Raw genomic sequence first — 120,335 nt, forward strand, 5'->3', positions numbered from 1 at the left:
ATACAAAGAACCACTGAACAGATGTGCACAGCTGACGTTTATTGGTTGTTCTGTAGTGCATCAAATGGTTCAAATGGCTCTGAGCACTATGGGACTCAACTGCTGCGGTCATAAGTCCCCTAGAACTTAGAACGACTTAAACCTAACTAACCTAAGGACATCACACACATCCATGCCCGAGGCAGGATTCGAACCTGCGACCGTAGCAGTCGCACGGTTCCGGACTGCGCGCCTAGAACCGCGAGACCACCGCGGCCGGCAGTGCATCAAATATTCAGATAGAATGTAAATAAGTAAATGACGAAATCTCTGAAAATGTTGGTTGCATATGAATGTGTAAAGCTTGACAACAGTTAGGTTATTGTAGTTTGACTGACACATTTGACAAAGGCACTTCGGAATAAAATTTGAGGTCAAGGTTGTTATTTTTGGTACCTCTGTCTTACATCTTATTATGTCCTTTCTTTAATCTTTCCTGTTAAGGAAAATTACTGTTGATCCCTTTCTCTACAATCCATTCATATATTCATGAAATAAATACTTTTATAGTGATACATGAAATCACACCATTAAAATGTTATTTTGTGCACAAACTCAAAATCTAACTATAAGGGAATGCTTTTTAATATAATGGTATGCGATGAACTTCTGTTCACAGATTTTCTTAAGGAATACTGAACGCCATTAAAAATTCGTTCTTGTTTACATAACGCTTAGTTAAAATTCTGTTTTTCTCATTTCACATTTCACAAAATAATGATGGACGCAGTGTTTAGTACTCACACATTACATTCAAATGTCACACTTTGCATCGACCCTGCAGTTGCTCTATGATGCTGTAGAGTCGCTGCTACCATTATGATGCCGCGCGGGGTAGCCGAGCAGTCTAGGCGCCATGCCGCGACTTCCCCCGTTGGAGGTTCGAGTCCTCCCTCGGGTATGGGTGTGAGTGTATTGTCCTTAACATAAGTTAGTTGAAGTTAAATTAACTAGTGTGTAAGCCTAGGAACCGATGACCTCGGTAGTTTGGTAGTAAAGGACTCTACCACAAACTATTAAAAAAAAAAAAGAAAAAAAGACAATTATGATCGCTGGCCCACGAGAAAATTACGGTTGCTGTCTTTTCGATCGAAAATAATTTGCAGAAATAGTTTTACACTCCCAACAATGACGACTGCGTGACTATGCGTTTAAATGGCAAGTAATCCATTTAATTAATTTTCATACAAAAAAATGTAAGCTCTAGCCCTTACATGAATCAAGCTAACTTTTGAAATGTCTTAAGGATATAATTTGCAGGTAGTAAAATTCACATAGATGATGTTTTTTAACCCTGTGGAGCACTCTCAATGTGTGTTGAATATCGACAAGCAGCGACATCATACCGAAGTAACCCTACTAACACTTGCCATCGCCTGTCTGACAAATCTATCATTCTCTTACGTTTCTGTAGTAAAATCTTTGTTCAGAGATCATAGGGTTTTGTAGTACAATACTATAATCTTAGCAAATTACAAATTCGTCGCTGTATGTTACATGGAAACTACATAGCAATGGTAAATATATGATTTTTTTTAAAAACTAAGTCAGCATCAGCCTCTTTCTTTAAAATTGAAGTCATTACTGGTTGTATTAGCAAAGGAATCAATGGCAAGGTGGCAATTCTCAGTTAATAATAATGTGGGAGTAGTGTTCTTTAGTGTTACGATCAACGATAGATGTCCAATTCCCACTGTACCTGACAGCCGATGGCTGAACTCACAGACAAACATCGCAACAGCCTTTGAAGTTCACAATCGCCACTTAGCGTTGTGACAAAGGTATCTCCTTGCTGGCCAGATGGCGCACTCTCTTTTAGCAGACATCTCCATTGTACACATCACTGATGCCCTCGCCAAGGGGCTCTCAACCGATCGTCAGGACCACACTGGCTGCCGTAAGAATTTTTTAGAACTTTTAAAGACGCGATGCTGCCGCAATGGACGGAAATGTACAAGGAGCTACTGTCCCTTGCGACAACGGGACCGCTGGAATTTCTGGAAGGTGTAGTTAATCCGACAGCCAAACCCTCTGGAGACACGTGACCTGGCAGCTATCAAAATGGTTCAAATGGCTATAACCGCTACGGGACTTAACATCTGAGGTCATCAGTCCCCTAGAACTTACACTACTGGCCATTAAAAATGCTACACCAAAAAGAAATGGAGATGATAAACGGGTTTTCATTGAACTAGAGCTGACATGTGATTACATTTTCACGCAATTTGGGTGCACAGATCCTGAGAAATTAGTACCCAGAACAACCACCTCTTGCAGTAATAACGGCCTTGATACGCCTGGGCATTGAGTCAAACAGAGCTTGGATGGCGTGTACATGTACAGCTCCCCATGCAATTTCAACACGATACCACAGTTCAACAAGAGTAGTGACTGGCGTATTGTGACGAGCCAGTTGCTCGGCCACCATTGACCAGACGTTTTCAATTGGCGAGAGATCTGGAGAATCTGCTGGCCAGGGCAGCAGTCGAACGTTTTCTGTATCCAGAAAGGCCCGTATAGGACCTACAACTTGCGGACGTGCATTATCCTGCTGAAATGTAGGGTTTCGCAAGGATCGAATGAAGGGTAGAGCCACGGGTCTTAACACATCTGAAATATAACGTCCACTGTTCAAAGTGCCGTCAATGCGAACAAGAGGTGACAGAGACGTGTAACCAATAGCACCCCATACCATCACTCCGGGTGATACGCCAGTATGGCGATGACGAATGCACACTTCCAATGTGCGTTCACCGCGATGTCGCCAAACACGGATGCGACCATCATGATGCTGTAAACAGAACTTGGATTCATTCGAAAAAATGACGTTTAGCCATTCGTGCACCCAGGTTCGTCGTTGAGTACACCATCGCAGGTGCTCCTGTCTGTGATGCAGCGTCAAGGGTAGCCGCAGCCATGGTCTCAGAGCTGATAGTCCATGCTGCTGCAAACGTCGTCGACATGTTCGTGCAGATGGTTGTTGTCTTGCAAACGTCCCCATCGAGACGAGTAATCGAGACGTGGCTGCACGATCCGTTACAGCCATGTGGATAAGATGCCTGTCATCTCGACTGCTAGTCACACGAGGCCGTTGGGATCCAGCACGGCGTTCCGTATTACCCTCCTGAACCCACCGATTCCATATTCTGCTAACAGCCATTGGATCTCGACCAACGCGAGCAGTAATGTCGCGATACGATAAACCGCAATCGCGATAGGCTACAATCCGACCTTTATCAAAGTCGGAAACGTGATGGTACGCATTTCTCCTCCTTACACGAGGCATCAGAACAACGTTTCACCAGGCAACGCCGATCGACTGCTGTTTGTATATGAGAAATCGGTTGGAAACTTTCCTCATGTCAGGACGTTGTAGGTGTGGCCACCGGCGCCAACCTTGTGTGAATGCTCTGAAAAGCTAATCATTTGCACATCACAGCATCTTCTTCCTATCGGTAAATTTCGCGTCTGCAGCACGTCATCTTCGTGGTGTAGCAAATGGCCAATAGTGTACATACCCAACTAGTAAATACTCCATTGCATCGCCGTGGCAGACACTCCCTCAGCCTGAGGTGTAATGTGGACCACATTGTTGAACACCTTCTCCTCCTCGGCCCCACGGCGGACGTATAGCTCCTTCTCCAGCAAATACTGGGCCTTTATCTCCGGGTGCCAACACAAATATGCTCCTCTGTCCCAATGCGACTCATTTTCCACTGTAGAAAATGCAGTGTGCACCGGGATAATGGCTACGGACGTCTTTTATCTTTTCAGAGATGCGCACAAGAACGTGATCCAATTTTTGGACGTTTTTGCTGACACGTCAAATATCAGTCAACTTTTGCTAACTGCTTGGGGAGCTATTTTATATTCCGGCCAACCGCAGCTGTTGGAAGGCATTATGTTAGGAAGAACTTCGCTTACAGTTGGTAAAATTGTAGTTTATCAAAACACAACGGGTTTGCAAATGTAGGCACATTTTAAAAAATGGAGTACGTCTTCTTTACCTTTCGCTCGTCATAGTATTGACGATATTCTCTGAATAGTAAATTTTGACTACGAGCGATGGGTGTGCCTATGATCTTTTAACGTTGTGAATATGTTTCAGACATTCCTTTATTAATTTTAATATCCTCAAAATGTGGTGAAACGGTACTTTGCTTTTTACCCTGTAGGTTCACCTGCTAATGCAGATTGAACCCGCGAAATCGGTTACTTTCTAAAAAACTACAATTTCACCAGCTGTAAGTACAAACTTAGGGAGCACTTTTTCCAACCCGCCCCGCACTTGGAACCTCCCCGGAGGGCGGGATTGAAAGGTGCAGCTCTATTCGCATCGAAGGCTCGGTGTTGCAACACTGAGGCATACCCTTAGCGAGCGTCTGGCGTCTTCAAAACGAGTAGCCGCTGACTTGTTTTTGCTCATAAGGAGAATTTTGGAGGTTTTTTCCCCTTTCCTTTGTTCAAATGCTCAAATGTGTGTGAAATCTTATGGGACATATCTGCTAAGGTCATCAGTCCCTAAGCTTACACACTACTTAACCTAAATTATCCTAAGGACAAACACACACACCCATGCCCGAGGGAGGACTCGAACCTCCGCCGGGATCAGCCGCACAGTCCATGACTGCAGCGCCTAAGACCGCTCGGCTAATCGCGCGCGGCTTTCCTTTGTTAATTAAGAGAGTTTTATGTTATTCTTTTTATACTGTATAATTAGAAAAAATACAAAGAAAACTCACAAAATTATTTCGTTAGCTTCCTGTATTCTGTATTTTCTAGTCAATGGATAAAAGATTTGTAGAGAAATTGACGTTATATTTAAGGTGAGATATAGAAGACGAAATGTCGAGAATTGCAGCATTGCTTTCTGTGTGTCGGTATTAATGGGAACCTGGTAGGTACACTGTTGCTGGAAAAGATCTATAGCTACAAACCTTCTTCACTTTTTTGAGATTATGCACTATGACTAGAGAGACAAGAATTCTTTTTCTTCTTTCTGTAAACAAAAATTACAACTGAAAAATTTGTCTGCATCTGTACATATAAAAAATGAAGGAAGATTGATGCTGTACGGCTGCTAATTGCAATATCTAAGCTTGTACAGTAACCACTATACATAATATTGTGTTGAAATTAAGTGTATATGTAACACCTATCCTCTTTGTGTGCAAGCGTAGTATAACAATAAAAGGCGACTCGCAGAATGACGTGCGTGACTGCCGGCAGTGGGCCCCTTCCATACAGTGGCCGAGCCAGACACTGCCCTATGCTGGCAGCGTGACGACTGGTAAACACTTATCTTTTCCTGCACGTCTGCCCCATTCCACATGTAACAGTTTATAACTTAAAGTGGTAAAGCTCAACTGAACCCCAGCCTTAATGACGTTTTGGAAAAGCGGGCTGTGGTGCTCCAGGAATCTTCGCATATTGGAGCAAAATAACTGGATGCGCGCGAGTTCACGGCCGGAACTTGTCTCGAGGAGACAGTCTCCGCAGTTTGCAAGGCTGGCGGCAGACAGGAGACAGGCGGCGCGCCGGCCTTGGTTCTTGTAGAACGTGGACACATTGGCCACGATACCTAACGGTGGGCACCACATAAATAAGTAACTGTAAGAACTTCTGCTCCTGAAGCGTGTTTTGGATGCAGTGCCACTACTAACCCTTGCAATGCGTTACAAACGTTTCTAAATGTTTAAATAAGTATACCATGCAATATATAAATGTTTAAAATAAACATACCCTACCTGCTCCTTGCTTTACAGTGCTACTGCATAAAAAAGCAACTGTAAGAACTCCTGTGAACTGGAGCGTGTTTGGGATGCAATAGTGCTATATACATGTCTGGGACTCTCGAAACATTCCTAAACGTCTATATAAATAGACCACCCAAAATTCAACTTTTAAAACTTGTCAAGCAATTATGGGAACCCTTCAAAGTTCGATTAGTTCATCTGTCACGTCGTATAGGTCGCCGTCTTGGGCATCCAACTTAGTTTGTGACTTAATTGGGAATACCGTCTTGACCTTGAGAGAACCAATAGGGTAACTGCCCTTGAATCAGTTACAGAGGAGGATGGAGGGGGAGATAAAGGGGTAATAAATTATCGTACTTATTTCAGCTATCAGACAGAGGTATCCTAATTATTTCAGGTGTATGAAACGTTCAGGGTGTCATAAATCACTGATAAGGGAGACATAATGATGAAAGCTCATAAATCAGCCCTCATGATACAGATGTAGAAGATCCCAATTTTGTTTCAGAATCGCAAAACCTTCATACTGATGAGTGGAACCAGTTTTAACAGTGCGTAAAAATGTAGTAATCACCATAAACAAAATGGCTCTGAGCGCTATGTAACTTAACATCTAAGGTCATCAGTCCCCTAGAACTTAGAACTACTTAAACCTGACTAACCTAAGAACATCACACACATCCATTCCCGAGGCAGGATTCGAACCTGCGACCGTAGCGGTTGCGCGGTTCCAGACTGAAGCGCCTAGAACCGCTCGGCCACTACGGCCGGCAGTAATTACCATCCCCCCAATACGGTATACTGGAGAAACATGTGAAAAATATTCGTTACCGAATTGAGGTCATTATGAAGTATAGACATGGTATCACATGTTATAAGCGTGATGTCTGCTAGGGCACACTGACCTTTTGTCTAGTGTATCTCTCACTTTATCATATGTTGTTAATCTATGCCGGCCGGAGTGGCCTTGCGGTTCTAGGCGCTACAGTCTAGCGCCGAGACACCGCTACGGTCGCAGTTTCGAATCCTGCCTCGGGCATGGATGTGTGTGATTTCCTTAGGTTAGTTAGGTTTAATTAGTTCTAAGTTCTTGGCGACTGATGAACTCAGGAATTAAGTCGCATAGTGCTCGGAGCCATTTGAACCATTTGTTAATCTATAAACAGTATGTTGATGAAGTTGTGTTTTATTTTCCATGTCGAGCAGGCAGGATAGTGGACATCGAACCCAGATACCTTAGAGACCATTGCCCCTGGCATAGCTTCACGCACAGCAGAACGTCCTTGTGGGGAAAACATTCTCAGCCAGTGGCTGAAGCTGCATGAGCAGCTGGCGGTGCAAACTGACATGTCTGTACCGCAAGCAGAGCATACTACAGCGCCGGCCGCTGTGGTCGAGCGGTTCTAGGCGTTTCAGTTCGGAACCGAGCTGCTGCTAAGGTTGCAGGTTCGAATCCTGTCTCGGGCATGGATGTGTGTGATGTCCTTAGGTTAGTTACGTTTAAGTAGTTCTAAGTCTAGGGGACTAATGACCTCAGATGTTAAGTCCCATAGCGCTTAGAGCCATTTGAACCATACTGCAGCCTGTCCCAGCGATGGCTGGAGACAGAGGTGACGGCATCTGGGGAGCAAATCCTCGGTACCAGACACCTTGCTGTTGGGTCATTGGCTAGCCCTTCGGAGCTGATGTTGGACTGTACAGTGGACTGTCCCATAGAATGACTAAGGATGGTGATTCCGCCGGCTAATGGCGCTAGGACAACGATGCTTCCCTGGGTCACACAACAGTAGTTCATTCCACAGTGGTCGCTAACTCGATGCCCTCTGTTGCCTGGCTGGCCATTATTTAGCGTACGAGAGTCAGACGTGTTGACATATAGATGCCCGAAGCGTACGTATCCCCCTGTTATAAGACTGGAAGCGTATCCAGAATGTCGGTAACACCACTGGTGTAATGAGGTCGGTTTTAATGGCGAAAAGCTGTGACAGTTGCTTGCTGCAATTAGTGCAGTTAACGGCAGCAGTGCCTTGCGCCAGCTTTACAAAAGAGATAAAACATGAACTCACATTACGATTTTTTACAAATGTTGTACTTCATACTGTTCCGGCGTAACGAAAGCGCCGGCACGAAGATGAAGCACGCAAAAGCAGAAAAGGCAGTGAGACAACGTCAGCCGATAGCCCGCTGACTAGGACGCACCATGACAGGAGCGGCCCCTATCCGAAGAGAATATGAGCGCCGCTACTGCCAGCCTCGGCGGAGTAGAAGATGGACACTAGTAGAAACCACGCCTTAGAAGAGAGCACTACGACAGCCGTCATTAGTGATACACAAACTGTGTGACAAACTAGCATGAATATTGTATACAGCAAAGGGCACTGATTGTTTCCATGTCACCCATCGCTTGCGGCACGTTCTTGTAAACCAAAGTTAAGTATTGGCCATCTCCTTTAATTTAATATAAATCATTAATATGATTTGCTTGAATTGTGGTATAGCTATCCGAGAAAGCAGCAACCTTTTGGGCATCCTATAAGAGACGAGTGGGCAGGACTCCACAAATACTTCTTCGACATACGTTACTACACCAAATAATGCTGACCCTCTCAAGAAGTGGTATGCTAAGCAACAGAAGAAGCGTTTTGTGATTGCAGAAAAATTGATTTCTAAAGAACTCTATGCGGACTATGACACTCGTCATGTTCTGGAAAATCTGTAGTTATAAATTCTCTTGGGGCTAACATTACAATGTGATCTGTGATAGATTTTCATGTTTTACATCAATGAAATTCATTATATACTAGAAAAAGTCCGACACATTCCATCCATTCTAGAGAATACTTCTTCCGATGACCATTTAAGATTGCCGCTTTGCAGACCTCTGAGAAACTCTTTCTTTAAGGATCTCCTTGATTCGATGTGTGTTCCTGGCTTCCAGCGTCAGAGTAAATAGGGTTACAATTAGTATCTGTAACAGTGATCTGTATTACACTGCACTGGTTCTGATAGTTGTAAAAGTCAGTGTCATACTTATCCGAGAACCCTAGCCCCACTCCCCTTAGATATGTCACAAACGGTAGTATTAATAAAGCTGAGGCGCGTCTCACGAGTCGTGGCTCATCGGAAAATCAAGACGCCCTGTTTCGTGAACCCTTCTGTTTGGAATCAGGTCTTCGGAAATCAGGCACGTGGCTCAGTTCGCATTTCTTACCCATCTATTAGGGTTGAAATAGTCAGTGCATTATTTCACTCCATAGATAATTTGAAATGTGTTGCCAGTTCGTATCCATGTTGGAATAAAAATCCGACTTTCAAGAGCGCCTTGTGGAACTTGTTAGAAGAACATCATAAGTTCCGCATAGACGAGTATATCATCTAGACTTCTAATGATGGCTGCTGATGGCCGAATGGGGTTTCGTTGTGCGTACGTTACAGCCTCTTGTCTGGCTGCAGGCATAGGGCCTTTTGTTCAGAGTTCGTTCTGATGAATCGGCATGTAATTCTTTCCATTACTCCTTGATTATAATTCCAAAAATACTTTCATAAATTACAAATATATATAACGTAACTAAACGGCCAAAAAATCGGTTCTGACACTTTGCGTAGAACATCCCAGGTACTGTTGTTTCAATTTCCTCTGCCTTCTGAAATTCTGAAATCTTTTCCTTAATAAGTTAAGCTACATTGTGAGACCTACACGTAATAAAATAATAGAAGGTACTGTCTCTGTGACAATCGTATTTTTTACTCGAAAATAGAACAAAATGTTGTTTTACCTCAATAGCAGTCAATTCTAACACGTTCCATTGCGATGTACGAGGGGCGTTAAATAAGTAATCCAAGATTTGTTACAGCCAATTTCAGTTCAAAAAATCCTAAATTTTTTGTGGAACATCTTGGAATATTCCTGTTTCAGCCCCTTTACTTTCATGACCTTCCGATAGGGAACTGTCATTGAATTTCTTTGACGGAAAACCAGAGAATCGCAGATATTCATAGGGGCTTGCAGAATCTCTGCAGAGATCTGGTAGTGAACTAAAGCACAGTGAGTCGTTGGGCGAGGCGTCTGCCATCATCGCAACAAGGTCGCGCAAACCTGTACAGTCTCCCGCACACACAGCTGCCATTCCTGCAGTGTTGTAATCTGTGGGTACTCTCATTCGCGACATAATCGGCGGACTACAATCAAATCTGAGACGAGTTCACAATACTTTATTCGACTTGTTGCTCCTCATCGACCCCAAAGCCCAGATCTCGCAGCTTCCGACTTCCACCTGTTTGACCCAATGAAGGATGCATTCCGCGGGAAGCAGTACGTGGATGATGGGCGGTTATTGATGCAGTAAGACGCTGGCTCCGACGTCGACCAGTAGAGTCGTACCAAGGGACCATACAGGGCCTCCTCCCCTAAGGTGGCGTATGGCTGTCGCAGTGAACAGTCGTTATGTTGGAAAATAGTGGGGAACAGTGTGATGTGTTGGAATCCTGAATAAAACCAACCTGCTTTCAGAAATAAATGTGTTGCATTACTTATTGAACGCCCTTCATATATGCTGTATGCAGTTTTTGCTGTACTTCAAGGATTTCCGCAAGTGCAACTCCATGACTTGTCAAGAAAGTCTTAACTCAGCATCCATAGAGATGTATCCACAACTTTCAATCGAGTACCTATCCACATCAGTTTGCCCTAACACTACTAAACCATTCTACTGTAATGCAAATAGCTTGAACTTTAAAACTGGCAATTCCTTTTCTGTTGACGTCCTCGTCGCTGTGTACATGAGATTATTTAACCTATGTATGTGGTCGACAATTACCATTGGGGATTGTATAACGTTGTTGCCACTCGCTCTTAGCTATTTTAAGAGCAACGATAGTTGCCGGAATTTGATCGAAACTGATTCCTCTCTTTACACTGCAGTTACTAATTCCAAAAGACTGTCTTCTGCAGCATCACACTGAAAACCAATTCTGCCACAAAACCAGTTCTCTTACTTGTAAGATCGGATTCCGCTTTTAGGACTCCACCTCTACTTTTCGTTGTAAATAATCACTTACCCACTTTACGCGTTCTTTCATTACCTGCGAAGATCTTTATAATTTTGAGTTTCGTAGTCCGCTCATGTTTAATAACATTTTCTTCTTTGTGAAGGAAGAACCATTGTCCGGTCTGCCGTAAAGTACAGCTCTTCATTCTGCTCTGCTGAGACATTAAATGAAATCACTTAAATAATTGTTTATCGCCATTTGGTTTTATTAACGCCACACGCAAGCAGAATTTCAGCAGCTGAAGGGAATGGGTCACCACTGAAGTCGCGGCTCTAGCGGCACCTGAGACACATGCAGTATGGTAAGATATAGCCACTACAACGTCCGGGAAAGCAACGATTCCCAGAAGTAGATGTCAGGATTCATGACTTTTTCATTCGCCACTCTAGCATTTCGACTGTAGTTGGGGACATAGTTGGAACTTCCTTCTATGTTGCAACACTTTTGAGTGGCAGAATGGAAATTTCTTATTCCAAAACAATTTCGTAACTCGTTTCGCCATGTTATCCGATTTTTCCACTTACCATTTTACAAATTAATTTTGCCCTAGGAAAAACCCAACAGAAGAGCCAATTCTGTAGCTTTGATTACCATTTTAAATGATGGCATCGACTCGAGTACCCTATTAAAAATGTCTAAAAGTATTTTTGTTGTCCAGCCAAGGATCGTTATTATAAAATGCACAATGGCGAATTTTGTGGACTGGCAAGACAGCCAATCCACTAGGACGGGAGGTCGAAGGGCACGCGTTTAAGCTCACGCAGGCTGGCGTGAGGTCTGGAACAGTTAAAGGAATAGAGACTAGAAAAAAGGTACGTAGCATCTGGAATACTTAACTTTAATCCATAATTGGTGAACATCGGTCTGACGGTACATGCATCACAAGATAAATAGCAAATGATAACGGCGCCTTGCTAGGTCGTAGCAAATGACGTAGCTGAAGGCTATGCTAACTATCGTCTCGGCAAATAAGAGCGTAATTTGTCAGTGAACCATCGCTAGCAAAGCCGGCTGTACAACTGGGGCGAGTGCTAGGAAGTCTCTCTAGACCTGCCGTGTGGCGGCGCTCGGTCTGCAATCACTGACAGTGGCGAAAACGCAGGTCCGACGTATACTAATGGACCGCGGCCGATTTAAAGGCTACCACCTAGCAAGTGTGGTGTCTGGCGGTGACACCACAGTGAACATGGTGGAAAAAGATCGTGGCGACCAAGATTAGTTTTCTCAAACATGAATGCTGGATTTTGGTGCTATTATACTGCAGTATTTCAATTATATTTACCTGTCACATAATATCAACCTGTTCGTTGTAATTACAGTGACTCCAGACTATATAGAAACGCGACATTGAGTCACTTGAAGAAAACCGTGTTTTTATATTTATATGAACGATGCTCAGTCTAGCTTACTTATTTTAATTTGCAATGGCCGATTTCGGCAAAGTTAGTGCATGTATATATCTGAAATTTGTACAGGATGACCTATTGCCTGTTATCTTCTGTCTCGGGATTTTCATCCGACATCTGTTTAGCGATTTTCCTGACGTCTTCCCGGCACAAGAGGTTGGTGTGCCAGATGTCACACTATTTTGCTTAGGTTGCGTGTGGTGGAGGAAGTGTTCATTTGCCAGTGCAGAGACCTGAGTGTGAGGATCTTGAACTTAGCCACTGGTGTCGACGATACAGCTCGGCTGCCGGTAGGAATTTGGCCGCAAGTTTATGACAGGTCGCCCGTATGCACAGCAGTTTTTGTGGGCCTGCAGATCTGAGCAGAATTGAGATGCTGAAGCTGTGGCTTATGGATACTGCTTGCAAGTGCGTCGGTCTTCACTGCATATCACACACACACAAACAAACACACACACACACACACACAGAGAGAGAGAGAGAGAGAGAGAGAGAGTTACACTATGTACTTGAGACCCATAATGTGCATAGCTGTGCCAAGTAGCAGTATACACTGAGATGACAAAAGTCATGGTATAGCGATATCTATGTATACAGATGGCAGTAGCATCGCGTGCACAAGGTATGAAAAGGCAGTGCATTGGCGGAACTGACATTTGTACTCAAGAGATTCATGTGAAAAGGTTTCCGACGTGATTATAGCCACGCGAGGGGAACTAACAGACTTTGAACACGCAATGGTAGCTGGAGCTAGACGCGTAGGACCTTCCATTTCGGGAATCGTTAGGGAATTCAATATTGCAAGATGCTCAGTGTCAAGAGTGTGCCGAGAATACCAAATTTCAGGCATTAACTCTCATCAAGGACAACGAAGTTGCCGAAGGCTTTGACTCAACGTCCTAGACCAGTGACGTTTGCCTTGATTTGTCAGTGATAACAGACAACCAATGATTTGGCCATCCAGATCGCCCGACATGACTCCCATTGAACAGTTACGGGACGCAATCGAGAGGTCAGTTCGTACACAAAATCCTGCATCGGTAATACTTTCGCAATTATGGGCAGCTATAGAGGCAGTATGGCTCAATATTTCTGTAGGGGACTTCCAACAACTTGTTGAGCCGATGCCAGGTCGAGTTGCTGAACTGCGCCGGCAAATGAGTTCTGACACGGCAGTGGGAGGTATTCCACGACTTTTTTCACCTCAGTGTACACCTAACAGTTATTGTAATCTGGTTTTTGCTAAAGCCGGCATTATATGACAGCTATCCACATACAGTGCGTCACCAGACTGCATTAATAACTGATGATGCAATATCGCTGTCCACTGTGTACTTTGTTTGCTGTGTGGCATACGGAGTTTGCACCGATTGTATATTGTCAGTTGGAATGTCAGTTTAGTACGGTTTTATATGTCATGATTAACGCTGCTGTTATGCTGGTTGTGTGCACCATGAGTTGCTTATATTATTGATAGACTAAAGGACGGCTGTTTTCTGTTCCTAATACTGAAATCTCATGCTCTTTTTTCATGCTCTTATTTTTTTGATTACCATGCAAAAAATTTAAATCTGTGTCTTTATTGACAATTTATTGCCGAGTTAATATTTTATCTCCTAAATATTCTGTTTATGAATCAGGTGGTTGTAGCTGGTTGATCTGGTAAAGTCAAATCTGTACCTGTGCGACGCTATTTATTCACGTCATCAATAAATGTGAAAGTCAATCGGTGGAGTCCATCCTTTAATACTGAGGGACCAACAGCATGTACCACTGGCAGTGAGAAAAAAATGTTCAAATGTGTGTGAAATCTTATGGGACTTAACTGCTAAGGTCATCAGTCCCTAAGCTTACACAACTAAATTATCCTAAGGACAAACACACACACCCACGCCCGAGGGAGGACTCGAACCTCCGCCGGGATCAGCCGCACAGTCCATGACTGCAGCGCCTGAGACCGCTCTGCTAATCCCGCGCGGCGGCAGTGAGAAAGCTTCATCCACCATTGCTGCAGAAATGCCATAAAAACAGCCAAACGAACGTCGGCCCAAGATCCCAAGAAATAAGCCAACAGACGACAGGAGAACAAGTGGACATGAAAGCGTCTACAATTTTGTATGTTGGGTATGTTTGATGATACCGAGAATGGTTTTATCCCTTCCTTATTTTCGATCTGCATATGTTTGTTTCAATAAAAACTCGTGATTACGCTTTACTTTGTTGACACTCCTGATTATGTGCTTACCCTAGCTTAGCATCAGAAAAATGCTGTCAGTATGGCAATAACACTTGTCTGACAGAGACTTAAGCGTTTTTGTAGCAAAGACTCGCTGTAGAAATCTTCTAAGACTCGATAGAAAACTGGCTGTCATAATGAAATAAATAGAGAGCAAAACCTGACATTTATTTGGATTTTGACATGTAATTTCAGTAACATGACAAATTTAGCATCAGCATCACCTGTCAGAGCAAGATAGGCGGCGAGATTACAATAAATAAGAATATCTAAGATTGAGGCAGATGGGCTGCAAAGTATGCTGATGCAGTAGACCTTCAACTGTTGCGTTGAGAGTCGTCCCCGTGAAAGGCGGTATTTACGATTCCCTTGTCGTTCTTCACTGAGAATCCGTTTTCTGGAACAGTAATAGGAAGGTATCTCAGTAAAGAAATTACTATCTCTTGTTAAGTAAAATATGATAGCAGTTAATTGGGGATATAGTGTTACAAGTGCGTTGCAACTGTGTTGTGGCATCCAAGCTTTAAAGGAATAAATTAAAAATACCCCTTAATCAATATCTTAGAGCCATGCTGTACACCAATTTATCTGGTTATTGATTTACTATGCTAATCCACTTCAGAAGTTAATTTATATTAATTACTTTAATTGCCTGTAAAAGTTGCACTTAGAGCGACATTTGTAGTTACTATAAAATAAAAAATGAGATGCATGAGCTGTAGAAATATAATCAAAATATAATTCCTCTAATAATTATAAAATTTATCTTATTCTCGAGCACAGCTAAGTCGATTGTATACATCCTTTACACAACATGCACAAAATAATTAATGTGTTTTCATTACACTTTAAGTTTGACAAGCAACAATCAGTATGCCCATCGATTAATAATCATCCCAAGGTCTCTTTCCTAGGTGTTACCTATTACTCTGAGATAGAAAGAACATTGGCATATGGACTTTTGTGGTACTGCAGTTCGTTACCACGTAGTGCATGACCGATGAGGTGTAATACATAGCTGCACACGTGCCCTGGTAGGAATATCATTCACACTCTTCTCTGTCTTGGCGCAGTTTATTTTTCCAGCATAACCCACTCATAACTTTTCATTTAGATTGTATTTAATTTTTTTGTTCTCTATAGTTCTCTAGTTGAAAAGAGTTTCACAGCACGTATTTCTTTCTGGAAAATTAACAGATATGTCAGTATATTAACTAAACATAGGTGACAAAATTCATGGAATAGCTATATGTACATTTACAGATGGCGACAGCATCGCGTACACAGGGTATAAAAGGGCAGTGCATTGACGGAGCTGTCGTTTGTACTCCGGCCGCATTACTGAAATTAACAGACTTTTAACGCGGAATAGAAGTTGGAGCTAGACGCATGGAACATTCCATTTCGGAGGTCGTTAGGGATTTCACTTTTCCGGTATCCACAGTGTCAGAGCATGCCAAGAATACCAAAATTCAGGCATTACCTCTTACAACGGACAACGCAGTGGCCGACAGCCTTCCCTTAACGACCGAGAACAGCAGCATACGCTTAGAGCTGTCAGTTCTAACAGGCAATCAACATTGCATGAAATAACCGCTGATATCAACGTGGGATTTACGACGAACGTATCCGTTAGGACAGTGCGGTGGCATGTGGCGTTAATGGGCTACGGGAGCAGACGACCGATACGAGTACTTTCGCTAAAAGGACGACATCGCCCACAGCGCCTCTCCTGGGATCGAGACCATATCCATTGGGCCCTAGTCGACTGGAAAACCATGGCTTGGCCATATGATTCCCGATTGGAGTTGGTAAGAACTAATGGCAGGGTCCGAGTGTGGCGCAGACCTCGAGAAGCCATGGACCCAAGTTTTCAACAAGGCACTGCGCAGGCTGACGTGGGCTGGGTTTACGTGGAATGGACTGGGTGCTCCAGTCCAACTGACCCGATCATTGACTGTGAAATGGTTATGATCCGTTATTTGGAGACCGTTTGAAGCCATTTATGAATTTCACGTTCCCAAACAACGACGGAATTTTTATGGAGGACAACGAGCCACGTCACTGGACCAGAATGGTTCGTGACTGGTTACATTCTGGACAATTCGAGCGAATGATGTGGTCACCCAGATCGCCCGAAATGGATCCAATGGGACATAATCGAGAAGTCAGTTCGTGCACAGTATGCTGCACCGGCAACACTTTCATAATTCTGGACAGCTATAGAGGCAGCATGGCTCAGTGTTTCTGCAGGGAGCTTCCAACGACTTGTTGATTGCATGCGACTTCGAGTTGCTGCTCTACGCAGGACAAAAGGAGGTCCGACGCGACATTAGGAGGTAACCCATGACTTTTGTCACCTCAGAGTATTGTCCTTACATATTTTTCTGCTGAGGCCACCGCTCGGGCAGACCCAATAAGAAAACTGCTTATTGTTCTTGGTTAATAGTTACGCTGAAATAGAATTACAAAGAAAGAGATGATGGACATTTAACAAAACATTTTATAAAAGACTAGGAAATACTCGTATATTGTATGGAAACCGAATACAACATGAATCTCTAGCATCTGCCTCAAGATGGACAGCTCAGTTGACATTGAAAGCTGTAGCTTTATGAAATGAACGGAGCTATAAACAAGGAAACTTATTTATGCATTGAAATGAAGCAGCTTACAACTTCCATAACGGAGCACACTAATGTATGTATGTACATACTAGTAAGTTAATTAATACTTAACTACGGTGGCAACTATCTCGTTTCAAATATGTATCCATCATATACACAGACATTTCTCTTTTAATTTATATAACAGTGTGCCCTCTTTTTTCAGATATGCTCGGATATTTAGTCCACTATTAGACAGTTTCACTACCGGCTGCTTTCTGTCACATACCCCCTCGAGTATTAAAGTATATGTGAATGTTGACTTTCCCGAAGTTTACTACTGACGGAATCTTTTCGGCCTTCCATCCGAGTGGCTGCATTGAAATTCTGCGTTTCGATCATCTTCCAGTGAATTATTCAGGCGTGTGATATGTAAACCTAAGCGGTGGCTGACTCCAGGGACAAGTTGAGCCACTTCTGCTGGGACTGACAATCTCATGTGGGCACTTCGAGATCACACTAAAAACTGCACGGCTCCAACCTAAACTCTTTTTCGGTTGTGTGGATGACACGTTCTTTGTGTGGGAGGGCCCTGAATGGGTTCCTGAACCTCATGAACAGCGTCCATCAAAACATACAGTTCTAGTTAGAGCTACAACAGAATGGCCGTCTTCCGTTCTTAGCCATCCTGACAAAAAGAAAAGCAGATGGTACCCTAGGTCATGTGGTCCACATAAAGAAGACCCACACCGCCCTACATGCAACGAACTGTCATCATATGGGGCAGCAGTACTCTGTTCTAATAAGTCTAGATCACAAGGCACATGCCATTTGTGACAAAAGACAGCCTCCAACTGAGCTTCAATACCTTAAAGATGTGTTTCGCAAAAAAGGGAACAGCTGATCGCAGGTTAGACGTGTATTGAAGAAAACGGGTGGTACAACCGTCAACAAAGAAAAGAAAGAGAAACTCTCCTCCTTCATACTGGGCCTCTTCCACCCAAAATGTTCTTGTCGAATCTGCAATTAGATAATACAAACATTTGCTGTCCACATGGCCGCCATCTTCGTGTGAGAAGCCTGTCTGCTAATTTCGCTGGAACTGATTCATACTGTGAAAGGTGATATCTTTTTGCTTCGTAGAAAAGCAGCAGAGCCTGAACCAGAATTCGCTACTGCTGACCCCTAACGCAAGTGAAGATACAGCGCTACAGTGGTGACAACCGGAGAGAAACGATGAATCGCTATCGGTTACCACTATCAATACATTCTACAGGCCGAGTCAACGACCACCGTGGAGCGCTCTAATCTTGGCTAGCGGACGGAATACAGTAATAATATTGTATCTTTTTAAAATCCTTCCAATTTTTTACGATATGCGCCCTGCCTATGGTAGGAAAGCCACCAATCTACATGTGTCATCTACTGGTTCCGACAAAGATCCAGACTCGAAAAATTAACAGATCTGTTTGTCTGTGTAGCCATTCTGCTTGAACACAAACTTTATATGTTCCAGCTCTTTTGTCAAACTTCCTGCGTCTGGGATGGAATAAGCCCTTTTTGCCAACGTCCGCACAGTGCGTTGGTGCAATGGATGACAAATCGTTTCACATAGATACTGATGGGTGTGCATAGGATGTCGATAAAAACTGTGTCACAGAGTACCATCGCCCTTTCTGTTGACCAATACGCCTGAAAACGAACATTCCCATCCGTTTTGATGTCAATCGCGAACCTTTTGCTGGGATGAACACAATTAAAATGACTCAGGAAATTTTTCAGAGCGTCTATTTCATGTGGCCACTCTGTAAACGCACCTTCGGCGTACCTCCAGAAACATTTATGATTCTGGTGGACGTGCTGTTGGTCTTCTGCGGCGCATAAAACGGCCGCCGTTCGCGATATGAATCAATTCCGGCGAGATTAGCAAACAAGGTTATCACCTGAAGATGGTGGCCAGATAGACCGAGGAAATATTGTGTCTAGATGCTAGTATGATCAGGTTGCACACCCGACAAGAATGTCATCAGTTAATACGCCGGGGAAGCCTAGGTGCTTAGAGTTTTTTACCATCCTCCGGATATTAATAGGTTGTGATGTGTCCGATAGAGACAACTATGAGGCCGTGTCGACCCAAAATACGCAGCCGTCTGTACACCATTAATTTGGGCTCTAGATATCCATCACTAAATAAGATTATGAACTGCCCTGTCATCGTGGAACACGAAGAAGAAAACACCTGGAAATGAACCCATCAGTGAAACTGTATTCTCTTCGCCGACGAGTGCACGATTTGTCTGGCGCCTGATGATCGTCGTAGAAGAGTGTGGCGGCGGCCAGGTGCCGTTGCAGGTCACAGGCTTACAGACCCACATGATCAGCATGTAGATGGATCAGGTATGTTTTAGGTCAGTATCGTATACAGATGTCAGACGCCTCTCCCCACTGTAGAGGGTAATTTGACGTATGTGAGGTATTGTGACAGGATCCTCCATGATATTCCTCATTTGTACATTCAACAATTCGGCGGCTTGTCTTCCAAGAGGACAATGTTCGAGCGCACCTAGTCCACCTTGTGAACATATTCTTCTATGCCACAGGAATCCACCGAATAGAAGTGGTCAGCAAATGATCCCTACTGAGTGTACTTGGGACTAATTGAAGCTTTCAGCATGTAGTCGTAGGAGCTCTCCTCATACATTGAAAGACCTCAGGGGGCCTGCCAGCAAAGAGTGGAACAGAGCAGTAAGAAGGCCAGCACCGTCGCCCTCTGTCGGAGGCAGCAGAAAGCAGCCGCAGCCCTCACCTGTGGGTGGCACGTTCCAAGGCTGCTCCTCGGAGGTGGTGAAGACGGCGTAGAGGACGTAGCCCGCTACCAACACCGCCGCTGCCATGTAGAACACCATGTTCCACGTCGCCCGTGTCGGCTGTTGAAATACGAGAAGAACGTAAGCACAGATCCCCATTAGCGACCATATTCTGACCAACCATCAAGGTAAGGATTACAAAACAAATTTGCCATGATTCTAATTAAACATATAGAACTGCTTGTATAAAAATTAGCATATTTTCATGAGCTTCGAAATTTTGATGTTATGCACTTTCTTCACAGCAAAAGATTTCGACTTCACTCCGTTACTAAAGCTTGTCGACTATGGACATGACCGACAGAACAGACATGAGTCGAGATGATGTAGCTACTGTTGAAATTGTATATGCAGTAGAGGAATGGAAAGTAAAGGGAAAAGGTGGGTGGGAAACTAGTGACACTCAGTCACACAGGATATTGTGGAAATGGAGTGGCGAAAGTCGAAAATTTGTGCCCAACAGGGACTCGATCCCGGATATATTGCTTTCATGAGCAGTTACCTTAACTGGTTCGGTCATCCAGACACGATCCCTGATCGACCCAAATTTCCAACTTATCCCATGCTTGCAATTCAGCGTCCCTCTTCCTATTCGCAGATTATTGAAAATGGTTCAAATGGCTCTGAGCACTATGGGACTCAACTGCTGAGGTCATAAGTCCCCTAGAACTTAGAACTACTTAAACCTAACTAACCTAAGGACAACACACACATCCATTCCCGAGGCAGGATTCGAACCTGCGACCGCAGCGGTCGCGCGGTTCCAGACTGTAGCGCCAGAACCGCTCGGCCACAAGCGGCCGGCCGCAGATTATTGATTCCCGTAGGAGTTTAGGAAGGGGACAGTGGGAAATGTGACTTGCAGTCACACAGACTATCGCGGAAATGCAATGGCGAAAGATGAAAACTTGCATAGACCAAGTGTAGAAGTAAAAAAGTAATTAATTACATTATTTCAGTAGCTAGCAGTAATTGAGACTGCCTATTTGTTCTTGTGCTTACCAGCTTAGCGTATTATATTAGCCAACAGGTATTTTCTGCAGTTATAAGCTTGGTCAGGTTGGTATTGCTACAGCACCTAATTTAGGCCTAAACAGGAAGCTAAACTGCCTGTTTCGGATGTTATTTTTTAGCCGCATATGCTTAGCCATGTAAACATTAGGGCACTTAATTTTAGAGTTCATAGTTCCGTTTTAGGTGCCAATTTTGATGGATATATATGTGTGTGTGAAAAATAACATTACGATACTTGACGTAAATGTTACTTTCTTTGTGATGACGCCGTATCATTGTAGACATTTTAGACTTCGAGAGAAGATTGTGACACTTGCGAGCATCACTGAACAATTTAAAAGTAGAAAATATTTAAGTAGCCCTTTCAGGCACATAAGAAAATTGAAGCGCTAGTGATTGAAATTTATGCATTTCTGTGATAACCGGAAGGTTTATAAACGAAATATATTATTGTTTCAGACATTTTTGTTTGTACTTCTAAAAAGAATTCTGGGACATATTTGTATATACATAAGAACTGCATAGCCCGTGTATCTGTTGTTGTCTGATATGAAAGTCCACAGCCGGCCGCGGTGGTCTCGCGGTTCTAGGCGCGCAGTCCGGAACCGTGCGACTGCTACGGTCGCAGGTTCGAATCCTGCCTCGGGCATGGATGTGTGTGATGTCCTTAGGTTAGTTAGGTTAAATAGTTCTAAGTTCTAGGGGACTAATGACCACAGCAGTTGAGTCCCATAGTGCTCAGAGCCATTTGAACCATTTGAAAGTCCACAAAAACAGCTTCTGTTTGAAGCAAAGCATAAATTAACACCACACTGCTCACCCATAGATATGGGAAGTGCGATTTTCAAGATGCTTTGAAGTGCAATGAACACATTCACACATCTTTTCCTCGCGTCTGATTTTATCATTCAGTTGTCTGGACTCTTTGGATTACAACACGTTTGTGATCTTTTTAGGTTTATACAGCTGTCGATAAATTCCTTTCTCGGTTTGAATAATTGACAGTTAGACTTCTTGCAATGTATTGTCTAAACTCTAAAGATGATAATGTTATTTCAGTCCTTCTTCTGCTGCCACTTTTGGACGTATTACATACGCAATTTCCCACTGATGTCAAGAAGAGCGAAGAAAATTCTCAGATAATACTTAATTTTTGCCTTTCTGTCAGTCTCATAAGTCACTTTCTTCCGATCCATGAGATTCACCCCTCCAATTCACTAGTTGTATTTTCTTATCATGAAGGGACACTGATCTTTTCAGAAGACCCAGACTGACGCCTCGTCACACCTGTACATGGAATTTGGGAATTAAAATTAGTCAGTAGATAAACTGGCTTGTTATACATCCTCTTCACGATTGTCAGTCCAAAGCTACTAAAACAGTATGTACTACTTATTTTCATTTAAATGCCTGGAGGGAATGACTAATTGATCTTTCTACGATTGACGCTTGCTGTTCCGCCCCTTATCACACTTTCTAAAGCAAAGTAATACTGCAAAGCGGGAGAGTTAAAAAATATCTACATAAACATCACATCCAAGTTCCGGTATAAATCTTGTCCGTTGTAGAACTGCTGCCTCACTGAGGCCTGCTTCAGAGCCTGACAATTTTCTACCAGTGTATAAATCAAACTCACGTAGATAACCTGTTTCTGAATCTCATCTGCACCGTACTTCGAAACCCCATTTGATTGGCTTTTTCAGGACTATCTACGACAACATGTTCACTTCCATTTTCCATGTATCCTTCTAGAAACATTTTATCGTCTACATCTAGTAACAGATTATCTTCATCATCACATAGATAATCCGTTCCTAAATCACACCTGCAGCAGTTTTGAAACACCATTTGATTGGCTTTTTCAGCACCTTGTATGACATGATGTTCTCCTTCCAGAAAAATTTTGTCCTCCTCATCCAGTAACAGATTATTTTCGTCAACACTATTGAAAACTTCCAAAATCTACAGAACACTTTCATCAATGATAAAGTAACCTCTTTTTCTGGAGCACATGAACTAAAAGAAGCTCGAAATTATACAAGTACAAGGTTTTTTGCTTATATAAATAAAAGTGAAGGTAATATATTTACACACAGGAAATATGCCCTTTTTATGTATGTATGCTGTGGTTTTCATAACATTCGACGAAATTCTTAACTTAAAATTTAGATCTACATCCAAATCATCTAGTTCCTTCTCCCATCAGTAACTTGATAAATGCAAGGAAATTTTGTTCTCAAATTCTAATACATATAAATTTTTTTCCTTTAAACTATCACTTGCATGGCCTTCACAATTAATTCAGTTCCTTATGGCAATTCTTATAGCTAGAAGCATTTGTGAATTTTAAGTTTCCCCGTTATTTCCTGCATAAACTGTTGTTAGCATAGTACACGTCTTCTTGGATGTAAGTCACCAAATATTCTACCAAAAGTTTTTACAGAATTTCTGTATAGAAGTTTACAATTTTAGTAAATGAGTGGTTGTTAAACGTTTTTATTCCGTCACTTTTAAACTATGCGAATCACTTTTCTATTGCTAGATGCACAGTATTCGGTCCATACATTTAGCTTCAATGAAACCATCTTTTTAAGCAGATCCAAATGGGTCAGACGCTTTATAAACACAGTGTTTGTGTTACCTTTAATTAAATAAACTTTCCTAAATCTATCATTTTTTTCAGTACACCACTGCTATTTATAGCAAATGATAATATCGTAAGTTCTCCACTTGTCGGCAGATTTTGGCATACACTGTGTTTAAAGAAAATTATAAACCTGTAGACTGGCAATGGCAAGGAAATCGTTTCTGAAGAAGAGAAATTTGTTAACATCGGGTATAGATTTAAGTGTCAGGAAGTCGTTTCTGAAAGTATTTGTATGGAGTGTAGCCATGTATGGAAGTGAAACATGGACGATAACTAGTTTGGACAAGAAGAGAATAGAAGCTTTCTAAATGTGGTGCTACAGAAGAATGCTGAAGATAAGGTGGGTAGATCACGTAACTAATGAGGAGGTATTGAATAGGATTGGGGAGAAGAGAAGTTTGTGGCACAACTTGACTAGAAGAAGGGATCGGTTGGTAGGACATGTTTTGAGGCATCAAGGGATCACAAATTTAGCATTGGAGGGCAGTGTGGAGGGTAAAAATCGTAGAGGTAGACCAAGAGATGAATACACTAACCAGATTCAGAAGGATGTAGGCTGCAGTAGGTACTGGGAGATGAAGAAGATTGCACAGGATAGAGTAGCATGGAGAGCTGCATCAAACCAGTCTCAGGACTGAAGACCACAAAAAAAAAACCACATAAACCTTGACTGCACCTCTGCAATGGCTTCTCTTACTTTCCAATTACAGTTCATGTTTTTCCACTTTGGTAACTGACTTCGCCATATACTCCAGTTTTCGTTATATCACCTCGACCTCTTCTATTTTCTTTTGAATACACATAACATACAAACTGTACGTGAAGGTCTAATTTCTGTAATAGGGCATGGCTTAAGTTTCTGTGATACATTTATTCCTTTTCTTAAGCTCTGTGGATTAACGTTATTCACGGGAACCAGTCCTAAGTCGGCAAAATCTATATTTGATGGTATTGTGCAGAACAATGACCTAGACTGAGAAAAATATGTTTCTCTAGCCTTAATGTAGCACTTACAACAAAAAACAATCGCTCCAGATCGCAAATGGTGCTTATTTTTTTAGTAACACTTTTTTATAGATAGACGCTCTTCAGACCAGTATGTATCTCCATTGGTGACGTATAGAGTCGATGTATAGAGCTGCTGTACGTGCTAAGAGTTTTGCATCACCTAGGTTCCGAGAGTTCCGGAACCCGTACAGAAAACTGGAATAGAGATCAACTTAAACATCATTTCCGCCCTTTTTATTGCTCATGAAAACCACACATTGCATATTGTACCACCATACAGTGAGACCTTCACAGCTGGTGGTCCAGATTGCTGTACACATCGGTACCTCTAACACCAAGTAGCACGTCCTCTTGCATTTATGCATGCCTGTATTCGTCGTAGCATACTTTCCACAAGTTCATCAAGGCACTGTTGGTCTAGACTGTCCCACTCCTCACTGGCGATTCGCGGTAGATCCCTCAGAGTCGTTGGTGGATCACGTCGTCAATAAACAACCGTTTTCAATCTATCCTTGGCATGTACGATAGGGTTCATGCCTGGAGAACATGCTGGCCACTCTAGTTGAGCGATGTCGTTATCCTGAAGGAAGTTATTCACGATATGTGCACCATGTGGGCGCGAATTGTCGTCCATGATGACGAATGCCTCGCCAATATGCTGCCGATATGGTTGCACTATCGGTCAGAGGATGGTATTCTCCTATCGTACAGCCGTTACGGCGCCTTCCATGACCACCAACGGCGTACGTCGGCCTAACATAATGTCACCCCAAAACGGCATGGAACCTCCACCTTGTTGCACTCGATGGACAATGTGTCTAAGGCGTTCATCCTGACTGGGTTGCCTCCAAACACGTCTCCGACGATTGTCTGGTTGAAGGCATATCCGACACTCATCGGTGAAGAAAACGTGATGCCAATCCTGAGCGGTCCATTCGGCATGTTGTTGGGCCCGTCTGTACCGCTCTGCATGGTGTCGTGGTTGCAAAGATGAACCTCGCCATGGACGTCGGGAGTGAAATTTCGCATCATGCAGCCTATTGCGCACTGTTTGAATCGTTGCACGACGTCCTGTGGCTGCACGAAAAGCATTATTCAACATGGTGGTGTTGCTGTCACGGTTCCTTAGAGCCATAATCCGTAGGTAATGGTCATCCACTGCCGTAGTAGCCCTTGGGCAGCCTGAGCGAGGCATGTCGTGGACAGTTCCTGTCTCTCTCCATCTCCTCCATGTCCAAACAACATCGCTTTGGTTCACTCCGATACTTCTGGAGACTTAATTTGTTGAGAGCCCTTCCTGGCACAAAGTAACAATGCGGACGTGATCGAACCGCGGTATTGACCGCCTAGGCATGGTTGAACTACAGACAACACGAGCCGTTTACCTTCTTCCTGGTGGAATGACTGGAACTGATCGGCTGTCTGACCCCCTCCGTGTAACAGGTGCTGCTTATGCATGGTTGTTTACATCTTTTGGCGGGTTTAGTGACTGTGTCTGTGATAAAATATCCACAGTCAACGCCTATCTTCAGGAGTTCTGGAAACCGGGTTGATGCAAAACTTTTTATAATGTGTGTATGATCGCTGTTATTCCAGATATGATTTCAGAAATTATTAACTCATTTTTAACACTTGTATCGACCCTGTTGGAACAAACTGCAGAGCACTGTAAAATGCAACACAACATTTATTCTGTAAGCTATTCAGTAATTTACACCACATAGAAGTGATTGGGATAGAATACATATTGTAAATTTCAAGATTTTAAACATGGCTGCAGCAGCAACTGTTAAAATTCTTCACAATAAAAGGATGACAGCCATGTTATACAAATGGAGATGATATCTTAATTACTGACGACGCCTTTGGCATAATTGTTTTATTATTCTCCATTGCATTATGTAATTTTAGAAGTTTACTTCTGATGAAGGTATATTTATATGTACCGAAACCAGGTCAAGAATTTTAATAAAAAAATTTTATCCTGCAACTGTTTTTGACTGTCATCCTTTTATTGTGAAAAAACATATTGTAAATACTATGTGTTAGCATCTCATACACTGAAACAGACTACTACAGGTTCAGACACACCACCGATTCTGTAGCTGTAAGCCTGTGTTAGCATCTCATACACTGAAACAGACTACCACAGGTTCAGACACACCACCGATTCTGTAGCTGTAAGCCGTAGCTTAATACCACGTTCTTTACCAAAGGAAAATGTAAGACTTCCGCATAGTCGCATATTTGGACACTTTATAAAATCAAGAAGGTGATTATCGATATCTTTGTTTATGCCTGGGCTTGCCAGTTGACAAATAATTTTACTATTTTTCTTCACTCTACAACTGGAGCTCATGCATGTTAAACAGTCTATTGCAACTGCCTTATCATTATTTACAACCACTTTATTTACTTGGTAATCTTCTTGAACACAGAAGTCATGGTTTGAGGTTAGGTAGTTAAGCTAAACTAAACTCCACCCAAACAGGCCATGAAGGCCCGATGGTACTGACCGGCCGAAGTGTCATCCTCAGCCCACAGGCGTCACTAGATGCGGGTATGGAGGGGCATGTGGTCAGCACACTGCTCTCCCGGCCATATATCAGTTTACGTGACCACAGCCGCTACTTCTCAGTCAAGTAAATCCTCAGTCTGCCGGACAAGGGTTGAGTGCACCCAGCTGCAGACCAGATGATCACCATTCCAAGTGATAGCCCAGTCTGACAGCACTAAACTTTGGTGATCTGACGGAAATTGGCGTTACCACTGCGCAAGGCCGTTGGCTGATGTTAGGTAGTTGCATATCTTTATTAAATCGTGTTACATGACTGGCTGGTTGTGGCAGAACCGCGAGGTAGCTGTAACAATATATAAGATACAGTGGACAACACCGGAAGTTCCATGAATCTAATGGCAGATTTGCAGTTGTCTATAAGGAGATAACAATGTCACACTGAATGTAAGTAAATGTAGTGTAAATTTCATAAGTCTGCCAAGAAATCCAATACTGTAAGATTACAATATTGATGAAAAATCAATAAAAACAGTATCAACCGTAAAATACCAGCAAGTACCATCTGTACTGATGTTGTTATTGTTGTTGTGGTCTTCAGTCCTGAGACTGGTTTGATGCAGCTCTCCATGCTACTCTATCCTGTGCAAGCTTCTTCATCTCCCAGTACCTACTGCAACCTACATCCTTCTGAATCTGCTTAGTGTATTCATCTCTTGGTCTCCCTCTACGATTTTTACCCTCCACGCTGCCCTCCAATGCTAAATTTGTGATCCCTTGATGCCTCAAAACATGTCCTACCAACCGATCCCTTCTTCTAGTCAAGTTGTGCCACAAACTTCTCTTCTCCCCAATCCTATTCAATACCTCCTCATTAGTTACGTGATCTACCCACCTTATCTTCAGCATTCTTCTGTAGCACCACATTTCGAAAGCTTCTATTCTCTTCTTGTCCAAACTGGTTATCGTCCATGTTTCACTTCCATACATGGCTACACTCCATACAAATACTTTCAGAAACGACTTCCTGACACTTAAATCTATACTCGATGTTAACAAATTTCTCTTCTTCAGAAACGATTTCCTTGCCATTGCCAGTCTACATTTTATATCCTCTCTACTTCGACCATCATCAGTTATTTTACTCCCTAAATAGCAAAACACCTTTACTACTTTAAGTGTCTCATTTCCTAATCTAATCCCCTCAGCATCACCCAATTTAATTTGACTACATTCCATTATCCTCGTTTTGCTTTTGTTGATGTTCATCTTGTATCCTCCTTTCAAGACACTGTCCATTCCGTTCAACTGCTCTTCCAAGTACTGATGTAAAGTGAAATTACCACATAAATCACAAATTTGGGAAAATCTGATGACAGGTTAAGCTCCATTAGAAGAATCTTAAAGAAATGTAATCAGTCCACGAAAGAAAGAGCTTACAAAACATTTGTTTGACCGTTGTTTGAGGTTTGCTCGTCAGTTTTGGGCCCTTACCAAGTTATATTATTAGAAGAGCTAGACAAGATCCAACACGGTGAAGCACACACGTGCTAAACAAACTCCAGTGGCAGATGCTACAAGAGGGTTCTTGTGCCCCACAGAGAGGTTTACAGTGACAAAGCTGAGGAAATAAGTTCAAGAAACAGTCAGGCGACATTTACTTCCTCCCACACATATCTTGCAAAATGGCCACAACTACAAAATCTGAAGTATTAGCGTTAATGTGGGGGTGCATCGACAATCTTATTACTTCACACACCATTTTTGAATGGAAAAGGGACAGAAATTAGATGACAGAGGTAGCAGAAGTTCCATCTTTGTAACAAAATGTAAGTAATTGATTTGTTTAAAATAATTTTTTTTCTACTGGCAGTCAGGATTTTCTTTTTAAACTATGGACTACATAGCAAAGGCAGGTGCATGCTGTTTCTCTACTGCCCATCACGACTTTCTTTTGTAAATACGGACTATGTAGCAATGGCAGATCCATGATATCTTTTTAAGAATACATCAGTGTAACTATCTTTCTCTGCAAAGGAATCAGTGACAGTATGGAAAAATAATATTTTTTTTCTAATTCTAGTCACTATTTTCTATTTAAATACAGTGTGTGTTTCCATCGGTAGACACATCTCATCCTAAAGTCTACTAATAGGTGTCCAAATAATATATGCACAATATCGCTCACACATCCCATTACAAGAAGCTAAGAGGGAAACAAATTTGTAAATGTGGACCACCAAAGTGAGACGCAATCTCTAGCCAAAACCTGATATCAAAGTCAGCCATATCCACTATTTCACTCTCGAGTAGCAGATGGAAAAAATGAACAATTCACGAATTAAGCACCGAGCCTTTCTGTATTCTTATACTAGATAGGCACTGTGTGCTGCCACCTCCTTAGAAGACGTTGTTATACAAAATACTGCTGCTCTTTGTGTGTAATACTAAGAAATGTATAATTATTATTAACTTATGTTACTATAAAATGCACTGTTGACAAAAGGATATACTCTTAATGGAACTGAAGATATCCGAGTTACACATCTTATCTTATTTGAAAAGTCGCTGCTGGTGTCAGCCAGTGGATACAGTAAAAATTATAATATTATTACAGGTCAAAAATCTGTCTGCATCTGTGCATAAAAAACTGGACAAGTGCGGGTAGGACTCGCACTGTGAGTGTTCCATACAAACTTAATTATGTATATATATATAACAATAATCATCATTTCTCGTGGCTCAATGACCTAGTGCAAGGCTTTTCTATTGGGCGCCGCTTCAGCGACTTACGTGTTCCTAAACTATCTGAGTGTTCTAATCGGGGAAACGGCACCTACAGTTTAACGTAGAATCCGAACCACATGTTGTTCCTGACGAATCGTCACATCGTTGATAGGTGAAGACTAGGGTGAAACGATCCAAAAATCCGTGATCCGAACGAGAGTCAATCTCGTGACCTATCAATTTCAAGGCGCATACTTTTATGCTAGACCACCAGGTCCAACATGTATAGATTCTGATGAGTGAGTCTCCAAGTCTCAAAATATGTGACAGATACGGCGGTATCTTTTAATTTGATTGACTTACAAGTGTAAATTTTTCACACCGCCAGGGGACTGTAGATCCCAGTACGCGACATAATTTTTAACTTGTTACCCATACACAGTACTGGAAAAAAATGGTCTTAACAGACAGACAGACAGATGGACAGCAAAGTGAGACTATGAGGATTCCTTATATACTGACTGAGCTAAACATGCTTGGAAAGAAGATGCTTCTGAGTGCCTGCTGCAGTATACTGGAAAACAAACTGTATAGTTAAGAAATTGTTTCTGTCTGAAAATTATGGGTAATGCAAAGAAAAAATGTGATAATAAGGTAAGAGCAATCCAAGGGACCTCACTTTGAAAACGATTTTCCATATAACCACAGATAGAAATGCCCCATTGCGGAAGGGCGGGTATTCGGTGGTCAACAATCATTTATGGCAACCAAGGACTTTTTCAGACATGCACCAATAATTTCTTTAACAATATCAACTTTGTGGAAATTAATGGCAATGCAGTACTTGTACCATGGTTTGACAGTAAATAATGCATAACATCGCTTCTAATAGAAGCAACTGTGAATAGTAATTTATAGGTTTCTTGGTTTTGCTGTTCAGCTTAAACAAAGACCTTGAGCTAATTTAACTACTAACTGCACTCTTTAGTACAACAGGGGCAAGGTAGATCAAATGCCGGCATTTTCGTACGTTCGTCACCGACTGACTGCCGTATCGTAGCCAAGGCTTCACAATGCTGCATTTTCGAACTATGGTAATTTGACAAATATTGCTCAAATCCACGTTCCTTAACCTGCCCTAACGTTATTTTCAGTTTCTTTCCCGAAGGCAGTACACTGTGAGCTAGGTGCTACGCTATTCCTACTTAACACAAGTGATGGTGACGTGACGTACATTTGCATTTGTGACGGCTCCAACGATGTACGGGACGATGATGCCCGATATGTTGGCGAAGGTGTTGACGAAACCGACGATGGTGCCAGCGTAGTTGGGCGCTATGGCCTGCATGTTCATGTAGATGCCAGTGCAGTGAGAGGCCATGCAGAAGCCGCTCAGCGCCAGCATCGCCACGATGGCGGCCGAGTCGCAGCCCACCAGCGCCACCACCACCAGCGCCACTGCGGGAACCAGCAGACCTGCGTGCAAGAGGGCGCTGTAGCCGGCCCCGCTCTTCTGCCAGCTACTTGACACAGCATGCAGCGTCGCAGTACAAGTGAACTGGCTGTAAGAATGATTACTCAATTGTACACTGTAGATGGTCCCTTCATAGTTACTTCATTCACCGCTTCCAACTGCTAAATTATAAACTTTTCTACCCAAAAAATGTAGCCTTCGATGTAAAAAGGTACAAGCCTATCCTGACATAACCAGTGCACAGTAGAACTGTCATACTAAATCTTCAGCTGTGGGTTTTAAAAACAACATCTTTCGCCACACACAACGTATTTTTTTTCTTTACCCAAGCAAGTTTCGACACCTATGTATCATCTTGATTGATGATGATGAAGTCCCATACTCCGTGACAGAGCTGGGGGAACAATGCGGGAGACCCGCACCGCCGTACTAGGCAAGGTCCTACTGGAGGTGGTTTGCCATTGCCTTCCTCCAACCGTAATGTGGATGAATTATGATGATGAAGACGGTACAACACCACCCAGTCATCTCGAGGCAGGGGAAATCCCTGACCCCGCCGGGAATCGAACCCAGGACCCCGTGCTCGGGAAGCAAGAACGCTACCGCGAGACCACGAGCAGCGGACCATCTTGATTAGATCCTGTTTTATTTCTGTAAGGTACTAGATTGTTACGTAAGTTCGCCGCGTTTCTCCATAAGTTTAGTAACCCGCAGACCAGTACTGTAAAATAGCTCAGTACGATACCCCAGTATCTATTTGTCCATCACTCGTTTTAAGACCTTAAGAGAACGATTAGATATTTATCAACCGTTAATGTAAGTGTAAAAGATACTCAACAGCGTATTTAATCACTCTGAAGATACTTCCTAAAGATTCTGCAACCTGGACTCTGTAGGAATAAATCCGAATGAAGATCTTCCTCTGAGGCTAAAACATTCTGTACTACTGGAAGAATTTCACACATCTTACGCCCTAGAAGGCCAGCGACGCATTTTTCGCCTACTGAGGCAGCAAATACCCTTCGTACCTAACAACATTCCTGACTCATTTAATTTACGGGTTTTGTATCACTGGAAAGAAGATCTGAGAAGAACAGTATCAAGAACTGACATACTTGTAAAAAATTTTCTAGTTATTTCCAAAGAACTGTTACTGGTGAAACCGACATTTCGGCAGCGGTTACAGTTGCCTTCTTCTGGGTCTCCCAGTAGCAGTAAAAAAACTGTTACTGGTGAAACCAACATTCTGGCCACACTTTCTATGATCTTCTTCTAGGTCTGCCGGTAGACACTGGTGGGTACTGTAACCGTGACCGAAACGTAATAGGTTTTTAAAAAATGACGTGGTACCATACCCATAATACTGTTACGTCAGCTGTCTCGGGCCACGGAATCCTGCGCAATTGGAGTATCAAGTGAGTCTACGAAGTGCAGGTGTTAGACAACATTAGAAAGAGCATGGAGAAATGGTCTCACCTCAGCAACCAGTAGGTATCTTTTCTATGCCCCACAACTTGCAGACAAAGGACAGATAGGAAAATGTTAAATGGTGCATTGTTTTCGACGGACCTTCACACGAAGAGAATGACCCCTCATTCAGTGATCTATTTGAGATTGGCGTTAATCTCCTAACAGAAATACAATACTAATGAGATTTCGTCTACACCCTAAAGTATTTCTCTGGTATCATTAAAACTGGCAGAGAATAATTTATCATTACTACAGAAAGTACCATTTATCGAGTCCAGCGACTTCCTTTTGGACGCATATGTAGCCCCTTCCTTCTCTCTGCCACTCAGGGGGACTCGTCTCATACCGCTCAGAGTTTCCGAAAGTTGCTGCTCTTGTAGATTTAAACACTTGGCTGCAAAAAGTGAAGGCGTGAATACTGTTGTTATTTACTGTTACCTCACGTCCTTTCTGTCTATGGCGAAATAGGCTACAAGTTCTTCGAAGGTCATGGGAATATAAACAGGAGAAGTTTGAGACGGGGTTCGCAGATGGTGATCCTCGCCACTGCTGATGGACGAACTATCACCAGGTCTGTGCAGATGGTCATAACTTGATAAACCAGGGAGGGAAGGACGTCGCGGATTTTGTGTTTGAAGGAAACATTATCTCTGATCCATATTTGCATTCTTTCACATGCATTAAGGTTAGTGTTGATGGAGAAAGTGGCGCATGTTACGTATTCCTCTGTGTTATATACCAACATATACTATGATGTGAAACATATATAAGAGTAATTGCCGGCCAGTGTGGCCGAGCGGTTCTTGGCGCTTCAGTCTGGAACCGTGCGACCGCTACGGTCGCAGGTTCGAATCCTGCCTCGGGGATGGATGTGTGTGATGTCCTTAGGTTAGTTAGGTTTAAGTAGTTCTAAGTTCTAGGGGACTGATGACCTCAGATGTTAAGTCCCATATTGCTCAGAGCCATTTGAACCATTTGTTGTGCTACACAATGCTCTTTACCACTCATTTGGTATTAACAAGACACATACCACGGCAAACCGAAAGGATCATTGATTGGCTTCGGTGTAATAACGTCGATATAAGTGATGATCTTAAAGAGGTGGAGCTTATGGAAAAAATATCTCTCCACAAGCCACAATCGACGAACTGACATGCAGTCGTTAGGCTACAGCCTTACCACTGCCATTTCAACCCAACAGAGTTGACATAGGCCCAAATTAATGGTTGCTTTCCCAGGAATAATAATAAATCTACCCTTTCTGCAGTCTAAGCACTCACAAGAGAAGCTGACAGGAGCGTCGCCACTGAAAATTGGAAGACAGCCGTCAAGCGTACGCAGAAAATCATGGAAAGAGCATGGCAGAATGGAGATCTGTTGGAAATTTCACGGGAATTGATGAGAATGTAAGTAAATGACAACAGTGTTGTGACAGCTATAGCGACACTTCAAGAATCCTCCATAGCGATGAAAGTGATATCAGTGGAGATTTTCCATTATCCTAGTAGAAATGGAGCACAGGCGGATCCAGTTACATGTCTGGCGTGCGCAGTTATGTAAGCACATACGTATTAAAATCATATCTTCGTAAGTTTTGAAATTTTAATAAGAAGGCCTTAACAGCAACTAATTCCAGAGGAAGTTCATATCAGGAGTTTAGTATTTATAACACAAAATAAATGTTACTGTTTACAATATAACTGCTGTAATACAGATACCCTGTTATTTGTATCCCTTTTCTTCGTGCTATACAATAGAGGTTGGCCTGTTCAAAGTACGTTTTCCCACCGTCATAAATAAACTTAATCTTATTTTCCGTTGTGTTAGAATTAAGTAGGCGAATCAGAAAAATTAATAACAGTTTCATTACAAACCTACAACCATGATTTTCTCTTGTCGAAACGGTACAGGCGCCCGATAGGTAACTGACTGGAAAGCGGACCGTTGTGCGTCACATTTAAGTCAAATTATTTCGCATTAGAGATCTCCGACAGAGTTCTGGTTTCGAATTTATGATGATATGATGTATTCTTAAGAGTTCATTCGCATAGAGTGTTCGCCTAATTTCAATAAAGAAAAGTTTCCCGCATGTCTTGAGAAAACTGTCCTTATATCGTCTTTGTTGCGCAATTAAACTAAAATCAAAACTATTGTAACGTTTCCAGAACATATTGATGCAGTTTCCATAGTCATAAAGTGAATAGTTTGCCTGACAGCCCGAGTGAATGAAATGTAAGATTACGCATGTGTTCCGTGCGGTATGTGGCAAATCTGTTCGGCGTCTCCACGTGCTCTTGCCGAAGTGTCAATCCTAAAGGAATTTTGGACAGACTATAGCCATAAGGGGAACACTTTTCAGACTTTCGCATTACAATAGAAGGTTCATTAAATTTTGTTATTCCGTTTTTAATTATAAAACTCAATTGATGTTCGTTGCGGTCTTTTCCTGAAACTTCAAAAATTACTCTGGAAAAGTAAGGTTTTTCAAAACGTGAAAAACTGTTCCAAAATGCATCATAGTGATGTGTCTAGGAACAAATATTCTCGATAAAAATTAATAGTGTTGCATTTTAGAAAATCTTGTAAATACTGCACGTAATAGCCTATGTTTGCGTCAATAGTGTACTACACAGCAATAACTAGTAAGTTAAATCAGATTAATAAGAAGTATTCCCACCAAACTAATAAGGAGAGTTATAAAAAGCCATTTACAGGTTAGAAACATTTTGAAATAGAAGCTATTGGAAACTAACACAAATTTCAATCTTCAAAACAGTGAAAGCTGTTAACACTACAAAAACTCAGTTTATTTGCAAATGTCGCGTGTTCCATAGTAGAGCACTTTCTTCCGTTTCACGGTACAACATGTCGAACGACGAAGGAAGCATGGCTCAAACGTCCACACTTTATGCAACTAGTTTTAAAAATATACAGAAGTTTACTCACCATAAAACTCTGTAACAAATAGCTTTAATTTATTATACAGCACTTAAATATGTGGAACTCATTAATTTACAAATGCTACATGTCCCACAACAACAACAAAAAAATACAGTAGAAAATGCCGGATATTGCTTATGGTGGTGTCCAGTGTGCATTTCTTCATGTTATAGTAAAAATCAGTCACTAGACCGAGACACCGACAACGAAACATCATGTGTTCCTAGGTATAATATCCTCAAGGTGCAACACTCTGTCCTACTGTTATTCCGAGTGGTCATGTGTGCAGATCATCCTTCCGCTTCTATTATTATTATTATTATTATTATTAATAGTACTATAATCATAACGATAGTTAATTAAAAATGGGATGTAAAAGGATTTCTTTCTTTAGAGCCGTAATCCAATGTAAGAAACGGCCTAAGGCTTTAATCTAACGAAATTAAGTAAATCAATAGCCACTATGTCCCCTCAGTCGGTTACCGAAAGAGAGTTTGAAGCCCAGGAATTCCCGAGAGCATTGTGGACAGTAAAGTAATGAATAAAAATATAATTATTCAGGGCTGCTCCACTACACAGCGACACTTTCGGTAAAAAGGAAATTAGATAAAAATTCTAGTAAAAAGGCTCTAGGCACAAAAAATAGATACAATTCATAAACTTACCTATTCCGTTTATGATACGGAATCCACACATTTTTGACACGTAGTTCTTCCGGAAAATAAGGTCAATCAACCAGCCAAACAGCAAATTACCAGCTGCGCCAGTGATGTGAGGAACAGAAGATAGGATGCCATTCTGTGCAAAATACAAGGACCATTTTTACAATGCGCTCGGGGATATAAACAATTAGGTAGATTAGTCCCAATGGTTGTCGCATCTACGAGTATTTATCTACAATACAGACACTCCACGACTTTAATGGAAGCTAAGTCCGAAAATGAGCTACCAGAGGTCGAAATACTTCGTTAACTACTAAAATTGTCAGTGGATGATATATGACATTAAAATACTTAAATGAAATTTTTTAAATCCAAAATATCACGTAAATTATTGACAGTTTCTTTCTGGATATAAAATCATATATTTTCTGTGAAATCTAAGAGACTGTTTTATATAAGAAGTGAGTAAATTACTCAAAATTAGGGACTTAATCTTGGCGACGAAGTGTTGTGTGTCTGTAGTTCAATAAATTTTGATGTATAGAAAATCTGTTTTCCAAACAGTTATCTTCATTATCTCCTCTTCTATAGTACAAAAGGATCAGAAAATATAGCTCCGTATTAAATCCATGAAATCAGGTTTAATTGTCCGGAAAAAGTTACAGTCCTATGAGAAAGATTGTAACATTTTTCTTTTGGCTGCAATAAGTCCTATGGGAAGCACGTGATAATGGACTGTGTGCTCTGAAACCAGTTACTTAACATCATATGAAACAATAAAAACAGCTGTCTGGAAAACAGGTTTTCAATATATTTACATTTAACATTTGCTCATATTGAGGGGTTCCTGAAAGCGGGTACAGGCAAAATAAAGCGACTGATGGAAAACATATTGAAGCAAGCAGACCGAAACTTTGCATTATATTCCCGAATTTCAGACCGGATGTGTGCATATTATGTTATCTTTGTCTGAGCAATGAGGTACAGTAAGTAGTAAGTACCTTGGATTTGTGTTCTAGATCGAAATCTCCAGCTGACTTTCCTGATTTCAGTTTCAAACTCTACGAGAGGGATCTGCTTGTAAATAACACCAATATTGCTTCCCTCACCCGAATGCAATAGCCGGCCGCTGGTGGCCGAGCGGTTCTGGCGCTACAGTCTGGAACCGCGCGACCGCTACGGTCGCAGGTTCGAATCCTGCCTCGGGCATGGATGTGTGTGTTGTCCTTAGGTTAGTTAGGTTTAAGTAGTTCTAAGTTCTAGGGGACTTATGACCTCAGCAGTTGAGTCCCATAGTGCTCAGAGCCATTTGAACCATTTGAACCGAATGCAATAACAGGGAAAACGTTATTCTTCCCGGTGTAGGGGCAGCGCTGATTTCAATAAAGTTTATGTAACACATACTCCACAACCAGCTTAAGCCTCGACACATCAGCAATTCACAAGATTGTTTGAGACAATTGCCCAAACTTTTATTTGGGCAGACCGGCTGAAGCTTTAATACAAGACACCATGGACACTTGGATACATATAGACTAAAAAACTCAAATGAATTTGCAGTCACCACTTACGTAAATCAACATGGATACTCTGTTTCTAACATCAACGATAGTTTACAGATATTACTTACCACTGACGAAGCCAGGAGACCTCCTAAACGAAAAAGGAACATACATTCACACCCTCAATTCGCCCCGATACATTCTAAATGAGCAGCTGGAGCTAGCTAACAAACCATTTCCTTTGGCTGTTCGCAAAAATTAAAGACAGCATGGAGCCCCCCGCCCCCAGCTAAAAATCTGAACAGGAATTTTCTTACACCAGTAGAAGAACGCCTGCAAAACGTAACATCCTAACAACTATTACAGAAGATAAGGAACAGAGATCGAAATCAATCCACTAAACGATAAGCAGACACTCAGGGCAACCTAATAACAACTTTTTTAATTTTTAGCTTTTCTTAAAACATGCTATAAAGGTAAGAGCTGCGTTTACGCAGCTACTGATCGAAAATATGAAATGGTCCACCTTAAAGGCAATATCGCCTCTCTCCCATAGCGCCCTGAGAAATTGTCTGTGGTATCTTCTCATGTTCGATAGGCCAGATTGAAGCTGTTCGTCCTGCTGCTTCGATTATTTATTAATGACTACAGTTACACTTATTTCACGCCATCTGTGCGCACGCTCATTGAGACGTTCAGATGCAAAAAAATGTTTCTTCTTTAGATATTGCAGAATAATACTTACACTGAACAGCCAAGACCTCATTACCACTGTCCACCGCGACGTTGGATGCTGCCTCGTGCCGATGCGGGCACGTGACACGGTAACAAAAGTATGTAAGCGGAGCAGACACGATCGGGGGATCACCCTAGCGAAGATTAGGTGCTCCAAATGGGTATATCCGTTGAGATAAGCGACTATGACAAAGGGCAGATTCTACGCAGAGCCTGTGAATGAGCATCTCGAAAACGACGAATCTGGTCGAATGTTCAAGTCTTTCTGTCGTGAGCATCTATGGAAAGAGGTAGAAGAACAGTGAAACTACTACTGGGCGCTAAATGGTTGGACGTCCACAAGTCTTCATAGAACATGGCGTTCGGAGGCATCTCTGCTCTGCAAAGTAGGGTAGATGATCATCTTTGGCATCTCTGCAGGAAGAGCACAATGCTGGTGCACGCACAAGTGTTTCGGAGCACACTGTTGATCGTACATTGTTGAAAACGGGGCTCCGCAGCAGACCACCCCTACGTGTTCACACGTTGAACCAACAACATCGTGAATTACGGTTGCATTGGGCACGGACCATCGGGATACGACCGTCGATCAATGGGAACGTATCGGCTCTTCAGGTGAGTCACATCTTTTATACACTAGATCGATGATCGTCTCTACAAACACCGTCATCGAGTTGAACGGTGACTCGAAAGGTGCAGCCCGCCATGGACGCAGGATGATGGGAGCAGAATTATGCTATGGGAGACATTCTCCTGCATGGGACCTGTGGAAGTAATCGAAGACACGCTGACAGTTGCGAATCACCTACATCCCTTCATGCTTTATATCTACCCCGACAGCGATGTCATCTTTCAGGAGTATAATTGTCACGGAGCCAGAACAGTGCTAGAGTGGTTTGAGCAGTATTATAGTGAACTCACGTTGATGTTACGGTGACCAAATTCGCCTGATGTAAATGCTATGGAAGTCATCTGGGTCGCTAGCGGGCGCCATTACCGCTTTCTCAAATCAGCGGCCCGTTATTTACGCGAATTACATACCTCCACAAATCCACCAACAAAAAGTCGGATCCCTGATACGCAGAATATGCGGTGTTTTTCGTTTCAAAAAAGGACAAACAAGCTATTAAGCAGGTGGTCATAATGTTTTCGCTCGTCAATGTATTTTGGCGATATCTCTTTCAGAATCTGCAAACCCCATGTCGTGTTGTCTGCGACTCCTGTCAAACACTTTTGACTGTCTTCTCCATTGTGCGTCACCGTCCTTCTGTACAGGCGGGACCAGCTGAAGTTTCTTCTGCACACACAACTGTTTCGGAAGGCTCAGCGACAACGCCCTCTCTAGTAAGGTGATACAAACTGTGTCCAGCGCTGCCACATGCACACAAACCACGAAGGGTAGAATTTACGATACTGAGATCCGATTTGGACCCTTTGACTTCCAGCCGTTTGCACATGTAAGGTAATTGGTACCTTAAAGAGTTTTGGAATCTTTCGGAACCCCATTTGTGGTTGAATATATTCATTGAAGTATCTTTGAACAGTGTACATTGATTTATAAACTGACAACGTCTAAAAATGTCACTGTCAAGAAGAGATCTTTTTATTTCTTTTCTGTCATCATTCACTGTCCAATGACTGACCATAGTTTCGCTAGAGATGTAAGAAGAGAAACTAATGAATTCGATAAGGACAGAATGTTAACAAAAAAGAACCGGTCACCAGCAGCTGTAATATGAACCGATGTCAGGTGACAAAAGTCATGGGAAACCTCCTAATATCAAGTCGGACCTCCTTTTCCCGGAGTAGTGCAGCAGCTCGACGTGACTTGGATTCAAAAAGAAGCAGGAATTCCTCTGCAGAAATACTGAGCCATGTCGCGATTAGAGCCGTCTATAATTGCAAAACTGCTGCCGGTGCGGGATTTTGTGCACAAACTGAACTCCTGATTACGTCTCATAAGTTTTCGATGGGATTCACGTCGGGCTATCTGGGTGGCCAAACCATTCGCTCGAACTATTCGGAATGTTCTTCAAACCAGTCGCGAACAACTGTGGCCCTGTGACAATGCACACTGTCATCTATAAAATGCCATCGTTGTTTGGTATCACGAAGTCCATGAACGGCGGAAAATGGTCTCCAAGCAGCCGAACATAACCGTTTGCAGTGATCGGTTCAGTTGGACCAGACGACCCAGTCCATTCCATGTAAACACAGCGCACAGCATTATGAAACCACCATCGGCCTGCTCTGTGCCTTATTGACAACCTGGGTTCATGCCTTCGTTGGCTCTCCGCCGCACTCGAACTCCGCCATCAGCTCTTACCAACTGATATCCGGACTCATCTGACCAGGACACCGTTTTCCAGTCGTCAAGAGTCCAGGAGAGGTGCTGCAGGCGATTCTGTGCTGTTAGCGAAGGCACTCGCGTCGGTCATCTGCTGCCAGAGCCCATTAACGCCAAATTTCACTGCACTGTCCTAGTCCGCCCCCGGCAGCTGAGTGCCGCCGGCACGGTAGCTCAGCGTGTTCGGTCAGAGACCAGGCTGGTCTCTGTAATAACAAAAACTGAGTGAAAGGATCAACAACGAACTTCATTGGATGTTTTGTGACGTCCGCTACGACCAAATACACCGAACAGCAACGGAAAAAAAGGTGGTCAGCGCGACAGAATGTCAATCCTAAGGACCCAGGTTCGATTCCTGGCTGGGCCGGAGGTGTTGTGTTGTCCTAATCATTATCATTTCATCCCCATCGAATCGCAAGTCGCCGAAGTGGCGTCAAATCGAAAGACTTGTACCCGGCGAACGGTCTACCCGATAGGATTCCCTAGTCACACGACATTTACATTTTACCCCACTGTCCCAATGCATACGTTCACCCTAGGTCTCACATTGATTTCTACGGTTATTTCAAGCAGTGTGGCTTGTCTGTTAACACTGACAACTCTAAGCAAACACCATAGCTCTCGGTCGTTAAGTGAAGGCCATGGACCACAGCGTTGTCTGCGATGAGAGGCACTGCCTGAAATTTGGTATTCTCACCGCTCTCTTGACATTGTGGATTTCGGAATACGTAATTTCCGCAATCACTGCCTTTTTATACCTAGTGTCCTCACTACACATCTGTGTATGGCCATATCGCTACCCCACGACTATTGTCACCTCAGCGTATGTGTCACTGAGAGTGTGTTTACGCTAAGAACATTGGTAGAAGTTTCCTATACTTACACTTTCCACATCAAAGTGCAAGATGTCGGCGATATAGAGCGGCAGCGAAGAGAGAAACAGGTAGAAGGTACAGTCGTAAGTTACGAAGTACGCGACCAGCGCCCAGATAGCTGGCGTCGACAGCAAGCTTCTCCAGGGCACGGGCAGCTTTTGCTGCAACATCAGAAACATAGTGCACACGTTACTCCTCCTGACTATAATACATTGCTCAAGCACTACTGCACGAACAGCTTGCTAAACCAAACGAGCAGTGAAATGATAATCAAGAGAGAAATTATGACCCTGTCTCCTTGAACTGGTGCAAGGCAGTGATATTGTGGAATTAAGTGTCCAGTAATCACCTAATGATCATCATTATAAAGCAGTTAAAATCACATATGCAGCGCGAAAGGAATCAAACTATCACTTTGGTACGCAGGCAACAAATAAAACAGTATACTACTAAAAGGAAAAATGTGTTTTGATTAAAGTTTTCTTTTTTATTATTTGTGTACTGTACCACCAGCTTTGCCGATACAATGTTTTAGTTGTTGTTTAGTTAGATTCACCAGCTATACGGCCGGAGGTATAGCCTGTGGAACTTTGCATTCCTTGTCGATTTTTCACGGTGATAATTCTGTAAAATTGACGCTAAGTTGATGGCACTGAAGTCCAAAGACAGTCAACGATACTACTGAATGGAACAGGATCCCAAATTAGTACCAATGAGCGAAGCCAGAATCGTCTTACAAAATAAACACATTTTTAAATCATTTTCAGATACACTAAAACGCGATAACAGTTGCATTCTAGCAACGATGTTATGAAGGCTTCAGTGCCGAGACACGAACTGCCGACGCTACCAAAGGAGGGGAGTTTACTCCTCGTCACTGTGGTCTAGGGATAGTTTCATTAACTACTAGTCAAACCGACACGGGTAACGAGTTGGATCCCAGCACTGTTTAATTTTGAAGGAATCACCCTTGTTCTATCAATGGCCTTGTCAAAGACAGTGGATAAAAGAACAAAGGTTCATGGAACCTTCTAGACCTTGGGGTGGGAAACTGCCTTAACAGAACAACGGCATGAGGATGAAGAAGACAGTGGAAATCACTGCGATAAAGGTACTTCATGTGTATTCACTGGACATGTGGCGTGTAATTGATGATCTCTCCTTTGGTAAACGATTCTGGATTAGTACTCCATCCGAATTTCCTGGAGAGGACTGCAAATGGAGAGAAAAAGAATAAACAACCAACGAAAGAGTAACATACAACGAGACAGAGAGTGGAATGTTAGAAGTTTCGACGTGGAAGGGAAGTTACAAAATCTGCAAATGGAAATGCAAGGGTTCAACCTACATACAGTGTGGTCAATAAAGTGAAACGAAAAAATGGTCAGAATTTTTGGTCAGACGAATGTAGCATAATCTCAGCAGCAACAGAAAACGGTATAACATGAGTAGGATGCGTTATGAATAGGATGGTGGCGCAGAGAATGAGTTATTGTGAACATTTCAGTTTTAGGCTTATTCTCATCAGAATCGGCAGCAAATAACTGCCAATACCAATAGTTCGGATATACATGCCGACGCCACAAGCAGAAAATGAAGAGCTAGAGAAAACATATGAGGACACTGAACGGCTAATTCAGCGTATAAAGAGAGACAAAAATTTAATAATCATGAGCGACTGGCGTACTGTGGTAGGGAGAGGAATAGGAGACAGATATAGGAAAATATCGGCTCAGTAGTAATTTTACGGAATAGATTTTTCCTAAAACTGCTCAATAACCTAAGTAATAACCCAGTATTCGTGTTAGAATTGCCAAATCAACGCAAATTACTAGTGATGCATGAAAATGTGGACGTAGCTGAAACTAACGCCAGTTATCGCCAATATAATAAGTATTTTTCCATTTCATTTCTTTATAGTCAAATATATGTGTAATGTTTCTCTGAAAACTGTGACTGGCGGCTGACTGCGAGGGCCTGAGAACTGTAGGTGAGTCGCGAAACAGATCCTCGCTGAAAAGTAGAGTCCTGGGGCAGGTACACACTGAACGAACAAGTGGTGCCAGGGACGGGCCTCACGTTTCGGTAAGTGCCTTACAGAGTGCTGGAGGCGGCTTCCGGAAAGTTATAAAGTTCCATTTTCAGAAGCAGCGTAAAGAATGCTTTCCAAAAAGATAAAGATCTGTAGGTGGATGGGAAAACACGACACATTCAGGGTGATTAAGTAACTGTTGGACGCAAAGGACAGCAGTAGTAATCGATTATTGAATTTGATTGAATTTTTTAGGGGAGTTCGTTTCCGGATTGGTTCACAAAAAGTATTCTCGTAGTGGGGATGAAGACTCGCAGAATTTCTGCTTTCTGTCCCATTCTGAAAGGGAAATGTGAATCACTAGTTAATCACAGCCGATTATTTACGAGGAGGGAGATTGTTGCTATTGTCATAAATTTATCATTGGTTGGTACTTGGAAGGTCCACAGCGACTGGCTAACAAGAATCTGGTGCTGGCAGAACCAGCCTCATTTTGAGAAGGAGAGCAGCTATTCGTACAAATTTCATCCTGGATCTCTAGAGGGGAACTTCATCTTGGACTGTCAGAGGAAGAGACGCCATCGTGTTTTTCGAACCATGGTATGGATGAACTGCATGTCTATGCTTTGTGACAAGGAAACCGCAAAGTCCTTTGATTCGAGCTGGTCTTGTTTTTCTAAATGAATTCATGCAGTTAGCTAATAGAACACGGAGTTAGGCGAGGGATCTGGTGCTTATATGTACTTTTCTGGGTCTTTCCCTTACTCTGTTTACCAACTCCGCATTCATCGGGAGGGGGGGGGGGGTTATGTGAACATAGCTAATAATAACATTTCCTTTCCAATCGCACCCTCCTGTGCTAAGGGATTATCGTGTATATTTTTAATTCATTTTCTCATTACATCTGTCTGAGATGGTTTACTCATATTCCAAGTTTATTTGGTCCACCCCTGTTTAACTTCCTATGTTCATTAGTTTCCATTGCGAGACTTTTTTCTTAGTATTCCACATGATGTTACGGGGAGTGGACTTTTCTTTGTAATTTTCACTTAGTTGGAAAAGGCCAAAGGACATGGAAATATTCCAGCTGGATTACCTCACGGTCAGACAAACATTCTGAAATCAGATATCGTAAAGTATACTCAGACAAGATATAAACTCGGATCAAAATTTAAACATGATGAAGAGTAGCCTGAGGTTTAACAGAATCGTCCCAAAGAATCAGTGCGAAAAGAGGTACTGAACTACTGAAGAATGAAGATATGCGTCTGAGGTTCCTTAAGGTGGTCGATACTGGGATAATGAAACAACAATACGCAGTTGAAGAAGAATGGGCATAATTAAACAGGACAGTCACAGAAGTTGAACAAACAACAGTAGATATGAGGCAGGGAACTGGCAAGACACCTTGGCTAACCGAATAATTGCCGGCCTCTATGGCCGAGCGGTTCTAGGCGCTTCAGTCCGGAACCGCGCTGCTGCTATGGTCGCAGGTTCGAATCCTGCCTCGGGCATGGATGTGTGTGATGTCCTTAGGTTAGTTAGATTTAAGTAGTTCTAAGTCTAGGGAACTGATGACCTCAGATGTTAAGTCCCATAGTGCATAGTGTTTAGAGCCATTTGAACCAACAGAAGAATTTCAGTTGATCGATGAGAGACGGGGTACAAAAGTGTTCAGGAAAGACATAAACACAAGATATAACACACGTAGGAATTAAATCACTGAAGAGCCAAAGAAACTGGTACACTTGCCTAACATCGAGCAGGGCCCCCGTAAGCACGCAGAAGTGCCACAACATGACGTGCCGTGGACTCGACTAATGTCTGAAGTAGTGCTGGATCGAATTAACATCATGAAACCTGCAGGGCTGTCCGTAAATCCGTAAGAGTACCAGGGGGTTAAGATCTCTTCTGAACAGCACGTTGCAAGGCGTCCCACGTATGCTCAATAATGTTCATGTGTGGGGAGTTTGGTGGCCAGCGGAATTGTTTTAACTAAGAAGAGTGTTCCTGCAGCCACTCTGTAGCAATTCTGGACGTGTGGGGTGCCGCATTCTCCTGCTGGAATTCCCCTAGGACAATGGACATGAATGGACCCAAGTGATCAGATAGGATGTTTACGTACGTGTCACCTGTCAGAGCCGTATCTAAACCTATCAGGAGTCCCATATCAATCCAACTGCACACGCTCCACGCCATTACAGAGCCTCCACCGGCTTGATCAGTTCCCTGCTGACGTGCAGGGTCCATGGATTCATGAGGCTGTCTCCATATCCGTACACTCCCATCCGCTCGATACAATTTGAAATGAGACTCGTCAGAGCGGGCAACATGTCTCCAGTCATCAACAGTCCAATGTCCGGTTTGACGGGCCCAGGCGAGATGTAAAACTTTGTGTTGTGCAGTAATATAAGGTACACGAGTGGGCCTCCGGCTCCGAAGAATGAAATCAACGTTTTGCTCAATATCACCTTCCTGAATTAGAAGGTGATTTACAAGGATGGATCTAGGGCGAAAATTAGGATGTGCAATACACAACCTTGCAGAAAATTATCAAGACCCATATTCCCCACCTAAGCAGGCAACAATCTCAATTAGGGAAGCAGAAAAATATGGTAGATCTTACGCAAGGAGCAATATGGCGTTGTTGCCTGTTTCCCAAATCATGCTGAAGTACCTCAAATAACCAAACTGGAATAAAAGTGTGTCGCCCATAATTATAGACATTATCAAACAAGTCGCTACAAGTAGGCAAGCAAGACTAGTAGCAAATTTATTTTGCATTCTTGGAAACAGTGACATCTTTCATAGTGAAATAGTAGACATCTTAGCGAAGCGAGCACTGAACTTAGGCGAACTCTTAGACGATGGTCTTCCTTACCAAGCTTAATCAACGAAAAGAGAGAAACAACTGGCAGACCCAATCAGATTCGCCCAATATTTCAAAATGAATTCGTTATGGCCAGCTGTAACCTGAAGGAGCATTGTCTCCAAGGATTACCGAGTAGAATAGAAGCAAACGATTCATAACAATCATTTTGCGCATGCTCTTAAATTGTGTCAAATTTCCATCCCACCTGTTACGAATAGGACTGAAGGAATCTCCATTATGTGGTTTATGCAGTGAAGAAGGAGACGTGTACCATCTACGATTCTCGTACACCAGATGCAAGACACAGAAAAAATCTTTTAACCGAGCATTGGTTAAAGCAAAGGCTCCCCTTCCGACACCGGCTGTAGTGTTGCTGTCGATTCAAAAGTGTGAACTGTTATTAAATGTAATGTTCAGCCAGTTAAATATGTGTGACTCAAATATCTAGATATACTGTGTACATGATATTTTGTATGATGCTACAATATGTGTTTCTGTATTGTTAACGTATAATTACTTTGTAAGTAGTTTCTAGTGGTGTCAGGTATCAATCATTTATTCATACCCTAATTTCTTTTTATATACCAGTTAACGAAGTGCAGCGTAAAATAACCATTAGTAATGATAGAGTACTATGTAAATGTGATGAACAGCTGTTTGTCGATGGCCAAACGCCGATAAAGAAAGAAAGAAATGCTAGATCAAACATAGTCTTTAATTTGGGGAAGAAATTTTGAGAATGACGTTTGGAGCATAACATGGACTTGGGAAAACCGTGAACAATAAAAGCGTTTGAGTTGTAATGCTACAGGATGCTGAAAACTATGTGGACTGTTCAGAAATGGTAAGGTTGTCGGCAGCGTCACAGAGGCAAGGAATGTATAGAAAACATCGAGGAGAAGAAGGTACAGGATAATTGGACATGTGTTAAGTCATCAGGGAATAATTTTCGTTCTGATAGAAGCAGCCGTAAAGGCCAAACCTTGTAGGGGACGACCGAAATTGGAACATATCCATCAAATAATTGAGAATGTTTGGTGTAAGTGCTATCCTGAGATGAAGAGGTTGACACGGGAGAGGAAGTCAGGATGGGAGGCGTGCAACCACTCGGGCGGCTGATGAAATACAAAAAAAAAAAAAAAAAAAAAAAGAGGGAACTGTACCTTGGCACTCGATTGTATAGTGGCCTCGATGTATCGACGCTCATCCGGGTCGATGTTCTTGTGCTGTGCTGGCGAATCGGAAGCCAGCAGCCACCACGGCAGACACCATAGCAGTCCGACGCCGCCAAACACGTAGAAGGTCAGAGGCCATCGTAGCGACGTCGCGCATAGAGCGCCTGTTGCTGCCATTGATAACACCGTACCGACGTATTGCCCTGCAGGAAGATCAAGTAAACCTAGCATGCTTTTAATTACAATCTCGTGCAGGAGAAAATCGAGCATTCATGTATCGCTATTATGCTCACAGAGTGTACTGCAATGTATACACTCGATTCTAGTGGCCAATATGTCATATTCCAAACATCCTTTTTTCTTCGGTATTCTATGAAACGCGTCTGACATGACTGCAATTACGAAAAGTCTTTCATAGAGTTTTTTTGTAGAATTAGTCTCCCATGAACCACGAATCTCGTAGAGGTAGGGTGACTTTGGTGCCTCAACGATACAGGTACGTGTACGGAGGTGTAACTACAACGGAGGATTATCTATGGAGGGGCTGGACTAACATATCATTCCTGAAGAGGGCAAGTAACCTTTTCAGTAGCTATAGAGGCAAAGGTCTGGATGGTTGACTGAGATGGCCTTCTAACACCAGTTACGCCTTGATACGCTGTAGCAAATGGGTGAAAGCAAGGGGAAACTACAGCTGTCATTTTTCCCGAGGGCATAAAGTTCTACTAAAGTTAAATGATTGTGGAATCCTCTTGGGTAAAATGTACCGGAGGTAAAATAACCCCCATTTGAATCTCTGAGCTTGGACTACTGAGGAGGATGTCATCAGGAACAACATAACTGGCACTCTATGGGTCAGAGTGTGGAATGTCAGATCCCTTAATCACTTAGGTAGGCTACAGAATTTGAAAAGAGAAATGGATAGGCTGAATTTGGATATAGTGAAAATTAGGGAGGTTCGATGGCAGGATGAGCAGAACTTCTGGTAGGTTGAGTACATGGTTATAAATACAAAGCCAGATCAGGTTAATGCAGTAGTAGGTTTTACAGTAATAAAGAAAATAGGAAAGCGGGTAAACTACTAAGAACAGCATAATGAATGCATTTTCCTAGCCAAGATAGACACGAAGTCAACTCCTACCACAGAGGATGAAGAGACTGAAAGAACATACGAAGAGATCGAAGTAATTATTTAGATAGTTAAGGGAGAGGGATACTGAACTGTGTTGGGGGGCTGGAATTCATTAACAAGAAAAGGAAGAGAAAGAAAAATATTATGAGAACATGGACTGGAAGAAAGTGATGAAAGAGGACGCCACCTGGGATAATTTTGCACAGCGCATAATTTAATCTTCGTCAGTGCTTGATGTAGAAATAGTGAGAGGACGTTGTGTACGTGGAAAAGACGTGGACGAACAAGAAAGTTTCCAGTAGATCGCATAATGGTAAGATAGAGATTTCGAGACCAGATTTTAAACTGCAGAACTTTTGCAAAGGTATATGAGGACACCCCTAACAATTTATTTTGTATTATCTGCAGATTAAAACTGAAAGTATTGCGGGATGGTAGAAAATTAAGGAAATGAGGCTTAGATGAGTTAAAAGAACCAGAGGTTGCTGAGCGTTTCAAAGGGATAATTAGGCACCGACTGACTGAATGAGGGGTAAGGAATACAATGGAAGACAAATAAGTAATAAGAGATACAATAGAAAACAAGTAGGTGGCTTTGAGAGGTGAGCTCAAGGCAGCAGAGGTTCAAACAGGCAAAAATACAGAGACCAAAGGAAATACTAGGTTAACGCGACGAATTATGGGATCTAAATGACTAAAGGATAAAGTATAAAAGTACAGCAAATGAAGCAATCAAAATGGAATACAGACGTCCAAAAACTGAGACTGGCGGGAAGCGCAAAATCGAAAAACCGTAATTGCTAGACTAGATATGGAAGAATGGTAGAAGCATCCATCACTAGAGGAAAGATAGATGCCACCAGCAGGAAAATTAAAGGGACATTCGGAGAAAAAAAGACGCAGCTGGATGAGTATCAGAGGGTGAGATGACAAGGCAGTGTTAAGCAAAGAAGGGAAAGCTGATAGGTGGAAGGAATATATTGAACGGCTATATGGAAAATAAAGGCGACATCATAGAAAGGAAAGAGGAAGTAAATGAAGATGAGTTGGGAGATAAGATACTTTGAGAAGAATTTGACCGAGCACTGACAGTCACGTCCAAATAAGACCCTTGGATTAGACAGTACTCCTCAGAATTAATGAGATTCTTGGGAGAGCTAGCCTTGAGAAAACTGTTCCACCCGATGTGCAAGAATATGACACACGCAAAATTCCCACAGACTTCAACAAGAAAGTAGTAATTCCAGTACTATAAAAGGTAGGAACTTACAGGTATGAATATTACAGAACTATCAATATAATAAGGTATGGCTGCAAAATATTACAGAAGAATGAAAAAAAGTGGTTGAAGTCGACCTTGGGTATGATCAGTTTGCATTCCGGGGAAACGTAGGAACACGAGAGGCATATACGGACCCTACGTCTGCGATAGAAAACACGTTAAAGAAAGGCAAACCTATGTTTATAGCACTTGTAGATTTAGAGAAAGCTTTTGACACTATTGACACGAATACTCTCATTGGAGCTCTGATGGCAACAGGAATGAAATATAAGGAGCTGAAAGTTATTTACAACTTGTATAGAAAGCAGACTGCATTTGTATGAGTCCAAGGGCACGAAAGGCAGCGCTTGTTTTATAATCAAGCAGCTTTACATTAGTCCAATGTTTAGCTGAAGTGCGTAATAAATTTTCTAATTAGCCATTCATTTTAATTTCTTTTATTTATTTCGTGTCTTAATATAAGTGTATTGTGATGCAATGAGTTGTACGAATTTGTTATTTTCCTTTGAATGTAATTGTATGTAACTTTTGTGTACTCTGACGCTTTGGTCCAGTAGGGAAAATTTACTCTGTTATAAATTTTATTAATGCGGTGGTAACAACTGAAATGAAGTAGTCGAAGTCTGCACTCAGAAGTGTTAAGGTGTACGTTAGTCCTGTGTCGAGATTACACTGTATTAGCATAAAAATCTGCCATATTTCCTAAGAAGAAGTGTTTTGCATGGCGAATTGAATGGTTGGAGTAATGTGAAGAAGAGAACGCTAAGTTTTGAAACATAGAGAGCCTTGGTCGAGACTCAGAAGCGAATGGTCAGACGGACTTAGTTACAGAATTAACTGGTGATAATTTTTGTGTCCAGGAAGATTACACAGCCTTCGTTGAGATGGAAATAGCGGAAGCAGTAGTAACGTACGCAAGCGAGTAGAACGTAGAACTTTCAAGAAAAAGATTGCTACAACGTTGTTACATTAGCCCATCAAAATCTTCGAGAAGAATTCTGGTAGTGACAATCGAAGCAGAAGGGGTATAGCCAGATGGGAAGGTTTAGAAGAGAGAAGAAAGGCAAGAACCAAGATTTACGAGACTGGAGCTTTTTCAAGATTCATCACGGTAGGCAATGGGATGCCAAAGCTAACAATACACAGAGAGTCGTAGAACTAGCAGCAGTTTCCTCAAGAGAAAGCAGTATACCGAAGTTTTCCATATTATTTTGGATAGAGGAGAGACTCTGAATTTCGCCCGATCTGTGGACTGTGTTATGAGAAGTGACCGTTAACAATCTGTGTATGTACTGAAGTGTAGGAAAAAGAAGGCGTTGATCAAGAACAATGAACGTTACTGAAGTAACTTGATTGGTGGGGGAAAGAATTCAGTCTGACCAAATAAGGATAAGGATACACCAGTGACGAATTTTTCAGAATGCGAGAGGAGAGGGGTAGGGAGGGGGGGTGGCGAAGACTTCTGCTGCTACATTTGATGTGAGGCATTTATGTTGCAAGGTCGCCCAAAATTCAGGTAGTGAGTGCAAGAAAACGATAATACGGTCACCGCTAAAAGACTCCTGAGGTCCACTAAGCTGTATTTAGCCTTCCGACAAACATTGGCCACTCTAACGTATGGTGTTGCCCATGTACACAGTATGAAAGCCACAAATCACTCAGTACCAGAACATTGACTATGAACTTCCTAACAATGAATTTGTCTAACATAGCCAAGTAAAGGTCTCTCTATCAACGCTCCATTTGTCTCAAAATTATAACTAAGACCTAGGAAAGACACCCCGAGATAACTATTAATAGATTATACATAATTGTGTTTCTAGTCTTAGAATTTGTGTGTGGTGTAAAATGTCAACTGTTTGGGTGCAAACACTTCATGGAAGGAGAAATTCATTCATCTACTAAAATTATATGGTTATTTTCAATGATTGTAAATTTAGTAATGTATTACATTTATGAATCACAAAAATTGTATTTAACGTAAATTAGCTTCTCAACATGGGCTGTATGACAAATCCATCACCATATAAATAAGCTTCCCAAAACAGACGTTAAAAACTGTATCACTATAAAAGTATAGTAAGATAGCATTAAGCCAACTAAAGCATCACATCAACTTGGGGCAAACATTAACTGGTCCTTCCTAATCGTGTGTCAGAAAGCAGCGCAGATGTACACAAATGTTCTAAACACTTGTTACTTATTGTGGCGCCGTGAAAAATGTGGTGTAAATCGAAACCGCAACTATGAACTGTCATCTTTGCTAAAAACTCGCCTACAATGCGATATCTGGATGGTGTAACAAGAATTTGAAAAAGTGTTTCATATAACCACAGCCTTACGAGCCTAAACGTTCTTTTGAAGAATATCATCTCCACCAGGCAGTTATTTCAAAATGGTACTTTTTTAAGCACTACTAGCTGGTTTCGTGCATTCCCCATTCTCAAATGCGTAAGAATTAAAAATCAGATCTCACAAGTCATGAACAGTTACGCATAGCATGATCGTCAATGTATGTACACGATCTCGGAACATATTTCAACAAACCATACTTACACCAGCTGTTTGCAGTTCCGCCGTATGTCTACAATCAAATACAATTAATGCCATCTATACATACGCTTCTGTGGTTTTTCGAGGCGTAACTCTTACGTTATCTGTTTGTTTTGACCAAGGGCTAAGGGCAAAGGAAACTGAAAATTTCATGCTATTTGACTAACTGCCGTGAGTTCTATATACATAAAAAATACTAAGGAAGTCTAAGTTACTATGCAAAGTTTATTTCTCCACTGCAAAGGAAAACCCTCTCCTTAAAAGTGGAGGCTGTAAGTATATAAGCTTAATGCAGATCTAATTAATTTATGGTTCTGACAAGCAAATGTAATACACAATTGCAGCGACTACACGAAAACGTTGTCTGTAAAATAATGACCGGAAGAAAAACTGAGCAAATTTAGTGCGTAGCGCTATAATGTTTAATCAGTATCATTAAAGTAACAATAGGACAACGAGTTCAGTATAATTATCGGTGCTACCGACAGTGTTGTCATTACGGAACAGAAGAGTCGATACCATTTAGAGCAACTAAGTCACAAGGCTTACAAATTTCGCAGCTTACCTAGAAAAATTATAGAGAACTTGCTTCTTTCGTGGTCTGGCGCCCACCTGCAGATAAGAGTTTGTATGGTTGGTATTATTCCACCCTAGAACAGAGAGAAACTATTAACTTCACTTGTAAGTCATAATTCTAATTCTAGATTATACGTCACTGATTCCCAGCTGTAACTGAACTCTCTGTTGCTTTATGTAAGGTCGCTTACGGAACATCACTTCTGAAACTTACTGTGCACACCAATGCATGTACTTCAAATTACAATTTAGAGAAAAAATAAAACAAATTGTAGCTTACAGAAGTAACTAAAAATTACGGCGTCGCATTTGGACGGGAATTAGGTTTTGCTGAAGGTGTGCAGTTGTGGACTTTTAATCAGTATTTTTTTGTTGAGCCACAATTTACAGTACCAGAGCAGACATGAATAAAGCAAACACTTGCGCTTAACTTCTTGCAGTAATTTACTTCAGTTAACTAATAACATAACTAAAAACCAAACAATTATTCGCTCCATGGGAATTAAATAATCTGATCTCCACAGTGGGCAACAACAATATACAACAAAACCTTATCATAACATGCAGGTACACATTCTACAAACACCTGTAAAAATTCATCACTTCTGCACACAACTGGCTTTACAAGAGGACGCCAAAACAAAACTGCAACAAGTGGTACTTCTATGGAGCTTCTGGAACATTTTCACTGACATTGACCGTGAAGACATCAAGTCATCAACATGGAGGATTTCCGAAAATTTAAAATTCCAAGAGGTCAGATGCCGGAAAATATAAAAATCAAAGATGGTGGATGGCGAGAAACTTAAAAATCAGAGATACTGCTGACAGGAAATTTAGAAATGTGTTAGATGATGAATGGTAAGAAATTTATAAAACAAAGGTAGTGTGGAAAATTTTTTTATTGAAATGAAATAGCAAATGGCACCACAGAATATTTTTGCCAAAATCTTCCATTTTCAAAACTACCTTAATTCTTTATTTTTGCCTCATTTTTAAAAGTATCCAATTATACTAATTCCACAAGCTTCTCCAAATGGCATGTTCAAAAGTACTAGATTATTTATCAAAGAAGTTTCGTAAATACTAAGACATTGTATTCCACCTGTGTATTTCAGCTTTCTCTGTTCTCATACTCCAATGTACTATCTCATCATCAGTAAAGATCATGTCTCCCCTTCAATGCTCCACTAATATTTATGTTAAATACTTTACCACCTCATCAGCAGTAGATTACACCGCTCTGTTTAGATTCAATATTGTTGGTCTAATCATCTGCAAATTTCATCTCTGTAATATTTTACAGAGGGAATGAGAAGGACGAAACTTAGACAAGAAAAATACTCTAGACATAAAATTTATTGTAAAAAAAGATGACACTAAGGTTGAGTGTGCAAATTAACATACACTGTAGCTATGACATGGAAGAATCAGAGTTGAAATAGTATAATTATTTTACTTTCATATTTTTACATTTTTCACACACATCTTTACATACAACATTCAGCTGAGCCTATTGCACACACTTTAACTATGACACGTCATATTCAGAGTTTAAATTGTTGAATCCTTTACATTTTTTCACACATTCACTTTCTGTGAAATTACAATGGGTTTTTCTGGCTTACTTATATTTGTAAATATTTTAAGTTACATAAATTTTCGATTTATCAAAAAGTATACATCATACTGGAACTCAAGGTAACAAGAACATATTCTCCTGGCAATTGCGATTTCAGTCAACATGTAGTAGATCAGAAAGAAATTCATGTCAGTTACAAAGACGAAATATAGGTAAAACTTACAAAAATAATTTGCAATAAATCTGCAATTTACATTTTTCATACACAATAAAATCTATCATTATCATATCATTTTTCATGTGATTGTCTGACCTCAAGCAAATGCATTCACTTAATCAGATGTATGAAATTCTTACCATCTTTTGGCAAAATTGTGAATTTATAGTGTGTTATGGTCGAAACTGAGTGTAACTTCGAATTATATACTGCACAATGGATGCTCCATTATCATTTAACATACATCCCTCACAGTCATCAGTGCTAAGGTCTTTTGATAAAGAGTGTTTCACACTTTCACTCTACACATTGTATGTTGTGTGTAAGTACTGAGAATGTTCATCTTTACTCTCAGTCCTATGAAGTCAGCAATAATCTGTTCTGTCAATCCATCTTTCAATAAACTCATTTTCATTTTATTGACACATGGAATGCTATAAACGTTATATCAGAATAAGCCAAAGTGCCAAACAACCTATGCACATCACTTTTAATACAGTCGTAAGTATTTGAAACCGTTACATACTATATAAGGCTATAACCACCTGTGTAACACATTTTTACATTTTTTGGCTCAAGGTTTTTCAGAATATAACCAGGACGATACGCTACATGTAGCGTCTTGGAAATATCTAAAATAGCCATTCCTAGAGCTACAGCTTTATCACAAACAGTGTTAAGCCCACTTAATTCAATTTTTATTAAAAACAAATCTCCACTTGAATTCGGCTTTGCAGTCAGAGTAGTAACTCTACATCTACCATCCCAGCTCATTACTAGCTTCAGACCACACATTTTTCTCGCGTTTTGCATAGTTCTGCCAAAAATACAATTATTTATGAGCCTGAAGAATTTTTTCGAAACCGTTCTTTGCGTTATGCATTTCTCAGCACTAATACCGACATACATTTTCATCCAGGCAGCACGACAGAATTACAATAACTGGTAAATTTAGCTTGGAATAATATTACTTTTCAGTCACTGCTTTGAATTCTATATTGAATCACATAATTTTTCTTATCGTTTAATATAGAAATGAGCTTCTTGGGAACGCCTGCTTGTTGAAGCTACGTGATGATAAAATTTTCTCTGTACATAATAGATCAGAATCAAGTTCATGTAAACTTTCTGTATATTCAACATTCTCTTGTAAAAATGTAGCCCATATCTGAATCATCAGATATGTTCACAACATTAAAACCGTCAATAGACATCAGTGCAAATTCAGGGATTGGTGGGTATAACTGTATGGGTAAGCTATACAAACTGTTACATTGAGGTGTACAATATAAAACATATCTATACTTTCATTATAGTAAGCTATGAACCTATTGTGTTCAGCTGTATGTCGAAGTTCTAAGTGTGCAGTGAGAGTGAGCAATACCATCTCTGATACCACACTCAACAGATTGCAATTACACAGTGTCAACAATACACTGAGGTGACAAAAGTCATTTGATAATACCCAGTAACTTGTTTCAGTTTCACTGTAACATGGAGGGGAAAATGTTACAGTTTTGGTGTAAGATGGTTGGTAAATTTGTTTCAGCTTTGTTGTAACATGGAAAAATTTGTTAGTTTCACTGTAACATGCGATATTTGTCACAGTTTTGCTGTGACATGTAGGACAATCTGTTACTGATTTGCTGTAAAATGTGTGGATATTTATTATAGTTTTGCTGTAACATGGGTCTGTTTGTTACATTTTTGCTGTACCATGGAGAAAATTTGTTACAATTTTGCTGTAATATGTTGACACTTGGTTACATTTTTGCTGTAACATGTTAACAATTTGTTACAATTCTGCTGTAAAATATGTTGCTTGTCACAATTTTTGCTATAAAAGGATAATTTGTTACAATTTTGACGTGACACAGTGATGCATAGATGAATTTGTTAAAATTTTGCGATATAACGGTGACATATGGAAGTGAAGTGACTTGTGGTTGCACTCTGTGACAAATGGCTCTGAGCACTATGGGAGCACTCTGTGACAGCATAAGTTAATATAATCAGCAGATGACAGGCCTTTACTACCACAAGTTAAAATCTCAGCATTATGCCTCTTGGTTTTAGAAGGCTGCTGAAGCTTCCCTCGCCATTGCAAGTACTATGGAAATGTGTGGATGAAGCCGGAATAACTGATCGATTCTATAAGATTTTTTCCGTGTTTGTATATTGACTAAATGCTTATGCTAGGCCGGCCGCGGTGGTCTAGCGGTTCTAGGCGCTCAGTCCGGACCCGCGCGACTGCTACGGTCGCAGGTTCGAATCCTGCCTCGGGCATGGATGTGTGTGATGTCCTTAGGTTAGTTAGGTTTAAGTAGTTCTAAGTTCTAGGGGACTGATGACCACAGAAGTTAAGTCCCATAGTGCTCAGAGCCATTTGAACCATTTGCTTATGCTTGTTCATAGAACTGGCAGTAGAAATCTATACGCTTGAGGTCGAGTGAGGGCGCATAAAGCAAAGAGCAAGGGATGTAAAACAATCTTCTGTGAAGGATTTCAGTACTGGTGATTACAGGCTATGTGAATTTGGAAGTTAAAGCAACTGTGCAGAATGTAATTCAATCAAAGCAGTGTGTAGTTCCTACAGCTAAACAGCACAAGTTACCTTTACCTGCACAAGATGATAAATGGTTTATACTTCTGGATAAGGTGAATATATTAGCCATCTGAAAAATGATGGTGACTGGTTTTATTGTGAGGCTGAGTGAATCCCATTCCAGACAGCCCTACCTCAGATCAATCTGAGGATGCATCAGGAATCGAATCCAGATCCTTCCACACCAAAAGCAGGGCCACTAACCGTTTTTGGTGGTCGATTTTATTGTGAATATGTGAAAATGAAACTGAAACGCGATGATGACTAATTTTATTATGCATGTGTGGCAAAATGTAAAAACATTAGATGTGATTATATTTTACATGTGTGGAAAATGCAAAAATATTGAATATAGGAACTTTGTACAGTTTAAGCTCCGAATATGCCGCATTCTTGCTACTGAGTAAGCAATAAGCTGTCCTGAATGGTGTATGTAAAAGCACACAGACAACCAAGCGTGCATCTAACTGTCTTCAGAATGTAATCTTCTTTGCCTCTAGAATACTTTTGTATTGTGTATGTGAGAAAAATGTGAAACATTTAATGTTAAAAACATTCAACATTTTAAAGTTTGAATACTTCTTGTCATCGCCAGATTGTAAGTAAATGCGTCCATCTAGTTTTCTGTGGAATGCTAACCTTTTAATATCAAATTTTACATCAAGAGTATTATTATCTGAGCTTTTCTCCTTCCCATAAACTCTGTAATACATTACAAAGAAGCAGACTAAGTTTACTGATGAGTTGGTACATTATTTGGCACATGTGAAATGTATGTATGTGTGTGTGTGTGTGTGTGTGTGTGTGTGTGTGTGTGTGTACTTATGTAATTTACGACAAACAATCGAATACTTCTGAACATAGTGCCCAGTTCAGGTGAAAACAAGAAAAAGCTTTTGGAAACATTGTAATACTCGTATAATTGGATACTTTTTAATATGTGCAAAAATTGAAAACGAAAATATTTTTGAACATGGCGGACTTCGACAAAAAAATATGCTTTGCTGTCACTGGCTGTTTCATTTTGATTTTTAAATTTCTTGTCACCCACCATTTCGAATATTTTTAAATTTCCTAGTAGAACTTTCCTTAACTTTTACATTTCTTCTCATTTTTAAAATATTGCCATCTGTCATTATAACGATGTTATTTATAGAAGGCCAGTGACTCCACATGATGTCATCAAGGTTCAGTTTTGGTCAAAGCCGTTCAGATGCCCCATAGATATACTACTGCCAACTTAAAGCACGTGAGTACTTCTTGTATATACTCAATATGCTCCTCACAGCTCTTCCTTCAGTCACTAAATCGAGAAGATAATGATATAAAAATTTAAACTTGATATTGGAAAATATTATATCCACTAGTGGAGACAACATTGCCACATGCATTGTGAGCCTGAAGGGCAAGCAATTAATTTCAAAAAGGTACCAGTCCTTAGCAAATGCCTAACCCCTCAGCTGAAATAATCTGACTGTACAGCTAATTGAGATCTAAGATTGTCTATATTTGGGCACATGCGAACGATCTAAAATACATTTGCAAATCCAGCAGTGTTATGGGTAAGGGAACTACCTTCTTATTTAGTTCTATCATGCTGGGTTTACCTGACAGTTTTGACACTAAGAACATAGGTGCAGAATGTAGTGAGTTAGACTGACGAATGATCCCTTGCTCTAACATCTCCTCCACTAGCCCATTTTAATTCATTCAAAAGGGACAGCAGCAAACGATATGGCATCATATCAGACAACTCAGTTCGATATTTAATCAGACTGGTGAGCCCCAGCTTGTTCACCAGAACATCCTTAAATTGCGCACACAACTGATTTATCTATTTTCTCCCGCTAAGGGCAAGTGTTCCACATGAACTATGACATCCTCACCTCGCTTCTGTTGTATTGTGACTATAGAAACGTAAGAGTGCTGGCAGAAGGAGATTCTCACAGAATTGGAAGGTGAAATAGTCAGGACCCAAATTAGGAACAATTTCCATCACCTTAAGGATATCTGACCCCAAAATCACGTCTGTGGAAAGTTCTTCCGCCACCCTCAACTTCATTTTCCGCGTAAATCACGAATCCTCAGTTCCTCATATATCTGTCCTAGCAAATGCACTGAACTCGAAATATCAGTAACGTAAGACATAGCCTGACTAAACCTGGCGATCTGTATGCTGCATATTGGGTATGGCAGCAACTTTCTCCTAACATAATAACTTAGCTACCTGTATCTAGAATGACACTCGATGGCTCACTGTTAATCTTACAAGATATAAATGTGGTCACATTTCACTGTAAGAAAAACGTCGCCCTAATACCACACTGTGCAACGACAGAACTAACACCACCAACTGTAAACCTGGGAATCTGTTCATGTTAGAATATTTATTTCCTTGTGTGCAGTCGCATCTAAAATGGCCTGTAGTGCCGCATAGGAAACACTCATCCGACCTTGTCTCTTAATTCCCTGGAACATTCCCTCCATATTTAGCGACTTCCTCTCTTCTACATCCCTTGGAAGACATGTCTGAAACCGTCAATATTGCGTGCTAATTTCTCTAAGTCATTGAACGTTTGACGGGGCGAGGCAAGCATTATGCACTACCGACCTGTAGGTTTGATCCTTTCTACTATATTAGCTACGATTTCCGCCTCAGTATCTAGAAGACAAGACGCATGAATGGCTGTCCCTACCCCATTCATGTAGTTGTCGAACTGTTCCCTTATCCCCTGTTCGCACCCGTAATGAAATCGACTAATTTTCTTATGGCTCTAAATGGCATTATTCTCTTACACAACTCTTCATGGAAGCTTGCCACCATTTCCTTTCCAATAATATCAGCAGCTACTCTTTGCACTAAACAGCCCATGGTATGTGATTACAACATTTGCAGCATTTCAACAAAAAATGGCTCTCAGCACTATTGGACTTAACATCTGAGGTCATCAGTCCCCTAGACTTAGAACTACTTAAACCTAACTAACCTAAGGACATCACACACATCCTTAACATCTGAGGTCATCAGTCCCCTAGACTTAGAACTACTTAAACCTAACTAACCTAAGGACATCACACACATCCATGTCCGATGCAGGATTCGAACCTGCGACCGTAGCGGTCACGCGGTTCCAGACTGAAGCGCCTAGAGCCGCACGGCCACAACGGCCGGCAGCACTTCAATATCAATCAACCCCCAACTCCTGTTTTTGCTCATTTAAGGCTACCAAGTTATATATAAACTTCACTATTCTCGGTATCGAATCTACAAAGAACTCACAGTTGTTCATTATACCTACTAGTTGGTGTGACATTCTACCAAACTGTTAACTCCTCCTGTTTCTCTGGTACCTCTAGCTCCTCTGCCTGATAAATATCGTTCCCCTGTATCATATTCATTCTACTGCTCTGCAAGGCTGTAATTGACAACGTACCATTTGTAATAACATCTACCTACCTTCAGTTTATCTATGACGTCCTCGCTTACTGCCCGTTTAGTTAAAAATATTAAATAATTTACCCTATTTACATAATGCGTAGACATAACCTGTAATCTACATAAGTAAAAACAAGAGGGAGCCTCGCACACGAAAAATTTCAGCACCAACTCTGCCTCAGTCAGCGCCAACCTAGCACTCGTATTTATTTCATTAGTCATGTTCAGGTGCTCTCCCCCCCCCCCCCCGCCCCCTAGTGCCAACTGTAGCGACCTTCCCCTTTACCTAGCGAAGCTGTTGGGTTGACTGGGCCACAGTGCTCGCAGGGGGCCTCTCTCGAATGACTGCCTCATAGGCCATCCCATCTTTACGCAGCCAAAAGGCACTTGCCATATCCCTAACGACCACAGCTGAAACATGACAAAGGAGTGAAAGACACAGTTTCCAGAGATTACTGTACTAAGGCACCATGCCAGCAAAATACATTACTTCGCTTTGCAACCAAATTGTTGCGCAGGATTTGGAGTTTGGCTGGAGATTGTGCAAGTTGCTTTTTTTTTAAACAACAATTTACAATACTATAGCACGCGTGAATACAGGAAACACTTGTGCTCAACGTCTTACAATAATTAACTCAGGTAACAAATGGGTAACAAAAAAAATTATTCGCCCGACAGTAATAAAATAATCTGAGCGGACAACAATGATGTAAAGTATAAATTTATCAAAAGATACAGGTACACATTACATACAAAATACAATATTGCTTCTGTCCGCAGATGACTTTGCAAAAGAGAGCCAAAATAAAATAGCAACATCTACATCTACGCCATTACTGTGCAATACACAATTAAGTGGCTGGCAGCGGGTTGATCGAACCACCTTCAAGCTATTTCTCTAACTTTCACTCTCGATCGGCAGCGGGAAAAAGGAACACTTAAATCTGTCTGTGTGAGCTCTGATTTCTCTTGTTTTATTATGATGATCATTTCGCCCTATGTACGAGGGCAGTTCAATAAGTAATGCAACACATTTTTTTTTTCTGAAACAGGGGTTGTTTTATTCAGCATTGAAATACACCAGGTTATTCCCCAATCTTTTAGCTACACAACACTATTTTTCAACGTAATCTCCATTCAATGCTACGGCCTTACGCCACCTTGAAATGAGGGCCTGTATGCCTGCACGGTACCATTCCACTGGTCGATGTCGGAGCCAACGTCGAACTGCATCAATAACTTCTTCATCATCTGCGTAGTGCCTCCCACGGATTGCGTCCTTCATTGGGCCAAACATATGGAAATACGACGGTGCGAGATCGGGGCTGTAGGGTGCATGAGGAAGAACAGTCCACTGAAGTTTTGTGAGCTCCTCTCGGGTGCGAAGACTTGTGTGAGGTCTTGCGTTGTCATGAAGAAGGAGAAGTTCGTTCAGATTTTTGTGCCTACGAACACGCTGAAGTCGTTTCTTCAATTTCTGAAGAGTAGCACAATACACTTCAGAGTTGATCGTTTGACCATGGGGAAGGACATCGAACAGATTAACCCCTTCAGCGTCCCAGAAGACTGTAACCATGACTTTACCGGCTGAGGGTATGGCTTTAAACTTTTTCTTGGTGGGGGAGTGGGTGTGGCGCCACTCCATTGATTGCCGTTTTGTTTCAGGTTCGAAGTGATGAACCCATGTTTCATCGCCTGTAACAATCTTTGACAAGAAATTGTCACCCTCAGCCATATGACGAGCAAGCAATTCCGCACAGATGGTTCTCCTTTGCTCTTTATGGTGTTCGGTTAGACAACGAGGGACCCAGCGGGAACAAACCTTTGAATATCCAAACTGGTGAACAATTGTGACAGCACTACCAACAGAGATGTCAAGTTGAGCACTGAGTTGTCTGATGGTGATCCGTCGATCATCTCGAACGAGTGTGTTCGCACGCTCCGCCATTGCAGGAGTCACAGCTGTGCACGGCCGGCCCGCACGCGGGAGATCAGACAGTCTTGCTTGACCTTGCGGCGATGATGACACACGCTTTGCCCAACGACTCACCGTGCTTTTGTCCACTGCCAGATCACCGTAGACATTCTGCAAGCGCTTATGAATATCTGAGATGCCCTGGTTTTCCGCCAAAAGAAACTCGATCACTGCCCGTTGTTTGCAACGCACATCCGTTATGGACGCCATTTTAACAGCTCCGTACAGCGCTGCCACATGTCGGAAGTCAATGAAACTATACGAGACGAAGCGAGAATGTTTGAAAATATTCCACAAGAAATTTCCGGTTTTTTCAACCAAAATTGGCCGAGAAAAAAAATGTGTTGCATTACTTATTGAACTGCCCTCGTATGTGGGTGCCAACAAAATATTCTCGCAACCGGAGGAGAAAGTTGGTGATTTAAATTTCACAAGAAGAACTAAGAGTGGTACTGAAATTGTCTTCTAAGTCGCTTAAGCAGAACATCAGAGGGCCTATAACACTTCCCTGTGGAACGCCATATATTACTTCTTTTGTACTCGATGACTATCCGTCAGTTGCTACGGACTGTGACCACTCACGAATCCAGTCGCACAACTGAGGCGATACTCCATAAGAAATCACTTACTGTGGGACGGTATCAAAAGTCTTCTAGAAAAGTAAAAATATGGAATCAATTTGACATCCCCTGTCGATAGCACTCATTACTTCGTGAGATTAAAGAGCTATTTTCGTTTCACAAGAGCGATATTTTCTGAATCTGTGTTGGCTGTTTGTCAACAAATCGTTTTCCTCGAAGTAACTTACGATGTTCGAACACAGTATGTGTTGCAAAATCCTACTGCAAATCGAAGATAGTGATATGGGTCTATATTTCAGCGGATTACGTCTGTTTCCTTCCTATATTCTTCCGCAATAAGCAGAATGGCTCATTAGAATGATCTACAGTCCACTACTACCTGCGCCTTCACCGTTCCCAGACAGACAACAGACAGAGCAACACAATCTACACTGATACACAACTTACTACAACATCTACAACAACAATGGATAAACAAGTAAATGGCATCATGACTTATCGCTAATACAGAATGATCTCACAATGGCCTCGCCATATTTTCCAATTCAAAACAATAAGTGTACACTCATATAGCACCACGGCCACGTCACATAACTACACTTAAATACAGGCATGGCACTATGAAATTACCCATGACCCTGCTGTACTTCTTCACAACAACTGACAATACCAGGCTGATTTCATCGATCCAGCCAGAAACCGCAGTACTGTATTTTGGTCGGTCAGAACTCTGACAACTATTGGTTCTCACGAACTACAATTAAGACACACCCTAGAACATACGGAACTTCAAGCTCAGTAAATAATTGCCAAGCGAAAGCTCTCCACCCTCTTTCCTCCCTGTCTATGAGTTGCCATCTGCAATCTGGACTCTGAAAGAAACACGACATCTGCTACGATATCTCGCGTTGCAGTCCACTGATGCTGCTTGCACACCGCCATTGGAACTACAGCACTTTGCTCCCTCAGGGCCTGGTTTCCTTGGTGACCGTCAACGAACTCCAGCCTGCTCTGCTTCGCCTCTTGACACAGGTCACAGAGGTGTTTGCGTCTATTCACACGTTCTGCTAGTGACCTCTTGCATAGCGCGCCACCGCAACAGCACTCGGAAACGCGCCTCTAGTGCAGGACGTCCATATGTGCCGCAATACATGTCACACAAATAACCTTAAAAAAGAATGAGCAACCTCCATTGTCAATGCTGCCAAGGTGTCGTATTTCCTGGTTCGCCCTCTTTAACTTCCCTCCAGACATTTACATTCTATGACCGAAAAAAGTGTCTGAGGAAGAAGGAATTATCTGAATGGGATGGAAATCGGCAGATGTGATGTACAGGCACAGAAAAATTAATGATTACAATTTCAGAAACATTGATAATTTATTCAGGAGAAAGAGCTGGGATACCAACATGACTGTCGTCCGCCATACAGCGAGACAGTCAGGTGGCATGGTCTGGAGTGCCAATCCTTTTCATAGCAGGACCCGTTTGGATGTAATCCGCGAGACTCTTACAGCACAGCGGAACGTCGACGGTATTCTACGGTCATTTTGTTTCCCTCCATGGCAAACCATCATGGGCTTATATTTCAGCAAGATAATGCAGCTTGTCTTCGTGCTCGCTAGGCCCTACCTTGGCTAACAAGGTAGCTGAATCTCTCCCCAACTGAGAACGTTTGGAGCATTATGGACAGAGCTCTCCAAAGAGCTCGGAATTTTGACTTTCTAACGCACCGGTTGGACAGAAAGTGGCACGATATCCCACAGTATCAGTCAGTGCGAAGGCGAATAACTTCATGTATAACGTCCAGAGGTAAAGCCACATGTTATTGACTTGCGAAGCTTTTTCTCTTGAATAAGTCATCCAATTTTTCTGAAATTGAAATCATTTGTTTGTACATTTACAACACATCTACTGATTTCCATCCCATCCGGATAATTCCTTCGTGGAACCCAGGTAGGTTTTTTCTGTCTTAGAATGTATTTCGCTTACTTATAGCATAGGAATATAATGTAACGAAAAATAATCTTACAACGCTTTAGCTGTGCAGACGGAACAGATCATTACGATTAATTTATGTGAAATGAAAGTGTTTGCAACCAACCCATGGTTTCACATGGGGAAGGAGGGTGTTGTTTAGTGTATGAAAATGCCTGAATGAGATTTTCACTCTGCAGCAGTGTGTGCGCTGATATGAAACTTCCTGGTAGATTAAAACTGTGCCGGTCCGAGACTCGAACTGACAGGAAGTTTCGCATCAGTGCACAGTCCACTGCAGAGTGAAAATCTCATTCTGGAAAATTCCGCAGGCTGCGGCTAAGCTATGTCTCCGCAATATCCTTTCTTTCAGAACTGCTAGTTCTGCAAGGTTCGCAGGAGAGCTTCTGTAAAGTTTGGAAGGTAGGAGACGAAGTACTGGCAGAAGTAAAGCTGTGAGGAGGGGGCGTGAATCGTGCTTGGGTAGCTCAGTTGGTAGAGCACTTGCCCGCGAAAGGCAAAGGTCCCGAGTTCGAGTCTCAGTCCGGCACACAGTTTTAATCTGCCAGGAAGTTTTATGAAAATGCCTGTTGCTGCTCGTTATGTCATGAGTAGCCTAGGGTGCTTTCATAAAAGCACATGACGATGTAAAAAGTACCTGCACCAGTCCCTGTGCGACCCTGTTGGCAAAGAGGACGTAGTCATCAGCCCACGCCGAAGCAGGAGAGAGAACAGAGAGCAGAGACGAAACGAAGACGCTGACTGCGAACACAATCTTCCCTCCAAAGTAATCGGCAAGCATGCCGCCAGGAACGTGTCCAATAACGTAGCCGTAGTAAAAGGCAGCCAAGAGCTCACCCTGCTTCTGCTTATCCCACGTGAAGTCGCCATCCTGCAACAAACAAACAGGGCTAAACAGTTAAGTTTGTAACACTCGCCTCCTCTTCCTTTTAGCTATACTTTCCAACTTCACAAGCATATGATGAATGGGTGGAGAGCGTGTGTAAGGACACTGGATGCGAAACTCAATATGTAAAGGGAGATGACAATATAGTAACCATGGGGGATTCGAACGAGAGAGTTGAAAGACTTAACGAGTTCTGCAATAAATAACAGTTGGTAATAGTGAATAGACTGTACATGATTCACAAGAGGAGGCGGCACACTTGGGGAAGACCTGCAGGCGTGACAAAATATCAGCTTCATCAAGAGAGATTCCTAAACCAGATGCTAGATTGTAAGGTATGCTATAAGCAGGTATATACTCAGATTACAATTCGGATGTGACGGAGACCAGACGGAGGTTTGAGAGAATCGCCAAGAAGTATCACTCTGCGAGGAGGTGGGATACTGAAGTGCAGCAAGATGAAGATGAACGTTTGAACTTCTCCGAGTCTGTATATCAGACGCGGCTCGTATTCTCCACATGATTTAAATTATGGCAGTCACCTTTTTCTTAGAACTGTTGATATACTCTTAGAGTGATGTTTTTCAATCGTATAGGAGCTAGCGTTAAGGATGCGCCTTGAAACGTCACTTAGCTCCACGTAGCTGAGGTATGGGGAATGGTTTCTGTAAAGTACAGCTCCAACCAACTTCTAAAAAACTCAACTACCTGAACCTAATGGAGTGCTATGAAATTGCACATGATTTTCACATTCCACAGTTTACAACGAAGAGGAATCAACAGAGTGGCTCAATCATGACTCACGAATCCCCATATCTGTATCTGACTATCCTTTGATGCATTCATAGATATTTAACATTAAAGTTTTGGTATACTCTCAGACTTGCGAAGCATACCTTCCAGACAATCCCAAAAGCATGTGAGGATTGTCATGCAGTAAACTTATCAGACCACTCGTCCAAGTTGCTGACAATAATGACAAGCACAAGAACGGAAAAGATGACAGTCAGTATGGCTTTAGGAAAGGTAAAAGCACCAGAGAGGTAGTTCTGACATTGCCAGAACGGAGCCGAGACACCTCAGCGTAATAGGATTTGTCGACTTAGAAAAAACAGCATTACTGAAAAGTAGCACCTCTCTAAATTTACTAGCTTGTATTTGCCTGGCATAAAAACAAATATTATTAAGCAGATTCTCAATGCTTTCTGGAGATTTAATTAGTGCACATTCTCCATCCAAGAAGTTCCGAGACTGATTTTCTTCCCTGCGTATGAGCGACGTCAGCGCAATATCTACAGTGGCAGCTTGGAATAACAATTGTAAACAACGTAGTTTTACTTGGCACGTCTGTGACCGGTAGAAGTCTGCCTACTTCGTGCCATTCCGGACTGTTTACGGTCTCTGCCAACCGGGCAACGGCGGGAGTGGCCGTACGGTTCTAGGCGCTACAGTCTGGAACCGCAGGACCGCTACGGTCGCAGGTTCGAATCCTGCCTCGGGCATGGATGTGTGTGATGTCCCTAGGTTATTTAGGTTTAAATAGTTCTAAGTTCTAGGGCACTGATGACCTCAGAAGTTGAGTCCCATAGTGCTCAGAGCCATTTGAACCATTTTTTGAACCGGGCAACGTATGTGTCACTTCTGCAACACACTAACCTGTTGCACATTCATTCCTTTTATAAGCAGCATGCTGGCTCCTCTGAGGGAAGGAGGTGGGGATTGCCTCAGCAGCCAATGTGCTATGAGGAGATCGCAAGTTGCCTTTGCCGGCATCTTCCGCTCTGGGGTCAAGTAAAAGTGTGCGATCTTGTGCATTGGAACAGTTGTCAACAGACAGTATAAGTAGTGGACATTCCACCCCATATGCATCCGGGTAGCCGCACGTGTTGACGCGACCAGTTTCGGCACAACGAAATATGCCGGCCACGGATCGAATCTACCCGGCGGGTTGACGAGGGGTCGGTTTCCCAGTTAGCCTGCGCGTAGCTTTTCGGCGCCTTCCCACATTCCACTAGTTGAATACTGCGGCATTTCGTATGTTCTGCCTCAGATACACGCTACATAAATATTGAAAGCACTTTCTCACAGTTGTGCACAGAAGATTGGACACACTGCTTCTGTCCTGGGAGGTGTAAAGGAAATTGACGACTTTAGCTGTTGAGTCTCCTTAAACATTTACTCAGCATCAGCGGGCCAGCGTAGTGTGATCAGTGTAATTGTATTGCAAAAAGCAATGGAGCATCAAGTGTTCAAGACAGTTTTCAGAATCTTTTGAGGAAGAAAAAAGTGTGTGCTAACTTTTTCCCAGACACCTAGTTTCCGAGCAAAAATATTGTCACCTGCCGTGACATGTTCGAAATGCAAAACGCGAACAGTTCTTCTCTAGAAAAAAAGCATCGCTGGTGATGAGCCTTTTTTGTCAGCAATGTGCTGCAATAAAACGACAAAGTACAGAAATCCAGGTGAAGGGTCAACACTTTGATGATACAACAAACATTCAAGCCAACGTGATGCCCAAGTTCAGCAACATCCAACAGAATGATTTCTAGCAGCATGAACGTTCTGTGCGTTGTTCTCAAGTGGAGAGAAACTAGTACGAGGGTTATTCGGAGGTCCTATAAGTCGCGAAATGGAAAATACATTGGAAATCTGACGATGCACAAATGTGTTATGCAGTGTGTCTAGTATACCTACCGATCGCGTCACGTCGCTCTTTTCAGTTCTGAGCGCACAGTGAGCACTTAAAGATGCTTAGGACAACAGTGTCTCCCGTCAGGTGTGGGTGCCTGCCGTGAGATTTCGCCTGATTTCATGCAGCCCACATAACGTAACCATTATTTCTTTCTTTCTTCATGACAATTCTGCCATTGGACTCGCATTCGGGAGGACGACGGTTCAATCCCGCGTCCGGCCATCCTGATTTAGGTTTTCCGTGATTTCCCTAAATCTCTTCAGGCAAATGCCTGGATGGTTCCTTTCAAAGAGCACGGCCGACTTCCTTCCCCATCATTCCCTAATCTGATGAGACCGATGACCTCGCTGTTTGGTCTCCTCTCGAAAAAAAACAACAACAACAACAATTCTTGAGTGCACGCTGCAGTGGCAATGAGACGCCCCTACAGCGTTTTCGATGGGAAGTGTTTATAAACCACCATACAGCCCAGACTTGGCTCCCTTTGGCGTTCATCTCTCCTCAAATGAACCGCCGGATATGAAGACAACGTTTTGGCAGAGACAACGAACTGCAGACCCGAGTGAGAAGTGGCGGAAAGCACAGCCGGCTGCCTTCTATGACGAGAGAACTGGAAAGTTGGTACAACGCTACGACAAATGTCTAAGTCGGAACGGCGACTATATCGAGAAGTAGCTGGAACACGTAGTAAATTGTTGCAATTAAACATTTTTGACTTTCACTGAGATTTTCATTTCGCGACCGATCGACCATACTTTCCGAACAGGCCTCGTAGAGCACCTCAAGCGTTAAAGCTACCATCTTATCTTTTCTCTGGTTTTTTTTAATTATTAATCCAGTCTCGAAACTTATTGGACTGATGGAGTATACGTCGACTCGTTCCACATCCCTGAAGGTTCTTCCAGATAGGATCGACAGAACATGATGACTGAATTTATTGGGTTGGGTTGTTTGGGGAAGGAGACCAGACAGCGAGGTCATCGGTCTCATCGGATTAGGGAACGATGGGGAAGGAAGTCGGCCGCGCCCTTTGAAAGGAACCATCCCAGCATTGGCCTGGAGCAATTTAGGGAAATCACGGAAAACCTAAATCAGGATGGCCGGAGGAGGGATTGAACCGTCGTCCTCCCGAATGCGAGACCAGTGTCTAACCACTGCGCCACCTCGCTCGGTGACTGAATTAATTGATTAAGTAAGGGATAATAATGAAGTTGCCGAGATCTTATCAAATAAAGCAAGTAAGGTAGTAGAAGACGGTAACTTGTTAAATACTTGTGTGCCAGTACCAAGGCTCCTACAACCAGTATTAGGAAAACTTATAAAGTCATTTCATAAGGCTACTTACATTCGCAGCCTCTGAGGGTAAAACAAGACACAGTTTTCGCTGTAGGAGAGACTCACTCACTTTGCGACCACCCGGACCCCTGACCGCCAGCTCCCCCGGACAGGCGTCAGGGTCGAAGAAGAGGAGGGCGCTGCCGTTGGAGTCCCGCTCCCGCACGGCCGTCTCGTTGACCATGTCCACGATGGCCACCGACAGGTTGACGCGCGTTGTCAAGCTGGAGGTCAGCCCCAGCAGGCACAGCAGCGCCATCGTGTAGCGCGTCTTCCACAGGCCTGAGCACACAGGCACGCCGTCGTCCAAATCACCTCTGTCAATTGTTCAAACATCAGATGACTCTCTCGTCAAAAGTGCAAGAATTTAGTAACTGTGTGATAGAGTTTTACTGAAGTCAAGGTCCGTGAAATCTTCTCGGGTGATCAGCCGAGTAAAGGCGTCGTCTTCTCGCAACGTTTCGAAGGGTTTCGTACCCATCATCTTCGCTTGAAGATGATGGGTACGAAACCCTTCGAAACGTTGCGAGAAGACGACGCCTTTACTCGGCTGATCACCCGAGAAGATTTCACGAATGGAATACGCCGAGAAAGTCTCAAATCACGTTGAAGTCAAGGTGTCCCATACATCTATGAAAAACAATAAAAATTATAATAACTCAATGCTGTGGCACCTTCCACTTTACACGGCACCAGTCAGATTCAAATCTCCTCCCTGTTTGTTGTCACTGGAGGTCAGCCTTCTGTTTCCTACTTGTCAGCTGTGAAGTGAATCATTATTTAACTTTCCTCCAATCTCTTAACGGCCCATCTTAAGCAAAAATCGGCATTAATGACGTTAGCTGTCAATGTCCATTGATTTAAATCAATGAGGAAGGTTGAAAATTTGTGCTGGACCAGAAGGAAGGTCTCCTGCTTATTAGGTAGATGCGCTGACCACTGCACCATCCGGATACAGTGGTCATCGCAGCTACACGGACAACCCCCGACGCCTCCTGTCAGACCCAAATTCTCAGCTTATCAACAAACTACTAATGTACTGCCCCTTGCCCATTATCCTCATTACTCGCGGCATTCCACCAATTCTCGTAAGAGTTCGAGCTTCGTGTGCATCCACAGTGAAGCTATCAATTGATAGTCCTTCTTCTTGAAAGAATAGACACCACACATATAATTAAGGTGGCGACGACCAGTTGATCACTTCAGTGAGGTTGCACACCATGCACGAACTCCCAGAGGGATCAGCGAGATGCTGTGCGTAATGAGGGTAATGTGCAAACGGCACCACGTAAGTAGTGTGTGGGTAAGTTGACAGTTTGGATCTGCCGGGAGGCGTGCTAGGATAGTCCGTGCGGTTGCAATGACCACTGTGTCCGGAGCATGGTCAGTGCAGCTACCTAGTAAGCAGAAGAACCTGGTTTCAAACCTGGTCTGACAAAAATTTCCAACTTATCTCATTGATTTTAATCAATGTCCACTGGCAGCTGATGCCATTAATTCCTTTGTGTTTTGATTCATAGTGGCTGCAACATCAAAGTGGCGTCTGATCTTTTGGACAAGTCCGAAAAAAACGGACACCATATATATAATGTCAAGAAAAAATGTTTCATATTCCACATAATCAATTTTTTGTAGAAAGTACAGGAGAAGAAAGAAAGAATAGTTAAAAACTGCTGAAGACAAGAGATGTAAACGTCATTTCTGTTTGACAACGCTCAATGCCAGTCTTCATTCGAGATGGCTACGCGCGTCATTTCTCTCTGACAGTAAATCTCTGGCTGATTTGCTGAAAACAAACGCATCGCTGAGATGCCATCTAAGCGTGCCTAATAACTTTACGACATGTAAACACACATTGTAAGCTCTACATATAAAAAGCAGTGTCCCGACTGGCTTACTCACCCACTGACTCGTCATCGCCCAGCCCAAACCAATAAGAATATAAATTTGAAATTTGGAGAGAGTCTTGATCTTATACTGTAGATGTTGATTAAGAATATATTTTTCGAAATTCCACCCCTAAGGAGCTGAAATAGGGCATGAAAAGTTTTCTGAAAACATGTCGCTATTAAAGCAATTTCGAAGCTACACCTACGAGAATCGGTATTTAGGCTCTAGATCAGAAATAAATAAATACAAGATCGACATTTTTTGAAATTTCCCTATGGGGTAAAATAGTGGGTGAAAGCGTTTTGAAAATAGATCATTATTAAAGAACTATTAAAGCATTTTCAAAGCAAGATCTATGAAAATTAGTATTTGACTTTTCACTTAGAAATAAAAAAATACGTGTTTCACAGTTTTTGGAAATTCAACCCCTATGGGGGTGAGACAGGAGATGAAATTTTTTATGGAATTTTTTCATTAATCAAACATTTTTGAAGGTAAATCTATGAAAATTTGTATTTGGATTTTCTGTTAGAAATAAAAATACGCTGTTTCGAATACTCAAATCCTGAGGGGGTGAGGTAGAGCGGTATTACATTTTTTATGAAATTATTTCATTGTGAAAGCATTGTTAGATCTAAGTCTATGACAACTAATATTTCGCTTCTCTCTCTTTCTCTCTCTCTCTCTTTTATTCAACCCCTAAGGGAGTGGAATAGGACCAGACTGAATCACTGACTCATCGTCGCAAAGCCCAAACTGCTAAGGGTAGAAAGTTGAAATTTGGAAAGGCTATGTATCTTATACTGCAAGCATCGTAAGAAGGGATCGTTCGAAACTCGACATTCGGCTTTAGGCAAAGACCATGTTTCTATGTCCTTATTTAGCATGAAAAGTTTAGAAAGTCCGCAATTTGTGAATTACATAAATATTCGGCTAAGGAAAATCTTTGCAGACCATACAGTCTACACGAGCAAAGCAGAGAGCACTACGCTAGTAATGTAATAAAGAAGTAACAGAAGTGACGAACAAGTAGTAACAAAAGTGCTTATGCACCACCAACAGGTTGATGCCTTTGAATTTTGAAGAGTTTCCACAAAATGACATGGCAAGTGTCGTCGTTGCTCTCTCATTACTACAAGAGCTATTTTGTTTGAACCTCTGATCAGTTATCAAATAGATACCATAGAAGAAAATCAAAACTGTGTTTTATTTGCAACATTTAGCTACATCTTCCAACTATGTCCCTACCAAGTGGTGTGTAAGACTTTGTACACAACGCTAAGCGGAGGTGGGCTACAGAGTATTGCGGCAACTGTTGTTGTAGGAAAGCTGGGCAGAAGCAGAAATGCTTAGCGAACAATTTAACACAGTAAACAGAAGATTTAATTAACTTGTATTTCTCTTAGCGTGCGAAAACTCATTACAAAAAACTCAATAAGAAACAGAGTCCACGTCTCAATGTCAACAAGGATGCGGCTCTCTATATTAAAGCACTATTGGTGGTGTCAGAGCCGCGACCAGGCGGCGTCTGCGTAGTATAAAGTAGTGAAGAGGCTCCAAGTGCGAGTGTGCATGTGGTTGTCACCGGCCACCCTACACTGCGGCGGCAGGCGGCGCTCATGGTATGGAACCGCTGAAGGCGTGGTTCAGCGGGTGCACACCGTTGGGTCCTCCAGATCCTGTACAACCGCTAGCGGCATCTGCCAGAAATTTGCAATTCCGTTGTCAACTTTATGATGCCCGTGGGTGATATCGATACGTGATACCGCACATTGTAGTCTGACTTAGATTTTGGTGACAGCATGGTATTGACTTTCCAATACTCTCGTCGCAGAAGTCAGCTGCCTGTTCCCTAGGCTGGTCTGCAACTCGTTGTCTGTGCAAAAATGTTGTCCACATTGCCAACGGTTCATGTGAAAATCTTCAAATGTGTGTGAATTCCTAAGGGATTAAACTGCTGAGGTCATCGGTCTCTGGCTTACGCACTACTTAAATTAACTTATGCTAAGAACAACACTCACACCCATGCCCGAGAAAGGACTCGAACCTCCGGCGGGAGGGTCCGCGCAATCCGTGACATGGCGCCCTAAACCGCGCGGCCACTCCGCGCGTCGGTTCATGTGAGTGAAGAAATGAGAATCAGAGGGACCCAAGTCCGGACTGTATGGTGGATGATAAAACACGTCCCAGCGAAAATGCCGCAGGAAGGTCTTCGTTGCACCTGCGGTATTTGGCTGAAAATGTCATGAAGAGTTTGAATGTAGACCGAGGTGTTACATTTTCTGCGAATTCCATTATTTATGTAAAGGTATCACTTATAAATATGTTTTACCGTTACTTACTGTTACTGACTTTAATATTATCCATTACACTTTATATTCTATTTTGCTGTAAATATTAAGTAAGGGCTATAAGGAAGTGGACATATTTATGGAATCTGCTACAAAAAAAAAAAAAAAAATGGATCTGAGCACTATGGGACTTCATTTCTGAGGTCATCAGTCCCCTAGAACTTAGAACTACTGAAACCTAACCAACCTAAGGACATCACACACATCCATGCCCGAGGCAGGATTCGAACCTGCGACCTTAGCGGTCGCGCGGTTCCAGACTGTAGCGCCTAGAACCGCTCGGCCACCCCGGCCGGCGGAATCTGCTACAATTATTATATACTGGAGGAACGTTTGAAAAAATTAACTGCTCACTATTTAGTTTGTCAATAAGAACGTTTCCCCTATTTTGTGGTGTACAAAAATTTCCGTCTCCCCTTTAAATCCATTGTATACAGGGTGGTTCATTCATCGTGACCGGGCCAAATATCTCACGAAAAATCTTGTCTAGCTTGAAAGGGGCAACCAGATGGCGCTATGGTTGTCCCGCTAGATGGCGCTGTCATAGGTCAAACGGATATCAACTGCGTTTCCTTTTTTTTTAAATAGGAACGCCCATTTTTATTACATATTCGTGAAATACGTAAATAAATACGAATGTTTTAGTTGGATCACTTTTTTTGCTTTGTGATAATGGCGCTGTAATAGTCACAAACATATGGCTCACAATTTTAGACGAACAGTTGGTAACAGGTAGGTTTTTTAAATTAAAATACATAACGTAGGTACTTTTGAACATTTTATTTCGGTTGCAATATATACGAAATATCGTATTCATGATCTATGAAACAAGAATTAATCTAATGTAATCTAATCTAATCATATCATATTGATGACTAGCCATGAAGAGTCATGAATTACCGAAGTTTTTGCCAATACCAGTAACCAAATCTAAACTTGAAAATAAAAGACGACAATTTTTGTAATAAACCGGGACTTCTGTCAAGACCCTTTCTTCCCTGTTAATTAACCACGAAAGATGTCTGATATACCTCTATTCTAAAGTAACAAAGTGTGCATGCATTTAAAGATGAAGTGCATGATGTGAAGTTCTGTGACAGAGATACGAACCCAACACGGTTGTTTCCCTGTCTACGGAATCCTCTTCATGTTAATATCAAACATCAGCAATTACTCGTAGATTACATTAAAACTAAAGTAATTGATGAAGACGTTGTTTGATAACAAAAACACGCTGTCTTTCTTCATTTACTTGCTCCTAGACATGGCTATCGAGTACTGCCAAACCAAAAGGCAACAGATCTTACTGCCTTCCGATATACGTCGCTGTCAGTTCTTCCATATGATTTGGTCGACATGACCTGTTTCAAGTTGTGTACGACAGACAATGTTTTAGAAAATCAATTGTTTTCCTTTGCAACAAACAGAAAGATTTTCATTCTAAGCTATCCAAGTAAAAAGTTTTCGCAATATTAGTTCAAAATTAATAACCGCTTCTATAACGTAGGAAAGTATTTCACAGTTGCAAAACTCGCATCCTACTCATTGACCTTACACTTAGTCGCTGACCATAAATTCTAGCTCAGAGTTACACCAGATTAGGTAACCTAATGTAGCGAAGACTGTTTGCCAGTGCTCTTTCTCACCGGAAAATACGCAATTCACTCATTGGGCTCCATAAGTACACTGTTACAGTAATTTCTGTGTGTATGCAATGTATACGGATTAGAATTTAGTGGTGCTCTCTCTTCCACTTCTGTATACAATATGCCTGACCTAAACGGGTCCTTTATCATTACAGGCCCTGGGCAGTGCAACATCATACTGACAACAGTAATGTGCTTATACTGACAACCTGACTGTTCGTTTTACCTGATTTTGTAATCATTTAAATAAAACAACATGACCTTCCAGTGGGAGACATTTCGTCCCTCGTTTCCTTCTGTGAAATTTGTCAGTAAGCCTTGTGCCTTCCAACCAGTGAAATGCGGCAGAGTACGGCCGGTAAACGATTCACAAACCACAATTTAGTGCCGCTAAGACGATTTATGTAAACATCACAAGACTGCACATAGGTGCAATAGATTTCGAGGTGCAAAGTGTTTGTTATCTTACTTTTGTGACAGGTGGGCATAAGTGATTTCCAAAGACTTTTTATTGTACTGAAATAATCTTTTGTCACAAAGTAACAAGTTCAGTGTTTTATTCGTATATATTCTTTAGGAAACTGTAATCGTGATGGAAGATTATACACCTGAATGTTTGACACAACTGGTAGGAGAAAACGCTCCATATTAACCAAACCCCGCGCCTTCTCTCCATATCCTCCTATGTCACGAGCACGGGATTCTCCTCGCATACCGCTACAGAGCTGTTCCTAGCACAACTGAGAATTGGCAACATCGTCACAAACATTAGGCAACACTGTGACAGTGCAATCACTTCCGCGTATGGTACTGTAATTGACTCGCTAAATTCACTTGATACTCACATTCCATTTGAATGACTCGTGCTACATAATCCTCATGTAAAGTAAGACACTGAGACGGAAAATTCAATTTTTTGCCTAAAGAAATGCTATTCTTCACATAAGTGACAACTTTTATTATCTTTCACGATGCGTTATGAGGCTAAGCGACAAATACCATGATGAGAGTGGCGTACAGGCAGCAGTGTGTCCGTAGCCCGGTGGTACCGCCCGTGTCTCTGGTCAAAACGGCTCAATCAGTCGTCAGTTCTAACCGTGGTAGGGGCCAGCGTATGCGAGCTTTTTTTTCTGATATATTTTATGGAGCTGCGAATTTCCAGAAAAAATACTGCATCGAAATCGGAAGAAAACCTTTACACATCAAATCCTCTTGGTAGCTCGACTCAGTAAGTTGTGTTAATGGTCATAGATCTTGGCTTTCTGACTGCCAAACTGCTTCGCAATACCAGCGTCTCTGAAGAAATTCGAATCGACCATCAGCGATAAGAATTTCAATATTGTTCTTCACTTAAGACTCACATGCCAGGGTGATAAGTGTGAAGGAAATGAACCTCTTGATTACTATAGGGCCTCTATGCTAAATTTCCACAGTAGCAATTAGGAACTCCCTGCAGACATTTGCTAACAGTGGCTCTATCAACTTACTTTTTCTCTGGGTAGCTTCAAATATGGGCAATTTTGTCGCCTTAAAACCAATTGAATATTTTAAATATCACTTGTGAACAGCGTTCACTTCTCCATTAATTAAGGTATAGACCTCAAAACAAGCAATTTGCCTGAGTAGCTGTAGAGCAGGTTCTGATAGGTATTGACACAATCTTTTGCATCCATTTACCATAGAGAATCAAAGAAAGTAATCAAACACATTACATTGCATTTACTCTCTGTGCCTTGACTAACACATATGAATCCATGACAATAATAAATTGTTTGAGGTACCTCCCGTGAAAGGAAAAAGAACAGAATGTGATGCTTTAATTGTAGTGCACTGGATCAGAAACAATGAAATTAATTTTGTGCCACATTGATGTATTGCATTCTAGTGTAACAAAATAATCATCAAATAAAAACGGTTTTGTGCCTCCTTTGCTATCAAGAGTGAAACACAAATCGTAGACTGATTTTATGGGTCATCACTCAACATTATTACAGCATTTTACATGGTCGAGAGTACGGAGTGGAGGAGACGTTGTTGGCAGGATGGCGAGGCAATTCAGTGCCTCAGCCCCCGCTGGTAGGTAGTAAACGGGTCCCAGAGAACTCAGACCCATGCGGTGTTCAGAGGCAGATGGTCGGCAAAGAAATCTTTCGCTAAAACATTGTTGGACCAAACTGTTATTACCAGTGTGACAGAAAGCAAAATCTATTGTAGATTAGCTTGAATTACACTCATAGCTTCAGCACCGAGAGGAAAGGGGTGATAAAAACTTTGTCGACCAGTGCTTTTAGTTACCAGACGTCGTATTAGCTAGTCTCGCGTTTTACCTCAAGACTACGGTCGTAGACAAGAATAAAGTACTAAGACTGAAGTCAAGACTTCCTCTGGGAAGTGCCGCAGTCTACAGTGTTGCCAGATCGAGCATATTGCCGTACATAGGATTTTGAGAGGAGCACGACCGTATTGCCCACCTTACGTGAATGACTCGGCGGTCAATTTTTTGCTCTAAGACTGTATCTACAACATATATTGCACGCTGAAGACCCAGAAGAATTAAAAAACAAAAGTAGTTTATGAGAGCAACGTTAACTATAGCATTCGAAGTATTCTTAGTATTGTATACGTGTGTGTAAAACGCCTTCCAATGCCCACTCAAGGAAGACAAGGATACACAGTCTAGCTTCAATATTATAAATTCGCCTCAGTTTGCGGATGAACTCAGACTTAGGCTGATAATCATTTTGAATATTTAGCTGCACTGTACTCATTGGTGTTAAATTCGTTTTCAACCAATGATTGCCACAGCTACAGGAACACTACTTATAATACCTCATAGACAAAATACTTACGCAGTGCTATCTGACGATAAGATCAACTTGACACAAACTGTAGGAAGTTTGTTTTACAACCTTCGTACCTGGATAATGAGCTTTTTCCTATTTAAGATGTCTGTGAACATTGCTGCTTGAGACGATTTAAGACGAAACTAAATTCCTTCAGCTGCGACGATGTTTAAAGAAATCGCCTTAACGGCACTAAATCGTGGTTTGTGAATCGTTCACCGGCCGTACTCTGCCGCATTTCGCAGGCTGGGCAGCAAAAAGCTTACTGACAAATTTCACAGAAGGAAAAGAGGGACGAAATGTCTCCCACTGGAAGGTCATGTTGTTTTATTTAAATGATTACAAAATCAGGTTGTCAGTATAAGCACATTACTGTTGTCAGTATGATGTTGCACTGCCCAGGGCCTGTAATGATAAAGGACCCGTTTAGGTCAGGCATATTGTATACAGAAGTGGAAGAGAGAGCACCACTAAATTCTAATCCGTATACATTGCATACACACAGAAATTACTGTTACAGTGTACTTATGGAGCCCAATGAGTGAATTGCGTATTTTCCGGTGAGAAAGAGCACTGGCAAACAGTCTTCGCTACATTAGGTTACCTAATCTGGTGTAACTCTGAGCTAGAATTTATGGTCAGCGACTAAGTGTAAGGTCAATGAGTAGGATGCGAGTTTTGCAACTGTGAAATACTTTCCTACGTTATAGAAGCGATTATTAATTTTGAACTAATATTGCGAAAACTTTTTACTTGGATAGCTTAGAATGAAAATCTTTCTGTTTATTGCAATGGAAAACAATTGATTTTCTAAAACATTGTCTGTCATACACAACTTGAAACAGGTCATGTCGACCAAATCATATGGAAGAACTGACAGCGACGTATATCGGAAGGCAGTAAGATCTGTTGCCTTTTGGTTTGGCAGTACTCGATAGCCATGACTAGGAGGAAGTAAATGAAGAAAGACAGCGTGTTTTTGTTATCAAGCAACGTCTTCATCAATTACTTTAGTTTTAATGTAATCTACGAGTAATTGCTGATGTTTGATATTAACATGAAAAGGATTCCGTAGACAGGGAAACAACCGTGTTGGGTTCGTATCTCTGTCACAGAACTTCACATCATGCACTTCATCTTTAAATGCATGCACACTTTGTTACTTTAGAATAGAGGTATATCAGACATCTTTCGTGGTTAATTAACAGGGACGAAAGGGTCTTGACAGAAGTTGTTGTTGTTGTTGGGTTGTTTTTGGGGAAGGAGACCAGACAGCGAGGTCATCGGTCTCATCTGATTAGGGAAGGATGGGGAAGGAAGTCGGCCGTGCCCTTTCAGAGGAACCATCCCGGCATTTGCCTGGAGTGATTTAGGGAAATCACGGAAAACCTAAATCAGGATGGCCGTTGACAGAAGTCCCGGTTTATTACAAAAATTGTCGTCTTTTATTTTCAAGTTTAGATTTGGTTACTGGTATTGGCAAAAACTTCGGTAATTCATGACTCTTCATGGCTAGTCATCAATATGATATGATTAGATTAGATTACATTAGATTAATTCTTGTTTCATAGATCATGAATACGATATTTCGTAATGATGTGGAACATGTTATTTTAATGAATGATTTCTTTACATACCATGATTCAATTTCTTTACAATTTTTTACTCTCTCTCTCTCATTCTTTTTGATTTCTCTCTCTCTCTCTCTCTCTCTCTCTCTCTCTCTCACACACACACACACACACACACACACACACACTCACTCTCTCTCTCTGTCACACACACACGCACGCACACACACACACACACACATTCTTTTTTTTATTGTTAGTTTGTTGTGCTCGACCATCGGCGAGGCCCGAAAACGTCTGTGAATGAGTTTCTTAGTTTTGAGTACACTTACGAAAGAAATATAAAAACAACTATGACAGTTACTGATTTATGATACTTAGTTTGCAGTCAGTTCTGAGTATTATTAGCATTACGTATTCCAGGCCGTAGCAGCCGCGACTTGGAGACACCAGCTATGGTCACTTCCCAGCCCGCCATAAGATCACATCGGTTCATCTTCTTCCTGCTGGTATTGTAACTGAGATTTGGCAACAAGGCAATGGATGTTTGGCAACTCTGTGATCGACGAGTTACTTCCTGGTGTGCACGGAATTAAGCCTCAAAGTTCACTTGATTTTACCTGTCATTTCCATTGAATGAGCTGACTTATTATCGCTTGAGGTGTGACAAAAGATTGTAGATTTACGGTTTTCAGCCCAGGAAAGTCGTTGCACGTGGAAATCGCAACTAATCTCGTCCTTCAAATAGCGGTTTACGAGTTCTAGCCACTAATGGTCTCGTAAGAGGAAGCTAAGCCACATACTTCTCCGCCAGCTCTGTGGTAACGTCCTGACCTGTGAAAAAGCGTCTGTTGTGGTTCGCAGTTCCAGTCTCACTGAGTATAGCGTTTTTATCCCTTCTGTGAAAGAGCTACAAACAGTCAGATCAAACATCGATAAGGAAATCGCAAGAAAATACTTTCGGCTCATAGTGCAATGGTGAAAATCTTATAATGCTGCACAACAGGTAACGCCTCTTTCCGCTGCTGACAAGCAAATTTTGGGTTTCTAGGAATACAGAACTTTATTTATGAAATGCCACATTTGCATACCTCTTGAGTATGACACAGCATACCAATTAAACACAGACCCAATCAAATTCTAAGTGAGTAGTATTTTACCAATTCGTGTCGATAGAGGCACGCTCGTGTACAGATACTCAGTTTTATAAAAACAGACTTCGTAAGGTTATTGTGGGTAGTTTTATTACATTTCTTATAATACAGCTCACAATTTTCGTAAGGCTTCTGTTGTGACTTGGAAAGACAGCCAAGCCACTACGAGGTGAAGCCGAAAGGCACGCGTTTAAGCTCACGCAGGCTGGCGTGAGGTCTGGAACAGGACACGGAAATGAACTAGCAAAAACAGGACGTAGCTGTGGAATACTTAACTTTAATCCATAATTGGTGAACATCGGTCTGACGGTACATGCATCACAAGATAAATAGCAAATGATAATGGCGCCTTGCTAGGTCGTAGCAAATGACGTAGCTGAAGGCTATGCTAACTATCGTCTCGGCAAATGAGAGCGTAATTTGTCAGTGAACCATCGCTAGCAAAGTCTGCTGTACAACTGGGGCGAGTGCTAGGAAGTGTCTCTAGACCTGCCGTGTGGCGGCGCTCGGTCTGCAATCACTGACAGTGGCGACACGCGGGTCCGACGTATACTAACGGACCGCGGCCGATTTAAAGGCTACCACCTATCAAGTGTGGTGTCTGGCGGTGACACCACAGCTTCCTTTAGTGTTGTTAAAACAATAGTAAACATGAGAGAGAAATTAATAATCAACGATATATGCGAATTCTCTGGTGTTATCTGTAACAGACTGAAAATGCACATGCGGTTTATTGATTACATGCATTTAGAAAACTTATTCTGAGTTAAAGCTGTCAAACAAGGTTTGAAGAAGAATAAAATGCCACTAATAGACGACAGGTAATGTAGAAAATACTTTTCCGACGTATTTTGGCACGATGCACTCTCCCCATACGTAATACAAAAGTTTCGAGATGCGTCTGCTGCCTGGTTGTCTATTAAACCTGAAAAGAATAAAATGTCGCAGAAGTTATCCCTTTTCCCACATGCGACTACTTTGGGTTGAGAAGTGAAGAGAATTATGTTACAAGTTCCATTAGATTGATAACTTTAGCAGACAGCAGAAATGCGTTTTAAAAAAATATAGCAGTGAATGTACTCGAACTCGAGACATCTTTTCTACCGCGCACAATACATAGCATTACGCTACTAGCTGACACGTAGCAATGACACCTCCAGTAGTCAGGAACAATTCCTCCAGAACTTCTGCATTCCACAGCACTGTGGGATAATGCATATGGCCACGTCAATACTTATGAGAGAAAAACAGTTATACCTTTTCTTTTGCACTGCACGACGTTTCCAACAAACAGATAGCGCTCAGTAGCTTAAGTGGAAAGAACACTTCCTATTTAAATTTCTGCATCCTACACTATTGGCAGCTCTGTGTAGATGGCAGTTACCTGATTTTATTTCAGTGATAACAAAATAAAGTTGAATGTATGCACTGGGTAGCCGAGGCATCTAGTTCATGGTGATTCGGTCAACCAAGTAAATGAATTTACTGAACATGCTGCAAATTGATACAGGGAGCCTGTGTGTCAGAATGCTCAGCCAGTGTGGCACATCGGCGTTATGATAGAAAAATGAGCCAGTGAGGAGAGGATTTGGTGGTCTGTTGGGCTGATGATAGGTTCATGTATCTATGGTCTGGGTTCGATTCCAACTTCGGTCAGTTATTTTAGATAGGGAGAGACAGATTCCATTCTCTTCTGGCTACACCAAGTGAAGAAGATATAATGGCATTGTGGTCTGAAATTCACTTTAGAAATGATATTCCTTCTCTACCAAGTAGACGTTAGGTTGAGCCACAATAAAGTCTGGAGTGGCGACATATAGAAATTCTATCACCAGTAACCTTTCTTATACTAGTTATTTATTTCTAGTAACGAAACAAACGCTATGTAGGATCACAGGACACTTATTCCATCTTTTATCTGAGCTTCTGTGTGTCGATAAAATTGGTTCTGAACTGGGAATGCAACTCAGACCGCCCTTAACGCGGAATTTGTTCCCTTCGTGACAATACAGCTCGGCTACAATTTGTTGTTTGTTCAAAATTGCAGATTCCTCAACATCTCCACATATTGCGCGTGAATGGGTTTGAATCCTGGCCCGGCACTAAAGATTTCATTATGTATTATCAAGATCTACCATGAGAACACCTATCTGCTGGTGGATAGTAATTTCGATGTTTAATGTATTTTCATTCGTTGTCCACACTAACGGTATTTGACGTTTTTGACTCCCAATGAGACACAGAACTATTTGCGAGATCACTGTAAGTTCAAGATGTTATTCCGAGCTGCTGATGGAGAAAAACTTGGTAGCTGACGTCTCTTTGTGTGTAGTCAACAACGATATGTGTGGAGCTCTATTCCCAGTCAGCACTGAACTCTTCGTCATATTATTTCTAGTTCAAACATCCTCACATGTCGCTGCTGGTGCAACAAACTCGTATTTAAGGTTTGTTTTCTCTAGAATATAACAGCGATAGGTGCCGGGTTGGAGTCCTGGGAAGGAAAAATTTAATGTTTCGTCTCGTCATTTCAGTTAAAACATCTAGCTACTGCCAAGATAATGCGATATGTCACAGTTGATTGTGCTTCGATATCTATCTTATTAGGTTCTGGGTTCGAATCCCTGTCCAACACAAAGGTTTACCTCACGGCATTTCAAGTAAGTTACATGTTAAGAAACAATATTTAACATCGCTCGTAGTTCGTTAACAGGGACAATAGGTGCTGGGTAGGAATTCGCGTCCGTTAAAAATGTTTGCGTTATATAATTTAAAGTTGGTATTTGCTAATTGATACTGTCTGAAATCGAGGTATATCACTCTCTGTATGCCTAATCAGGAATGACTGTTAGTTTCCGTCAGTCACGAAATCTTTGTTTAGTCGGCCGGCCGAAGTGGCCGTGCGGTTAAAGGCGCTGCAGTCTGGAACCGCAAGACCGCTACGGTCGCAGGTTCGAATCCTGCCTCGGGCATGGATGTTTGTGATGTCCTTAGGTTAGTTAGGTTTAACTAGTTCTAAGTTCTAGGGGACTAATGACCTCAGAAGTTGAGTCCCATAGTGCTCAGAGCCATTTTGTTTAGTCTGCATGACCTGGGTTTGATCCATATGCAGGGCGAGATGGTTCGTCGTGTCATTTGAAGTTCATACATATTCTCAACTAGCTGCTCGTGAATAACTTAAATTTTTAATGTTATTTTGTGTTTAGTAATAAGTACGCTATGTTACTTTGAAGAGGAAATCATGAATACGACGAACTTACTACGTGCATTACCTATCTGACGTAATAATTAGAGTGGTAACATTTCAGGTATGTCATTTATTGTAATAAATGTGAGCTTACAATCCTTAAGGACAGTCTTATCTGTGATAAGGTATTCCCTGATATTTGTAGTATCGTATTATTACTTTACATCTTGAGTTATTGCGATACAGAGCAGTGTTTTCTAGTGATGACTTGTTGGAACCATTTTCAATAGTCAAACGACTGTACCAAGGAGCGATTAGAGGACCTGCTAGACAGCTGTGTTATGTGGGTTGCATGCGAATCCGGCGAAATGCAATTCAGGTCGTTCGGTTACTTTTGAGTATGACTGTACCTTCGAGAAATTATCACTTCTGAGAACGCATGCTGTTACAGCGTGATTAACTGCAAATACCACATTAACGCAATAAATGCTCAAAATGATGTCCGTCAACCTCAATGCATTTTGCAATACGTGTAACGACATTCCTCTCAACAGCGAGTAGTTCACCTTCCGTAATGTTCGCACATGCATTGACAATGCGCTGACTCATGTTGTCAGGCGTTGTCGGTGGAGCACGATGGCAAATATCCTTCAACTTTACCCACAGAAAGAAATCCGGGGACGTCAGATCCGGTGAACGTGCGGGCCATGGTATGGTGCTTCGACGACCAATCCACCTGTCATGAAATATGCTATTCAATACCACTTCAACGGCACGCGGGCTACGTGCCGGCCATCCATCATGTTGGAAGTACATCGCCATTCTGTCATGCAGTGAAACATCTTGTAGTAAGATCGGTAGAAAATTACAGAGGAAATCAGCATACATTGCACCATTTAGATTGTCATCGATAAAATGGGAGCCAATTATCCTTCCTCCCATAATGCCGCACCATACAGTAACCCACCAAGGTCGCTGATGTTCCACTTGTCGCAGCCATCGTGGATTTTCCGTTGCCCAATAGTGCATATTATGCTGGTTTACGTCACCGCTGCTGGTGAATGACGCTTCGTCGCTAAATAAAACGCGTGCAAAAAATCTGTCATTCTCCCGTAATTTCTCTTGTGCCCAGTGACAGAACTGTACACTACGTTCAAAGTCGTCGCCATAAAATTCCTGGTGCATAGAAATGTGGTACGGGTGCCATCGATGTTGATGTAGCATTCTCAACACCGACGTTTTTGAGATTCCCGATTCTCGCGCAATTTGTCTGCTACAGATCTGTGGATTAGCCGCGATAGCAGCTAAAACACCTACTTGGGCATCATCATTTGTTGCAGGTCGTGGTTGACGTTTCACATGTGGCTAAACATTTCCTGTTTCCTTAAACAACGTAACTATCCGGCGAACGGTCCGGACACTTGGATGATGTCGTCCAGGATACCGAGGAGCATACATAGCACACGCCCGTTGGGCATTTTGATCACAATAGCCATACATCAACACGATATACCTTTTCCGCAATTGGTAAACGGCCCATTTTAACACGGGTAATGTATCACGAAGCAAATACCGCCCGCAGTAGCGGACTTTTACGTGATACCACGTACTTATACGTTTGTGACTATTACAGCGCCATCTATCACAAAGCGAAAAAAGTGGTCCACTAAAACATTCATATTTCTTTACGTGCTACACGAACATGTAATAAAAAATGGGGGTTGCTATTTAAAAATACGCAGTTGATATCCGTTTGACCTATGGCAGCGCCATCTAGCGGGCCAACCATAGCGCCATCTGGTTTCCCCCTTCAAAAAAATGGCTCTGACTACTATGGGACTTAACTTCTGAGGTCATCAGTCCCCTAGAACTTAGAACTACTTCAACCTATCTAACCTAAGGACATCACACACATCCATGCCCGAGGCAGAATTCGAACCTGCGACCGTAGCGGTCGCGCGGTTCCAGACTGTAGCGCATAGAACCGCTCGGCCACTCCGGCCGGCGTCCCCCTTCAAGCTAGACGAGTTTCGTTCTTTGTAGTTTTTTTTCGTTTGATCCTTATTTCGTAAGATATTTGGCCCGGTCAGTATCAATATATGAAAATAGTAACTGTTCTCGAAAGAACAGGTACTATTGATGACCGTGCAACTTCTCTAGAATAAATGATAATTAATTGAAACCCTCAGATGCCGACAGGTGTTGTTGATATACCTCGATGGTGACAGCTGAAAATGTGTGTCCCGACCGGGACTCGAACCCGAGATCTGCTGCTTACATGGCAGACGCTCTGTCCATCTCAGCCACCGAGGACACAAATGAATAGCGCGACTTCAGGGACTTATCCCTTGCAAGCTTCCCGTGCGACCCACATTCTCAACTGTCCACAATCTACATACGTAATGCACCTAATAGACATTTGCCCATCCACTCATTACTCGCGCACACTGCGGTGTTATATATATAGTTAAAGGCTACCCAGCCATTGACCTTCGTATGTGCGAATGCGCACATATTGCCCAAACTCTTACGGGAATAGTCACACATTTAGTTACGGTATTTCTTCTACAAAGCCAAGATCTTTCTTTTTTTTGCAATTTATTTCTGCATCATTGAGTTGGGGAAACCATTAGCTACTATAAGTCCCTTAATGATGCGTAATTCCTTCTTCCTGCCTATTTTGTTCAACGGAATTTTGTTTGCTCTGTGTACGGTACAACTTTCTTGTTTTATCTTGGTGACATGATGTGGCAGAAATTGTGGTGCTGGAAGTTATCTTTTTCTATAAGTCTTGAAACTGTGTGTGTTGTATTTAATTAGGTAAACAATAATATCAGCGAAAGTGTTACAGCGTAGAACGGATGATCACTTTCAACGAAAAATTACAAGTTTTTAAACCACCACAGAATGTTAAAACTACTACCAGAAATCCTGTAACTGCCGCAGAAAGAAAAACACTACCTCACAAAATCTACGAAGCACCCAGATGATATGGTCAGATGCTAGCGTAACTTCGTACACGTACAGACCACTGGCGGGTATACAAATGATTAGAGTTGCAATTTCTGTGACAGGCAGAACGGCCACCAGGGTGCATTAATGTTTTCGTGTTTAGTGTCGTTAATAGGCCTGATGGAGTGCACATTGAAGTGATAAAAGTCATGGAGTGGCAATTCGCACATACACAGGTGGCAGCAGTATAGCGAACACAAGGTAAAAAAGGGCAGTACATTGGCGGAGCTGTCATTTGTACTCAGGTGACTCATATGAGAAGGTTCCCGACGTGATTCTGGCCACACTACGGCAATTAAAAGACTCTGAACGTGGAAATCGTTAGGGAATTCAGTATTCTAATATCCACAGTGTCAAGAGTGTGCCGAAAATACCAAACGTCAGGCGATACCTCTCACGACGGACAAAGCAGTGGCCGACGTCCTTCACTTAACGACCGAGAGCAGCAGCGTTTACGAAGAGATCTCAGTGCTAACACGCAAGTAACACTGCTTGACATAACCGCAGAAATCAATGTGGGACGTACGATGAGCGTATCCTTTAGGACAGTTAGGACAGTGCAGCGAAGTTTAGCGTTAATGGACTATGGCAGCAGACGACAGACGCGAGTGCCTTTTCTAACAGAACGACATCGCCCACAGCGCCTTTCCTGGACTCGTGACCATACCGATCAGACCCTAGACCACCGGAAAACCGATTTCAGTTGGTAAGAGGTGATGATAGGGTTCAAGCGTGGCGCAGACCGCATGAAGCCATGGACCCAAATTGTGAACAAGGCATTGTGCAAGCTGGTGGTAGCGCCATGATGGTGTGGGCTGTGTTTACATGGGATGCACTGGCTCCTGGTAATGTTCGGCTACGTGGAGACCATTTGCAGCCATTCATGTACTTCATGTTCCCAAATAACGATTTTTATGGATGACGTTGGCCACGTCACCAGCCCACAATTGCTCACGATTAGTCTGGAGAACATCCTGGACAGTTCGAGCGAATGATTTGGCCACCCAGATCGCCCGACATTAACCCCATCGAACATTTATGGGACATAATCGGGAGGTCAGTTCGTGCACAAAATCTGCACCCGTAAGACTTCGCAATTACGGACGGCTGTAGAGGCAGCTTAGCTCAGTATTTCTGCAGGAGACTTCCAATGACCTGTTGAGTCAATGTGGCGTCGAACTGGTGCACTACTCCGGGGAAAAATGGGTCCGACACGAGATTATCAGGTATAATTTTATCACCTCAACAGCAACAAACGTTGAATGGTTCCTGTGAAGGAAATGGATATGCCGTGTGCTCGTGTGAGATATCATTATCATCAAATGAAACATTTTAATAGGGGCCTCATTGTGGGTCTCCGCTTCTTAGTCGAATCGTTCAAATTCCAGTTCTGTGGGGCATTCGGTTGTGAAAGTGGCCCGATGTTATACTGCGTAGGAATGTTAGGGAAGGCATACCTGTAGCCAAGGTTCCGAGCAACCACATCTGACCCACAAGGGACGATCGCCTTACTCCGCACCAAGCACATCACACTCATTCACGTCTACACCTGTCGTCCGAGAACAAGTAGTGGACTCCCTGCAACATTCTGCGTCATCCCGGACCACTGATTGAAGATAGCAGCAGCGGGACCAGGCAGTTTTCATGCCGTGTGATTCTGCCATTAGCGCCATAATATAAATGGCTTTGTTTGCAGTGGTGCCGTCACTGGGAAGCAAGGACTGCTCACGAACGACGTCGCATTGTGTCCAGCGATGAAACAAAGGTCTTCACTACCTCAGATCATCGGCGACTATGGCAGCATACCTGAGAGACGTCTCATTCTTCCAGTGTTTTGAAGATGTTCCGCAGTGTTACTCCTGGAGTCATGGTGTTGGGAGCCGTTGGGTATGACTTGAGGTCACGACCGGCAGTAACTTAGAGTAAGGGCACAACGGTACATTACGGACATTCTGCACTCCTATACATTACCTCTTATGTGATAGTATCATGGTACCATTTCTCAACAGGATAGCGCTCATCTACACATGGAGCATTTCTCTACGAACTGAGTTGTGCTGAGATACTTCTTTCACCAGAAAGATCCCTAGATCTTTTCGCGAAGAAAAACGTATATGTCTACGTCAGATGTCAACTGCGTCCCAATGCCAGCATCTGGAATGTGAAGGACCAGTTCCAACAGTTGTGGACTAGCTTGGCTCAGGCAAGTATACAGCGGCTTTATGACACTCTTTGCAACCGAATTAGAGCATGCATCTAGGCCAGAGAGGGTATAACGCCATAATAAGTGGGCTCATGCTGCCAAGTTACTCGATTTTGTTATCACCGAAACATCACGCACCTTCTCAGTCCACCAAGTTTCATCTCTTTCCCCCCTTTTAGGCCTTTTACAATTTTTTTTTTTTTTTTTTTTTTTTTTTAGGCAATGCAGATACAGTAGCCGATGTACGAGGGTTGGAACTTTAATAAAGGCAACTATTTATTTACAGCTAGTACAAAATAGATACGTGTTTCAAAGATTTACTGACATTCAAAGTAGTCACCAGCGTTGTGTATAACCCGTTGCCAGCGATGTGGAAGTCGTAGGATACTCGTAGCAGTGCCGGTTGTGTTAACAGTTCCAGCGGCGCGGTCTATTGCACGACGAGTTTGTAGCAGTTCTGAAGCGAATGCCTTGAAGTGTTTCCTTCACTTTAGAAATCGATTTGAACTCACGAGGGCTTAAGTCAGGGGAGTGCAGTAGGTGGTATAGCACTCAGCAGCCCCATCAGTCAAACAAATCAGCAATAGCTTGCACTGTACGTGCTTGAGCATTGTCCTGCAAAATGATGGTTAGGTCCTGCAGAAAGTATCATCACTTCTGTCTCTAGTCGTATGTTGTGTTCCAAAAATGAACAGCACAGTTACAGAAGTGATGACACTTTCTGTAGGACCTGACCATCATTTTGTAGGACAATGCTCAAACATGTACAGTGCAAGCTATTGCTGATTTGTTTCACTGATGGGGCTGCTGAGTGCTATACCACCTACTGCACTCTCCTGGTTTAAGCCCTCGTGAGTTCAACTCGATTTCAAAAGTGAAGGAAACACTTCACGGCATTCGCTCCAGAGCTGCTACAAATTCGTCGGTCAATACACCGCGCCGCTGAAACCGTCAACACAACTGGCACTGCTAAGAGTATCCTACGACTTCCACATCGCTGGCAACGGGTTATGCACAAGTCTGGTGACTACTTTGAAGGTTAGTAAAACTTTGAAACACGTATCTATTTTGTACGAGCTGTAAATAAATAGTTACCACTACTAATGTTCCAACCCTCGTATATGGGGATGCGCTGATGCACTGATAGGGTCAGTATCTTCTTCTTGCTCTTAAACGTCAAGTGAACATCCTTTATGGGAAGACGGTGTGGGGCTCATAATTTCAGAAAACGGCGCATTTCTCGCAACTGTTGTAAAAATGTTGACATACCGGAGAACAAATGTATCAAGTTGACCAGGCAAGCGTTTTAAAATTTTGTATCAAGTTCAATAGTCTCACTTGAAACGGATGAATGCATCCTCCCAGAACTCCTTCGTTCAAGACTTAATGCTTCTTAAAATGGCATACGTAGATTATCGTCTAATTCCTTTTGCAGATATTCTAGATCTACACAGTAACTCTGTACACAATACGGTTGAGTAAGCAACACGATTTCTCACTACCTTCTTCCATTTTTCAAGTAATACTAGACTAAATATATCAGAGATTATTTGTAACGAAAAGCGATATCTATTACAAATTGACGAAAACAGAAGCTTTCAAAAGAATATTATTGAGTCTGAATGATGAAAAGGCGACAGAGCTTTATATGGTAGAATGAACCTAATGAGTAGACGATGTTAATAAATATGCAGCTAAGCAATGTGTCCTTTTTCCCCGTGCCTATGAACTGACATTCTTCGTTTAAGAGCTGTACAAGCTTGAGCTGTACATACCTCTCTCTAAGCATTCGTTGTTGCGTTGCTATCTTTGTGTATGTCTGTAGTCTTGCCCCACGGCACACGCCTTTATTGCGGCGCAGTAATTCGTCTGTGTTGATTTCAACGTCCAACTTTCCACAAAAGCACTATACACAAAAAAAACTCAAATAGTATCTCAGTGAGTTACCCGACAATTGCCTGCCGTGCGGCTTTCGCCGCATTGTTTGAAGTTCTATACTGCCTCACATAAGCCTATTACACAACACCGAGACACCGTAGTTCTGCCTAACGGCGACCGTCTCTGCAGTGGCAATGCACAGCGAAGTAATTACGATATCCAGGCGGCAGTTGCTCTGTGCCGGAACTTGCCGTGAGGGAACCAACAACAAAGCTGTAGGCTACCTATAAAACACAGTCCGAGCAGGCGTTGAAGGCCCAACGGTACCGACCGACCGCCGTGTCATCCTCAGCCCGTAGGCGTCACCGAATGCGGATACGGTGGAGCATGTGGGTTGGGTTGTTTGGGGGAAGAGACCAAACAGCGAGGTCATCGGTCTCATAGGATTAGGGAAGGACGGGGAAGGAATTCGGCCGTGCCCTTTCAAAGGAATCATCCTGGCATTTGCCAGGAGCGATTTAGGGAAATCACGAAAAACCTAAATCAGCATGGGCGGACGCGGGATTGAGCCGTCGTCCTCCCGAATGCGAGTCCACTGTGCTAACGACTGCGCCACCTCGCTCGGTGGTGGGGCATTTGGTCAGCATACCACTCGCCTGGCAGTTGTCGGTTTTCGTGGCTGGAGTCGCTACTTCTCAATCAAGTAGCTCCTCAATTGGCCTCACAAGGGCTGAGTGGACTCCGCTTACCAACATCTACATATCTACATCTACATCCATACTCCGCAAGCCACCTGACGGTGTGTGGCGGAGGGTACCTTGATTACCTCTATCGGTTCTCCCTTCTATTCCAGTCTCGTATTGTTCGTGGAAAGAAAGAAGGATTGTCGGTATGCCTCTCTGTGGGCTCTAATCTCTCTGATTTTATCCTCATGGTCTCTTCGCGAGATATACGTAGGAGGGAGCAATATACTGTTTGACTCCTCGGTGAAGGTATGTTCTCGAAACTTCAACAAAAGCCCGTACCGAGCTACTGAGCGTCTCTCCTGCAGAGTCTTCCACTGGAGTTTATCTATCATCTCCGTAACGCTTTCGCGATTACTAAATGATCCTGTAACGAAGCGCGCTGCTCTCCGTTGGATCTTCTCTATCTCTTCTATCAACCCTATCTGGCACGGATCCCACACTGCTGAGCAGTATTCAAGCAGTGGGCGAACAAGCGTACTGTAACCTACTTCCTTTGTTTTCGGATTGCGTTTCCTTAGGATTCTTCCAATGAATCTCAGTCTGGCATCTGCTTTACCGACGATCAACTTTATATGATCATTCCATTTTAAATCACTCCTAATGCGTACTCCCAGATAATTTATGGAATTAACTGCTTCCAGTTGCTAACCTGCTATATTGTAGCTAAATGATATGGGTTCTTTCTTTCTATGTATTCGCAGCACATTACACTTGTCTACATTGAGATTCAATTGCCATTCCCTGCACCATGCGTCAATTCGCAGCAGATCCTCCTGCATTTCAGTACAATTTTCCATTGTTACAACCTCTCGATATACCACAGCATCATCCGCAAAATCCTCAGTGAACTTCCGATGTCATCCACAAGGTCATTTATGTACATTGTGAATAGCAACGGTCCTACCAACAGCACTCGGCAGATCGGGTTTGTGGCCCGTCCAGTGCAGCCAAGCGTAGGCTACCTACAAGCCGGCCACTTCCCAGGCGGCAGCAACCGTGGCATGTACCTCCCCATCCGTGTCTTCATAACCACTTGTAGCTATAATGCGCTTAAAATAAGTTGCGACTTTTGACAGTGCATTACGGAGCGAGTGGAGGGAAGCGTATTTGCCAGCATGTGCTGAGCTTGTCAGCAGGTGGCCACAGCACAACAATGCCAGAGCTACTCGGCGCCGAACCTGGCAGGCTCGCTTGACTGAGTCAACAGCAAGCCGGCCGATCTGCGATCTTTCTCAAACGATTTAAAAAAAAAAAAAAAAACCTAGTAATAAATTCTCATTCTCGCCCATCTTATAGTTTAATTCGTCAGCTTCGTGATGATCCGCCTACCCGCCTATCACTTCGTTAATGATGCTATTTATTGTGATATTTCGATAGCAGGTAAACTACTGCAAGAAATTCTTAGCTTGCAATGAAAAATAGATGTCCCTATGATTTTGTGTTTGGTGTGGGTTAGGTTACATGTTGCCTCGTATTAAATGTAGATAGTACATTGAATTATTCTTTAAACTTGGAACGACTTCGCTGTCTGTTTCCAATCTCGAAAAAATGGAATCTAATTAAAGCGCTTTCTGTCACGAACTCGTGGGGTAATTTAAAAAAAAAAAAAAAAAAAAAAAGAACGAAAAGAGAGAATGAAGCGTTTATAAATCCCTCGTATCTCATAATTGGTTTGAGATATCGAAACAACATTTTGGCAAATGATAGCGTGCAAAGACGAGAGTGTTTTTCCATATGATTAATATACGGAACTTGCATATCTGCCGCTGTATTCAAGTGACTACAGATGTGAAAGGAGAACTGCTGTGGGTTTTTTAACAATGTAAGTGAAGAAGTTACACGTTTATTTTTATACTGACAAAGGGTCATTTCATAAACTACTGACTTGACTTGCACTCAGTTATTAGTGCACACACTATTTCAGAATTCTCTCACGATTTCAGCTGCATTAGAATGTTAGTGAAATGAATATTTCCAAACAAAAGAAGTAGATTTTAACATGGCAACAAGACAAGTTGCGCACTCCTCAAAACTCGTCACAGTACTTCATGAATCAATGTCTCCTCAACTACCTTATTGGTATGGCTGACAACCCAAGACCAGACCTGTCGTGCAACATTTGCAGTGGCTTCTTTTGTCAGCACTTCAGTCTCGGTGAGCGTAAACTTCTTGTTGTATTTTGCCACATTACTTTTCACTTAGACCCGTATACTGTCAGTCGGATTTAAATGAACGTGATTCAAAGAAAGCCTGATTAAACTATGGCATTTACCGTTAGCCAGTTCGTCGACCTGGTAGCGTGAAGATTCGGCTTGTACAACACTACAAGTTTCATTAAATTCGCCATACACCTGCTAAACTTTATACCACGGAACATTTTTTTGTATCCAGAGCAAACTACCCACTTTCCACCAATGCATTTTTGGAGCTTTATGTGTCCACTACTATTGTTGAATTCCGAGGAATGTTTTGCAGCAGAACGTTATCTTCCCAGCCGGTGAACGTGTTCTTGGACGGCACCTTTATTGCAAATCTCGTATTCAGGTACTGCACTGTTATTGTTAATTCAAGGCCAACACAAAACATTTGTTCACAATATCGAGGACTACAGAACAGTTTAAAGCCAGAAAATACGACTTTAAACGAGAGCTGACGATGCGTCTGATGCGTGAAACCACGTGGTACTGTTTACTCATAGTGTGGCAACCTATGCACTTCACCAGCCGAACCGCTGGCGGCGTGGTAGGGAAAGCAGGCTCGCCATTGGTGTTACCTGGGCAATGGCGTCACGTCCCCCTCTATTCAGCCAAACGTCAAAAGTCGCAACTAATTTTAAACGCACTTTCTTTTTATAGAATGCAGTTCATAGCTGTTGTCGTGCTTCCTTCAGAATACGTGTTTCAAGTTCGGAGCCACATGGTATCATTCTTACTTCAAGAAATATCGTTACAGAAAAAAGTTAAGGTCAGTGTACCACATTTCTGAGAGTGGCGTCTCCGTGCTCGCCATTTAGAAGAAAGCAAGGTGACACACTGAGTGAAATGCTGACACATGTTCCGGAGGTGGGTGTAGTCGCCGCCCGATCATCTGATTTAGACGTTCCGTGTTCCGCTAAATAGCTAGAGCTGAATGCTGGGATGGTTTCTTCAACAAGGTCACGGCCGATTCTCTGTCTCTGACGATGACGCTATTAATCTGACGTGAAACGCTAAGCTTCCTCCCCGCTTAACGGCTGCATGAGAACTTACCGCTGCTGTACTGAGGTGTTGTCGCCATGGCTGCTGTTCCTTTGTGCCCTTGCGCTGCTCCTCTGCAGGGAGCTGATGTGCGGGAGCCGACGGCGCCGTTGACTCGAATACACCGAGACCTCCTGCCGCCTGTTTTTATCTGCACACTCACCTAATCCTGCGGTGCAAGCAGGTAGGGTGGGGAGGTGCACATGCATTCTGACACCAACGTCACTTATCTCGAAAACCACACATCATTCTGAGCGAGGGTAAAATCTGAACCCTGTTGTTTACTGCGTCGGTTTGTTCAGTTCAGAACCACGCAGGAAACGACATTAGTTTTGCTGCTAAAGAGACTGAATTCTTTATCCGTATGACGCTTTTTAAAATGTGTGTATAAAATTCCTGAGTCAAGGTGGCCTGTCAGTGAGCTGAAACTAGTTATCAATAAAGGAATTTTTGCGGTCTCGACTTAGGATTTTTATCCACACATTTTAACGTAAGAGCTCGCCTTTCTCCCTATTCACAATGTCAAATAATAACGACGCTATGTAAGACGCTCTTCAACGGCCGGAATACTGAATTCGGTCTATCGAAATACACTACTGGCCATTAAAATTACTACACCAAGAAGAAATGCAGATGATAAACGGGTATTCATTGGACAAATATATTATACTAGAACTGACATGTGATTACATTTTCACGCAATTTGGGTGCATAGATCCTGAGAAATCAGTACCCAGAAAAACCACCTCCGGCCGTAATAATGGCCTTGATACGCCTGGGCATTGAGTCAAACACAGCTTGGATGGTATGTACAGGTACAGCTGCTCATGTAGCTTCAACACGATACCACAGTTCATCACGAGCAGTGACTGGCGTATTGTGACGAGCCAGTTGCTGGGCCACCATTGACCAGACGTTTTCAATTGGTGAGAGATCTGGAGAATGTGCTGGCAGGGCAACAGTCGAACATTTCCTGTATCCAGAAAGGCCCGTACAGGACCTGCAACATGCGGTCGTGCATTATCCTGCTGAAATGTAGGGTTTGGCAGGGATCGAATGAAGGGTAGAGCCATGGGTCGTATCACATCTGAAATGTAACGTCCACTATTCAAAGTGCCGTCAATGCGAACAAGAGGTGACCGAGACGTGTTACCAATGGCACCCCATACCATCACGCCAGGTGATACGCCAGTATGGTGCTGGTGAATACACGCTTTCAATGTGCATTCACCGCGATGTCACCAAACACGGATGCGACCATCATGATGCTGTAAACAGAACCTGGATTCATCCGAAAAAATGACGTTTTACCATTCGTGCACCCAGGTTCGTTGTTGAGTACACCATCGCAGGCACTCCTGTCTATGATGCAGCGTCAAGGGTAGCCGCATCCATGGTGTCCGAGCTGATAGCCCATGCTGCTGCAAACGTCGTCGAACTGTTCGTGCAGATGGTTGTTGTCTTGCAAACGTCTCCATCTGTTGACTCAGGGGTCGAGACGTGGCTGCACGATCCGACACAGCCATGCGGATTAGATGCCCGTCATCTCGACTGCTAGTGATACGAGGCCATTGGGATCCATCACGGCGTTCCGTATTACCCTCCTGAACCCATCGATTCTATATTTTCCTAACAGTCATTGGATCTCGACCAACGCGAACAGCAATGTCGCGATACGATAAACCGCAATCGCGATAGGTTACAATCCGACCTTTATCAAAGTCGGAAACGTGATGGTACGCATTTCTCCTCCTTACACGAGGCATCACAACAACCTTTCACCAGGCAACGCCGGTCAACTGCTGTTTGTGCATGAGAAATCGGTTGAAAACTTTCCTCATGTCAGCACGTTGTAGGTGTCGCCACCGGTGCCAACCTTGTGTGAATGCTCTGGAAAGGTAATCATTTGCATATCACAGCATCTTCTTCCTTTCGGTTAAATTTCGCGTCTGTAGCACGTCGTCTTCGTGGTGTAGCAATTTTAATGACCGGTAGTGTAATTATAGGCCTATATCGTTGACCTCAATCTAATGTAGAATTATGGAACATGTTATATGTTCAATAATTATGTTTTTGAAGAATGAAAGTACCCTCCATAAAAATCAACATGGATTCCGCAAACAGAGATCTTGCGAAACCTCAATTCGCTCTGTTCCTCCATGAGATCCATAACACTGTAGACAACGGCGCTCTGGCTGATGCCGTGTCCCTTAACTTCAGGAAGGCCTTTGACAGTCCCACACTGCAGTTTAGTGAAAAAATACGACCTTGCCGATATCGGACCAGATTTCCAACTTGATTCAAGAATTCCTCGTAGAGAGAACTCAACATGTCGTTCTTAACGGAAGAAAATCGATAGATGTAAAGGGAAATTCTGGAATACCCCAAAGAAACTTGTTAGGACAATTACTGTTTACAGTGTATATAAATAATGTAGTAGAATGATCCGGAAGCTCTTAAAGGCTGTTCGCAGGTGATGCAGTTGTCTATAAGAAGAGAGCAACGCCAGACGACAGTAAAGATTTTCACAAGTACCTGCAAGGTTTTCATGAATTGTGCACGGGCTGGCAGTTGATATTGAATGTAAATAAATGTGATACATTGCGCATTCATAGAACAACAAATCCACTACTGTAAAAGTGCAATATTACGACAAATTGCTAGAAACAGTAACTACCGTTGAATACATTCTAAGGCAAAAAATAACGACTTACCAAGAATGAATTATCCGAATGATACGAAAATCGATAGATCTGACGTAGATTTAGAGACTAATTATTACAATTTCAGAAGAATTGAACGATTTATTCATCAGAAAGGTCTTCACAAATTGAGCAAGTCAATAACACGTTGCCCACATCTGGCCATTATGCAAGCACTTATTTCGCTTGGCATTGATTTATACAGTTATTTGATGTCCTCCTCAGGGATAGCGAGTCAGTCCTGTCCAATTGGTGCGTTAGATCGTCAAAATCCCAAGCTGACTGAAGAGCCCCACCCACAATGCTCCAAACGTTTCTCATTCGGTGAGAGATCCGGCGACCTTGCTGGCCAAGATGTCTTGTTGAAATGTAAGTCCAGGATGGCTTGCCATGAAGGGACAAAAATGGGCATCAAATAAACAATTACAAAGGCACACTTGGAAAAATACATACATATACAGTTTATATTTGTAGATGATAAGTACTGCTATAATTAGACATTATGAAAGAGACAGATTTTAGATAGGAGTGCTAGCAGCAGGAAGTCTGAGGGAGACTGATGGTGAAGGGAGGAGAAGAATAGAAACATGATGAAACATAATTAAGGAAATATAAAGGAAAAGAAGATTGCGTGGCTAATAGAGATAGACGAAGAGGAAGAAGAGAAAGGAGCAAGATAGGAGACTCTAGCTTTGCTGTTTGACAGAGGAGAGGATTGGCCTTGTACATTAATTTTGTGGAAAACGTTATGAGGATGATAGTAGGAAATGCTTCAACTTCTTCTTAAAAGCAGCAGGGGATTGAATTTTGCGCAGTTTGTTCCAGAGGCGGACAGCGGCAGCTGAGAAGGAGTTTGCAAAACTTTTTGTTTTGTGAGTGGGCACAGTTAGGATACCAAATAATAGTGACCTCGTGTTTCGATTATGATGGCATTGTTGTTGTTGTTGTGGTCTTCAGTCCTGAGACTGGTTTGATGCAGCTCTCCATGCTACTCTATCCTGTGCAAGCTTCTTCATCTCCCAGTACCTACTGCTACCTACATCCTTCTGAATCTGCTTAGTGTATTCATCTCTTGGTCTCCCTCTACGATTTTTACCCTCCACGCTGCCCTCCAATGCTAAATTTGTGATCCCTTGATGCCTCAAAACATGTCCTACCAACCGATCCCTTCTTCTACTCAAGTTGTGCCACAAACTTCTCTTCTCCCCAATCCTATTCAATACCTCCTCATTAGTTACGTGATCTGCCCACCTTATCTTCAGCATTCTTCTGTAGCACCACATTTCAAAAGCTTCTATTCTCTTCTTGTCCAAACTGGTTATCGTCCATGTTTCACATCCATACATGGCTACACTCCATACAAATACTTTCAGAAATGACTTCCTGACACTTAAATCTATACTCGATGTTAACAAATTTCTCTTCTTCAGAAACGCTTTCCTTCCCATTGCCAGTCTACATTTTATATCCTCTCTACTTCGACCGTCATCAGTTATTTTGCTCCCCAAATAGCAAAACTCCTTTACTACTTTAAGTGTCTCATTTCCTAATCTAATCCCCTCAGCATCACCCGATTTAATTTGACTACATTCCATTATCCTCGTTTTGCTTTTGTTGATGTTCATCTTATATCCTCCTTTCAAGACACTGTCCATTCCGTTCAACTGCTCTTCCAAGTCTTTTGCTGTCTCTGACAGAATTACAATGTCATCGGCGAACCTCAAAGTTTTTACTTCTTCTCCATGAATTTTAATACCTACTCCGAATATTTCTTTTGTTTCCTTTACTGCTTGCTCAATATACAGATTGAATAACATCGGGGAGAGGCTACAACCCTGTCTTACTCCCTTCCCAACCACTGCTTCCCTTTCATGTCTCTCGACTCTTATAACTGCCATCTGGTTTCTGTACAAATTGTAAATAGTCTTTCGCTCCCTGTATTTTACCCCTGCCACCTTCAGAATTTGAAAGAGAGTATTCCAGTTAACGTTGTCAAAAGCTTTCTCTAAGTCTAATCTTTCTTCTAAGATAAGTCGTAAAGTTAGTTTTGCCTCACGTGTTCCAACATTTCTACGGAATCCAAACTGATCTTCCCCGAGGTCCGCTTCTACCAGTTTTTCCATTCGTCTGTAAAGAATTCGCGTTAGTATTTTGCAGCTGTGACTTATTAAACTGATAGTTCGGTAATTTTCACATCTGTCAACACCTGCTTTCTTTGGGATTGGAATTATTATATTCTTCTTGAAGTCTGTGGGTATTTCGCCTGTCTCATACATCTTGCTCACCAGATGGTAGAGTTTTGTCATGACTGGCTCTCCCAAGGCCATCAGTAGTTCTAATGGAATGTTGTTTACTCCGGGGGCCTTGTTTCGACTCAGGTCTTTCAGTGCTCTGTCAAACTCTTCACGCAGTATCTTATCTCCCATTTCATCTTCATTTACATCCTCTTCCATTTCCATAACATTGTCCTCAAGTACATCGCCCTTGTATAAACCCTCTATATACTCCTTCCACCTTTCTGCCTTCCCTTCTTTGCTTAGAACTGGGTTGCCATCTGAGCTCTTGATATTCATACAAGTGGTTTTCTTCTCTCCAAAGGTCTCTTTAATTTTCCTGTAGGTAGTATCTATCTTACCCCTAGTGAGACAAGCCTCTACATCCTTACATTTGTCCTCTAGCCATCCCTGCTTAGCCATTTTGCACTTCCTGTCGATCTCATTTTTGAGACGTTTGTATTCCTTTCTACCTGCTTCATTTACTGCATTTTTATATTTTCTCCTTTCATCAATTAAATTCAATATTTCTTCTGTTAGCCTTCGTCTTTTTACCTACTTGATCCTCTGCTGCCTTCACTACTTCATCCCTCAGAGCTACCCATTCTTCTTCTACTGTATTTCTTTCCCCCATTCCTGTCAATTGTTCCCTTATGCTCTCCCTGAAACTCTCTACAACCTCTGGTTCTTTCAGTTTATCCAGGTCCCATCTCCTTAAATTCCCACCTTTTTGCAGTTTCTTCAGTTTCAATCTGCAGTTCATAACCAATAGATTGTGGTTAGAATCCACATCTGCCCCTGGAAATGTCTTACAATTTAAAACCTGGTTCCTAAATCTCTGTCTTACCATGATGATGATGATGAGCGTTTGGCGTCATTGGCCGGGAGGCCCCTCGCGGGGCAGGTCCGGCCGCCATATCGCAGGTCTTATTACATTCGGCGCCACATTGGGCGACCTGCACGCCGGATGTGGATGAAATGATGATGAACACAACACCCAGTCCCTGAGCGGAGAAAATCTCCGACCCAGCCGGGAATCGAACCCGGGCCCAGAGGTCGGCAATCCGACACGCTGACCACGCAGCTACTGGGGCGGACTCTGTCTTACCATGATATAATCTATCTGATACCTTTTAGTATCTCCAGGATTCTTCCAGGTATACAACCTTCTTTTATGATTCTTGAACCAAGTGTTAGCTATGATTAAGTTATGCTCTGTGCAAAATTCTACAAGGCGGCTTCCTCTTTCATTTCTTCCCCCCAATCCATATTCACCTACTATGTTTCCTTCTCTCCCTTTTCCTACTGACGAATTCCAGTCACCCATGACTATTAAATTTTCGTCTCCCTTCACTACCTGAATAATTTCTTTTATCTCGTCATACATTTCATCAATTTCTTCATCATCTGCAGAGCTAGTTGGCATATAAACTCGTACTACTGTAGTAGGCATGGGCTTTGTGTCTATCTTGGCCACAATAATGCGTTAACTATGCTGTTTGTAGTAGCTAACCCGCACTCCTATTTGTTTATTCATTATTAAACCTACTCCTGCATTACCCCTATTTGATTTTGTATTTATAACCCTGTAATCACCTGACCAAAAGTCTTGTTCCTCCTGCCACCGAACTTCACTAATTCCCACTATATCTAACTTTAACCTATCCATTTCCCTTTTTAAATTTTCTAACCTACCTGCCCGATTAGGGGATCTGACATTCCACGCTCCGATCCGTAGAATGCCAGTTTTCTTTCTCCTGATAACGACGTCCTCTTGAGTAGTCCCCGCCCGGAGATCCGAATGGGGGACTATTTTACCTCCGGAATATTTTACCCAAGAGGACGCCATCATCATTTAATCATACAGTAAAGCTGCATGTCCTCGGGAAAAATCACGGCTGTAGTTTCCCCTTGCTTTCAGCCGTTCGCAGTACCAGCACAGCAAGGCCGTTTTGGTTAATGTTACAAGGCCAGATCAGTCAATCATCACACTGTTGCCCCTGCAACTACTGAAAAGGCTGCTGCCCCTCTTCAGGAGCCACATGTTTGTCTGGCCTCTCAACAGATACCCCTCCGTTGTGGTTGCACCTACGGTACGGCCATCTGTATCGCTGAGGCACGCAAGCCTCCCCACCAACGGCAAGGTCAATGGTTCATGAGGGGGGGGGGGGGGTATGATGGCATGAAAGGTGTTTAATCTCTGAAGCAAGGTATTGGGGTGCTTGCGCGACGAGGAGTCGGTGAAGTAGACATAGAGTGTGGTAGTCACGCAATTTGTCCGGCCGCAGCCACCCTAGTTTGGAGTATGAGGCACTAACATGATCATACCGGCGAATGTTGCAGGTGTAATGCACACAGGCATTCATGGTTAGTTCTAACCGTCTTTTGGTTTCACTACTCATGCCTTGTTGAATTACGTTACAATAGTGGAGCTTCGGTAGAATATCGACGATACTGTCGACGTGCTACTGTGTTGTAAGTGTGCAGCGGATGACAAGGGAAGGGGTCGCCCTATGAAAAGAAAAGGCACCCCAGACTATCACTTCCGGCTGTCTGGATCTATAGTGGGTGACGGTCAGGCTGATATCCCACCACCGCTCTGGGCGTCTCCAGACACGTCTTTGCTGGTCATCAGGTCTCAGTCAGAAGCGGGACTCAAGATATTTCTACTCCAGTCAATGAGATTCCAGACCGAAGACATGTCGGGAAACATCCAGGACAGAAATGAGATACCAACCTACTGTCGCCCAATGGGAAGCGCATTTGCATCCTAGCATTACACAGAAAACAGCAGGGCCACAATATCAAACATACACAGCTTGCGTTAAACAATTTTATTTACCTTACACAGTTTAATACAACAAGATAGCTTGGTGTTTAACAACCTTACCACAATTACAATAAAACTTTTCTCAAACCCCTATGAACATTTACTTAACCAGTGTATAAGCATTAATTAAAATTGCTCCTGGCACTAACATTTAATAAAACTAACTTGCCAAACTCAAACGGATAAGACTAGGCTATACAATGACTTCCCTTTGCAATAAAATTTCATACCAAAGGAATACTGCAGACTCCTAACTAAGGTACGAGCATATGGGATTGGTTCCCAAATATGTGATTGGCTAGAAGACTTCTTAAGTAGTAGAACCCAGTACGTTGTCCTCGATGGTGAGTGTTCTTCGGAGGTGAGGGCATCATCTGGAGTGCCCCAGGGAAGTGTGTTAGGTCCACTGTTGTTTTCTATCTACATAAATGATCTTTTGGATAGGGTGGATAGCAATCTGCGGTTGTTTGCTGATGATGCTGTGGTGTACGGGAAGGTGTCGTCGTTGAGTGACTGTAGGAACATACAAGATGACTTGGACAGGATTTGTGATTGGTATAAAGAATGGCAGCTAACTCTAAATATAGATAAATGTAAATTAATGCAGATGAATAGGAAAAAGAATCCCGTAATGATTGAATACTCCATTAGTAGTGTATCGCTTGACACAGTCACTTCGATTAAATATTTGACGTAACGTTGCAGAGCGATATGAAGTGGGACAAACATGTAATGGCAGTTGTGGGGACGGCAGATAGTCGTCTTCGGTTCATTGGTAGAATTTTGGGAAGATATGGTTCATCTGTAAAGGAGACCGCTTATAAAACACTAATACGACCTATTCTTGAGTACTGCTCGAGCGTTTGGGATCCCTGTCAGATCAGATTGAGGGAGGACATAGAAGCAATTCAGAGGTCGGCTCCTAGATTTGTTACTGGTAAGTTTGATCATCACGCGAATGTTACGGAAATGCTTCAGGAACTCGGGTGTGAGTCTCTGGAGGAAAGGAGGCGTTCTTTTCGTGAATCGCTACTGAGGAAATTTAGAGAACCAGCATCTGAGGCTGACTGCAATACAATTTTACTGCCGCCAACTTATATTTCGCGGAAAGACCACAAAGATAAGAGAGATTAGGGCTCGTACAGAGGCATATAGGCAGTCATTTTTCCCTCGTTCTGTTTGGGAGTGGAACAGGGAGAAAAGATGCTAGTTGTGGTACGAGGTACCCTCCGCCACGCACCGTATGGTGGATTGCGGAGTATGTATGTAGATGTAGATGTAACGTGAAGAAATATTACAAAACCCAAGGAATTAAAAGGTAACTTCTAAAATCTTAACGCTCCCTACTGAAGGCAGCCGATGCCCCAACTTCTGACTAAAGAATAATCAAGTAGGTGCCGGTACAGATAAACACTAATTAAAATAACAAGCAATTAAGTAAAGGTACCCTTGGCATTTAAAGATTGCTCGCTAACATAGACACATAAAACCTTGCTTTATAAAAATTTAAACCTTTACAACTCACACTCAGGGTACAAATAACAACATCCTGAATAATAAAAAAAGGACAATTATCCAAGCGTAGCCTTAATGAATCCGATCGGGCACTAATGACAGAGTGCCACTCAACACGACAAGGTCGACGTCATACTTCAAGCCCGAAGTACATTCGCCAGAGTGGCAGAGGAATGGGCTACCAAGCTTAACGGCCTGACGGAGCCAGAAACAAAGGGGGGAGCAATACTCAACTTAAAGACGTGACCGAGGAACAGGGCCTCCACATGGAGCCTGTCAAACGAATCTTAGTTCTGGCAACGGCCAAGACGTCAAGCCCCGATGCCACGCCCCACCTTGTCGGACAAAATGCACTGCGCTCCACGTAACTGAAACATAAATCAACCACAACAGCACACTTGCATTTACACATTCATACTACAAGAAACATAATACCATAACATTTAAAACAGGAAAGCTCACCTCAAAAATGTTTTTAGCTCAGCAACTTAAAGCATTCATTTAAACATCGTAACACCACGCGATACTAACAGCTGAGTTTATTTTGAAGATGGAGCCAAGCAGAACTATATTTTCATGAAACATTATGTGATTTTACGAGACAGCATCGTCTTTCATTACTCGTCACTAATGTGTAGATGCTTGTATTTAAAAACCACGGTTAGTACCACTATAAACATACAATCACTAAATAATCTTGCTTACATATATCTGCAGATACTTTATAAAGTAGCAAGAAACCAAGGTGGAATGCCTAAGGCCCGTTACCATGGCATGTATGACTTAACTTGCCATGACACACTCGAGACCAAACTCATACATACGAGCAGGGGGACGGTTAATCCAGGCAACACTTCGGCAAGCTCTTCTTCTCAACGTTCACTGCGTGTTGAGCAGAAAACCAAACACCACACGATGTGCCAGAACCTCCTATTGCAGCACCCCACTCGTAACACGTGCAATGAGCGTGCGCACCAAGTGAGAGCCAATCTCCCGACCCCGTAATACCTCGCCTCACACAGAGGCCGCTTCCTCGACGCTGCCGACTTAAATACACTACTGACCATTAAAATTGCTACAACACGAAGATGACGTGCTACAGACGAGAAATTTAACCGACAGGAAGAAGATGCTGTGATATGCAAATGATTAGCTTTCCAGAGCATTCACACAAGGTTCGCGCCGGTGGCGACACCTACAAAGTGCTGACATGAGGAAAGTTTCTAACCGATTTCTCATACACAAACAGTAGTTGATCGGCGTTGCCTGGTGAAACGTTGTTGCGATGCCTCGTGTAAGGAGGAGAAATGCTTACCATCACGTTTCCGACTTTGATAAAGGTCTGATTGTAACTTATCGCGATTGCGGTTTATCGTATCGCGACATTGCTGCTCGGGTTGGTCGAGATCCAATGACTGTTAGCAGAATATGGAATCGGTGGGTTGAGGAGGGTAATACGGAACGCCGTGCTGGATTCCCAACGGCCTCGTATCACTAGCAGTCGAGATGACAGGCATCTTATCCGCATGGCTGTAACGGATAGTGCAGCCACGTCTCTATCCCAGAGTCAACAGATGGGGACGTTTGCAAGACAACAACCATCTGCACGAACAGTTCGACGACGTTTCCAGCAGCATGGACTATCAGCTCGGAGACCATGGCTGCGGCTACCCTTGACGCTGCATCACAGACAGGAGCGCCTGCGGTGGTGTACTCAACGACGAACCTGGGTGCACTAACGGCGAAACGTCATTTTTTCGGATAATTCCAGGTTCTGTTTACAGCATAATGATGGTCGCATCCGTGTTTGGCGATATCGCGGTGAAAGCACATTGGAACCGTGTATTCGTTATGGCCATACTGGCGTATCACCTGGCGTGATGGTATGGGGTGCCATTGGTAACACGTCTCGGTCACCTCTTGTTCGCATTGACGGCACTTTGAATAGTGGCGTTACATTTCAGATGTGATACGACCCATGGCTCTACCCTTCATTCGATCCCTGCGGAAACCTACATTTCAGCAGGATAATGGACGACCGCATGTTGCAGGTCCTGTACGGGCCTTTCTGGATACAGGAAATGTTCGACTGTTGCCCTGCCAGCACATTGTCCAGATCTCTCACCAATTGAAAACGTCTGGTCAATGGTGGCCGAGCAACTGGCTCGTCACAATACGCCAGTCACTGCTCGTGATGAACTGTGGTATCGTGTTGAAGCTACATGAGCAGCTGTACCTGTACATACCATCCAAGCTGTGTTTGACTCAATGCCCAGGCGTATCAAGGCCGTTATTACGGCCGGAGGTGGTTGTTCTGGGTACTGATTTCTCAGGATCTACGCACCCAAATTGCGTGAAAATGTAATCACATGTCAGTTCTAGTATAATATATTTGTCCAATGAATACCCGTTTATCATCTGCATTTCTTCTTGATGTAGCAGTTTTAATGGCCAGTAGTGTAGCTGGACACACAATAAACTACTGACTAGCGGCCGGGCAAAGGAAAATCAAAAGCAAAGATGACATTAGGGGGACGGAAGTACTGGCTCCAGCCGCGCGACGTATCAACTATGGGGGTGATGGTCTGCGGGGGTGCAATTTATTTTCATAGCAGAAAACCTTTGGTTGCCATCCGCGGAACTCGTCTACGATGTTTATACCCCCCGCTTTGTTGACCTTCATGGCAGGCCATCCTGTGCTATTATATCAGCAAGATAATGCCAGTCCACACACCGCAGGAGTTTATAACGCTTGTCTTGGTGTCTGCCAAAGCCTAGCTGGGCCAGCAAAGTCGTCGGATCTCTCCCTAATTGAGAATGTCTGGAGTATAATGGTCAGGGCCCTCCAATGAGCTCTGGGTTTTGACGATCTAAATTGCCAGCTCGACAGAATTTGGCACGATATACCTCAGGAAGACACACAACTCTGTCAATCAGTGCCTAGTCATTGGTTTCATAACGGCCAAAGGGGGCCACCATGTTATTGACTTGCTCAATTTTTCAAACTCTATTTGACTAAATCATCCATTTTTTTCTGAAATTGTAATCATTTGTTTGTCTGTCCATGTACACCGCATCTACCGATTTCCGCCCCATTCGTATAATTCGTTCGTGGTACGCCGTTTCATCATTTTTGTATCTTTTGTGTCTTTTGTATAAATAATATCTGTGTAATTAGAACGCCATTTTACCTGTTTTTGTGCAATTCAGTTGTCACCTGACGATGGCCGAAGAAGCAGAAAGCCAGTTCGTGACCAGATAAGTGCAGCTCTGTAAAACATCAGGAAGAGTTTCTTGCATATTATTATTATTATTATTATTATTATTATTATTAAGAACCATTTCATTCGTAATGGTTTGCATGAAAATATTTTGATTAAATGTTCAAACTTTTCATCAAAAGATTTTCCGAAAAGTCGTTCTAGGAAGACAGTCCCTTCTCAATATTTGCGAAACAATCTGAAAGCTAAACAGCACTCCACAAATGTTAGTCACAGTCATGCACGTAGACCTATACACCAATGAACCCAAAAGCAGTGTAAAGTCTTGTTAATAGCCACAATACTTCATAATCATTTAAATGTAACTGCTAAATACTTCCACATCACAAAATCATAAACTGTTAAGCTGCTGCATAGTTCCGAGCAGTATGCTTAAATTTCTTTTAAAGTTCTTCCTGGCAAAATCAACACTGAGGAGACTAGCTCGGACTCGGTATTCCAATTGGACTGTCAGCAAGCGGTACTGCCGATTTAGTGGAAGGCAGGGGACCAGGCGAACATTACCGCGCAAAGTCAAAACGAGGAAAGCAGAAGTGCGAAGGCCACAATGCTACATAACGAGGTGGTATGAGGGAATACTATGTAACTGCAGCGCCAGAGTGTCACTGCATTAGCCAAACATTGCAGAAAGACCTGAGCTCGCCAACCCAGAATAATTAATAAACTGCCACACCGAGGCAAGTAGCACTGACAAGACTAATACACGAGGGCAAATGCGCTCGTACACCCAGAGCCACCTTGTCATAGGCGCAGGCTCGCGTCTATAAATAGTTACGCTTTCGGAGCTCAAAGGCACAGCCAGTCGTGCCACCATTCTGTCCTTTCAATAGAACCGGAATTTTTCACCCAATTTAACGCAAAAAGAAATGGCATACTGCTGTACAATATTAAGCAGTTCCATTTCCGTGACGAGAGACAAAAACACGTGTTAACTTATTACAGCACAACTCACTACTGAGCAGTTGCATCGATGTGCCGCTTGGACAAGAAGCAGCTTATAGACCAAACGTATTGTGCCTAAGCAAGTCTGCAGGGTTGCCACATCTTGCAAAGAAAATCAGTCTCATTACTTTATTGTCGCACTTTGTATATCACTGAGTAATCATTTAAAGTCAGTTCTTGAAACTTTGTTAGTAGACTTTCTCGGGACAGTTTACATCTGTCTTCAAGAGTCTGCCAGTCCAGTTCCTCCAGTATCTCTGTTTCACTCTCCCACGAATTAAACAAACCTGTGACCATTCGTACTGCCCTTATCTGTATACGTTCAATATCCCATCTTGATCCTATTTGGTACAAGTCCCATATTCTTGAGCAATATTCTAGGATGGGTCACACGAGTGATTTTCAGCAATCTCTTTTTAGACTGATTGCAGTTCCACAGTATTCTACCAATAAACCAAAGTTTACTACCTCCTTTACCAACGACTGAACCCATGTGGTCGTTCCATTTCATATCCAAAAATGGTTCAAATGGCTCTGAGCACTATGGGACTTAACTTCTGAGATCATCAGTCCCCTAGAACTTAGAACTACTTAAACCTGACTAACCTAAGGACATCACACACATCCATGCCCGAGGCAGGATTCGAACCTGCGACCGTAGCGGTCGCGCGGTTCCAGATTGTAACGCCTAGAACTGCTCGGCCACCCGGCCGGCATTTCATATCCCTTCAAAGTGTTACACCCAGGTATTTGCACGAGTTGGTCGATTCCAACAGTGACTCATTGATATTATGCTCATAGGATATTGCATTTTTTTTTCGTTTTGTGAAGTACAAAATTTTACATTTCTGAACATTTAGAGCAAGTTGCCAATTTCTACACCACGTTGAAACCTTCTGAAGATCTCACTCAATATTTATGCAACTTCTCACGGATAGTACTTCATTATAGAGAACTGCATCATCTGCGAAAAGCCTGATTTTACTATTCATATTGTCTGCGAGGTCATTAATATACAATATGAACAGCAAGTGTCCCAACACACTTGCCTGGCGCACACCCGAAGTTAGTTCCACATCTGACGATGACCCTCCATTGAAGATGACATTCTGTATGCTCCCTACAAAAATGTCCTCGATCCTGTTACAAATTTCAGTTGGTACACCACATTATTGTACTTTTGACAATAAGCGTAGGTGTGGCACTAAGTTAAATGATTTCCGGAAATAAAGAAACACTACATCTACCTGGTTGCCTTGATCCTTGATTCGAGAAAAATCGGAAGGGTTTTCTAGTAACGGAATGAAAAAACTTGTTACCCGTTGAGAGAAATGTGTTTGTCTTTACGGTGGCTGTTTTGAAAAATAAGTGTATGATTTTGAAGCTCAAGATTTGCATTTTAATGTACTTTTTGCCCGATCTTCCTAATTGCTTTTGTTCATGTTCTACAAGCATGTGTGCATTACTTTTTCAGTCTACCATCGCACATTACTGTTTCTCCGATTAACGACAGTATCTTACCATTCTGTATATACTCAAGATACCAAATAATCCCTTGTAAAATTAAATTTAGGTAAAAAAAAAAACAGTGAACATACATTGAATGTCTGACAGTTTTTCAGAGACGACAGCGAATAGGTGTTATGTAGGAAATTGGTGAATTACCCAGGAATTGTTATGACGTACTCTGAACGTCCTTCTTTTACTTCTTTCGTGAGCAAATTAACGCAATTTCCTTTTTCCTAATATTTCTTTGTGACATAGTCGTGACATAATACTGCATCGAGATCAGGCTCCAAGGCTTCATGGTATTTGCCACCTGCGTAGGCTATAAAACCGTATCCGTGTACTCAACTGTTAGCTTATGTTCTTTGTAGGTCTTTTCACTAAATTTTATCTCGGTCCATATTTCTTTGTGACGTGGATGATCTGTCATCTTTTTATGACCTTTATGTGATAGAAGGAATGTAGTCAGGCAAGGTGTTGGTTCTTCTGCAAGCAGATATAACAGACCGGAGAACAATAGTACTACGACAAATGTGTGTGGGGGGGGGATTTCAAGCAGATAACAAGGTCGAAATGGCACTGAACCCAGAGTAGGTTATGTTTATGAAATGAAATGTCGTGTCAGGTATACCAGTCACCTGGTGCAAGTCTTTTTAAATGACGCCACTTCAGCGACTTGCTTGTTGATGAGGATGAAACGTCATTGAGGACAATACAACACCCAGTCCCCGAGCGGAGAAAATCTCCGACCTAGCCGGGAATCGAGCCCTGCCCCCTTGCATGGCATTCTGCCGTGCAGATCATTCAACTGTCGAGGCGGATTGGTTATGTTTACAAAAATATGTAATTAATGACAAAATGTTATACGCTGAAATGTTAATGCTTATGAAGTAAAAACTTTTTATGGAGTCAGAAGCTAACAATACACAGGTTTTTCATTCCATCGGAAAAACAGGCACTGTCAAACTCTGCGGAATACACGACGACTGTAAGTATCACTTCCTCATGTGATAAAAATTTCTTCCTAGCAAGCCAAAGTTTCAGATTAGCGAAAAGGAATAAGTCACTTGGGGCTATGTCTGGAGAATGGGGTGGATGAGGTACAAACTCAAAATCCAATTCATGCACTTTCGCCATTGTTATCGCTGATGCACGGGATGGTGCTTTATCCTAGTGAAAGAGCACTTTTTGCGTGGCAACCTTGGTCTTTTTACAGTCATTTCAAGCTCCAAACGATCCAAAAATGCGGCACAAAAAAAAAACTAATACCTGAGTAGGTGGTTCCTATGTGCAGTGTACTCCTACGTATCAAGGAGAGTCCTGCAATTCCCCAACCGATAGTTTATGTCTATAAATCTGTAGCCAAGGCCGTCACAGAATAGACAAAGCCTTTGGTTGAGATCCTCCACTCAGCTCCAAGTCAAAGGACCCCGATCAACTCTTGGAACAATGCTGCAAATTGCAAACTCTGCTTGTACCCCGCACATGAGGCCAGCAGCCTATACCACATCCACTAGCCGCCTGTATGAACTGAGGATCGCCTCAGAACCCCTGCGACAGACGTCGTTGGCGCCGATGTCAGCTACAATTTGCATACATCACCCTACATACTTGATATCCGCAGGAAAGCCCCCCTCCACATCTCATATACGGCCCCTGGCGAATATACCGAGTGCACACTGGCTTTCTTTCCAGCCCTGAAAGCTGTCTTGCTATGGGGCACCATAACACGCCTAACATCGGAGCTCCTGATAACTAGCAAGTGCCTGCCCATGAACGCCTGTTTGGACCCTGCTGAAGGGACGGCTACATGTTCACTTACAGGGCGAATAGGCGATGCTAGACGCTCAGCCTCCACATCAGCCTTCCGACTCGAACGTCGCGTACGCAATACCATCCTCCACTCAACCGGTTATGAGGGCTGAACCACCGCGTTGGGTACATTAGGAGGTGCCTCGGCAGCAGAGCCCGCGGGCGAAACAAGCGACAGCTGAGGTGTCCCATGCGCCACTGATACACCTCAAGACAGCTTACCGTAGCGAAAACAACATGCAACTGTTCGCAAAATGCGACCAGCTCCTCCTGCGACCAAACACATATTCTATCCATCCTAGCAAGATTAACTGAAGAAGTAAACTATAAAAGCTGACAGATACCTTGATATGCATCTTGTTACCCTCCTGACATGTCACTAAAGCACGCTGATACCTTGATGAACTGTGGGGTGACTGTTCAGAAGAAATGCAAACTGAGCTACCGACTGCCTGAATTTACACCTACAAAACGCGAGATGAAATTTAAGAAATATACACCACTAAGAAAGCAGAGGAAAATCTAATTATGTACTTTGTACTGCTGCTGCTGCTGCTGCTGCTTCCGACGGCTCCTCGCTGCTCTACGACTGGTGCACAACTGACTATTTATTACTTGCAGCGGTCACAAAATTCATAATAGATCAGACGACTGTGAAGTTTATGACAGTGTGAAACTATTCGTTAAATTAAGTTCACGTGACACAAACATTCGCTTTTCGAACTGAACTGATAGGAAATGTGAAGTCAAATGACAGATATAAAACACTTCAATAAAAGGAAACAATGCAACCTAAATTTATACGAGTGTATGCTGAAAGTAATGCCTCCAAATTTTTATGTGAGAAGTGTTAAAGCTTTTTAAATAAAGCAAGCGGTATTAACATTCGCAAAAACGCAAACTGCTGGGAAAATTCCAGTAAACCCCGGTTTCCTTAAAGAATCGAACTCCCATTATAACATTCTACATCTTCATATCTACATATTTGCAGCCTTCTGCCACTGGAGGGTTCCGAGCTGTTGTGTGTAACATGGCGGTATCTGTTGTAACTATGTCGGTATGTGAGAAACAGTGCGCAGTAAATGGGTTTCGAATTCAAAGAGTTCATCCACATATGAAGCACCTCTTTTTCGGGATGACAATGCCAGACCACACACGAGAGTTTCAGCATTTGCTACAAGGCAATGGCTTGGGTTCACTGCCATCGGTCATGCTCCATACAGTCCCGACTTGGCACCAACCGATTTTCATCTGTTTCCAAAACTTAAATAATATTTTCGAGGACTTTTGTTTGATAGTGATGAAACAGTGCTAGACTGTGGCTCTGTCAAAAAATTCAAACATTCTGCAGTGATGATATCAACAAACTGGTCTCTCGTTGGGACAAATGTGTTCATCACCAGGCTAATTATGTTGAGAAATAAATACGTAAACATGAATAATAAAGATATTTGTTTTATTTGGAAAGCTTTAAGAGTTTACACGTAAAGATTTAGGGGGCATTACTTCTCAGCACGTATAAAAGAAAATATCGCTTGAACGAGTCCACTTACGAATTAAATGTCATTCCTTTATGTTTTAGACTGTAATCAGAATGATTAATACACCCATAAATTACGCAGGCTAGCATTTCTTTTTACCAAAACACCTCCACAAGAAGTTAACTTCTGGGGCACCTAACATGGGGGATGTCCACTTCGAGTTTTTTGACTTCATGACAGGTCTGCTTATTATAGCTGAATGGTACATTCAGTGGTACATGTGAATAATGTCTACAAACTTTGTTGCAAACAGAGTTGGTGATAACGAAGTAATCAATTAAAACATCATGCCTGATCATGCCTTTTTTACTGCACGATGGGCGGAAACATAGTAAGCAATCAACTTCTTTCCTTCCATCATTTTGTAGGGAGTTTTTTAATTGATTATGAAACTTTGGAAGTCACTACGTACACCCAATCTCAAATACTGGGTGAACAAATTCTGGGGATTTGGGTGCCAACTGTTACGTTGCCTCAAGGCAATTCCTAACTTTAATACAAGGTTATCATAAATGATTGAAGTGATTCCATAAATTCACTGTAGCTACATTAATTGACTTATTATCACAAAGATCAACACACAGAAAACTGAAATATGTTTGTATTGTTGCAGCTGCTCTTCAGATTTCTGCCATGAGAATGCAGCAGTGAGCAGTTAGGCAAGATAGCTACAAGTGTGGAGAAAGCATGTGTTGAGCTCAAAAAGCCTTCACATCAGTCTGCCGTAACAGTGCAATGGCACTACAGCACGAAGTTCGACAAAGATCCACCAACTGCTCACTCCATTCCGTGATGGTATGTGCAGTTTAAAGCTTGTGGATCCATCTGCAAGGGGAAATCAACAGGTTGGCCTGCAGTGAGTGAAGAAACGTTTGACTGAGTGCAGGCAACTTTCGCAGATAGCCCACAGAAGTCGACAAACAGACCAAGCAGAGAGCTGAAGATACCACAACCGACTGTTTGGAAGATCTTACAGAAACGACTGAAACTGAAGCCTTACTACTGGTTGCAGTTACTACAAGTACTGACTCCCAATGACAAAAACAGACACTTTGAATTTTCAGCACAGTTGCAACAGTTTATGGATGAGAATAGTTTTTGTGAAAAACTGATCTTCAGTGATGAAGCAACATTTGTGAATGGCACAATGAACAGGCACAAAGTGCGAATCTGGGGGACAGAGAATCACAACACTACCATGCAGCACACTCGGGATTCATCAAAAGTTAATGTGTTCTTTGCAGTCTCACAGCTTAATGTTTATGGTCCTTTCCTCACCTGCAAAAATACCATTAAAGGTCATGTGTCTCTGGACATGCTGGAAAACTGGCTCATGCCACAACTGAAGACTGGAGTGGACCTCGTTTACCAACAGGATGGAGCTCGACTTCAGTTCCATCATGATGTTTGTAAATTCTTAAACAGGAAATTGAGAAATCGATGGACGGATCATGAAGGGATTGTTAAGCACCTGTGCTTTGAACAAAGTGACAGGGACATTCTGCACTGAACATGAGAAGAACTTAACTATCGATCTGATATCTACAGAATCAGTAGGGTGCACATATGGAGCACTTGTACTACCGTATCTCAAAAAAAAAAAAAAATTTCGTTTGGTTTCCTATGTGTGAGCAAAGCTCTGTCATAACAGGTCAATTAATCGAGCCACAACAAATCTTCGAAATCGCTTCAATCATTTATAACAACCTTGTACTTCTCTAATTGTGTTTAACTTTTAATACAAAAGTGCACCTCTTAATGAGTAGATTACCTATGACAGCAAGTTGAATTTTTAAATTCAGTCAATAATTACGCGAAATACTGAAAATCTAATTTTTGTTGCCCATGGAAGCCATTAGATGGACACTGCAAACGAGTTTGGATACAATGTCCCAAGTTCCGGGGTAGCCATTAAAACTTGAGGATAGTGTTAGGATTTCACATGTTCACCATTCAATGAACACGTTTCAAAAGGATGGGTGACTTGGCGAAAACAAGAAGTGTGTATTTTATTTTGGCTATGCAGGAAATTTTTCATCCAAGAGAAAAGGAAGAAGTCACTGGGTGTCATGTCAGGACAATACGGTTGGGGGGGGGGGGGGGGGAGGGGGGGAGAATGGAGGGAATGGAACAAAATTTAATAGCATAAAGAAGCAGAGTATGTGACCGTATCCCCTGCAGAATAAGCTGGGGTGTTGTCAAGGAGCAAAACCACACCCCTGGGCAGCTCTCATCATGCTTTAACTTTACAGCCTCCCAGAACTTCGTTAGGAGATTCAGGTAGCATGTTCCTGTGGCAGTTTGCCTATTACAAGTGTACTTATTCACTTTTTCGTATTCAGAAACGGAATCATAGTCTTTCAGCTCAGTATTGGACCATGTCCAGGGCTTCTCTTGCCACAGATCTTCGAGGATGCATCTTTAGGGACAGTTTGGGCAGGCCATGACGTGTTCCATGTCTTGCACGACACAACAATTGCACTTGTCGTCATCCATGTTACTATGACTCCATCTGATCACGTTTGTTTTCACTGGGGCCACCTTTGTTCTTAAGCAGTTCAGGGTCTGTGGAGCTGCCAGATACTGCTTGTGCGAGTGGATAGGCAGGTGGCGATTCTTCAATGTATGTGTTGAAGTACCTTTTACAGGATCTCAGTCATTCAGGCTTGTCCTCAATGCCAAAGAGAGTATGTCTGTCACCAGTGGTTTGTCTGACCCTCTCTGTGAATTCGTGAGATTTCCTTCAGGAATGCGATTCACATGACCAGCATCTATGCGAAGTTTTGGTAGGGGACTGGGTTTTGAACAGCCCATTGTTATTTGAGAAGTCTCATTAAGTCTTATGTCGACTTTCTTGGGTTGATCTGGTCGATACTGGGCAGGTGTACTTAGCCATAGAGAAACATAGTGCTTGTGCAGTACTTCTCAGGACAGTAAGTTTTGCTCCCTCTTTGCTGTTTACAAATTTTCACAAAATAATATTTCTGGAGGCCACCTTCTGATGGATCTTTTGACAATGGTGTCTATATGTAATAAACTTATCCAACGTCACACACAGATAGGGTGGTCTGTTTGTGTGTTCCAATGTTCTATTATTACAGGAACCTTTGATCTTTCGTTTTTCTTGCCCAGATCGAAGGTAGAAAGTGCTTACTTGAGTCTTTAAAGGGTTTGGTTTAAAGGGGTTATTTTGATAGTATTCTGATAACTCTCTGAATGCTTTCTCCACTTCTGCTCTACGTCCTCGAAAGTCTTTCACTGGGCTGTGATTGCCCCCATTTATGTGTTCAGCGGAATGTCTGTAAGATGTCTTGATTGTTCCTTGTAATTCCCTTGACGTTCAGGCTTACAGTGGTCATACTTGGCTTTCAGAAGTGCCTATTTCGGCTCTGATTTGTCTTGAAGATATATGAAATGCTTTTTATGATTAGGTGTCGGCTGGTCGTTAATGTACAGGTTAAAAAGGGAAGGGGTAAGGACGCTTCCCTGGGACAGTCCATTTCTTTGGTTTCTCCATCTGCTCTTTTTTTCCATCGAGAGCGACGTAAAATTGTTTATTTTGTAAGAGACACTCAATGATCTTGACAATATGTGCAGGTGACAAAGATGTGATATAGGTCGATAGTTCTTTGGAGAGTATGATTCCTTCCCAGGCTTCAGCAGCGCCACTTTCCTTGCCTTCTCTACATTTTGGGGAGCTTGCAAGTTTTGCGGCAACAGTTGAAGAGTCACATGATCCACATTTTGGCACTTGGACCAAAATATTGAACTGTTATGCGCACATATCATCCAGCCCAGCCACTTTACTGTTTTTCATAGTAGGTTGGGTGTTACCTCAGAAGGCTGTCTGGAGCATTTTCAGTTATTGTTGAGCTTTTGCATAAGATTCCTGGATATTTTGCTACTGTGTGTCATGACCGTCCTCTGAGAGGTCCCAATCCCTCTATTTTGCCTTGCTTCACTCACTATTTCCATCAGTGACATACCACATGTTATAGTGTCTTCATTGAAAGGATCTTTCTGATGTAGTTTCTCATATTTAGCGAAGGGTGTCATAGATCTATGGAGAAATCTGGGATGAAATGCTGTCTGCAGCCTTGTAGTATGTGTTGTCTCGGGATTCTTTGAAGTATTCTTACAGTTGCTTGGTAATTTTCAGATGCAGGGCGAGGTCCGCAATGGCTTGGAAAAGTTCCTCCTGGGAAGACGTCTATTTGGCTTCCCTGAAGCTAAATCTTCCACAGAACGGCACCATAGCAGTATTAACTGCAGCATAAATCTGTATCCCAGTTGGGTTTGAGGAATGAACTGATACATCATTTCAACACAACAGTCTTGTAAGTTAGAGCTGTTGATGCAGTTATTAGGATTGTAGCCACATTTCCATATTTTACTCGTGAAGGAGCAGAGCAGTTTTGAGTCATGAAGGATAGAGAGACAATTTCTGTTTTCCTCACTCCTCCTCACTTCATTGTAGCCTAGCTTATCCTGTGTCAATTGAAATCACCTGCTATGAATTTGGTATTTTGGTTGTAAAATTTTTTTGACGGTTGGAAAGCGAGTTTTTCTTGTGGAGAAATGTGACTGTGAGGTTTCCACTTTCGACTGTTAGTATTTCAGTGCATTATTATTGGTTTTATCGATAGATGCCACGATCATGTCTGGTCTAGCGAATATAGCACTGCCATGTTTGGGATGTGGTGCTTCCACAGCAAGTCATATTCCTTGTATTTCGGGAGTTTTTCGTTTTTCTGGCTCTGAGTTTCTTGAATGCATAATATGTCCCATTTATTTGTTCAGCGGAGTGTCTATAAGATGTCTTGATTGTTCCTTGTAATTCCTTTGACGTTCAGGCTTACAGTCGTCATAGTTGGCTTTCAGAAGTGCCTATTTCGGTTCTGATTTGTCTTGAAGATAGTTCCTTTGGTGGAAGGACTGGCTGTTATCTTTGTGACAAGGTTTCCAGGTGAAGGTGGCATTCTCTTATCTATTTTCTGCTTTCTCACTTCGAGAATACTCTCTTGGGGGCTCCCTATGAGCGTACCAGTAACCTCTTAGCACCACACCACAACAGTCCCAAGAAATACTCAGTCACCCTTCCCGATGATGGATGGGTCATGGTGAATCCACACCCTTCCAGTGCCTTTTTTGCTCCTTTGTCTCGTGACCATAGAGATACACTCAGCGATCGTTCATGGTTAATACATGACTAAAGACACAGGCACAACATTTCTGCTGCTGCTCAGTTAGTGGGCTTGTTGAATGGGTGTGAGCAGTCACAGAACCCAGTGGGTGGCGACCTTTTTCATGTTCGAAATGTCGTGCAAGAGGTTGAAAAATGATCCATTACTAATTTCCGCTTCTTCTACTGTTGACGTGATTGTGATACCCCAGCCAATTTTTTAACGGCGATT

The 120,335-nt window shown here is 42.4% G+C and overlaps 1 protein-coding gene across 1 annotated transcript; it reads right to left on the reverse strand.

Annotated features, from left to right (window-relative positions):
- Positions 1 to 14,633: 14,633 nt before the first annotated feature.
- Positions 14,634 to 96,644, reverse strand: LOC126252750 (sialin-like). The gene is made up of 10 exons (XM_049953656.1): positions 96,532 to 96,644; positions 70,873 to 71,084; positions 66,527 to 66,760; positions 53,487 to 53,571; positions 47,943 to 48,157; positions 41,884 to 42,036; positions 36,420 to 36,552; positions 31,105 to 31,346; positions 19,899 to 20,019; positions 14,634 to 14,883 (listed from the first exon to the last, which is right to left on the reverse strand). The coding sequence occupies exons 1-10, from the start codon at positions 96,557 to 96,559 to the stop codon at positions 14,804 to 14,806; spliced, it is 1,503 nt and encodes a 500-aa protein (XP_049809613.1). The 5' UTR covers positions 96,560 to 96,644; the 3' UTR covers positions 14,634 to 14,803.
- Between the last annotated feature and the right edge of the window lie 23,691 nt (positions 96,645 to 120,335).

Source organism: Schistocerca nitens, chromosome 4 (assembly GCF_023898315.1).
Source record: "Schistocerca nitens isolate TAMUIC-IGC-003100 chromosome 4, iqSchNite1.1, whole genome shotgun sequence".
Classification (NCBI taxonomy): Eukaryota; Metazoa; Arthropoda; class Insecta; order Orthoptera; family Acrididae; genus Schistocerca; species Schistocerca nitens.

Coding starts and splice junctions, on each gene's coding strand:
- LOC126252750 (XM_049953656.1), bottom strand. CDS start 96,559: ATGGCGACAACACCTCAGTACAGCAGCG. Junction 66,761..70,872: donor GGGGTCCGGGTGGTCGCAAA/GTGAGTGAGTCT, acceptor TGTTTGTTGCAG/GATGGCGACTTCACGTGGGA. Junction 48,158..53,486: donor GTTCTCTATAATTTTTCTAG/GTAAGCTGCGAA, acceptor ATCTTCCTGCAG/GGCAATACGTCGGTACGGTG.